This window comes from Crassostrea angulata, chromosome 2, assembly GCF_025612915.1.
Source record: "Crassostrea angulata isolate pt1a10 chromosome 2, ASM2561291v2, whole genome shotgun sequence".
Classification (NCBI taxonomy): domain Eukaryota; kingdom Metazoa; phylum Mollusca; class Bivalvia; order Ostreida; family Ostreidae; genus Magallana; species Magallana angulata.
The window spans coordinates 26,271,103-26,384,908 of record NC_069112.1 but is presented as its reverse complement, the minus strand read 5'-3'; the positions used below and the strand labels follow the sequence as shown (position 1 = coordinate 26,384,908).

Genomic DNA, 113,806 nt, shown 5'->3' with positions numbered 1-113,806 from the left:
TATAATACTTAAAATAGGATATATCGCACCATCTTGTTGATTTCCGAAATAACAAGGCATGAATAAACCTTACTTTTTTGTACGCGAATTGCATTTCCGACAAATACTCTTATACGAACGGAAAGAAAAACGTGATTACATTTCGCAAGCAAATTCTTTAGGGTGCTCCCATATGTACTGTATTCCTTTTTTGCAAAATTGTCATATTACATTTGAACTTAAAAAAAATCTATCAGAAGATTCCGCGGTGTTCGAACAATGTAGAGAGGCCGTCAAGCTGACACGGGTGCGCTATGTGCCCAATTAATATTTAACCCGGATTTGGTTTGGCAGACACACGGTGTCCTGTATTTTCAACCTGCATTCCGTAAATCCGTTCGCCAAAATAACTATGTTATGTGATTTCTTTTCTTGTATGCACCCCCCCCTTAGAAAACAAGAAAAACCTCAAAAATATTATCAAAATAGTGATCTTCTCATATACGTTTACTTTGCGATTTTTTATTGACCGATACTAGATCATCGAACCCAATAATTATATATAACTATATATGCAACTTCAAAAATTAATATTCAATTACATGTAATATTATTTGGTGTTGGCAGACACACGGTGTCCTCTATTTTCCACTTACATTTGTAAACCCATTCGCCAAAAATAACTGTTATGTAATTTGTTTTCTATTACCCCCCCCCCCTTAAAAAAAACAAGAAAAACCTCAAAACTATTATCAAAATAATGATCTTCTCATACACGTTTACTTTGCTAACTTTTATTGACCGATACAAGATTATCGAACCCGATATTTTGGGTTTTTTATAAGGATCCAGGTATCGTCTTTTGAATAAATGTAAATTTTTGCTTGCCATTAAACACACACACACACACACACACATACGTGTAAGCGGTGCCAATCCAACACCTGCATTCCCCACCCTCCAAATTGACACTATCATTTGTACTCACTCAAATTAAAAACGAAAAACACCATTGAACTCATTTTTGTTTCAGGATTGTCATGATCGGTTGCAATTTCTTCTATTTTTACTTTTCTTTACCTTGACTTGGCGCTAGCTAAATAAACACTCGATTTACACATCCAACTGAACACCTCTTAAACACACGTTCAAGTGAACATCTTTATACACACTTTCAATACAACTCCACAAATCCATATACACCCAATCAATTGAACACCCCATTAAAACGCGTCCAAAATCTCTATATCACATATATTCCAGAGTATTGCATTAAAATGAACTTTATTTATTTTACAACAATTGATTTACAACTTATATTATTATTTGTTGGCACGGATGTAAGCGCGAGCGGGTAATTGACGTGGGAGGAAGCCGGAGTGCCCAGAGAAAACCCACGTGTCCAAGCGGGCGACCGCCATACCCTTTCACATCCAAACACTGTCGATCATGGGGATCGAACTCAGGTCGCAGCAGTGATTAGCAAGTGCATTGTCAACTGCGCTTCTTTGAAAGTCAAATATTGCATTAACAACATTAAGAGCTGACGATATGTATGTGTACTCGTTCATGCTCCCTAATTACATGTAGTCTTAGAAAATGTATTTCTTTTTCATTAGCAACATCTGTATATAAACATTTGTCTCTTTTCACAAAGAATTTGATACATGATAGAATTCACTTTCATTTACCATATTATGTAACTTTTTAAAAACATTTGCATATTAATATCTCAATTTAAATATCAATGAAAAAATTAAACAAATGTATCAATCTAATATGGAAAAATAAAGAAAATGAATAGAACATTGATGGCCATTCCGTATACCTGTAAAGCCCCTAAAAATTAAACCTTCAAAATTAATTAAAGCCCTTTTCACAGTTGGCGCACGAGCTGAAGCGACAAAATATTCAAGCGACCGAAAAAATAGATATAGTTAGCAAACTGTTGCCAAACTAATCGCATATGAAAAAGTACTCTATGAAATTCGAACGATTCGGAGCGACCGTTGTGCGACATAAATGCATTGAATCTTGCGATATATATTGCGTCTATATGCAAGTGTTGTACAATGAAAGCGAGTGTTTAAGATAATGCGAAAGGATCGCATGAAAGACCAAATGATCAGACGATTGAACGTGCAGCAATGCCATAGGGCGAACGACGCTCGTCCGATCATGCGTATCATCATACGAATTCTCGTACGAGTCAGAGGGGATATATACTGTATACCGCCAATTTCCGATACCCGTCAGTAGGGATAGTTGAATGCAAGACAAGATACCGCCCGATAAGATTAGAAAAGCAACAGCCAAAACCAAGGTTAATTGTGTCCTAAAACTATATAAGGGGAACTATTCGCCTCAGTTTTATTTTCGCTCATTTTGCTCTTTTTGTCAGTAAGCGGATTAAAACTTGGCAAATTCTAATGTCTCATATCATCTCTATTTTACAACAACATTGTTGGGGCGAATGCAAGGCAAGGCAAACCCGTAAGTAGAAGCGAAAATATCCCGGTGCGAAAATAACACTGTATCTTGTACGTACTAGTGGCAAAGCATGTAAACTAAAACCAAAAATCTTGCATTGATAGTAAAACGTTGCGAGATTACATATTCACGTTAAGCAACAGTCTCATGATCGTTCTTATGAGAGTTCTTTTAATTGACAAAGTTAAACCAACTTTTAATTATAAAAAAAAACACACTTATACCCGTGTCCGGTATTTCAATGATTGTAAAGATAACCGTTCGTTGGTTTGACACGTAGTCAAAGTCAAGAACTGTCTGACTCGTCTATATCACAGCAGATAAAACAAACTGAATTTTATAGATGGTTAGAACTACCTACTGCAGGATTGTATATGTGTCAATTTCAGTCTAAGAAAGATGTTAATGAAGTGTAATGTCAAAGAAAATCTCTATTGTAGTAAGTTTTAAACATTGCTTCATTCTACCCACTTAGTTTACAAATTTGAGTATAATTTTTTCTATTACTCATACATATACAGACTTAAACACGTACATCCCAGGCACGTAGCATCGATTTTCTCTCAAAAATAATTTGGATTACATATGAATCAACATGCACATGGAGTCCCCTCCTCTTTTTGGGAGCACGTAAGAAATTAAAGTAAATTGAAAGAAATTAACAATGAAAATGTGCTATAAATTGATAAATACGCCCCCTCCCATATATAGCAATACATATAATTTTCACGATTTTGAAAATTTGCATTATTCTCCATATTGTCAAGATTTTTTATATAAGGTCCCCCCCCCCCTTCAAACATTATGCAAGCAAAAATTCAATTTCAAATTGTTGAACTTTCCGAATTTAGAAATATTTTCCAGCCGATTGAATTTTGATATTTCTTGTTACCGGAAATGCCGAGGCAGGGAAAGGAAATTCCGAGGTCTGTCTGTCTTGTATTAATAATTTTAAGTAAGGGACCAGTTAAATAATTCAATCTTAACATAGCACGGGAATCACAGATATCCAATTTTGAATTTTTACGATGCACAAAAGAGATTGATAAGTTGAATCAAAATTGATGTCTATATATATTTTAAAAAATCCTCTAATGAAATGTGTGTGTCATTAAAACAAACCTGAAGTGCAATGATTTTGCTTTTGTTTCTTATAGTACCATCAATACAAATAAGTGTCAATAATACAATGTCACATTAAATTAAAAAATTAGACACATCGTAAAAATTCTTCATTTCAAGTCAAATCCGGTTCACCCCCCCCCCCCGGTTTTCGACTAAATAATTCGCCGCCCCAATACGAAGTACCTTCCAAAGCTCTCTCTCTCTCTCTCTCTCTCTCTCTCTCTCTCTCTCTCTCTCTCTCTCTCTCTCTCTCTCTCTCTCTCTCTCTCTCTCTCTCATGTACAAATACTTTATATATGTTTAGTACTTCTAAATGTAGCATGCGGTAATATTGCCAGTGTTTAAAATCGTGTATTTCAATTTTTACTGATCATTGATTGTCTTGTCTCTGATTCGAAGTCCATGATAAAAAGTACTGTGTGTGATATACCTTGTATTGTCTCCTTTGTGTATCAGTACAGAACACATTCTTTTGTTTGTCTGGGATCAAGAAAAACCTCGGAAATAACAGACAAGGCTCAGACTATACACGCGACAGAGTGACCGCGGCGAGGATTGAATATTGGCCACCTATGTATATGTCTTGAAGTATCAAAATAAACAGCTGCAAACGACGGGGAATTACGGTTCACCGGAATTACACCGTAAAATAAAGGAGTTTGAGATTTTATGTTACTATAAAAAGTGATTTCGCCCGGGTCTACATTGAAATCAAATCATAGTAAAGGATATGAATTTTGAACAAGGACTACATTTATAAAGTGATCGCTCAAAATCGGGATTTGAAATATGTATTGTAATAGCGATCAAAATCAGCATGATCAGTTTATTCCATATTTTATTCGGGTTTGTAAATGAAGTTCTATTTCGTTTTCTCTACCTACGAGAGAGAGAGAGAGAGAGAGAGAGAGAGAGGAGAGAGAGAGAGAGAGAGAGAGAGAGAGAGAGAGAGAGAGAGAGAGAGTACTAATACATGGAGTTATTTTTAAAACCTAAAAGCATTTTACTGTGTAAGCATTAGAATAGTTTACCGATCTATTTTTTTCCCATACTGTACAAGAATATGCGATATGATATATACACTGTCTTGTTTCAAATTAGAAATACGGCCGGTAATTGAACCTATGAATGTTCTTTAGTCAATTATGTTCTGATAGGGCGACTAAAATGATTAATTAAATGAATAAAAATGAACATGTTTTTTTATTTTAAAAACATTACATTTTACGGCCGACTACTATTTCATTTCGGAAGAATACTTTAAATGTAAGCGACTTTTTTAAATTTTTGAATGATAAATTTATTTAATTAAAACATATGAGGTCCCTTGCTTTTGGCATGTTAAACCAGTATACAATGTACATACAATAAGTACAGAATACATACTCATCCTTTGTGTTTCTGTATTTTCCCTTTACAATTAATTAAGGATGCTTTTTAAATGAGAAAGTCTGATCATATACAATTGCATCATTAAAATTTTTTTATACCAAATGAATGCAATGTCACTTATGTTTATATTTATTTTTAAATATGATTACGCCAATTGTTGAATAATGAAGGTTTTTTTTTAATTTTCGTATTAAGTGCCGACCTCAGGGTCTCTCAGGGTTTTCTCAGTACCCTCAGTGCAAACCTCAGGGTCTCTCAGGGTTACATCAGTATTTTCAGTGCCGACCTCAGGGTCTCTCAGGGTTTTCTCAGTGTCACTCGGGGTTTCCTCATGGTTTTTTTAAGTCTCAGGGTTTTTTTATTACAGTAAGTGATATATTGATGTAATGCAAATACAAAATATTCCTATGTTGACTTTGACTTTAGTGAATTGTAAAAAAAGTAACACTTTCAAATGGGCATCACTTTTACACACGTTCAACTGAACACCATTCATTTGCAGTGTAATTAAAATGCTTCTGACCATTATAATAATAAGGATTATCCATTCAGATTTTCAAATTAGACTGGGTATCGTGTGTCCACTTAACCATGCTCAATGCATGTGAATATAATGCAAAGTTCCCAATTAACTTTGGGAAAATGACAAAATAAATTTACACTTCCAAATAAGCACCTCTTTTACACACGATCAACTGATCACTTCACACACAGTCCTCAGGTACACGTTCACAACTGAACACCTCAACATCAAATCTATTCATCATCAATGAAATCATTGACACAAATTATATAGCTAAATAATCTACTGCTTTAAGCTCCACACAAACTCATAAGATGCCCGAAAATATTCGTTTTATATGCAAACACATGTAACCATGTTAACAGATAAATATCGCTGCATCATTACATATATTACATATGGGAATGAGTTATCCTCTCCAAAAGATTATTGACATATGTTTGTTTTTGTCATGTATGGTTTTTTTTTTCATTTGATAGATGTATCATCCAATATTGAATATCTTTAAAACAAAATATTAAGAACATTTCGCTACTTTTATCAAATGATGTTTGTTGCCTTAAAAAAAAAAGATGAAGCAATTCTTGATTAGTTGATTCAGATGGAATTTGAAGATATTGGGGAGAAATACTAAACTCGCTACTTTAATTGCAAAATTTAATACAAACTGTGTATATTTTGACTCAGACTTGAGTGAATTGTGAACAAAGTTACACTTTCAAATGGGCATCACTTTTACGCACGTTCAACTGAACACCATTTATTTGCAGTGTAATAAAAATACTTCTGACTTTAATAATAATCAGGATTATCTATTTAATTGTTCAAATTAGACTGGGTATCGTGTGTCGACTTAGCATACTCAATGCATGTGAATATAATGCAAAGTTCCCAATTACCTTTAGGGAAATGGCAAAATAAATTTACACTTCCAAATGAGCACCTCTTTTACACACGTTCAACTGATCACTTCACACACAGTCCTCAGGTACACGTTCACAACTGAACACCTCAACATCATCAATGAAATCATTGAAATTGCATGACACAAATTAGATAGCTATATAATCCACTGCTTTAAGCTCCACACAAAGTCATAAGATGCCCGATAATATTCGTTTTATATATATGCAAACAAATGTAACCATGTTAACAGATAATAATCGCTGCCTCATTACATATATTACATATGAGAATGCGTCAATATTCTCTCCAATAAATCATTGACAATTTTGTTTTTTGCCATACTTGCTTTTCATTTGATAGATGTATCATCCAATATTGAATATCTTTAAAACAAAATAATAAGAACATTTCGCTACTTGCTACTTTTATCAAATGATGTTTGTTGCCTTAAACAATTTGAAGTAATTATTGATTAGATGATTTACATGGAGTTTGAAGATATTGGGGAGCAAAACTAAGCTCGCTACTTTCATTGAACGAATTAGCGTTCCAAAATTTTTCCCTACCATTATAATATTTCATTTTAAATATCGATGATATTTTATTTAATAAATGTATCAATCAAATATGAAACGATAGATGCTCAGTTTTGAACCAAATATCGAAATATCGAAGGCCGTTCCGTAAATAAACATTTAATGAGCTTGTAATTGCCCATTTGAGCTGTAAGCAGTAGTGAACAAACTTTAAACTTACAGTGAGCACTATGTTTAAACGCTTAACTGAATTTAATGAGCGGTTGGTAAACGGTAACGAAGGCAGACCGTGAACTAAGCGCAAACGCACGGCAAAGTAATCCTTTATTTCACACAGAATGCAAGATAAGCGAATTGTTCAAAATAATTCGGGAATTATTCTAAGACTGCAATAAAACAAGAAAAGAGATAAAACATTGAGTTGTTTTTTGTTTTGTTTTATTTACGGAATTAAACAAGAATATGGGTTTTGGATTTTAATGAAAAAAAATCGGCCATATCCAGGTTTATCCAATCGATTGCTCATTTTAGACTGTGAGTCGTTTTCAGATTTTCTCACATATTATATGAATATAATGCAAATACAAAATGTTTCTATTTTGACTTTGACTTGGGTAAATTATCAAAAAAGCACCACGTTTACACACATTCAACCAAACATCGTTTAAATGCATGCAATCTAATTAAAAAGCCTTTGATTTAAGTTATAATCTGGATTATCTATTTCATTGTCTATACCAGACTGTGAATTGTTTACCGGTACATGCAAAATCTAAATATTCCAAGTTGATTTGGGTAAATTATGAGACAAATTACCACTTCCAAATGAGCACCTCTTTTACACACGTTCAACTGAACACTAATAACCCACAATTCCAGTAAAAGACATATTTTGAAATATCTCAGGCTAAATATCGATTAAACAATTGTTTGAATCCACTTTGTGTTAAGAACCAAAGAGCAATGCATCTACCACAGTGGCGTCGTAAGCAAATTGAAAGGAGGATAGACCTATAAAAAAAATCTTGACAAACAAAACAAATGGTCTTTGGTTCTGGTTAGGTATAACTTTGCAAAAAAATGATTGGGGGGAGGGGGGGGGGGGTAAGCCCTCTCCCCAGCCCCTCCCTCGGTGTACTGACGCCTATGTACTGTATATATCCCGTGAAATGTTCCACGTTCCAACTTGCGCTGTGAGCGAACGGTGAGTATCGATGAGCGAATGCAGAGCGAACGGTGACCGATTACTGAACAGAATATGAAAAGCGGTGATAATGAATGGCGATTGAATGCAGACTCTGAACTGAGCGCATGCGCGGATCAAGAACATTTTTCAAGGGGGGGGGGGGGGGTCCGAATTGAAAGTTGGGAGCTACACTACTCATCAAGCCAAAAAAAAAACAACTAAATCCCAAAATCATGAATCTCCTAATCCGTGGGAGGGGGTGGGGACGTAGTATACCTATAAAATTTCATACCCCCCCAAAAAAAAAATTCCCATAACCATGAAATTCCTAATCCGTGGGGGGAGAGGGGGGGGGGGGTGCCGACTACACCTTTAACTGCAATTCTCAATATATCTCTTAATATTTCCGCTTCCGATGCCTTTCCAAAACATATATGTGTTTTCCGGGGGGGGGGGGGGGTTCCAAGGCATATTTGCGATAATTCTAAATTTAATAACTTTTCTTTTTCCCGGGTGGGGGGGGGGGTCCGGACCCCTCCCCCGGCCCCCCTCTAGATCCGTGCATGTAGCGCAATCGTCTTCATTCATTTACAGATTTTAGCAAAAATATGGGCTTTAGATTTAATGAATAAAATTTCGGTCATACTATTGCCAGGTACATGAACATCCATCTGACTGCGCAAATTTCGAAAATAAAGTTACACTTTCAAATAAGCCTTCTTTTACACACGTTCAATTAAACACCATTAACACAATCATCAATTCAATTTCTCAAACCCACACACAACTTAAAACTTCAATAACAAATATTTTAACGATCTCTGAAATTTATGAACAACTCAAAGATTTGATAATTTTCCATACCGTTAAAGACTTCTTGAAACATTGTTGGAATACGGTGAAGGGCGAACTGAGCGCAAACTTAAATGCGAATTTTTGAAAGAATTATCAGTTCGTTGATATTCTTGTTTTACAGTATCTTATTCACTGTAGGTAATGTGTTCGCCTTATTTCCATACCTTCTTAAGATATCAAACCTTTTTATATTGATTAAGAAACGTGCTATCATTATTAGAATAAATACCATAGCATCGGGAAAATTAGCCGCGATTATAGGCATAAAAATTAAAACAGAGTTAATAAAATTACACGCTTTCCTGGTCTTAATAATTTTCCTTATTGTAATTCTTAATTATGCAAAATACATGTATTGACTGACTTGACTTACTGACTTATTCCTGTTCGCTCCTTGGGGAGCATAGGGCCGCAGATGTAATACATGTATTGGTCAGGGTCAATTTCCGCCAGTGCAATTATCGCTTTTTATGTCCAATGCAAGTTTCATAGGTTAGAATAAACAATGAAGTATATGTAAATATATTAGAAACAATTTAATGTAACATGAAATAACGAAGAAAATTCCCAATTTTTGATAGTCTAGTTCTGTGTACCTGTGTTCACAGGCGTGGTTGACAGTCGGTACCTTTACAAAAGCATGGGGGAATGACTTGTACGGGCTACCAGCTTTTGTATTCAATCCACGACGATGTTATTTTTGTAGTACATTGACGACATTTTACTTATTAGAATATACATGTATTTTAACACCAGGTGTATGTGAGCGCGATTAAAGCAAACAGCACAAAATGCGGAAGTTGAACGCGCTTGAGCGCACGGCAAATAATTCGCACGATGAACGAATTGTGAGCTAAATCAAACATATGAGAATAATTGCGTTTTACGGATTGTAATTCAAACGGAGTTGATTAATTACATTGATACATTTATTAATTGATTTCTTCGATATTTTCCGTATGTATTTAGCACAAGTGTTATAAGGATTAAGCAGAATTTGTAAAGCATTGAATAACAAAGTTTATAAGAAATAACACAAAATAAATTAGATTTGCTTCAATTTTCCAGTGGCGTCGGAAACAAATTGAAAGGGGGGGCTAGACTTTTCATCAGAAGCAAAAATATTTTAACACGTTAAAGTTAAATTTAAAAGTGTCCCCAAATCATTAAATTTTTAATCCGTGTGTGGGGGTGGGGGTGGGGGTGGGGGGGGGGGGTGTTGTACAACAATAACAGCCATTTTCAATATCACTCTTAATTTCCTTATTTTTACCTCTATTCCTTACATGCTACCAAAACTGTGGAGGAGGCGAGCAGATTTGTGATACTTTAGCCCATCCCTGATGCTACGTGCCTGATAGTTATGTCAAACTTGGCAAAAAAAGTGGAGGTGGGCTCCCCTCGGTTCCGACGCTTATGCCTTCCTATGAGCTAGACAGTTAGATATGTTACAAAGGAAATGTTATTGTTATAGTAAACATTTTCTCCTTTTAAATGAAAAGAAAGTTATGGGAAACTTAACACACAGTGTAATAAGAACTTGATACATGTATATCATGTATATCATGATCATCGATATCTTGTTCTAATGAAATATCATGAAGCATCGTTATTTTTTTTCCAATTAAATGTGATACTCAGCCTTTAAAAAACATCGTTAGAGTAAAACCCGTTAAATCCTGTTGTTGTTGTTTTCAATTTGACTTCAACGGCTACATAAACACTCAACATATGCTAGTCTTTTACACACGTTCAACTGAACATCTATACATTCTCTCAACCACACACTTTAATTTGCATAAGCAAAATAAAAAGCTGATGCGATCCCCACTCGTAAAATAACTATTGACGGCTAGATTAACACGTCGAAAGAAAATCGCAAAGATGCATACGCATTCCAAATTTGGTCAGATAAGTTATACAGAGGAATTAAATCCGTCTTTTGATGAAATCATACCAGTGTTAATGCGGTTGTGTTTGATGTCCTGTCTGGTCATTTGACAGAATACACCACCAGGTATACAGTGTATATACATGTCATGTATGTATGATATACCTTGAAAACCTAGAAAACTAAAAAAAAATTGCATTTAATCTTAACTTTTATAAAAAGATCATGTGGAAGATCATTAATACCTCTTGGAGCCGATAAACATGTAAGGGCCCATTGCTAATTAAAATTCCTAGTTTAATTCAATTTTAAAAGTAGTCCGTCCTCATTATGAAATTCCATCAAAATACAAGAGCTGAAACATATAATACACCTACTTAATATTTAACAGGACATATTCAGACAGGATAATGCTCCAAACAATATGCAACCTTGATACATGTACTACCGATTTGTTTCAGAGGTTGTGATATTTACCGCTATATGTAAGAGAGTACATGTGCCCCCTTCACTGGATATGTACATGTACGTTTGAAACCCACACACAAGGAACGCAATGCTAGTGGCATATACATTGCATATATGTGTATCATTTTGAATCCAACAGTAATATCGCTTGAAATTTTGAACCATCAAATCAAATATTGAATTTTGAGATTTAAAAAAATTGTCCCTTTTACATGTAGGATCAATTCCTGCTGTAGAATGTCTTTTGAACAAATTATGTTTGCGATATATCGTGAACCTTCTGATTTTTATATCCTATAAGAGAGGAGATACAAACTATTTTTCAATGCAAAATGTTGAATCCCCTTTGATTTTTAATTCTTAACGAAAAGAGGCTTCGATATTAAATATTTTCACCCCCCTCTATTCCGTTCTGGTTTTTTAATCTTATGGGAGAAGGGTTTCAAAATATTTTAGTTGGAATAAAAGGAAGCTTGAATTTTAGATAAATTTGCTTCGTGTCATCTCTCACATCAAATCTGTCCTATACTATAGTCCATGTAAACTCAGAGAGTTTATCGCTAATCCACTAGTATCTTTTTGCAAAACATTAGTAAATTATTTGATTAGTGCCTCCTTCTTTTTTTCAAATGCTTCCATGTACACCTCTCAACCTTTGCTCTGTATCTAGGACCACAGAGCAAACTACCTCCTATATACACATGTATAGCAATAACAAAGATAACAAGTATCATTTACATTTATTGGATCAATTGGTACATGTATATGAATTAATATTCGATCATGAACAAAAACAATTACAGAGGAGGGGCAGTCTGTAGGGTAAGTGTAAAATGCAAACTTATTAACGTAGAATACTCATGTGCATAGGCACTGACCCCCCCCCCCCCCCCCTTCCGCTCAAGAAAATGAAATGGGATATACCGTATACATTTTTCTAGTATATAATTATGTAACCATACCCCATCTGTCAAAATATGCTGCAGTTTACAAAATGAATTAATACAACAGATTTTATGGTGCTTGAAATTATCAGCAAATGCACAAACATATACAAAATGCAATTGTATTTGTACATGAACATGGATGAGTACAAGTAAATCAGTGCACACAGAAACCCATCTATGGTATATAATTCAAACAATACTGTTACTAGGTGATTGTATTATGGCCCCAGGAGACTACTATATATATAAGTAAAAGGAATCAAAGAAAAAAATCTCTTCGTATGTCCTTCATGACAGTAACTGTAAACAAAGAGTGAAAAAAATCATCTTTATGATACAGTGTACCATACACCTGCTTTCAAGATCCAACCTAGATAAAGTAATACAGAATACCTATACACATATTATCAATTCTGATTATATCCATGTCACTACATCAGCTATATATGTATACTTGATTAAAAAAGTCATATACATGTATTTATACATGTACAATCATGCATATGCATAAAAAACAACTGAAATGAATTGAATATATCTAAAGACTGTAATTTTTCCTTTACTTATAGGATCATCAAATTTTAAACTGTCTGACTTATATTTGTTAAATAATGCTTAAATGGTATACTAGGTTCATATTTGGCTATTGTGTTGACAAAGCTATTATCAACCACGTGTAAATTCAATCAGAATTAATATGTCTTTCCAGTCATCAAGAAGTCTTGTAAAATTCTTCATAATGATACTTTTAGTAATTAGGTAGGAGTCCTATACATGTAGCTTGGTGCTGACCCTGGACTGTGGCAAAACTGAGACGGTGGACCACTGCTGCCTTCCCACATTGTTGCTCAGAAAACCGGTACCTAGAACATAAAAAAATTACAAAAAATCAATATTATAATTATAAATACTGACAATCAGTATTTCACAAACATAGCATTAATTTACATGCATATAATAGTTTTCTTAAAATGTTATTTTTATGTACTTATAGTGGTACATGTACATGAAAGACAGTACACTTATATTTGCTTTATTACATGTAATATATATACAAGTAAATATACGACTATGTGTATACCAAGCTGCATACAAATCAGTACAGAACTGCCAAGTTTTAGAATAGCTAGAGGTATAGCAGCCTCTTTCATAAAAAAGCTGTACACTTGTACATGTAGTATTTACTCTACACTCGATGTAAATCAAGACTTAAGGTGGTATGGGACACTTTCTTGTTGTGATGTACTATTCATATAGTTTTTTCCCAAACTGCCACCAAACAGCGTAGCGTAGTGGGCGGTTAGATGGTTAACTTTTTTAAAACATACAAGTATATTTTGGTTAAATATATGGTAAAATTTGAAAATTCTAAACCGGTTAAAGTATTATAATTACATGCTTTTAATACTGACAGATGTCCAATAACACCTTATGGTGGTATGGCACACCTCCATTAATCTGGCATATTTCTGATCAAAATGAACAATAAATTAAGTAAGATTCCCCCCCCCCCCCCCCCCCCCCCCCCCGAAATTGTAACCTAACAGCATTATAGCGCAATTAGTTAGAGCATTAACTACGAACCTGTCGATAAGTCATGAGTTCAAACCCGCTGGGGCTTTGAAACTTTAAACATTTCCAAAATTTAAAAAAATTGTTTTCTGGTTAAATATTGTGAAATATTATTTATCATAAGGTTGTCATAAATTTTGTTGTGAATGAATAAAAATGCAGAGGCTATAATAGACTGCTGTGAATTGTATGATACACTTTTTGTGCATTTCTACATGTGAAATCAATAAAAATCATGCATAATAAATATTGATAATATCACCAGTATTAACAACAGCGTCTGTGTAAAGGAAACCAGTGGTTTTATTTTTGTCACAATATATTTCACTTAATAATGTATGATTCTATTTTAAGTTGATTACTATTAATACATTAAATCCATGAGAACTATCGAAAGGAATGCAGATCGTGACGTTTAAAAGTTAACTATGACATCATATCGTATGAGGTACAAACAAGTAGCTCGCAGGTTTACTGCTTGTGAGAAAGCCTTCCCTGAGAACTGCTTGTGAGAAAGCCTTCCCTGAAAATTTATAAGATTTGTCTGCGTGGTTATAATGTTATAATGTTTCAAACACAGTGTCCATGATAAAATCATTGGCAACGCCATTTCAATGAAATATACATAGTAAATTGCATATCTTAAACGGAAAACACATTTCAGAACTACGATTCAAACTTTTAAACGATTTAGACGTACTTAATTGTACTCAACACAACAACAGAAGAGATAATGTTGAATCAATTCATAAAGAATAATCAATATGTGTTCGCGGCCAATTTTTCGCAAAACAACTTCAAATATTGAAAAGATTTTGCAAAACCCTATATTATCATCATAACGTAAGCCCGACGTCATCATTTTCTTACGTCTGAGAACCAAAAAATAAAAATGAGTTGATTGACAAGACTAGCATATTTACTCATCATTAGAACATGTAAATACCCTGAGTCAATAAATGCAAAATTAATAACCATACAACTCTTGTCATAATCAGTTTGTAATCGCATACATTTATTAGCTAAAGCCAAATAAATTTTAATAGAACCTCTAGTTAGATCAGTGGTTGAAAATACAGAAGTTATAATTGTAATTAAAGAAGCGAAGCTTATGCATACGATTTACGGCAATTTATTTTCTTGTCTAAATATGATTTTAAATAGAAGAGTTCCAACGCACAATCATACCTTATTAAACAAAATGTAACAATGTATTTCACCTGATTTTAAATGGTTAGCATGTGATAATTATAAATGTTTATATAAACTACATGTAAGCTTTTTGAGATATTTCCTTTTATGTTTTTAGGGATCATTTGTCATTTAAAAAAAAAAAGTATGGGTTTGCTATGACCGATTGATGGTCAACACTTTATGTTAAATTCTATTGTGACATCAGCAAACCCGAGAGCTACCTTAAATCGGGAAGCCTTTACATACCTGCATTTGTAGTCCCCTATCTGTTTTTGTACATGTCAGTCACTCTCTCTCTCTCTCTCTCTCTCTCTCTCTCTCTCTCTCTCTCTATCTTTCTCTCTCTTGGGAATTATGTTAGGAAACAGCATTTCAAATTTTGGACAATATGTGTATTTCATAGCATTGATAATTATACAACTGATGTTAAGCCGAGCTGTTCTGTGATTGGTTGAGCATTTAAGCTGATAACAATTTTTTATTTTAACAGGTTGTTTTCTTTTGTCAAATACTTATATTATACATGCAATGCTTAGTTTGATTGCTCAAAATCATCAATTTATCATCAACCATTCAATAAATTAATCACATTATAAAAAAGATGCATGTGTTTATCAAAATCCAGCTTTGTATATTTTGCTAATACAGTTATACTTCGATATGTCGAACACTGAGATTTCAAATACAATAGTAAGTGTCGAAGTGATTTTTAGGTCCCAACCACTTTTTGAAGTATATCACCCTCGATATCATAAATACTCGGATATCTCGATCTATCTAAACAGTCCCATCTAGTTTGAGATAGGAAGTTTGACTGTAATTAAATTTAATGCATTAATGTGATTAATTTTAAGAATAATTTAACAAAAAGACATGTTTATTATTTTACTCTGAAAAGTTATTTTATCTATTTATGCATATTTCCTATCTTACTTTATTATCAATCTATTTTTTTCCTCTCATTTCCAATTCAAATTGTTTTATTTTGAAAAAAAATGTTGGGGACAGGTCGTGTACAAAAGATAACCACATTTTAAATGAATTTGAAAAAAAATTACAGTTAAGATTAGTTTTGATTTTTTATAATTTTATATAAATACCAAATCTTCGACTTTTAGAGTTCTTTCAAAATTTACAAAAGTACATGTCATAGCAAACAGAACTTGTGTTATGGGCTATAATTAATATGCACTCAAATAAGGCTAGCCGATCTGATAAAAAATTAACTAGTACTTTATTAAAGTTAGGTTGTTTTTTTTGGAGGGGGGGGGGGCATAAAAAATATGAAAACTAATTTAAATGTTGCATGCTAAGTAATTCAAGTTAGGTAATGGGTTGAAAATTACTTTCAAAGTGTTTACATAAACCTGCTATACAAATTGAAATGATTTGAACCTCTCTGCTTGGAAGCTAAAGAGAGAGAGAGAGAGAGAGAGAGAGAGAGAGAGAGAGAGAGAGAGAGAGAGAAGAACCACTGGACAGACATACAAACTGAGATAGTAAGACTACATATTGCTTTACCGGTACTTATATATAATATATGTATATTAATACCGTACTCTAATCAAAACTTTGTTTTAATCTATTTCTGGAAAATGACTTACCAGCTCAAGATAGGTTTAGTCCATTGATACACAAAGTGACATATTCACTTCTGTTCAGACTCCTAATTTTTATTCTGCATTAGACCTCTTGAGAAAAATCCCATGAAAATCTCTATTCTTTGTCCAAATATGTGGGTAAGATCCATCTTTGAGCAAGTATCAAATACTGATAAATCTGTTCAAATAAATAAATGGATGCATGTCAACATTGAAACTTTTTCCCTTACCATTTCATTACATTTTTAAAAAATTAATTAAATTAAAACAGATTTTATTGTGTAATTCCTATTTCAAACATATTTGAAACATAAACTTCAAGGTAATAGATGATTTATATGTATAAGGGATGTCCATTTTACTCGGTTGACTTAGTCGATTAATTGGAGCATTAAGTCGAGCAATGGTTAAGTACTCATTGATTTATTTGAAACTGTGTGGGCTCTTTTAAAATCAAATAATGCTACTTATATAATAAGTAGCTTCCAGCTCCTGCACTATGTATCAAACCCTGACTACTATTTAGGCAAATACATGCACAAAGCACAACATAATACTATTGTTATTATTATGCAGACTGTTAAATATACTGACATGCTTTGCTATAAGTAGCTGTGACGTCTAAGTGTTGACTAGTCCCTAAAATTAATCACCGGAAAAGCAAGCGTTTGTTGTTTTTTTCTTCAAATTAATCAATTGATTTGATTGTTTATTTAATCAACAAGTTGTTGTAAAATTAAAAGTCAACAAAGGTTTATATGTTCTTTTCAAGAAATGAGAGACGTTTGACCTTACCGAGAAAACTCGAAATGTTTAGCAGACGAAATCTCATTGAATTTTTTTCTTGTACATTCATTATCAAGTGTCATTTAAAAAAATGTTTTTGTGATCCTCATGTAGAATTTCTTTGACAAATATGTTCAATCAATTTGTTCAAAAGTTTATCAGAAACTTTAACTTTAAAATTACCATCAATAATGAAGTGTTTTAAAAAGATTAATAATTTTAATTGCTTGATGTCAGTCGTATATATCTACGTTTTTTATATATAGATACCGTCCATTCATTATCAGCTAATATAGCGTAGCGGTAACGCATTGGGCTTCATACTGGAATGATTGTAGCGTCGTGATTTCGAAACCCGCTGTCGTGCTTGGAAGTTTATCATTGAAAACATTTGCCGTGCTATGGAATGCACCTAAAGTTTTATGCTATAAGGCAGCAATGGCGTTCCATACCGTGCTCTATTTCGGCTATATGCTTACGCTATATAAATCTTTTGTATATTATGCGAAAATAAATAAGTATTGAATATATAGCGACAAACTGACATAAGGCATAATAATGTCACATACAGTAACACCATGTCATAAACTCAAAAGCATTAATAGTTTTAAAAACTTTTGATAATTTGCATCGGATGCATGATTTCAAATAAGTTGTAAAGTTATTGTTATGAAAATATTCATTAGCAAATGTCATAGCTTTTTATACCTTTTTCTTAATCTGATGCTTACACATAATTGAGGTCTGTCCATATCATCTTAGACAAATCAAATGTGACCTGTTTCATGTTATGTCATTGTCCCGTGCCAATCAAAGATTAATTATTAAAAAAACAAACGCCTTGAGATGACATCTTTGCAAGTTGAGGATTTAAGATCCATTCTGCTCCTCTTCACAAGGCAATGGTTTATCATAAATCCTTGACTTGCGAAGATGTGAGATTAATATATATACTGATGATTAATACATGAATACTAAAATGATTATACAATTATCTAATCCAATACATAACTGATTTGGAGTGCTATTCTACTAGTACTGACTGATTTTATTTAACTGGAAGAGGGCAGAGATTGTTATGCTACGACATACTGGTATATGTCAGTGACACTGCATGTATAGATTTATTTCTCTGATATCGGCAAATACATGTATACTGGTGTGCGACCAGTTCTCATCGAGTACCATTTCTCGCCAGTACATTGTGATGTCATATATCAACATATAAAATCATATACGAAAAATGACATCACAATGTACTGGCGAGAATTGGTTGCACGTCAGTACAGTTTTTAAACATTTCACAAGTTATTTTTGTAAAGGTAGTGAAAAGTATTATTTATTTATCAATTATATGTAAAGATGCATGAAATTATTTCCTAAATGTCTTAAAAGGTACATGTAAAATATATCATAACTTATAGGATCAGGATGAAACATACTGAGCAGTATCTGCGACAGTGCTTGTTTTAATAATAAAAAAAGATGCATCTTTCCACAGATTGGATTTTCAAGAACACCTGCATGTACATGTATAAACAAACTATTAACTGAATAAATTAAAGACTTTACATTGAATTATAGGGCCTAGCATGAATTACATGTATATTGAACATACAAAAGTAGCATCTTGTCACCATGGTCAAGATTACATAAGAATTAAATCCTTTCCACAACAAAGTGACAGCTTGTAGAGAAAATTCGAACAATTAACATAACAATAACAGCTGTAGGCAATTTTCTCAACGTGTTGTACATTTATAAACACGAACGACCACCTTATAATAGGAATCATGTACTCACCACTAAAAAAAACAACTGTCCCAGACTCTTAATTTGATATATAATCTCCGAACACATGACTTCCTTCGAAAATATAGGTTTTACGGTGTTTTGACCAATGGCTGATTCGCCCCGGGTCATTTTATCCTAACTATTTTGATGTATACTTACTTGTACATTATCGCGGTGGTATCAGTTTCATGATGTGATTTATTCATATACGCTCAGAATTTTGTTTTACATTTTAATCTTTTCTAAGAGTGCATGGAAGAATTGTACATGTACACAGAGGCATACTATTATGTTATTCATGTCTCTGTTCAGAGCGAATATGATATTTATTCCATAAAATTAAGCACTAGAGGAGGACAAATAGCTTCTGTTCTCATATTTTGAAATTTTAGTGTTGTTGAGAAGTAAAGTTGAGATAAAACTTTGAATATTGTTACAAAACATTGCATTTGATGTTTATAATTTATATACATGTACAATGTATATGTGTATATCTATTTTAATTTTTTGTTCCGTTTTAAATTTTGTTTTATTTACAAAGTAAACTTGTAGTCAAACAACAAGAAAGTAAAACTTAGTATGGCATGTCCAGATGTAGTAAATTACATCGTAAATCTGGCATGTACAATGTATGTACATGTGTTAGTATATATATCTCTATGAATAAACCTACACCATCTAAAAGGGTTACAGATCAATTTGACCATGTTTACTATAACTTTGTTCTAAAGCTTCTTTAAATTTATTTTGTTTTTATATTTAACCAATATAGCTTCTGCCTTCTCCAAAAATATGATTAATGAAATGCTAAAATTTCAATTCTTATCATTATTTCTGTTTTAACAACAACAACAACAACCCCCCCCCCCCACCCCCCACCCTCCAAATACCATTTAATATATGAACTACATTATTCAAAGATAAATCTGATGAATTGTTATGTATGACGTGGTAATACATGTACAAATTTGGTGTTATATGTATCCTCAGCATGTATATGATTTATAATCAGCGAGACTTAGAGTCAGAGTGAGTGAATCCATTGCTTCAAAATGATTATATTAAATAACAACCTTGTCCTGTTTGTATCTGTCCATGTTTATATCATTGATTATTTTTCATATTCTATAACTGTCTGATCTTTGAACACGTTCACCAACACTTCTTTTGACCAATAAACAAGCACATTGCATTGTAAAAAAAAAGTTAGTAGCAAATTCACAAGGGACGAAAGCACCCGTTACCTATATCGAAAGTACTCTGTCGATTTTAATCCATTGTTTAAAAAAATAGCTACATTTCTCATTTTCTTCAAGAACTAGACATATAGTAAAGCGGTTTTCATAAAAGAAAACACAAATGCAAAATAGAATAATTATTACATTACTTCAATAGAATGGTTTTGCTGTATCGTCTGACCAGGCAAAACCACCGTACATTTACACTTTATATTGTATTGAAGCATAGTTTTACGAGAATAATCCTGTAATTCATTGTTAAAACATACCTAGCATTTATCTTCCTAATTTACTTTTTTCTCCTTACTTTCAGACCGTAGAAAGTTTCCATTGGAAACGGAAGACGTTAATCATATGAATATAAACAAATGAGTCTATAGCTAGATCTAGTGTTATATTTATATATTGTTTGTTATCTTTTGCCTTGGGCTTATATAATCCACATTTTTTTCAATGCTTATATATCTAAATGTAGACAATTTTAAACATCGTCTAAGTAAACAAACACGATATAATGAAAACGCATTATCAATATTAGAATATAAGTCGTTGTTTTAACCAAGTGGGAATAAATGATGTAGATTTTAGTACAAAAATTATCTATTATAAATGTTTTACAATGTAAATATTTTGTTAATAGATAGAATCTATCCAGCTCGTAGTTTAGAAAAGGAAATGCATTCGTGATTTGTTGTTAAAAAACAGTTTTAGAAGCGATACACGTGTATCATTAATTGATTTCTTTAAGCCATCATTCGAAACTAAATCATAGAATTCAAAAACTTACCTTTAAACATCACTGTGACATCAAATATCCAAGGAACATGTCACTTGTAGGTCACAACATATTTCACTTCCGCCATTATAAACAACTTTCGATATGACATTTGCGCATGCGCAGATTTTTCTGTGTAAAGGGGGAAAATGGAGCATAAAATTTCACACACACTGTGTGAAAAAAATTAGGAAATTGGTGTCAAAGAAACACTCATACTTTTTTTATTTTTTCTGGTGGAATTTAGTGAGAGGAACACGAAAATGACGTTATTTCAACTGAACACCTGAGTTCGGGTGTCCATTTGATTTTCAGGTGATAAGTTGATTGGTGTGTAAACTTGGTATTCGGCCAACTTCACAGGGCTTACAAACACACACACACACACACACACACACACACACACACACACACACACACACACACACACACACACACACACACACACATACTTGTATAATGTCGAAACTCACTACACCAGACTTTACACCTGACATTCGCTACACCATGTTCTAGTTATGCTATTCAATATATATTAACGTGTTTCTGTAAAATAGGGATTTTATTTACTATTCTGCTACTTAAAACAAGGAAAATCGAACTCTTTAAGTTCATGATTTTACACCTTGTATTCACTACATTAGGTCACATGACTCATTGTGAATACACACTGGAAATTCACTACAGTGTGTAAATCATCCTAATTTACCTGAAAGTCACTACATCTAATAATGTGGCCGATTGTGGATGCAAAAAAAGAAAGGACAGGGGCGTAAAAGGCGCTGTTTAACAACAACAACCCCCCCCCCCCCCAAGTTGAGCAATAAAGACGAATGATATTCAATATCAGTAAAAATATAATTATTTGGCTTATAAGTCATAGTGTGAGTCAAACATATGTTTTCATTCTGTAAACATGACAAATATGGGTTTCCAAATTAAGCTGCACGGCGTTTTATGCAAATATATTGATCATATACTGTTCTAAATTGCAAATTTTAGGTATGAATCGGTTTTGACTCCATCCTTACACTACTTTAAAGCATAAGTTTTTATTCTTTTTTATTAATGATATATTAAAATAAAGTCTTAACTCATAATGGGTCAAAATTCGTGGGTCAAAAATATTCCGCGTTTATTAAATCATTAATAACTGTTTTACAATCAAAGTTATTCACCGTTCCTGTAGTGTATCAACGTAGCTCAGTGAGATAGGCGGAGGCTTGTAGAATATCCTTATCGGAGGAGAGGGTGTTCGAATCTTAGCCGACTTTTTAAAAAAATTCCTGTTGTTTCACGCAAAACATTCTTTTAATATTAGATTTAAAAAAAAAAATTAATACGCTCTAGATAACGATAAAAAAAAATGCGTAATGTTCATGTTCTGTACAGACAATAATAGTCGCATAATAATAGCGCTAGCACAGATATGAGACCATGATATTCATGTTTAGAAAATAAACTAATAAAACAAATAAGATAAGTACAAAGTATAAATATATATTTGTTAATTTGTCAGAGAATGATGTTTTATACTATACATGTACTAATGTACATTTTCAAATGTAAATCTCTTTTTATATGACTGTATGTATCCCATTTCAACATTCTTGGTGCGGGGGATTTGTCGGGCATTGTACGCTCTTGTCCTTTAAAATAATAATCATTTTAGGCTATATTTTACTCCTTATGAACAAGAATAGATATGGGCTATCCCATATCTAAGTTAATTGACCTTTATATTTCTTGAATTTTCACTGTGCTAAGCAGATATCTATGTTGAAATCACTGAACCTGTTAAGAAATTGGCGTATTTGCACGTAATTCTTCTTGTCCGTTGCTAATACTAGAAAACGACAACACATTTTCATTTTTTAATATTAAAGAAAAATAATCAAACAACAGTTTTGCAACGAACGTTTACGCCCGAAAAAAAAAACCACAATGTTATAATATTGCATTGATACATTTATATATCAACACACCAGTAAATCTTCCCATCCTAATTCTAACAAGACAGTGATCTATGATATTTTTTTTATAAAAACAAGGCCAGTAAAGCAGCAACCAGAAGAGCCGATAGTTTCGGTAGAACCCTCGCTCCAAAGTTTGTGTCATCTCCGTTTGTCGTCTGCGTCAATAGTTGTTCTCGCAAAATCTCGAGGTCACATGACCTAACTTTTGAGTAGAAGCTCAATGCCTCGAAAGTCCTTACATTGCCAGCGTTCCACATGACATACTCTCCCCTGGTGCCCGTCATGCATGGGTGACTTCTGAACAGCTTGACGGCCTCTTTGCACTCTTCAAGACACTGACCTAATGGTCGACAATGCATGTAAACGCCTTGGTATAGAGGGGCCATATCCGGGTGGCTTGCGTTTCCGAAGACTCTCCAATCACAGCCATCGGAGCTCTGGAACAGACTCACCATGGACGCATTTTTCCAGGAGGAACATTGGAGAGACCTTGCGTTACTGAGCGGATGAACCGTTAGAAAACCGAAGCACATCTCGTCGGAAGTTGCGTCGCCTTGAAAAGTAGTGACAGATTTGGTTGTGGACTTAAACACACATCTGGTTCGTATTTCATCTCCGGGAAATATCTGGATTGATTCCGCGTACCTATTATAATTGGTTAAGAAGGTTTTGTACAGTATAAAGTAATAAGCAATGCCAATCGCAACTTCTCAGGCCTTTTCGGCAAGCTCAGAAAAACACCTCGAATGTATTACCCAAGCGTCCATGACAACCCCCCTTTTTTTAAAACTTGATATCAAAAACAACACAATTGTCATTTTACGATCTGTTGAGATCTTAGCTATTCTTCGTTAAATTAAACTATATACACTAAAATATAACACAGAAGCGACATACAAGATTGTCTAGCCGATACTTATTTTAATGGGAAGCGACTCCATTTTGTATAAAATTCTAACATCCGGTGATGTTAATACAGTCGAGGTTTTTCCGAGCTTGCCGGAAAGGCCCGAGGAGTTACGATTGAAGCAATACACGGCAGATTTGTTAGAACAAATGTGCAACATTTTGCAAGAAAAACAGTAAAACTTTAGGACATGTAGCTTTTTAGAAAGATATACAGAAAACTTTTAGACATAACCATATAAGGCCTATTTTGACTTTATTTTCCAAAACGAATAAAAAGCAATAGTATTGACACTGTTCGTTAGATGTCTATCTTTGCTTCGTGACTTGAATTTTCTGCTATTGAAACTAACAAAGTTAGCTAATAACTAATATTAGTTTTGAAGAAAGGAAAGGTAAATTATGAAGAAAGAGATGCATTAACTAATATCTTAAAAGATACGTGAAGGTATATAACCTTTTATTATGAATCAAATTAAAGGTTGATGAGCTTGACCATTGTATACCTTACTTATACATGCATATATAGCAGGTTCAAACAAAAGCCAATTAAATATTCTAATTTGTTGCTTACTCAATAAACCGTGGTCTGTCGTAACTGTAATCGGGTTCATTGGTAAGTGTTGCGATCTTGGCCCCATTTCTGTAAAGGTCAATGTATTGTTCTCGGCCTGTAATATAATGTAATATCTATTATATTATTTATTTAATTGTGAGTTTGTTTCGTTTGCACGCTTTTAAACATAATCGTCAATAGTTTATCTGGTGAAAAGTTGATTCAGAAAGATACAGCATATATGACAGATTATATGCGCGAATCATTCAAATTCACGTCATCCATATATGTCTTGAAACCCATCTCTCTCTCTCTCTCTCTCTCTCTCTCTCTCTCTCTCTCTCTCTCTCTCTCTCTCTCTCTCTCTCTCTCTCTACTGCGCCAATCAAAGGTATTCTTCGTTCCCGAGCCTCCTCTCCCCACTAGGAAACAAGTTTTAGATTTGAATATGGAGTACAATAGTTTTATTATTATTTAAGGATTACCTAGATAATGCATGTGGTTAAAGGCCCGGGTCACATATACTGGTCCTTGTAGAATCATCCTTGTGTCGTCTGCGGTGCAAACGGAAGTGGTTTCAACGTGCTCCTTCCGGGGCGGGATTTCTAAGAATGTCTGACCAATTATCATTATTCCGGCGTCGTTTGGTCGCCTGTTTGGAGTGTAGTACAAGGTCATTCCAGAACTGTCTTTATAGTCCGATCGCCGTTCATAGTTGTTCCAGTGAAACTGCAACAGAAATTAACGGCATGCAATAACTGAAAATAATTTAAACACGTCGGACCAGTTTTTATGAATAATCATGTCATTTTTGGTTTATTCGTGGGTATACAATTTCGATAATGTGTCGGTTTTCAGTTACAGAAAGAATGACAACTCCTTTTAAATTTGTTTTCGTCGAGGATTTGCATTTGTGGAAGAAGGCTTCCTACGAATACCACGAACATTTAATCAATATGAACTCTAATGATTTCATAGCAATTCTTTTTTCATTTTGTCAAAATTTGAGTTGCTGTGGGATCATCATTATTTGTTGCACATCAGCTTTTGTGGACTTCTTTCATTTAATTTGTGATCGTTCTACAAAATATATCATTATATACACCTTTATTTGAACAATTTATAAACGCGTCATCTGATTGATCAAGATAGTCACGTGACAAGGCGACCAAAACCCCATGTCTATCAAAAAAATCATGGCTCATCTTTTTCGGAAATCTAGGGATTTTTCATTCCAAATGCACGAAAAACCGATATGAGAATATGATATAGAAAAGTATGATTAAATTAAAAATATCTTATCATTTTAATTATCTGTATATCATTTATGTCACTATATGTCACTATATTTTTTTTATCGTCGAAGCGAACTAAATGACGTTAATATGGCTGATCGGTTCCTTGATTCAAATTCCTGACTAAGAGCTTTAAAGCGACGATACTCGGACACACAACTATTTCATACAAATATACATCAATATGAATTTGAATATAAGCATTAAATGGTTATTTTTTGGATGCCATCGGTCCTCTAATACTTATGCCGTGTTGACAAATTTATAATACCGTGTTAACGCGCGGTATTCAATTTGTCTTCACAGCCTCTGTGTGTTATACATGTAGGACCAACGACATCCAAAAATAGACAGTCAGTGATTGAATAGATATGAATGAATGCATTGATAACAATGACACGTGTCTGACTTGATGCAGAGATAAATTACAGTTCACAAAAGGCACATCTTGACAAACAACTTTCTCGTTTTGCCAGTATGTGAGTACTAATGACCTTCTCTTTGCGAATAAGAAGACATAGTGTTGATATTTGACAGCTTGTTTTAATGATCAAGCTGGAGAGTTACATCCGACCAAAAGTCCGTATTACTGTCAAAAAAAAGATCGACGTAAATATTGTAAAGTATTGATACAAAACCGAAACATAATTTATAATTAAACACAGCCGAAATGTTCTTCTTTACTTACAATATTGAATTGAAAAACTTTGACAGGAGAGACCTTTCATTTAAAAAATATTTCATATGTTAAAAAATTGCATGTATTTTAAATGAAGGTAGCAAAATCATATGCATTTTCGATCAATCCCCAATTATTTCCTTAGAAAGCGTCATTGTGTTTGCAGTTGTGTATTGAAACAAAAACAATTTTCCGAAGAAAAAAAAACTAAATCGGACGAACATAGTACTGCATTCTGTGCGTTAGTCAAATAAACAAAGGGAGTGACAAACTATAATCTACATCATGATGTCTTTCCAGCTTATTAGTCCCCTACCGGTTTCACCGGAGGGGACTATAGCTTTCCTCTGCGTCCGTCAGTCCGTCTGTCCGTCCGTCTGTCCGTCCGTCCGTCCGTACGTCTGTCTGTCCCACTTCAGTTTTCCACACTTTTTTTTCTTTATGCATTTGAGGAATAATATGAAACTTGCTGAACAGCTTCAAAATGTCAAACTACAGATCAAGTTTACACTTTTGTAGCGTCTGATTGACATATTTTCGAGAAAATTAATTTTTTATATATCAATTTTTTAATGTTCGGGTTCGTTATCGGGTTCGGTGTGAGGCCAGTATGTAGTCAGTAATAATATCGTGCGTTACTTGTAACATATGTGGCAACGCACTTTGAAAAAATTACGCACTTTGAAAAAAAATTTCAAAGTGCGTTAAATTTTAGACAAAATCAACGCACTTTGAAAATTTTTGTCAAAGTGCATTAAATTTTGGACCAAGTTAACCCACTTTGAAAAAATTTTTCAAAGTGCGTCATAAAGGTACATCAACATTTTTTAGTATCGAGACACTTAACGCACTTTGAAAAAATATGTATAAATCACATATTTTGGAATTAAATTCCTAATTTGTTGATAGTATGATGATTTGTTAATGCTAATGAATCTAATTTACCTTCTTTAAAATCGGGGATAGGGGTGGGAGTGGGAGGGGGGGGGGACCAAAGATACAGGTCAATTACCTGTGCTTCATTTCATTGATTACAGGAAGGTCTCCCACCCCTCTTTTTTCCTTCCAAAACATGTTTAATTTGATATTCAGCAACTTAGAGTACATGTAAATGTAAAAATCGGAAAAAGAAATGCGCTTTGTTGTAAATTAAGTACAGTGATATTATTGGTAATCATTTTTTGGTATGTTAAAGAATCTATAAGCGTTTCAACATAGACCCTCTTTTCAAATTCTAATCAAATAAATCACTTCATTAAAAAAAAAACTCCATGTACATTGACAAACATTAAATTATCATAAATTTAAACACTGATCCTCTAACAAATCATGTTGTTTTTGATAACCATAACTAACTTATCCTTTTTTTAATCATGTTTGTCTATAAGCACATGCAATTGCAGACAGTTGAAATATGTTATACATTATCTCCATTATAAAGAAAAAAATTAAATAATTTTCGTTTCTGGCACAGCACAATGTACCAGATAATTAGTAAGTTTGCTGCATACACAAAAAGGAAAATGCAGTTGCTAAGCGATGCAGTTATTGTCAAATTTGGATAATTCAAATCTCCCTAATTGTTCTATGTAAATTGTCAAGCTGCGTAAGCTTATGAGAAAAGGAAAAACTTCTAATCTAGAAACTGTTAATCAAGTTAGCTGAGAATGCAGTGGATTCTTTCTAAAATATATCCCATTAAGCTTCACAAGGTTAAAACAATTATTTATTGTATCTAAAATTAAATATTATTTCGACTAAACCCTGAACAATTTTTTTTTCAAAGTGCGTTAGTAACGACGATATCAACGCACTTTGAAAAAAAATATTTTTTTTTTTCAAAGTGCGTTGACTTGGTCCAAAAATTAACGCACTTTGAAAAAAAATTTCAAAGTGCGTTGTAACATACCATTCCTTTTATCATTTTTAACAAACAAATAAATTCTGTAAAATAATGTCAAGCATTGTGTTGTTAATTTAATCGGCAGGGTTTTTTTTGCAATATTACAATCGGGTTCGTTGTCGGGTTGGGCTGTTTAACTGTTTGGTTTGATTCGGGGTACAGAAGACGGTAAGAAATGATATTGTGCTTAACAGTGCATTGTTTTCACAAATTTTTACCAGCGAATACAGAATAGACTTGGCGAAATTACAGGAGATGAAATAAAGAGTATTATTTTACCTATTTTGTAATTAATTTCTATATCAACTTAAAAGTTTTAATTTCCTTTGTTCTTTTATCTCTGATTAAAGCATGGCATCTCGTTTACAATAGCTCTGAAATAGTTGTGTGCTTGGAAGCTTTCATAGAATAATACAAACCGGTAGGGGACGTGTATTGCTTATGCAATACTCTCAGAATGCTTGTTATTTTTTGTTTTTGAGAACAACAGTGGGCGAATTGCCCCGACACCTACCTGCATCATGACGTATTTGAATCCATTTTGGCCGATCCTGAAGCCGACGTCCTTGTGACTACATTCTCCGTTCGCCCCCACGGCCCACGCTCCTATCACAGTCTGGCAGTCACTTAGTCCCATTCCGCACGAAGACGGAACAGTATCGGCTTTTGTCACTGTAAATAACAACAGAGATGTTAGAACCATTTCAAAAGCGGCTTGGATCCGCCTTCCCAAGTCAAGAGTTTCTGATCCGCTCCGCTTTATGTAAGGTGGAGCGGATAAGAAAGCCTTGACTTTGGATGATGGCTTTGACTTTGTGTAGCTGTCTCAAAAAGCAATGTGACGTAGGTCTGTCTTTTTCATTGCTGGCTACTCAGGAATCAACACGCTTTCAGTTTGTTTGGATTTAGAGCTATGACTCCTGGGAAATCATTAGATTTCGTTGTGGCTTAATTTTCGTGGAATTCGATGGTATTCCTCATGAACGAATTCTCATCCGCCGCGAATTCTTACATGTAAATTAGGATGTAAAGCCATATTTTCTTCTTTAGGTACATAAGAGAATACACGAAATCACGTCCCCTCGAACCTCTAAATTTTAAGCAATTTATGAAAACTGGCCCCTCGAATTTTGATGATCCCACAGTTTACGCAATCTTTGTGTTTTTCTCTTGAAAGCAGTGTCATTTTTCCTTGTTCTGGTGTAAAAATAGATAAAGCAACGTCCTACCGAAAGTCTTAAGTCTTATAAAAAGGATTCTTATTTATTCTGCATGACTCGCCACCTTAATAGATTTTTTTTTTTGCCGGGGGGGGGGGTGTAAGACATTATCTCATAATTTTTGCCGGATTTACCTGCCATGTGTAGGTCAAGACTGTGAATTTTTCACTTGAATCAACCAACTTCAAACGCGAATTGCAGAAATGTACTAGGGAAAAACTAAAATATATCACAGTACTACAAGTAAATTTAAGGACATTTAAGGACAGTTTTACTGTTATATGTTTTGACGTTTACAAAACACATCGAGAATTAGCTGAAAGGTTAATGGTCTAAAACGTGACTGTCGAGGGGAGATAACAAAATTGCGTTTATGGAAAACCATTTATAGCATGTCATTAACCACTATTCGCTCTATATAGACGCGAGATATCAAATCCACGAGGACCGCTTCTCGCGATTTGATGCGGATATTAATTTCTCGCCTTTAATAAGGAATTTACAGTACATGTCTGTACCTGACTCTCCACATCCGTACAGCAGAATATGGTGCATGACGTATTCGTTGTCAATGACCGGTTTTGTGGCTATCATCTGATAGTCGCCATCTTGGGGAAGTTCAAAGGTCATGCAAAAATAGGTCGTCTCCTGACTTGGAACTGACGTAACTGGGTATCTAATGGTGACGTTTTTCACATCTAATAAAAAAAAAATTAATTGCATGTAGTTTTGAAAGTGCATGTAGGTCAACATCACGTTGAAGAATCTGGTAAAATCATTCAATCTGTTTAAAATTGCAGACTGAATCTGTCATACTTTAAGGCATGTGCCATACTTGCATGCCATCCGACGCAGGGTATTTAATAACAGATGGTTAAAAGCTATACATGCCTTATCTAATTAATATTATTTTCTTTTACAGAACAGGTTCTACGGCTTTAGGAACGTTTAATGTTTTTGTTCATAAAGGGCATTCAGGCTTTATTAGATTTGACCACTCCGGACCATATTTGAATCAATCAATGCAGTTTTCTTAACTTACCCGGGCTGTCTATGGCGTCACATTTAAATTCTTCTTTCTGACACTGTACCCAGGTATTCTTAGACCGACAGAGGTCGCTGTCGTAAGGCTCGCATACACCTGGACAGTTGAGAACAAAAAAGTAAAATTGTCAATAACAAAAACTTTAAAACGAATCAAAGGAATATTTTTCAGATCTACATTTGAAGCAAGACTGTTCTTTGATTCAAATATTGATATAGCGTAAGTAATTAATGCAAAATTGTTATTCTTTTTTCAATATTTAAAAATTCTAATATTACGGATAGAATTTAAATTAGTTTTATTATACAACACATTTATACATATGTATGTGGACACCAACATAAACTTATTTGTCTACGTGATCGAAATAATTGAATTCTCAACAAATCAAGAACTTTTCAATCTCATTTAAAATGCCTTATGAAATATGTTTTAAAAAATAAAAAATAAAAAATACCCGGATGTGAGAATGCATTTTTGTCCGGAATCGCGTTTTCCCGCCAGATACAGTTCGGATCCCCCAGTTCTTCACCGTTGGTTCTGCCGTCTCCGTCCGAGTCTTTCCGACACAGCTCCACAGTCCATGTCTAGTGAATGATTGACAAACGCTTTTAATAGTCAATATACATTTCTAATTGTTTTTGATTGTGCATGAATAATACACATGTACGTAATAATTCAATGAATTCAATTATGTTTTATGTTTGAATATTCATATTTCCTTCGTTGTATAAAGTTTTTAAGTTTTATTTTCTCATATGAAAAAAAAAATAGGATTCAAAATGGCTAAAATCATCGATCCGTTGAAATAGAGCTGGATGGCCGCGTCCATTTTCAGATTATTTAACCTCATCAGTCGAACAGCTCTGTATAACGATATAGGTAAAACATTCAAACTTTAACGCAAAAATATTTTTCTTCACTTTATCAGTTGATAGTTTATGGTAAAAAATGTCATATTTAAAAGTTTAAGGACGATCTCATTCTTAATTTGTTGATTTTTGTCACATCCGGTATAAACTACATGTAAAACTGGTAACAGAAACGGGTTTCGTTGCGTCTTACAACAATGTTCATTGTAACAGATACGATTATTTTTTTTGGAGTTATTTTTTTTCCTGTTCGGTTTTGATATTTCGATAACGGTAAAACTTCAATGTGCATGTATTGGTTGTTTACTATTTCATATCTGTGAAAATGCAAAACACGTTTATGAATTTTTTTTCAGTATAAAAATCAAGCATATGAGACTTGTGTTATATGCAATTACACTTGCATGACGTACAAGTTATGGTTTTAAGCAAGACATAAATGTAGACATACGACATACTTAGTGTATTTTTATATCTAAATGAACGAATGTTTTCATAAGCATATTAAGCAAATAAACCTGGATAAGTTAGAAATCAGTTCATAGTAATTTCGAAATGACCGACCATACTAAGTGTTTACTCTAGAGATCAATTACAAAACGACAAGTGGACTGCCATAATTTCCTGTCCTACAAAATGACCCCTACATGTACCTATCCAAACCAATCAACGCCATCTAACAGACCACCCCTCTAGATAACTGTTTCAGATCTGACACTGTAGTGTGAACATCTCCTTAATTCAATTGAATCTTTTTTTCTAAACTAATTTACCTCTGTACATTGAGTGGCCTACGGAGATAGATTTCGGGTAAGTCGGACATTGGCCCAGGCTCGCCGCATTATGGTGAATTAGAGATTAGAAATTTATATATCAAATGACGAGTGAAAATGACTGGTTATGACATTTGAACTAAATGAGTGAAATAATCTCAGTACTCTAAGAAACTTTCTGGCTGCATCGTTTATAAATCCTGGCCCTGAGGCAATAAATGTTACTTTTGATCTCAGTCTCATTTTTATGAAAGGAATAATTATATATAGTTATATGCATGTACGGTAGTGGCAAAATGAGATTCAGATAAAAAATGAGTTCGTCGTAGTTTAATGGCCCCTGGGTCGGGAAGTTTAAAAATATCCATAACAATGCATGGTTTTATTTTAAAGAAGTATATATATACAATGCAAGAACAGACGTTATTATATAAAAGGGTCGAAGAATATATTTATGGAATTTGTGCATTGAACTATTATTAATACTGTTACTTGTACAAAAATTATCTTTACTTAACTATGTTAGATTTTTATTTTATTTTTTTGCTTAGCTGTAAAATTTATGATTACGGTTTTTTTAATCAGTTGATCATTGAGTGATCAAATATACATGTTAAGTATGATATAAGGGATTTTTTATATGGTCCCAAGACGTTCGCTACCGCAGCTTTCCCACGCTAAGAAGAGTTCGTTGGCAGTTAACACCCCGGGTTAATAAAATGAACCATTTTAAGGCATCTATTAAGGGTACATTGAACGCCAGTCAATAACAAACACCCCAAACTGCGAAGCTTGGGTTCTTTAATTTTAGTGAAAACTAATCTGGAAGAGAGAGAGAGAGAGAGAGAGAGAGAGAGAGAGAGAGAGAGAGAGAGAGAGAGAGAGAGAGAGAGAGAGAGAGAGAGAGATTACAATGCGAAGCAGATGAAGAAAATATGATCGTGGAGAAAGAAAAGAGGATAGAACGATAGAGAAAGAAAGCGAAAGAACGAATAAGGTAGTTCACAATGAAACCCGTGATTTGTCAGTACAGACCCACTTTTTGACCTAAGAATTACATAACAATACACCATATAGCAAGGTTTAGCCCTGGGTATCGGGTTTCAGTCAATTGAAGCTGGTTTACAAATGATCATTTTCATGATATTTTGAAATACTGCTCTAGTTCTTTTTTTAGCTGGTAAACAACCCGTGATTTTGGTCATACCGTTCTACACGATAGCACAATAACCGAACATTGTAACACAATTAACGGGTCGTTCTTTTTTTTTTTTTTTTTTGAGAACTCGATAGTGGCGAATTTTAGACTATTTAAATCTCCTAAGAAGTGGGGGCTCTGTAAAAAAGATAGAGGAAACTAACAGTTTTAAGGCTATGTATTTGAATTCTTTTACTAAATGCTACATGTATTACATGGACAAAATTATTCTCTTTTGAGAAGTGGACAGGCATAGCCTACATCCACTTCTCTTCGCAAGCCCTCATATTTTGATCTGGAAAACGTGTAAATGTCGGAACCGGAGACGGTCTACGCTTCGACCCATGTTTCGACTCCAGTTTCCCTGAATTTTCGTAACAGACCTGCTATTTTTACATTTTAAACATTATTGCATCCATGTATTACAAAAAAAATCAACACTAACCCGCTGTCAAATCATTTTCCCAACTTCTACATCCCGGGTTTAAATTTTGTGTATCACATTGTTTATCTAGGTCAGCACAGAATAAATGTTTGTGTTTCGGATAAAATTGGAAACATAATAAAGACAGTAATGTAGAAAACGTTTACTGAATCAACTTAATCTAACAATGTACAAACAAATACGGAGTCACAAAATTACAATGTTGTATTTTGTTGTATTTCTTCCCTTTTTAATAATCTCTTTTGGTGACAAATTTGCTCTACATCTGTTTTTAAACATTAAAACGAACATTGATTAATATAGCAAGCAACAAATATTAAAATAAAGAGTTTTTTTGTTTTTATGTGCCACAGTTACTTATTCAGTCGTATGTATTTTGTCTTAAATTGTAAACCCACTATTTAAACCTCTTTAAATTATAAGAAAAATACCTTTAATCTGAAGTCTACAATCGGAACAATATTTTCCGGTTTTTTCTACTATAATTTTTCTACTTTTTAAACACCTATAGCGAGAGGTCTCATAATTTAAACCCGGAATGTAGAAGTTGAGAAAATGGGTTGACAGCGGGTTAGTGTTGATTTGTTTGTGACATATACATGCATTAATGTTTAAAATGTAGAAATGATAGGTCTGTTACGAAAACTCATGGAAACTGGACTCAAAACATGGGTCGAAGCGTAGACCGTCTTCGGTTCCGACATTTTCACGTTTTCCAGAATCAAAATATGAGGGCTTGCGAAGAGAAGTGGATGTAGGCTAAGCCTGTCTACTTCTCAAAAGAGAATAGGACAAAATTAAAACTATCAATTTTAAGGCCAAGCATTTGGATTTTTTTTACTGTATGTTAGTAAGTGGACAAAAATGTCTTACGTTAAAGTTAAAGGCAGATTTGATGGTTAACTTGTTAACTATTCATCTTCCTTGAGAGTGCTTTATGGTCGTGATTGTTTTTAGACTGTATTAATCTCTTTTTTGAAAAGAGTTCTGTACAAAAATATAAAAGTCCAAATTTTTACGCTTTAAAAATATTTCTTGTTTTTTTTTTCCTTTACCTCATGATAATTACGATAATTTATGGCAAAATACGTCATATTTAAAATCAATGGGTAATTGTTTGTCCATCCAACCTCCTTAAAACAGGATTACAAAGTTAAAAAAAAAAGATACAGTCCTCACAAATCTGTGTCATGTAAACAAGGCTCGTGCCCTGTTTTTTTGTTTACATATGTTCAATATACCGATAAAAATTAAAAAAAAAAAAATTAAAATCAAATTTAGAACTTTCTCGCATTCAACACATTGTTCAATTCGCCGTATCTGTATGCCTGAGGGATATTTTTTTTTTTTTAGATTTCTTTTTCAAAGCTATTGATACAGGCAATAAAATGTTTGACAGTTCTATACATGCTTATTGTTGTAAATACCGCACACACATCAACACATTTGTTTCAAATATTTCAAAATTCATTCCAATGTGTCATTTCATTTATCAGCAACTGCGTACATGTCCAAATAGTCTTTAGTTAAAAGACCATATATTCATTACTGGAAAGAAATGTCTGAATAGCCTTTATGTAAAAGTCAATTTTTTTACTGAAAAAAATATCCCAATGCATTAGCTGATATTTTGTTTAACAATTATCAACATTAAGAAGTTATCTTACCTTTCCCGCAGCGTCAAAATCCCGTCCGAATGGGTTCCTGGACCCTCCACCTAACTCGTTCTCGTGACCCACCCCGTGCCACAGGTAGTTGGGTTTACAGGGGTGGGGCACCGAGTCTCCATTTGGGATCTTGTGCTGGAAGGATTTGAATCCCAGCGTAACCGCGAAGAGCAGGCAAAAGCAGAAACACGCCCTATAGAGAACATCATACATTTATCAATAAGAAATGGACTTCATCAAACGTGAACAAAATTGATGTATACTAATATATTGTATCTTAGTATGGATGCAAAAGTTCCTAATCTCACAGTCACGTGTTTAATTTTCACCTCTTTATTTTATAATTTTTTTATAAAAAAAAAAGGGGGGGGGGTTAGCTAGGTTATGTTGAAATAATAAAAGGTATTAATTTAGCTTGAAACACGGCATTTCTTTCTAGATCTTGGACATTGACATATTCCTTGCCAATGTATTGACATGTACATTTTATTTTTTGGCGGTCAAACCTAACACCCATGACCTTATGCAGGAACCACACATATTCCGATTTCTAAGGTCAGCAATTCATGCACTTCTATCAATAGAAATTAAATCTTACTTGCCAAATAATCGGTGCAAATAATTGACTAGGAAGAAAAAAATAAGAAACTCTTCGATGTCGCACAATTCTTTTAAAAAATCTACAGTCATATTGATAAAAAAGATGAATATGTAGTATACCAAGAATACATGTACACATAATTCAAGGAACATCTCTTGTAACTGTCAAAGTTTAGACGAAAAAAGAACGAGAGCAACCATTCTTACCTTGTAAGCATTCCAAACAAATTTTTAAAAGTGCCTTTGCACCGGTTTTTAATCAGTTTATATAGGGGGTCCAAAGAAATGACAGGGTTTGAAAATCATCAGGTGGAACTTTGTAAACAAAGCTGCTCACTCCTTTTGGTCGTGCAATCTTTGCTTTCAAGGAGTCAGTGTAATTCTAAAATTTCAACAATATTGTAAAGAAATATCATGAATAAATCAAACTTACGCAACGTACTTATTATTCACCCTAGGGCTTGTTTATGCGTTTTAAAAAATATCTGATTTGGTTTTACCCTATTCGTTTTTTGACGGTTTTGATTTCGGGGATTTTTTTGTGTGCCTGTGTGTGTGTAGTTTTTTTCTTTCCTTTTTTATGGATCTAAATTGATATTGTAATGTAATATTTATTTTCCGAAGTTTTTACGATTGTTGTCAATTCTGCTCTTGCCTCAGAATCAATATCTAATGCTAATCAATGCATCATGGTATCTTGCTTCCAACCTGAATTTATTTACTTGCCTCTCAAAATATTCATAGCACCATAACATCAGATGAAGTAGTGTCCTTTCAATCTTAATGACGACTTTCAATCTTAACGGTAAAATATATTCTTCACTATTTGATGTTTCTAAGGTTAGAGTCAAAATGAATTGAAACGGAAAACGTCACTTTTTGAATCAACATAAAGAACTAACTCAAACAGGGTATGAGAACCCCCACCCCACCCAAATCCTGCAAAATAATAAAAAAAAAATCCTCGGACCACCCCATTCGAACAATTAATTTTTTTGGTTGGGGAATGGATGATTCCGATGTGCATGGTTTTGTGTGTTTTATAATAAATGATTTTGTAGCTCCAAGTCTGTATCTTCCGGTCTAAAAAAAACAAACTGGGGAAAGATCTGAACGAATAACCCATACAGCCAGTAAGTCTGTAACTCTTCGGTCTATTAAACCGAATTTTCCATTAAAACGAGCGTTTACACGCCCAATTGAATGGGAGGGCATTCGGGTGGGTTTAATTTTTGGGACGCTGTTGTAATTGCCACGTGAGTGTGACAGCAGAGATCTTGTGATTGAATTGAATGGAATTGAATTACGCAACAATTGAGCGAACGCGGAGCTACCGTGAGACTCTGTTTGCTTTGTACTTTCTAATAAAGTTATAAAGATGAACAATTCTCGTAAATCAAAAGAAGATCAATTATGGGGACGGTATGTGTTCAACATATACATAATTATATTAGCGGGTTTAGAGGGGCCCCTCCCCCCTTTTTTTATTTTATTTTTTATTTTTATTTTTATTTTTATTAACATTTTTAAAAAATCTAAAAACTATTTTTAAATATTATGTTTACCTTCGATAGTGTATCCTAAATTCATGCTTCAAATGATCAATGTTTAAATAAGACTTGATTAATTTGTAACTGGTACAAATCACAGTCTTACTAAAATATCACATAGTTAGATAGAAAGAAACTTCGAAAATTAGAGCCTCTAGAATGAAAAATAAACTTTTTCGATTCAAAATTACTTTTAAAAAAGTATTTAATGGATCCAAATATATAAATGACTGACAATTGCAACTAGTTAGATCCTATTTTATTGTAATATTAAAAGGAAAACTCAAGATAGTCAATATATAATGAGAGAGAGAGAGAGAGAGCGAGAGAGAGAGAGAGCGAGAGAGAGAGAGAGAGAGAGAGAGAGAGAGAGAGAGAGAGAGAGAGAGAGAGAGAGAGAGAGAGCTTGGGCTTGCCTTTTATGTCGTTGGGAATTTCCAGTTAGTACACCAAACATACCTGGCACCGAACGATCGTTTTGTGCAAACATTTAGTTTGTTTTCAGTCGTACTTAACTACATGTAGGTCCACACACATAATTGTATGAGAGTACATTGTGTGTCATTGTGTGTACATCACTGACTTACAAACGTACTAATTATATAATTATAGTGAGGTGTTATATTCATGTATTATGCATAAATAGTAGTCAAAATTTGATACGTAATAGTTCACGAGCCGGGTAGTGAATTCTTTTTCTGTTACTTTTTTAATCAGATGTAAATAGAGTGGAACGAAACATATATCACCAAATGCATGCGGTCAATAACATTGAACTCAAATGGCAATACATTGCAATATAAACTGTTCATTTGCGGGAAGAAAGAAGGGGAGGGGGTCCAAATGTTAATTTAATCGTTTTACGGGATAGAAGGGCCCGGGGTATATTTTCAGCAGGGACGTAGTACTAGACCCCCCCCCCCCCCAACCACCACCCTCCCCACTTTTGTCGCAGCAAACCATTTTCTTTAAAAAACTGAATTAACATGAACTTGCCCCCCCCCCCCCCTCTCCCACGTGGCTGTTCAGAACCTCAACTACATAAATTAATTACTTTTGGATTTTCCGGGATGGAGGAGAGACTGAATCCCTTTTAAATCTAAACATGCCGGTTTGTTTGTTTTCTTCTTGTTTTTCCTTTTTTTAAAAAAAAAAAACATCTGTGATAACTTTTCGCACTTTTCATCAAGTAGAGTTAAATGGCGGATATTGGGGGATGTGACGTAACTGTAAAGTACAGCGCTACCCTTATTTATCGGAACTATGAGGTCTTCATTCAGCTTTATGACATCAGTACCGTAATCTGCTTCTAATACTTCCGGTTTGCACATGATTTATGACGAATATATATTCAGTGTGTGTGTGTGTGTGTTATTGGAAAACAATGCAATATACAACAGTTCACTAAACATCATGTGTTTGACAATGATATTTTTAGGCATATAATGCATTATCATAGTTAGTTTAAACAATTTTCCTCACGTACCAAAAAAAAAAAGAAAGAAAAAGATAAATATTCATAGCCTACCTGTTTTTTAAAGGTCAATTAATTTACATTTACGGAAATGTTTGCACATATTTTACAATCACATCGTGTTCCTGCATATTTCTTAGAGATGTTAAATGTCTATGATATATATATCAGTCCATGCCTAAATTTCTTGACTTATTTCATGATGAATAATACATCTCCATTAATTATTGGCTGACCGATAAATGATATCCATGATAATTTGGTTTTATTTCAACGCGATATAATAGCTGATCTTTTTTAGTTTTTTTTTTTTTTTAGTTTCACAAATTTCATGCAATATTATCTACCATTAAAACTTAAAGATGAACATAGTTAAACAATACCTGTACATCAATTGATTGCCCTGATGTCGTGTTTCCTTATTCAATATGAGCCAATAAAAGTCAATCAACAACCTTCACTTTAATTTTGCGTGTTATATATATGTGTGTGTGTTTACTGGCACAAAATTTACATCTATTCAAAAGATGATATCTGGGCCCTTATAAAAACTCCAAAATATCGGGTTCGATAATCTTGTATCGGTCAATAAAAGTTAGCAAATTAAACGTGTATGAGAAGATAATAGTTTTGAGGTTTTTCTTGTTTTCATAGGGGGGGGGTAATAGAAAACAAATAACACAACATAGTTATTTTGGCGAACGGGTTTACAAATGTAAGTTCAAAATAAAGGACACCGTGTGTCTGCCAACACCAAAAAATATTAATTGAATATTAATATTTGAAGTTGAATATATAGTTATATATATTGGGTTCGATAATCTAGTATCGGTCAATAAAAGATCGCAAAGTAGACATATATGAGAAGATCACTATTTCGATAATATTTTTGAGGGTTTTCTTGTTTTTTAAGGGGGGTGCATACTAGAAAAGAAATCACATAACATAGTTATTTTGGCGAACGGGTTTACAAATGCAGGTTGAGTATACAGGACACCGTGTGTCTGCCAAACCAAATCCGAGTTAAATATTAATTGGGCACATAGCACACCCGTGTCACATGAGTGTGAGAAACTTCTCTCTGCATTGTTCGAACACCGAGGAATCTTCTGATAGATTTTTTTAAAAGTTGAGGAATACAGTACATATAAATGGGAGCACCCTAAAGAATTTGCTTGCGAAATGTTCATTTTGACTGCGGACGACGCCGGAACACAGCGATATTGTTCATGTATTTGTACGCGGGTAATACGACGACCTGATATTGTAATGTTGATATACCTTCTCTTTACATATAGAATGAAAGAATCGAAACGATATTATTAAGCGTAGAACTTAAGTTTTGGATGGAAGCCCGCAATTTTTTTTTAGGGGGGGGGGGGGGGTAAAAGAATTCTTTATTTAAAAAACAGACATTGAATATGCGTATTTCTCATGTTTGAGAAAAACATATCTCAAACTTTTTGATAGAATCCGAAATCTTAATTGAGATTTTAGATGAATATATTTTTAATCTACCAGCGTTCTAGTGCATCATATATGTACCTAGAGAATAAAACATTTATACAGTTACACAAAGATTTAAATCACGTTTTTTCTTTCCACGAGTTTAAGAATATTTGTCGGAAATGCAATTCGCTTACAAAATGTGAAGTTTATTAATGCCTTGTTATAATGGTGCGATTTATCTTATTTTTAGTATTTTATCATGTTTACTTTGTGTAGATGTACCGTAATGCTTTCCCATTAACATTCACAGAGCTGATCAAAGATACAATAGATCTATATTACATTCCATTAAAAGGAATGCTTGTTTAAAATTCCGCTTAAGCAGATGTTTCACGACGTAGTTCAATTTGTATGACTGTACACATGAAATAGGTAGTAAAAAGTCGAAACAAATACAATTCAGGCAACACAGATATACTAATACATGCATGAAACACGGGGGAGGGGGGAGGGGTCTGTTTGTGAAAGAAGCTCTTCGTTCTAGTGCTATTTTTTGTTTGTCTGTTGGGTTTCCTAATTGAATTAAGACTTCGATTAAAGGTATTCGTTTCAAAATACATATCAATTTAAGTCAGAATCCGATTCCAATTAACTTCTTTAGTTTTTGATATTTATTTTTGACATTCAGAACAAAGGCTACATGTCAATCGCAACTTCTCGCGGGTTTTCGAGCAAACGGTGCCGGAGAGGCCCGAGAAGTGGCGATTTCATGATTATTACACAGCAGGTATAACTTAAGCATGCTTTCGTGTGCATAACAAGGCAGTTAAGAAGCTAAGCATCAAATCGGCTACAACTTATTCAAATCATTTCAAAAGTATTTCGTTATTGTAAATAAAAATCAAGCGAAGCTCAAGTTTCTCTCTGTCTGAGGAAGAAAAAAAATACTCGAATATTTACGATTGTAACAGAATTCACGATAGAATGAATTAATTGGAGAATATATAGTTATATATGGATTGATAATTACAATACATTACTTGTACATGTATAATTTTTCATGTTTTATCTAAAATAACGGCATTTTTTAAATAATATGCAAAGAATTTACGTCATGATAATTCGTATTGTACACTGAAGAGATGTGAGTGCATACTGAGCAAAGGGAGGTAAACCGCGATAGTGGAAGAAATAATTTCTGATCGACTGTACGTACTGTCAGCGAATACAGAATCAGCTTTATCAAACAGGCACGTAGCATAGTTTATAAATGTGTGTGTGTGTTTTGTTTTGTTTTGTTTTGTTTTGTTTTTTTTTTTTTTTTTTTTTTTGTTTTTTTTTTGGGGGGGGGGGGGAAGCGGGGGCGTGGCAGACTCATCCAAAAAATCTTGACAAGGCCAAAAAAGAAAAGAAAAAAGGGAAACGGTTACTTTCCTAAATCTAAATCCAGAAAATCTTAATGGGGGGGGGATGGTTGGGGTACTGTACCTTTTACTTCAATGCTTATTTCCTTATTTTCAATTCAAGTCTTCCCATAAATAGGGGGGCAAAAAAATAAAATGTACATGTAAATACATTCTCAGGGAATATGTCAATGTCAAAGATCTAGAAAGAATTACCGTGTTTCAAGCTAAATTAATACCTTTTATTATTTTAACATATTAATTAATAACCTAACTACCCCCCCCCCCCCCCGCCCTTTAAAAAAAAAATAAAGAGGAGCAAATAAAAAACGTGACTGTGAGATTAGGAATTCTTACATCCATACTAAGATACTATATATTAATTCTTATCAATTTTGTTCACGTTTGATGGAGTCTATTTCTAATTCATAAATGTATAATGTTCTCTACAGGGCGTGTTTCTGCTTTTGCCTGCTCTTCGCGGTTACGCTGGGATTCAAATCCTTCCAGCACAAGATCCCTAATGGAGACTCAGTGCCCCACCCCTGTAAACCCAACTACCTCTGGCACGGGGTGGGTCACGAGAATGAGTTAGGGGGAGGGTCCAGGAACCCATTCGGACGGGATTTTGACGCCGCGGGAAAGGTAAGAGAACTTCTTAATGTTGATAATTGAAAAACAAAATATCAGCCACTTGCATTGGGACATTTTTTTTTACATAAAGACTATTGATACATTTCTTTTCTAGTTATGAATATGGTCTTTTAAATAAAGACTATTTGGACATGTACGCTGATATATCAAATGACACACTGGAATGAACTTTGAAAGATTTGAAACAAGTGTTGTGTGTGCGGTATTTACAATATGCTTGTATAGAACTTCCAAACATTTTATTGTCTGTATCAATAGCTTAAAAAAAGAAAATTAAAAAAAAAAAAAAAAAATATCCGTAAGGCATACAGATACGGCGAATTAAACAATGCGTTGAATGCGAGAAAGGTCTAAATTTGATTTTTTTCTTCATCTGCTTCGCATTGTTGACAATTTAGATAATCTCTCTCTCTCTCTCTCTCTCTCTCTCTTCCCGATTCGTTTTTACTAAAATTAAAGAACCCAAGCTTCGCAGTTTGGGGTGTTTGTTATTGACTGGCGTTCAATGTACCCTTAATAGATGCCTTAAAATGGTTCATTTTATTCATTTACCCGGGGTGTAAACTGCCAACGAACTCTTCTTTAGCGTGGGAAAGCTGCGATGGCAAACGACTTTGGAATATATAAAATCCCTTATACCATAACACGTATATTTGATCACTCAATGATCAACTGATTAAAAAAACCCCGTAATTATATCTCTTACAGCTAAGTAAAAAAAAATTCTAACATAGTTAAGTAAAGATAATACTGGTACAAGTACCGTTATTAACAATAATTCAAAGCACAAATTCCATAAATATATTCTTCGACTCTTTTATATAATAACGCCTGTTCTTGCATTGTACATATAGTTCTTTAAAATAAAACCATGCAATGTTTTGGGTGTTTTTTAACGTCCCGACCCTGGGGCCATTTAAACTAAGACGAACTCATTTTTTTTATCTGAATCTCATTTTGCTACTACCGTACATGTATATTTATATAATTAATTCTTTCGTAAAAATGAGACTGAGATCAAAAGTAACATTTATTGCCTCAGGGCCAGGATTGAAAAAAAAAAAACGACGCAGCTAGAAAGTTTCTTAGAGTACTGAGATTATTTCACTCATTTAGTTCAAATGTCATACCCAGTCATTTTCACTCGTCATTTGATATATAAATTTCTAATCTCTAATTCATCATAATGCGGTGAGCCTGGGCCAATGTCCGACTCACCCGAAATCTATCTCCGTAGGCCACTCAATGTACAGAGGTAAATTAGTTTAAAAAAGATTCAATTGAATTAAGGAAATGTTCACACTTTGTACAGCGTCAGATCTGAAACAGTTATCTAGGCGGGTGGTCTGTTAGATGCGATGATTGGTTTGTCCACGTACATGTAGAGGTGACCTGGCCCCAGGATCATGTATCAAACTTAGACTTACGTCAAAAGTTGTAAACTATCTTGATGTCTTTTGAATGAAAACATGACAAAATTGAAATGCTACTAAAAGTGTCTTGATATAATGTTGTCAATTACAAATTTCCATTGTCATTTTATGATAAACCATTATTTTATGACAGGTTGAAAATCTGACTTAAGTCTGAAATTGCTTCATGATCCTGAGGCCAGCGGTCATTTTGTAGGACAGGGATATATGGCGGTCCACTTGTCGTTTTGTAATCGATCTCTAGAGTAAACACTTACTTAGTATGGTCGGTCATTTCGAAATTTCTATTAACTGATTTCTAACTTATACAGGTTTATTTGCTTAATATGCTTATGAAAGCATTCGTTTATTTAGATGTAAAAATACAATAATTATGTCGTATGTAGTGTTTAACACTTGTCTTGATTGTCCGTCATGCAATATAATTGCATATAACACCAGTGGTATACGCTAGGCATATACGTGTTTTGCATTTACACACATGGGGGGGGGGGGGGGAGGCTGGCGTACTATATATAACTTCAATTTCAATCCTTATTTCCTTATTTTCATATCAATTTTTTACCTCCAAAAAAAGGGGGGGGGGGGGCAACTCCATGATAATTCAATATTTTATATGTGAATATTAAAAAAAAAACTAGTTGATACGTGCCTGCATTGAACTTTCACCGTTATCGAAATGTCAAAACCGAACAGGAAAAAAAAATATTCAAACCTAAAATATAATTGATTTACTTGAAGTATTATGTACATGTGTATGAATCATGATTACAGGCCTCCATGCATATTCACAATCAGAAACAATTTAAAAATGTACACTGACTTTAGAGAGCATGTGTCAAATCATTCACTAGAGCTGGACTGTGGAACTGTGTCAGAAAGACTCGGACGGAGACGGCAGAACCAACGGTGAAGAACTGGGGGATCCGAACTGTATCTGGCGGGAAAACGCGATTCCGGACAAAAATGCATTCTCACATCCGGGTATCTTTTTTTTGTATTTTTTTTTAATTTTAACATATTTCATTAAGCATGTTAAATGCGATTGAAAAGTTCTGGATTTGTTGAGAATTCAATTATTTCGAACACGTAGACAAATCAGTTTATGTTGGTGTCCACATATACATGTATCAATGTGTTGTATAAAAAAAAATAATTCAAATTCTCTCCGTAATATTTGAATTTTATAATATTGGAAAAAGAATAACAATTTTGCATTAATTACTCACGCTATATCAATATTTGAATCAAAGAACAGTTTTGCTTCAAATGTAGATCTGAAAAATATTCCTTTGATTCGTTATAAAGTTTTTTTATTGACAATTTTACTTTTTTTTCTCATCTGTCCAGGTGTATGCGAGCCTTACGACAGCGACCTCTGTCGGTCTAAGAATACCTGGGTACAGTGTCAGAAAGACGAACTTAGATGTGACGCCATAGACAGCCCAGGTAATTTAAAAAAAACTGCATTGATTGATTCAAATATGGTCCGGAGTGGTCAAATCTAATAAAGCCTGAATGCCTTTTATGAACAAAAACATTAAACGTTCCTAAATTTGCCGTAAACCAGGCATGAGTTTTACTAAGCTTCTTATCTTACGCAAAAATATTATTACTTAAGAACTTCGTAAGATTTAACCTAAGATTTTCCGTACAACCTGAACAGTTCTGTAAAAGAAAATAATTTAATTATGGTTGTAACGCGGCATTTGATTGGATAGAAAAATTTAGTTAAATTTGTATAACCTGGTTTGCACGTCACAATGCACCAACGTACTATTTCACTTGACGTTACGTTTGAATTTTGAACAGATTTATATCATTTTTAAAAGTAAAACGGACTCAATTTGTACAGCAACATCCAGAAAATTAAATTATAAGGAATGAACTCAATATCTACCCAAGTTATACTCGTATAACCTGGGTTGGAGCAATTTACGCTTTTTTATAATCCGCTTTTTTTATAACTTGGGTAGACATTGAGTTCATTTCTTAAATATTAATAAGCTGACGCATATATAACTTTTAACCATTTGTTATTAAATATCCTGCGTCGGATGGCTTGCAAATATGATACATGACTTATGTATAACAGACTCTGCAATTTTAAACAGATTGAATGATTTTACCAGACTCTTGAACGTGCATAATGTTGAACTACACGCACTTTCAAAACTACATGGAAATAATTCTTTTTTATTAGATGTGAAAAACTTTACCATTAGATACCCAGTTACGTCAGTTCCAAGTCAGGAGACGAACTACTTTTGCATGACCTTTGAACTTCCCCAAGATGGCGACTATCACATGATAGCAACAAAACCAGTCATTGACAACGAATACGTCATGCACCATATTCTGCTGTTCGGATGTGGAGAATCAGGTACAGACAAGTACTGTAACTCCTTATTAAAGGCGAGAAATTAATATCCGCGTCAAATCGCGAGAAGCAGTCCACGTGGAGTTTGATATCTCGCGTTTATTTAGAGCGAATAGTGGTTATAATGACTTGCTATAAATGGTTTTCCATAAACGCAATTTTGTTATCTCCCCTCGACAGTTAAGTTTTATACCATTAGCAATACATATAACAGTAAAACTGTTCTTATGTGGATTATTCATTTTTCGAAGTTGCAAGCTCACAATCCAGACAAAGCGTGTTGATTCCAGAGTAGCCAGCAGTGAAAAAGGCAGACCTACGTCACATTCCTCTTTGACACAACTACACAAAGCCCAAGCCATCATTCCAAGTCAAGGGTTTCTGATCCGCTTCTCCTTACATAAAGCGGAGCGGATCAGAAACTCTTGACTTGAAAATGTGGGTCCAAGCTGCCGTTAAAATGGTTCTAACATATCTATTGATATTTACAGTGACAAAAGCCGATACAGTTCCATCTTCGTGCGGAATGGGACTAAGTGGCTGCCAGACTCTGATAGGGGCGTGGGCCGTGGGGGCGAACGGAGAATGTAGTCACAAGGACGTCGGCTTCAGGATCGGCCAAAATGGATTCAAATACGCCATGATGCAGGTAGGTGTCGGGGCAATTCGCCCCCTGTTGCTCTGAACAACAAAAAATAATAAGCTGGAAAGAAATCATGATGTAGATTATAGTTCGTCACTCCCTTTGTGTATTTGACTAACGCACACAATGCAATACTATGTTCGACCGATTTAGGTTTTTTTCTTCGGAAAATTGTTTTTGTTTCAATACACAACTGCAAATTCAATGACGCTTTCTGTTGACATTATTGAGGATTTGATCGAAAATACATATGGTTTAGTTACCTTCATTTAAAATACATGCATTTTTTTAACATATGAAATATTTTTTAAATGAAAGGTCTTTCATGTCAAAGTTTTTCAATTCAATATTGTAAGTAAAGAAGAAAATTGCGGCTGTTTTTAATTATAATTATGTATCGGTTTTGTATCAATACTTTACAATATTTAGGTCGATCTTTTTTTTTTTGACAGTAATACGGACTTTTGGTCGGATGTGACGATCTAGCTTGATCATTAAAACAAGCTGTCAAATATCGACTCTATTTCTTCTTATTCGCTAAGAGAAGATCATTATTCCTTTTATACTGTCAAAACGGGAAAGTGGTTTGTCAAGATCTGCCCCTTGTGAACTGGTTTAAACATATGTTATTGCATAAACGTATACAAATGGTTCAAACACAATTTCTTACAACTTACGAGGTTTTTAACAAGTATAACAATTTACAACTGTGTAGTAGTTTAGAATGGAAAGTAAATAGAAATGGATATTGCTGATATATTTAAGTTATTGAACAAAGGTACATGTATAAACAGTTCTGTTGAATTTGGTCCAGGCAGTAAAATTGAAATTACAAGAACCTGCCACAATCTCTTATAAATCTTTGAACAGCTAAAAAAATATGTTGGTTTAAATTGTGAACTGTAATTCATCTCTGCATCAAGTCAGACAAGTGGCATTGTAATCAATGCATTCATATCTATTCAATCACTGAATGCTTATTATTGGATGTCGTTGGTCCTATAACACACAGAGGCTCTGAAGACAATTTGAATTCCGCGCGTTAACACGGTATGATAAATTTGTCTGCCTTGCATAAGTCTTTAGAAGACCGATGGCATCCAAAAAATAAGCAATCCATGCTTATATTCAAATTCATATTGATGTATGTTTGTATAAAATGTTAGTGTGTCCGAGTATCGTCGCTTTAAAGCTCTTAGTCAGGAATTTGAATTACGGAACAGATCAGCCATAGTAACGCCATTTAGTTCGCTTCAGCGATAAAAAAATAAAGTGACATAAACATTGTGGAGAACGATACTTTAATATGATATACAAGTAACTAAATTGATTAAATATTTTTTAATTTCATCATTGTTTTCTATATCATATTCTCATATCGGGATTATGTGCATTTGGAATGAAAAATCTCGAGATTTCCGAAAAAATGAGCCATGATTTTTATGATAGACATGGCGTTTTGGTCGCCCTATCACGTGACTATCTTGACCAGTCAGATGACACGTTTATATAAAATTATCATATGTAAAGGTGTAATGATATATTTTGTAGAACGATCACAAATTAAATTAAAAAAGTCCACAAAAGCTGATGTGCAACAAATATTGATGATCCCACAGCAACTCAAGTTTTGACAAAAAAAAAAAAAAGAAAAAAAGAATTGCTTTGAAATCATTAGAGTTAATATTGATTAAATTTTCGTGGTATTCGTAGGAAGCCTTCTACAAATGCACATCCTCGACGAAAACAAATTTAGGAGCTGTCATTCTTTCTGTAACTGAAAACCGACACATTATCAAAATTGTATACCCACGAATAAACCAAAAATCACATGAGTATTCATGAAAACTGGTCCGACGTGTTTGAATTATTTTCACAGTTATTGCATGCCGTTAATTTCTGTTGCAGTTTCACTGGAACAACTATGAACGGCGATCGGACTACAAAGACAGTTCTGGAATGACTTTGTACTACACTCCAAACAGGCGACCGAACGACGCCGGAATAATGATGATTGGTCAGACATTCCTAGAAATTCCGCCCCGGAAGGAGCACGTTGAAGCCACCTCCGTTTGTACCGCAGCCGACACATGGATGATTCTGCAAGGACCAGTATATGTGACCCGGGCCTTGAACCACATGCATTATCTAGGTAATTCTTAAATTATAATAAAACTATTGTACTCCATATTCAAATCTAAAACTTGTTTCCCACTGGGGAGAGGAGGCTTGGGAACGAAGACTATTTTTGATTGGCGCAGGGGATAGAGAGAGAGAGAGAGAGAGAGAGAGAGAGAGAGAGAGAGAGAGAGAGAGAGATGGGTTTCAAGATATATATCGATGACGTGAATTTGAACGATTCGCGCATATAATCTGTCATTGATATATGCTGTATCTTTCTGAATCAACTTTTTGCCAGATAAACTATTAACGATTATGTTTAAAAGCGTGCAAACGAAACAAACTCACAATTTAATAAATAATATAATAAATGTTACATTATATTGCAGGCCGAGAACAATACATTGACCTTTACAGAAATGGGGCCAAGGTCACAACACTTACCAATGAACCCGATTACAGTTACGACAGACCACGGTTTATTGAGTAAGCAACACATTAGAATATTTAATTGTCATTAACCTTATACTTCATAGTAGAAGTAAAGATATCTTCAAATATCTTTTAAGATACTAGTAAGTGCATCTTTTACGTCTTAATTCCCCTTTTTCAAAACTAAGATTAATTATTAGCTAACTTCGTTAGTTTCTAAAGCAGAAAACTCAAGTCACGAAACGAAGATAGACATCTAACGAACAGTGTATACTATTAAATGCTTTTTATATACATGTATTCGTTTTGGAAAAATAAAGTCAAGAAAGGTTTTTATATGGTTATATCTCAAGGTTTTCTGTTTATCTTTCTAAAAAGCTACATGTCCTAAATATTTATTGTTTCTCTTGCGAAATGTTGCGCATTTGTTCTTACAAACTGACATGCATTACGTATTAATTTATCCTTTACAAAACCTTCTTAACCAACTATTATAGGTTCGAGGAATCAATCCAGATATTCCCCGGAGATGAAATACGAACAAGATGTGTGTTTAAGTCCACAACCAAATCTGTCACTACTTTTCAAGGCGACGGAACTTCCGACGAGATGTGCTTCGGTTTTCTAACGGTTCATCCGCTTAGTAACACAAGGACTCTCCATTGTTCTTCCTGGAAAAATGCGTCCATTGTAGGTCTGTTCCAAAGTTCCAATGGCTGTGATTGGAGAGTCTTCGGAAACGTAAGCCACCCGGATATGGCCCCTTTATACCAAGGCGTTTCCATGCATTGTCGGCCATTAGGTCAGTGTCTTGAAGAGTGCAAAGAGGCCGTCAAGCGGTTCAGAAGTCACCCATGCATGACGGGCACCAGAGGAGAGTATGTCATGTGGAACGCCGGCAATTCAAAGACTTTCGAGGAATTGAGCTTCTACTCAAAAGTTAGGTCATGTGACCTCGAGATTTTGCGAGAACAACTCTTGACGCAGACGACGAACGGAGATGACACAAACGTAGGAGCGAGGGTTCTACCGGAACTATCGGCTCTTCTGGTTGCTGCTTTACTGGCCTTGTTTTTATAAAAAACATCATAGATCACTGTCTTGTTGATAGAATTAGGATGAGAAGATTTACTTGTGTGCTGATATATAAATGTATCAATGCAATATTATAACATTGTTTTTTTTTTTTCAAGAATTTTAACTAGATGTTTTGAAGATTGACAATGATTTTAACAAATTAAATAAAAAAAAAAGATGCTAAACCATCGAGAATTAATTTTCAAATATGTGAATTATGCGTTCGCATTGAAATAGAGATTTAACAATTATACGGAATCAATGAAGTAGAAACAAATAACTTCTACAGTAAACCCTCTGTATTCCAGCGTCTTTTGCTCGTTAATTTGGTTCGTTTTTTTAGATAGAAAGACAAACTTTTTTTCTTTTTGAGAGAGAGAGATATGCCTTAAAAGATAATTGTAAAAAAAAAACATACATGAAATGCAGATACAGAATTAAATCAGTCCTGGAGTAATATTTTAATTTATTAAAAATAGCTACGCATTTACAAAATATAAACAATACACCATCCCCCCACATCACATATACACCCCCCACACACACATGTACACGCCCCACCTACACACACAAACACGCCCCACCTACACACACACACAAACACGCCCCCCTCCCCTCCACAACACACACACGCTTCCCCTGCCCCCCCCCCCCACACACACACACATCATACACCCCCTCCTTATACACATAAACAAACAACACACACTATTGGTGATTTTCCGGTGTGTGCTTTGATTTAAATATCTCCGAGTTCAGCTACATGAAGATGAACGACAGGAGATCGTTTACACTTGCACGGTGTAGATTCCTTTATTAAATGCCCGACACGCATCATTTCATCGGGACGTACATGTACCAAGAGCGATAAACCCTTCCTTACATCAACACACTCCAACAACTAAAATTTCAGAAAAAAATGGGCGTTCACTTACACGTTTATTTATAACCGGTTGTGTGTTTAGGATTTTCGATACAGTAGATATGTACCGGACTCGAGAGATATATGTGTCTTCATAAACAGTATAGAGTTCTTTAAATGTTCGTCGGTGACCAGTTTTGGGGGAATGACTACTGGCTTAATGTAGGTCAGCTATATACCACGGAGTCTACCTTGACGAGCTGTGTACATGCAAAATCTTAAGGAATGTAAACAAATGATGGCGTTAAATCTTAGCTAGCGGTGCTCCACTTTGAATTTATCCATCGTCTTAAAAACAGGACGTGTACGCTGTTCCATGCACGTGCATTAATCATAAGTAAGTCATTGAGTTTCAATTTTACCACTTCACTGTCAGCTGATGGGCCGACTTATTTTAGATTTTCTCTTTTTCAAGAGTCTATATATTTTTTTTTGTTTTACGAGGAGTTCTTAATCGTTATCATGTTGAGAGACGGATATTTGTAGAATACTTCCTTAACACTTATACTAATTTTTATAATCATTTGGTCATGATTCTGCTTTCCGTATAACAGATTTTCCGTAATTCTCCTGAACCAACTGAAGAAATATATCGGGAAAGAACTCAACGTTCAAGTAAGTATATGTAACCGACCGCCCTGACGGGCAATAACGGTATTATGTAATATTGCAGCCATAGGTAGTCAATGCATGCAGTTCTATTGTTTATGGGTTTATTGATGTTGATACAGAGTTAATTTTATTTGTCTCAGGTTGTTCACTTTCTATTCGAAAAGGAAATGTCTCGTACTACAACATGCATCCTGTCTCTGTCTTATTAATTCAGAAATGTTTGTGTGCATTATCTTATTAACAACTTACCTACATATATACTGCCACTGAGGCCCATATAATGTAGTACCTGAATCTTTTTTAACCGAGTTTGATTATTTGTGAATTTAGAGTTTGACTTATGATTGATACTCATATTTTTTATCGGCCAGTCTAGTCATTTGACAGTGTAAAAATCACCTATTGTTTCAGCGAGTGTAATATCAGGTCCTTGATTCAATATAAAAGAGTGTGAACAATTTATATTTCAGGACGCTGCAATGCCTACATGCACTTCATACTATCTCTCTCTCTCTCTTTCTCTCTCTCTCTCTCTCTCTCTCTCTCTCTCTCTCTCTCTCTTTCTCTCTCTCTCTCTTTCTCTCTCTCACAGGCAGATCCTAGCTAAATGCTGCATTGATGTCGTGTTAGTTGGAAGGAGGATAAATAAAAAGTTATTTTTAGAAAAACCATGATTGATTGGTTTAATTAGATGCTTATGTAATATGCCCAGGACAAAGGAAATAATTGCTGCACATGCATGACTCGTTATTCAATGTGCACAAGTGACATGAAACCTTGTTACATAGGATATGAATGTAATCTAGTTGTGTAAATATATTGATTTCGGATATAACCGTAGCTTTTCCTAATTATAATACATGTAATTGGAAGGTATTGTAAACATATTTCCATTTACTAAGTAGTGTGTTAAGTATTAAATTTTTAGCTTCGTTCGCTAAGAGCACCTTTCATTTTAATTTACATTTTTATCAAGAATATCTATAAACAGACATTTTGAAAACGTTCATTGAAACAGCATTGATTTCTTAAGAAGAGTATATATTTAAACTTGTATGTAACACATACATTGCCACCAGAGGAAATGGCATTGTTGGAGTAGCAACCAGTGATGCTTAAACTTCAAAATAGAGTTTATTTTTCAAATGAATAATACCGGTATGTCAGACTTTAATACATTATTATACAGCATACGCGGATAAAGGAAGAGTGTCTTTAAACTTATAAAATTCACACACAGTGTAATAAAATGCATGAAATAGTCCTCGAGCAGCCCTCAGCCTCTGAAAAGCGCGCGCTTGCCCAAGCTAAGCACTTTTTTGTTTTTAAAAGAAGTAGCTCTCCGACATATTTCCCCCTTCTGAATACAAAAGAACCCACACGTGTCAAAAGTCTTTAATAGTTTTAAACGTTACTATGGAAACAATATTATCGTTTGTCATTCTTCTTGAATGATTTTTAACGTTATATTATGGGAAAAAAAATATTGTATGCGGTCATTTTCAGAATTGCTACCCCCTTACACTGGTTACGTTGTTAAAAAATCAAGTCTGCTAGAATGTTTTAATAATTTGGTTTTCCAAAAAAACATCATCTATGATATTTCTTCTAAAAATTAATTATTCCAACATAAATGTTGTATTAACAAAGCTAACTCAGATTCTCTGCATGGGGAGTAAAGTCACAGCAACGAATGTAAAATTTATCAAAGCAGTGCTTTATTCCAGCAGTAAATAAATATAAAGTCTTAAAATTCACTAATTCTCTATATATTTCAAATTATAAAGAAGTTTATTACTAAATTAACCTTGAAAAGCAAATGCAATTTTTATAAAACTGCAAAACAAATGATTGCGCATGCAGCACGTATGGAAATCGACAGAGACCGATTTCAAAGTCTTTTAATGATAGTTACTTTAATGTGAGAAACATATACAATGTATTTGCCTAATAAAGGCCAAATTTTGTGTGCTTTAAATATCTATGAAAGGATATTGTTCAGTTTTATGTATGAAAAAAAAAACATTTTAAAGATTGATACAAAATGAAAAGATGATGTAACGGATGTTAAATAAAACTTCAAACTACATCCTTTTATATGATACAAGGTAAGTATTTCTTCAATAAGTAATTCAATATTGCTAATGATATTGATTTGTCAAATAATGGCAATTGACAAAAAATTGTAAAATTTATAAAATTTACTTTTCCTGTTTCATTTCATATGTTTTCAACCTGCCCTTGATTTTTATTTCCCGATATTGGCGGTAGTATTTCCGCTGTATTAAGTACTATCGAGAAAAATAAGAATTCCATGTTTAATTAAGTAGGTAAGATTTAATTAACTGATTTAAGAATGTTCATATACATATAGATTTTAACTATTATGGATGGAAATATCACAAACGAATTTATATGACGTTTTCATTTTTCAATCTCAATCATTATTGGATTAGTCTTCATTACATGTAAAGCGAAAATGGCGAATTTTTTTTCGAAGGGGGCGGGGGACAGAGGAATATCTATGTTTGCTGGGGAAAGGGGGGGGGGGGGTCCGGGCCTATTTTCGATAAATTTATTATGTAAATCTAGTTTTTCAGATAGGATCCGCACATACACCGTGACCAAATTTTTCATTCAATTACTTTTTCATGTTTAATAAATTGCTTATAAATCATTACAAAATTTATATTGAAAAATGTCTTTTCATATAAATGTATAAACAATGCATTTTTGAGTGATAAAGCCAGTAACGGGCGTTGTATTATAACTTGAGTTCTTTATATATAACTAAGCTCCTTAACATCGGTAACCATTCATTTTTTAAAATAACACTTAGAGTCAGTGCATATTTTACCAAAAAGAAAATATATACAGTTTCCAATGGATGTCGTTACATGTACATGTTCTCAATAATGTGCATTGTCAAAAAACAATCATATGTATTTGTGTATATATGTTATATGATCGATAATCGAATATACTAGTATACATGAAGATAAACACTTTAACAAATGTCGGGACCGTTCAAAAATGCTGATGCTGTAGTAAATTCGTTCTTACTAGTGGTTTTTACTTTACTGTTAAGTCATGGATGCCTAGATATTTGAAACTTCCCAATTTGTAATATTCAAATCAAAAAATAAAAGATAGTAACGCTTGTTAACGGTAACGCTTGTTAACAAAAAGTCATATATTTGATTGTTTTTCTTTACATCATTGCTTTATTTAGTTTGGATATCGCCAAAAAATGAAGCTATATCACTATTTAAAAGATATATAGGATGGGATTATTTAGAGTATATTGTTTACGCAGAGAAGAAGTGGTAACGCTTGTTAATCCTTAATCATGTGACAATGAAAAGAATCGGATAGATGCCGAGGTTTTGAACAATGCAAATGTCATATAGTAAACACGGATTATATACTTAATTGCCTACAAAATTGATATATTCAAATGAAACTTGATTCATAAAAGATCGTTTTTGGTTCAGTTCTTATTGGAGGGTAAGTTTTGGTAACGCTTTTTAATGTTAATATTGCGACAGGTTTTATTAAACCTTGGTTTAAAATATATTGACGAGTGGAAAATAATGTTTGGGATTTATTACATCAAAAATCTATATTTTTTATTTTTTCCTTTCCCGACTTCAGTAGCTGAAAAATGGACAAATATTATCACTACCCTATATGGCGACATATGGATATCACTGTGACATCTATAATTCAGCTGTTCAAATAATAATTATTCACTTAAAAAATAAACGGCAATTTATTGAATATAAATATTGGATATAAGCTTCACTGGCGTCGGAAACAAATTGAAAGGGGGGGGGGGGCTAGACTAATCCTCAAAAATATATTGAAAAAAAAGTAATTCCCAAAATCATGGAAATCCTAATCCGGGGGGGGGGGGGGGGGGTATACCTTTACTTCCAAAAGAAAAAAAAAATAACTTACCCAATTTTTTTTTCTTCCAAAATCATGAAATTCCTAATCCGGGGGGGGGGGGGGGGGGGGCTAGTATGCTTCTCAATCCAACTTCTCAATCTTTCAAGGTAAATTTAGGAACAATAATCTTTCCTGCGAGAAAAAGTGGGGGGGGGGGGGGGGGGGGCTGAACTCTCTATCATGCTATGTTTCTAATGGTTAGGTATAAATTTGCAAAAAAAAGTGTGGAGGCTAAGCCCCCCCCCCCCCCAGCCCCCCGGTTACGACGCCTATGAGCTTCCAAAATCATTTACTCCAAAACATGTATAATATTACCCCGTTACTTCAAGAAAAAACGATCTTAACTTGAGCGAAAGTGATATTTCAAAATGGAGTCATATAAATGAGAATGACTGATGACGTTTGGCATTTTTATTTGCATTTTGTTCAAAAATCATTTTTTTAATTAAATGACATAGAAACGCATGTATATGTCTCGGAATAGCATGACATATAATGTTGCTCATACACTAACCAGGAAACAAATGAGGGGGAAATAAAAATGCGAAGTTGAAATTACAAGTGGTAACCAGATACCATGCAATTTTTATTTTATTTCCATCCCATTGTTTTATGTTGAGAATGGGAGCTATTTTAAAGTGAAAATATGTTAGTACATATCTTTTGAAGAACCATTTAATTCCCCGTTTTTCATTCACAGGTCATATAGAGGAAAAACTAATGACGATGTGACACTAAAAACCAGAAAAGGATATGTTACAACAACAGAAGTTTAAAACGATCAATCGAGAATTTGGAAAAAGCAATAAGATGCCACAAAAACAATTAATTTGTTAGTAATATGGATGGGGATTCTTCAAAATGGACAGTCGTCAGGCAACTTCTTGGGAAAATTCTTCACCAACAGACGGACGAATATAAACCGGAAGTATATGTGCGCATGCTCAGAAACCCTTCCATCCGGGTGTTTACGCTGCTGAAGAGGAGGCTAAAAAAATCAGACAATGTTTGGACGGAAGGCTTTCTTAATGGTGGAGGGCTCGAAATGTTGTTGGAGGCGATTGATGTCATCAGTTCACGGAGAGTCACGAAGTTTTCCGAAGCTTTGAGGCTACTAGAATGCGTCTTATGCATAGAGAGATTGGTGAATTCCAAGCTTGGGTTATCGTTCCTGATACAACATGACGGTCACATAAAGAAGCTTGTCAAAGGTTTGGGTTTCGATTTTCTCCAAAATTTATAACAATTATACATTGCACTGTAGTACATGTATTTCTGTATGCAAGAAAATATTTGCCCCAGTTTTATTTTCGCCCCTTTCGCACTGTGAGCGGACGAATTAAAACTTGACGAATTTCATTGTTTCGAATTATCTTTTTTAACAAAGAACTGTGTTTTGGCGAACTCAAGATGGGACAAGACTGTTTGCAAGTGTAGAAGGGTGAAAATTGCTTTGTATACAGTTTCTGTATTTAAATTCGTTTGTTTAGTTTTTTGCCGATTTTCACTGGTTTTTAATCGTTCTGATAGGTTTTTTTTTGTGGGCAAACAATCCAAAAAAGCTACTGTGAATGATTACACAGAAAGTTGTTTGATACACTAAAAGACTACAATTGCGTAAACGTGTTTTTTTTAACTCTAATTCGATGCCCCAAATAGTTTGTTTAGTGAGGTTTCAATTAAATTGTTTTGAAATTACCTATCTTCAGCTTTGGACACAACTGACACGTTGGTCAAGAAGCACGTGTTTGACCTACTTTCTGCTCTGTGTGTGTATTCCAGGGAGGGATATCGACTCACACTTAACGCTCTCGACAGCTACAAGGTACAATGGCAGTTTATTAACATAATAAACTTCAGTCTTGATATAAACTCTATCTACTTATGGTAATTTGTACAAATCTTTGCAACGTTTTCTGACCAAATGTTAAGTTTTAAACATGCAAGATTACATCTTTTACTACATATTCTAACTTGTTGATCATTGAACATTAAACCTGAAAGCTGTAAGCAATTATTCATATTTTAAAAGTTCTTAACTAAAGTTTGATGATAAAGCATTTTTTTATATTAACATTTTTGTAACAATTGTGTGGTATTTTAGGTTTAAACAATACCCTTTTTCCTTATAGACCCAAAAGAAACAACGATACCGGTTTAGTTTAATCGTTAATGAGCTGAAATCGGCAGATGATATTCCATACCGGGCTACACTCCTAGCTGTTGTAAACTGTATAATTGTTGCCAATGAGGAAGTGAAAGACAGAGTTACCGTTCGTAACGAATTCATTGGTAAGTTTAGTACCCTTAGTACTTTGATTTTCGATTTTTTTTCGTTTGTTTGGGGGGGGGGGGGGAATATTCGTTTTGTATTAAGAAAATACAAGTTAAATTCTCTTAAATTAAATTATAAGCATACATTATTACTTTAATGACCTGTTCTTGTTATACTAACTATCAAAGACCTGCAACGATATACGTAGAGATGTTACAATCATATTTATGATACTCTGTGTTTTGTTTGTTTCAAGGATTAGGTATATTGGACCTAGTCGCCGATCTACGCAATATCGATGACGAGAAAGTGATAATTCAGTGTGAAGTGTTCGACGATGAAAAACAATCGGATGACGATGAAATAGTGAAATTAACTCCAGGCTGTGTTGATATCAACAACCACCGAGAAGTCTTCAACGCTGTATTTCACAAGGTTTGTATCATTGGCGTTGCTATCAGCGAGATATCAATGTGAGATATTGATATCAAGAATCAGAAAATCTGATTTTGATATCAAAAGCAACGAAAAGGTTTTCAACGCTGCGTTTAACAACCGCTGCATCAATGATCCTGATATTAATGTTGGATATCAATATTGATAAAAACATATTAAGAAATTGATATAAAAAGGCCCAGACATGTTCTCAACGCTGGTTTCACAAGGTTTGCAGACATGTCCTAATATCAGCGTTGTCAATATGGGATATTAATTTAAGAAATCTTTATCCTTAGAAAGTCTTATCAACAGCCATACGGAGATTAAAATCATTGACATTATCAACCACAAGAGGGCCTAAATACTGTGTTTTAGAAGGTTTTCATACATGGCTCTTATTCTATCAATATTACTACATGTAATGTAAGATTTGGATATGATTTATGTAAAGTCCTGTAGATTAGAGTTTAAGTAGTCGCACGACATGCTAGAATGTTGCTGATATCAAAATATTTTTGACAGACGTTTTCAATTATGAGGGTTAAGTTCAGACAAGACATTGTTTGCTGTTCATTTGATTGTTTTTTATTTTTTTATTTTTTAGGTCTACAACACACCGTTGTCCGATATTTTTTTGAACGTTCTACAAACTTTATTACAATTTGACCCCAATAACCCAATCAGGTGTGTACAATATATTAGGGTTTTCGTAACTTATTTCATATATTCTGATGTATCATATATTTTATAACATTATATACAACAAGATTTGTTTTTATAGAATTTAATTTAAAGGTATTCAGTTATCCAATGACAAAGCAAATATAACAGTGCAACGTGTCATATATATGCCATAATTTGTTACATTTTGTTATTGCATGTACATTGTTTTTTTTTAAAATTGTTTTGTACAGATTAAGAAATCAAGTATGTCGTCTTTATATATATACAAAATACGTTTAATATATAATTATCATATTTTATTATTATCAACAAAAATTAAAACCAATAATCTAAAAAGTATCTTTTAATTCTAATTCAATTACACCACGTCACAAGATCGATTGCGATTCAAGAGGGTTTTTTTCATTTTTAAATTTATGTGCCTAATGTAATTAAACTATTATATATGCTAACATGCCACGCCGGGTGCCAACATACTACACCATAAGCATGACTATACATTAACATACTACACAATATGCAGCAAACTAAAACATAAGTAAAAAGTATACCCTATGCTAATTTACTACACCATATGCTTACATGCATTTTGCCACATGCATTACATCAACATATGCATATGCAAAATGCTAATCTAAAACCTAACATACCACAGAAAATGCTGACATACTATACCATTTCCAGAAAAATCATGAAGAATATGATTGGTCAGACGGAGACACAATTTCCTATTTGATTGATTATTTCAGTGATGTTCAGTGGAATATAGTGGAAACGTCCGTCAAGCGAGCTTTTCTGATCGACGAAAAACAGATAAAGAGGGCCGAGCTCCAAGGCGCAAAACTTGAAGAGCTTCCTCAATACGTAGGGTCATCTGAGGTAAGAACAAATACAATTTATTTCAGGGGGAAATGGGAAGGCTTTGTAGTACCGATATTTAAGAGAAACGAATTACATTTTGGTACAGCTAAAATGATCTTTTTGCACAAAACGAAAAACATACATTGCAATCCTACCTGCATTGAAGAAATGGATCCATATGTTTATAATTTTATCTAAATATAAATGATAAACGAATTAACTTAGCCATGATAACCCTATCATGAAATGAGAAATTGACCAGCAACAAAAAGGGCTTCCTACTATATAATTTTTTTTCCTTCTCATTTAGTCAGCTACGGTAAAAACTGCACAACCTCCACCGCCACCCCCACCACCACCACTTCCCAGTGCAGGACCTCCTCCACCCCCGCCTCCACCGCCACCACTTCCAGGTCATGGACAACCACCACCTCCGCCACCACCACCACCACCACTTCCAGGCGGGGTACCGCCTCCACCCCCGCCACCAGGTGTGGGCCCTCCCCCGCCTCCCCCACCTCCTGGAATACATCCCTCAGTTGTGAAACCACTGGAAGGATCAGCACCTACGTCACCTAAACCCAAGATCAAGATGAAAGTGGTGAACTGGACGAAGGTTCCACCCCGTACTATATCTTGTAAGGAAGAAACTCAAAGGAAGAGCATTAATGAAATCCTTCCCTAATTAGCCTCTTTATCATTATGTATACCTAGTGGTGTTTTAGCCCTTACACAAGTGTTTTAGACTACATCAAACAGCACGAAAAAGCTGTATCGCTTTCGGGGCTAGGATTTTTACATTGCTGTCCTATATTCCGATTTCCCCTTTACGTTACTCTTTCAATAACTAAATTAAAAGAACAAACTCTCTCTCTCTCTCTCTCTCTCTCTCTCTCTCTCTCTCTCTCTCTCTCTCTCCAATCAATAATTATATTGTGTACATATTTTTAGCTTTTGAAAATATATGGAAAGAAGTGGAAAAGCTGCCAGAGGCTGAATGCATCGTTGTAGACTATGAAACTCTGGAAAAGCTGTTCTGTCGGAAACTGATCGCTAAAGCACAGAACAAACCGAAAGTGAAGCCACCTAAGGAGGTAAGTGGGAACAATCAAACATGCATTCTCTTTCCGGGTTTTTCAGGAAAATGTAACGTACGCGCCCTTGTAAACCAACTTTTTATAAACTTTAAAATGATCAATTTTTAAACATACTTTTCGTTAACATTAAACATGGATATTTTTATTGAGATTGAACCTAAATTCATTCAACTTACAAAAGGATGCGGAAATGTAACAGAATAGACATTTTAATCTGTCAAGAAAATGCTTTAAACAAATAAGCAACATCTCGGGTTCATTTTACATCAAATTATATCACCCGTTTAATAAATACTTAAGTACATTTGAGATTTCCCTTTGAACTCTGTGGGAAAAAACCCCTCGAGAAATTGCATCTTAGTCATGCATTTTCTATAGAGTTACATGTAATACCGTAATTTTTTTTTTTTTTTTTTTTTTGATTTTTAAATCAAAAATATGATTGAATAGTTTATTACAAATAAGCTATGAAAAGTTATCATAATAGTTAATCATCCACATACATGTACACAAAAACTGTTATAATTTCCTGCAATTTCATCTAAAACCATAGATAGATTATGTGCTTAAGTATATAAAATGGCATTACATCATAATAAAAAAAAAATACAGCAGTTATACATTTCAGTTGTTTTTGTGTCAAACATTTTAAGAAATCTTTTGGATGAGCAAAAGTTCAACTTCTCCAACTATCTGCAGATCTTGCTACTTGATCCCAAACGGAGTATGAACACGAACATATTCCTCAAACAGTTCAAAGAATCACACAGTGAAATTGTCGCCATGATCAAGGAGGGGGACATAGACAAAATTGGTCCAGAGCGCCTGCGTGGCTTACAGAAAATACTTCCGGTTGAGGATGAGGTACAGTGTATAAATCTTTTATTGTTCTTGAAAAAAAATGTAACAATGTTTCGGAGGTATGATCAATATTTTGGTTAAATTTGCTGAATATAAAATTAATTACTTTTTACAAGATATAAAGAAACAGACAATTATCTGTGTCACTATCTATCATGACAAAATGAAATACAAAATTGTTTTTTTAATTGTTGATTACTCAGTTGAACTGATGCGTCATTTTCCTATTGCAAAAAAGGTCGCAATGCTAAAAGAGTTTGACGGTGATAAAGAAAAACTTGGCAATGCCGAGAAGTTTTACGTACAACTTATCCAATTACAAGCCTTCGATACCCGAATCAACGGCCTGGTCCTAAAGGACGAGTTTAAACAGGATGTTTCCGCCATTCGACCAAACATTGAGTCAGTGGTCAACGCGTGCCAGCATTTACTGCACAACGAGTCGTTTGAGATGTTTCTAAGATACGTTCTGGAGACTGGAAACTTCATGAATGCGGTAAGGTTTTTATTGTGATCTATCTATCTATCTATCCATCCATCCATCCATCCATCCATCTATCCATCTATCTATCTATCTATCTATCTATCTATCTATCTATCTATCTATGCAAATGCCTTTGTTAAAAATCGATGAAAAACACGAAAAATTAAAACGAAAACCTTCCAAACCAAATAACAACATGTGTCTTAATCCATCATACATTTGTTATACAAGTGAATTATGACAATAAATTATCTTCCTGTTCCTGCAGAAATATGCGATAGTAATAATTTTATCTCTTTGTTACGTGTACCTCCTTATTCCTTCAGGGAGGTTACGCTGGCGACGCAAAAGGCTTCAAGATTAGTTCATTGAACAAACTGAGAGACACACGAGCAAGCAATCCCAGGGTCACCCTGCTACATTACCTCGTGGAGGAGGCGGAGAAAAGGGACAAGGACGCCCTTGCGTTTGTGGGGGAGCTATACCCTGACCTAAATAGGGCCTCCAAGTAAGGGACCTTAAATAAACGATTGTTATTTATAGACATGCAAATGGACCAGCTTATCATTTTAAGAATGAATTAAAAATTTATTTTTTAGTTATGAAATGGTGAAGGGCAGTTTACGCTTTTTTGAAATCTGTTTAAAACTATTTGATATCGTATAAAACTAATAAATATTGAATTCGTTGCTTATAATTATTTTTTTACCCCTAATTATAGATAAAAACGATAATTTGACCTTTAAAAAGACGTAAAAATGCACAAAATTCTAACGTACCATCACGCGGATTGATAAGTTCCTACTGTGACGTAGGCAACATTTTTTATATGATATAAACACATTTTTTAGCCAATCAATAAACGCGTTACAATCAGAATCAAATTATTTTGTTTTTAAACAACTTGTCTCTGTTTAATATGTAGCTGCTCTCGGTAATCAAAACAGTCGTTGATTGTAGACATAAGTCAATCCTGTGTTGCCCTCCTTTATAAAACTGTCGTTTACTGAATTTTATTTTTTATCAAATTGAATTAGATACACCACTATATAGTCTGGTACTAAATATAATTTGATATACCAAAATTCAGTAAACAACAAAACCAATGTGCTTTATGGAAACGTGTTCAAATATCATATTAAACCGCATTATTCTCAAAAAGGTTCACAATTGATGCTCTGACAGCAGAAGTGAAGGATGTTGAGGATAGTGTTTCAAAACTTGACAAAAACCTTAAAAACTGTCCGGCAGACGTCAAAAACCAACTCAAAAGTTTTTTACAGGTACGTTTTCATCTTTATATTCTATCAAAGAATTTCTTTGATAAGAATTACCAACCTTAACAAAAGGAAATCAGTAATCATATTGATAACTCTACTTAATGAAAACATGGGTATCACGTTCAAATAATATTCTGTTTACAATAATAAAGTATGAAATTTTCAGTCAGGGTTTCCAAAATGGTTGAAAAAAAACCCTGAAACAGTTTGTATCTTTACTCAATACCCCCCCCCCCCCCCGAAAAAAAACACATCAAATTTAAAGTGATGACTGATAATATATTTTTTACTTTTTAATTATGAGAACGGACATAAGAAAATGTGTAAAAAATTGATTATACACATTCTCTAGCAATAAAAGTCCCTTATCACGTCAAAAGTTTTTAAAACTCGTATGTAAACAATCCGAGTTGTTTTGGACATTGCTTTGAGTGTCACGTGATTGCGATTGCTGTCCAAATATAGTTACAATGGAATTGACGTAATGAGAACCAAAAAACACCCTGGAATCTAAGGTTTTTTCGATGTCTTTAGTAAGACAAATGCATTCATAGATAGTGTATCTTAATTAATATTCAAATAAAATTAGTTCTTTGACTAGAAGACAGGATGTGTCACCAAGAGTCCGCCTGGTCATAATAAATGCCCGCTGCAGTATTTACATTCCCATTGCGTTTGCGTGACTATGAAGCGGAAGGGAAACTCAATAATTACGTGTTGATCCAAGGACTTATTTTTTTTCTTTTTTGATAAGATTTTTTAAATTTTGAACACTGTAAATTTTCAATAGTTCATCGTTTCATATGATACATTTGAACTTCGATGTATCAAAATCTGATACTAACATCTCAAATACAATGGATATGTGTAAATAGTGTTTTTGTCGTCACAACCACTATTTTTGAACTGTTTAAATCCCAATATCTCGAATAATTTGATAACTCAAAGATTTAAACAGTCCTATTTAGTTCGAGATAACGAAGTATGACTGTATATAAGAGATGTAGAAATCGCTTAAAAAATGATATCTGGTAATTCATGGGTTTGCGCCTCACCATGTCACTTTAAACAATTCTAATCAAAGGTGGCTTATTATTCCTTTACGTCAACCGGTTGTGTTCATAACTCTAAAAACACTACTTTAAATTGTTCCCGAAAACAACCACAATAGGACAATTGAAAAATAATCTCTCAAATTACAAGCATTTTTCTATTTATAATAAAATGCCACTGCATTCTATAAATAGCTTTTAAAGCTTTTATTATTTGTTGTTGTCTTCATTCACAGAAGTGTGTCAAACAAATTTTACCGTACAATTTTGTGGCACCAATAAAAACTTTAAACTGTCAATTACTGAGACAAAATCATTGATACATTATATTTATTAATAGACATTGCTGTTATATTACAGGAAGCCAAGACCGAGATAAAGTCACTGAAGAAAGATTTTAAAACGATTGATTCTTGGACGAAAAAATTAGTTAAATATTTTTGTGAGAATGAGAAAAGTTTCAAGTTGGATGAATGTATTGAAACCCTAAATACATTCTGTGAGAATATCCAACGGTGTAAAAAGGTATGATATTATGATATTGCTACTTACTAGTGAAAGTTAGGTTGAGCAGCATTTCAAGGCTAGCTTTTTGTTACTCTTAAACAAATAAAGAGAGAAAATTCAATGTCCAATGTTGTAGAAAAACGATGTTTAAACTTGATAATAAAGTAAATGAAATTGTTTGAAAAGACATTTAAAATAACGAAGTGAGTTGTGGGGTTGGGCGGGTTATTGCTTTGTTGTACATGTATTCAAAAGAGTTAAAACTTCAATGTGCTTTTAGTAATTACATCAATAAACAAAAGAGCACATCAGGTAATGATTTCCGATTTAAGTTAGCCATTGACCTTCAAAATTGCTCATTAATTTTTCTTCTTAAAAATCTCTTAATTCAAGCCCATGGCATTTAGCTCAAAGATATGATTTTAAAAAGTTAGCTTAAAAAATTGAGATTTGAACAATTCAAACAACTAATCTTATGGTGCACATATTTTTGGTTAGGAAAACGAAGAAAGAAAAGTTCAAGAGGAAAAAGCAGAGCGCAGAAAGAAACAAAAACTAGCAGCAGCCAAAGCCTCTCCGAAACGTAAGTGTCGTTAAAATGAATTTTATTATTTTATAGTTAAAAAATTATAATTATATTAACCTGTTTAAAACCAGGATATCAAGGATTTCAATATCTATTAACATATTGCATTGACGGGATCATTTGCCACGAGTATGTTTCCTTGAAATTGTGATTTTCACTCAGTCAATGAAAATTGATTTTCACGAAAACACTTATTACCACACATCTTGCATGGATGAGAACTACTGTTGGTAGATTGATCCCATAACAAAATGAAGCATTAAACTGATTTGATACAATCATAATATATTTTTTAAAATAAATACAATTTTTTTTAACATAAAAAACTAGTAAAAAAAATTTTAAGTAAACTTTTTTGACTTGATTTTCAGAGCCAACGAGACCTATAGAACAAGAAGAGGATAATATTTTGGACCGCTTACGTGCTGAAATTAGACAAGGGATCAATCTCCGCAAAACAGCACCCTCATCAGGCTGATTTCAACATTATGTGCAGAGAGCTGCATGATTCAAAAACCGGTTTATGTTAGCAAAATACTGAAAAAGCATGTGAATATCTTGTCAATCAAAGTTGTTTAATAACTTATTAAAGCTTTTGAAACGCGTCGAGAGCATTGATTAGATTGATTGATAATCCGAGATATTTCATGCGTAGACACCTCTTGAAGTGTTCTGTTTGCTCGAGAAGTAAAACCGATTGTATGTAAATAGCTTATGAAAAACGAAACGTGTTTCATCAAATTAAAGAACATCTTTGGGACAAAACGAATGCATTTTTTGTGAAACTGAGTACTTTCGTTTACATTTACTATGTTACAACGAAACTGTAGTCGTGTGTATACATAGAACTATTTTGTGCAATTATATGTTATTAAATTCAAGATGCAAACAATAAAAAATAGTTTAATTACTTCATGTTGTTTTTGTCTGGTAAATCAGAAGCATATTAAAATTAAAAAAATCTGTTGGCACTGTTAAATTTAGTAAACAAGCTGCTTATCCATGTACATATTTTTATAATCATGATTTTTCTTAAAATAAAAACTGTTGAAATTCAACCAGTCTCCGAAAAAAACAGGTTTATATCACCAAAAAAAAAAAAGGAATTGCTTTTTGAACAAGCATATTTTAAAATATGGTTCAAATATTATCAGGAACATTGGGTTTTTTTTTAACGACGGTTTCAACATCAACAGACATTTATTCACATTCTTTCCCGTAGCTATTATACAATTTTAATAAGGCTCTTTATGCATCACAAAGAATATTATTGAATGTATTTATCTTTGAAGTAGATATGGGTATATTTGGTCCGATTTGCACATAGCTTAAATGACTTGACCACAATTGTTTGTATGTGTCTTTCTACAGGGAGAAAGTTTTCATTTTATTTGTCAGCTTCCCGTACATATATGTACGTATGTATATAAAACATCACCCAATTCCCAAGAGTTGTTAAACACACTCAGTTTGAAACTTCAAACAAACATTGAAATGCATGAATGACTTCAATACATGACAAAAACTATAAGAGATCAGTTTCGAACAAGTTTCCGACTGCATGCAGGCATTAGGTTTCTGAAAAATAAGTATGAGATAAGAATGAATGAATATTGTTAGCACGTCATGTTTATTGTAAATTATGCATTTTATTGTAGGTTATAAGAACAAGATGAATGTTCATGATATTCATATATTAAGTATGATACTGAAGTGGTGGTATTAAAAAGATATATAGAATTAGGGCAGAAAAAGAAAAATTATATCCTATTCTGAAATTGAGATGAATGTGATATTCTACGCGGATTCTCTCTGTTACCGACATAAAATAAAATGAATATAAATATATTATCTTTAGCAATCATTGATCGCACATCATTGATATTACCTAACGATTCTTCACTGCTTCGATAAAAATCTTTCTCCCAAAAAGACATACAATAAAACACCTTTTTATATCCCTGGAACAGTTCCTTTATACCTCTTTATGGAAAAAAGTTCAGCATTTTGACTGTTGGACTAAAACTGTTGGATTGGAACTGTTAGAATCGACTGTTAATAAAGACTGTTGACCAGTGACGTCATATTCAGCAAAAAAGGAGTTATCAAATTAGTAGGGGTATACCAAAACAAATGTTGAATGTGTCTCGAGCAACAGTTCATCTGTCGGACCGGCTCGTAGACTGTTGCCCGCGGCCTTTGGCCTTAGGCAACAGTTTGCAAGCCGGTTCGACAGATTGTTCAATAGATAAAGTTGAGTTGGTAAGTGTGCGATCGGAAATAAAACGAAAATGTCTCGTAAACTATACTTATAAAATACCAATTATTATGATAACTAAAACCGCTTTACTATTTTTTTTAGTATAATTTTAAGATAAAATATTGTATTCTTACTTTTACAATTAATATTCTCTAGAAGAGAAGCGTAAAAGGATCTCAAAATAACTTGCTTGGAATATTAGTTTCGGAAAACCAATTTTTGTAAAGTAAGACTAACAGTATTTTTATCACATTGCGTTGCATGTGTATATTTAAACGAATTAAGAAGACACTATTAGCAAATACAGATAAGATTCTTGCAGCAGTATAGCCGACTTATAATTATAACTTTATTTTGACTGCTGATGTTAAGAGTTCAATTAATCAAAATAATAACAAACGTATGTTTAAATATTTTTCATTTGCCCAAGACTCTTCGTGCCGACAAAATCTGATAAACAAGAGAAAAAAAATCATACAGCTTTCATGTACCAGTCTCTCCAAGACTGGCACATCCCCTTCTATCATTTTCCAGATGCAAATTCCAATCACTAATACACAACCCTGTGGTTGAATTTTACATAATTTACAATGTAAGTTAACAGATACGTAGATATCATTGGTGATATTTGTAAATAAAAAAACACATTCAAACAGATGTTCTTTTTTCTATATTTAACATTCTAAAAGGTTCTTTCAATTTTTTTTACAATTTTTCGGCATTATTTTGTAGGCATGTATGGCATTTTTTAAAGAAAGTAAGGAGAACAAGTTCTAATGTTCGAATTTGACCACTGAAACATATTTATTATATACAAATACCAAACGTAGTAATATAAGCAATTTAATCCGTCTGGTTTGGTACTCTTATCGCTGAAATATATGATTTGCACTTAAGCGGGAAACGGGTGTTGACTTTTACGATATCTGCAAACTCTTCTTCTAAATCAACATCTTCAATTAAAACGTGCTTGGACAAGTGACTGTCCCAAATTCTGTGTTTTTCGTTGTCATCTAACGGATATTGGTCAATATTAATTTCTTCGACGTTTTGTTTGTCCATTACAAGTCTTTCAAATATTCCATCACGAAGTACATAGTTTCTACTTGACATTAATATTTTGACATCATTTACAGATGTCTTCAACGTTTCTTCGCATCTCTTCCATGACCGGTATGCTATTTCATCGAATGATTCCTTGCCTACAGGGTCATTGATAACCAAAAGAATTTTGTTCCTCAAATTCCTTTTCAAATTAATTTCTTGTTTTATTTCCACTAATTTTGATAATGATTTTACAATCCAGCCTTCATTTTTATATTTTAGTGCGATGTGTTGAATAATTGCTGATTTCCCCGATCCTGCCTGGCCTGTCACTAGAACAGTTCTGTGATTTGTGATGACTTCTTCTACTTTTTTACATGCTCTTGTTGAAACAAAGAAATCATCTTCTTTCTGCCATTCTTGCATAACCTTGTTATGTGCTGATTCTAGGCGATAAAAACAATAATTTCAGTACATTGCAATTTAAGGTGGCTCAACACACTAATGAATTATTTGATGGATTTATAAAGAATTATTTTTGAAAAATGATTATACAAAAATGTCTCCGATATCAGCTTCCAATTGCTTTATATGAATCTATACAAATTGGAAACACCGTTTCAGCTGCGAGCAGGATATCTTAGAGCTAGCTAAAAATTTGGTTTCAATTAATTCACAATGCACAGTTACCTACAAATACATATTATCCAACACAGCCATATAAACTTTATAATTTGTTTGTAAAAAAAAATATTTTTATGAAAATGAAAAATAAGAATTGTAGATATTATTTAAACCCATGGAATAAAACTGCATTTAAACTGTCACTTGCGTTAGACAATTGCTACATAAACATATTTCAACAAAGAAATGAAACAAAATAATAGAATTAAAGAAAATCTAAAATTCTAAATTCAAACCGACCCCGATTGTAATTACGCTTATCCTAAATGAAATCATCTAAAAGTAGAATGTATCACAATTTTGCAAAAATTCAAGATTGTTTAACTGTAAAATGGTTTTAATGACTTTATAATTCGGATCAATTACTCTTTAAAAAACTGCAGTATTTTCGTAAATTTTTTATATTAAAATATTTCTGATCGAGATCAGTTTTTTTTTTCTTCAAATCGGGATTGGTTCAAATTTGATAATTAAAATTTATAACTATAGAACACATTAATTGACACCAAGTTTTTTGCTCTAAAAACTATGTTTATCGTTTAAATAATTTTTCCAATTTCTCTGAAAAAAATGCTAAATATTCATCTAAAATAAGTAAAAGCCGATATTGATTTTTGTTCTGTGATATAATATTTTGAAAACGATTATCTATCGATCAATCAAATAAAAGTTAGGTCCGTCGAGGAACCTTTATAAATTTTGAAAAAAAAATATCCAGTTAACAATTATCATAAAATGAAAGTCAAATGTTTTGTCTTTACGTTTTTTTTAAAAAACATATGTTTTAAATGAAAACATAATTATCTCTTGTTAATTATAATAAAAGGCCAATGGGCCTCAACGCTCAACTGAACAACAATTCTTGTAATTATTCTATTTCGTAATATTTAAATGTGAAACGCTTTAAAACATAATAAGAACCATACTTTTGGAGATCATATTATTGGATCTAAAGTGCATCAACTGACCAATCTAATTACCCTTGGTCTCTACGCATCAAAGATAAGAAAATTATAAAATGAACTAAATAATTATAAACAGAGAAATCAAATCACTGTGACCTTGATATGAGGATATGGAGATAGCATTGTAGTTCTTGGGGAAAAAAAATCTCATTTACAACAAACGCATAATTTTGTTTTGAGACTAACAAATAATTTTTATGTACACGTCTATAAGATATCATTTCATTTTAAAAGTGTTTTTATGAAAAATATGAAGGATGTGTTCAACATTTTCTTTCAATATTTTCAAAACCTTCTTCATAATAAATTATTACATTTGGTAAAACTATTTGTAGGAACTTAATTTATATATTACTCTTATCCAATTAGCTCATTGACCTATTTTTAAAGTGAATAATAACAGCATATTTTCATATTTTCAATGCAAAATCCCTATAGAATTTGCTGTGTATGGATAACTTATTAGATAGAAACGTTGTTTTAAAGGCCTTATCTTGAGATATTTTTCACACAGTTGAATGAAGATTGTTAAAACTTTCTGATACACTTTAAACTGTTTCAAAAACGTTTCAATGCTTATCCTTTGACACTTGTGCCGTATCTTGCAGCGTGAAGTTACAACTTTTGCGATGAGACTTTTTGCCAAAATAATAGAATTTTAACATTGTTGAATTGAAACGACTTCGAGCATCTATAAGCATCGAATTAATAAGCAAAACGCGATGTAACAACACCTCGTGACCAAAAAATAATGTGTTAATGTCTTAATGAACATAAAAAAGGTCCTTGACAAAATTTAAAGAAAAGGTTATCACTTTAAATTTTTGACCACTGCATACCTTTTGAACATTTTGATACGTCATGCTGTTTTCAAATCCAAAGATAGGTCAATTTACGGTTTTTATGTCATAAAATCGATGAAATAAACCTCAAATTAAACATCAGAAACAAATCAATGAACTTTGTTCAAAAATAGTCTTTATACAATTTGATTATGTAGATGTCATATAAGTAGAACAATCATCACTTCTCTTCAGCGAAGTAACCGTGTATACAGTGATGTGCCATTAGGGATCATCCAAATTCAAAATGGCCGCCGTAGTAACATGACGCTTCGGAAAAAGAAAACGATGAAATAAAAAAGTAAAACACTTTAAATTACCTTAATATTTTGTTATGTAGCCCTTTGACCTTAGTACTCTGTGTATCCGTCTAGGAATTGACCTATATAGGCTCTGCACATAGTCGGTTGGTGTAAACAGATAGCCATGCTATGACCTTGAATTGCTAGTATTACATAATGGTCACTATGATATTTATGTGTACCTAGATGCTGCGCACTGAATGGTGTTAATAATAATTGACAGAATGAACTCTGTGACTCTTGTAGCAATGCGTAGTATTCCTAAATGATGTTATGAAACCAGGTCATAATACGGGCAGAATAATATCCAAATTGAGAGTTTAACAACATGTGACCTATTTGGCGATTCTGTGTCTGCAACGAATGCTCTAGTATTCTATATTGAGTCATGTATTGTGTATTCTATATATTAACCTTTGTAACCTTTTATGCCGTGTATGAATGAACGTATTGTGAGTAAGTGATGCCTCATACTAGGTGGGGGGGCTCCGAGACCCAGGACTCGGAGACCCACATCCTGCATCCAGACTCTTTGATTGGCAGTTTTGACGGTTTTGTTACTTTATTTAGGAATAAAATATTAATCTTAATTTTGAACACTAAATGTTCACTCATGATCGTCGTATATGGGCCGAACTAGTCAAAACTGTCCATCATAAGTAAAACCTTATATATACCCATATGAAATGAGATTGGGCAGACTCCTGATTTGGGCTGCTATTAGCTGATGTTATTGTAACTATACGATCACGCTTAATAAAACCGCTAGAGAAAGAAATACTGGACTTGTCATCACTAAGTTTGAGCTGACCCTCAATTGGATCCGTGAGACGGAAGGCTTACATTGGGATGTTTACCCAGATGCGTCGAATGGCCGCCTCCAGTTGATTTTTGCACATAAATGTTTCATTGCCGTTTTTAAGTTCACGTTTGAGTCTTAACCAGATATTTTCTATAATATTTAAATCTGGACTCTGAGCAGGCCAAACCATCGAATGCATGTTGTTCTGCACCTTGAATTCTTGGACGATTCGAGCTCTGTGAATGGGAGCGTTGTCGTCTTGGAAGATGTAATTATTCCTTGGAAAATGACGATCGATAACAGGCCATAGTTGTTCATCAATAATATTGATATACTTCTGGGCATTAATATTACCATCCAGAACAGTTACAGTACCCACACCATCGAAAGTAATGCAACCCCATATCATTAAACTGAACTTGGGCGTCGGGGGTGTCGATAGACAACATGGCAGCCACTCTTCGCCGACCTTTCTCCAGACAAATATACGGTTATCACTTCCAACATCCACTTTACATTCATCACTGAATATAACTCGGTTCCAGTAATTGTCAACAGTTTTAAATCTGTTTCCTCTACACCACGAAAGCCGGGCTTTCATGTTCGCTTCTCGAATTCGAATGCGCTTCCGAACAACTCGTCTAAAATATCCTTGCTTGTACAAACTTCGCTGAACAGTTCTTTTTGAAACAATAGAGTACCTATTCTCATTAAACAAAGCCGTGATGTCTGATAATTTTCTCTTTCTGTTTTCCTTTACCAACCTCAAAAGTTTACGACTGTCTCTGTCACTCACCGTCGCATGCTTCCCTTTCCGACGATTGTTTTCAACACTTCCCCGCTTGCGATATCGGTCAATTATAGATGAAATTGTAGGTCTGGGTATCTCTAATCTTCGTGCAATATCTGAATGTTTTAACCCTGATAGATTCAAAGAAACGATAACTTCTTTCAACTCGGTACTCAATTCTCGACGAACGGCAGCCATGTTGTTTACAAGGGAAAACCACAGCAGACGAAAATATTATTGATACGTAATTATGACACGTGACAGTCACGTGAATACGTGTTAAATATAGACAGGCTCAATATGGACGATGTTATTAAAAACCAGAGCGCCGGTAAACGCAACCAAAAATTAAAGGTGACGTAATAGAAATGAATTTGGATGATCACTAATGGCACATCACTGTACGTTACAGTGATAATTTTAAGGATCTTTTTTTGAAAACAACACAATTGCGTGCATGTAGATGTAAGATGTAAGGTTTAATGTAAACAAAATATTAATCAATTAATAAAATAATATACAAGATCAATAATTAATAATAAAATCAAAACATTTTAAAAAAAAACCTTCTCACTTGTTCGGTCGATAGGATCAAATGAATCCTCTGTTGATTCCATTTGATACTTGTCTTTGCCTATAATAAATGGTATCATTTCCATTTCGTCAAGATTCTCTTTATCGTACGTTTCTTTGCGTGTTGGATTTCCTCGATTTTTTTAAAAGGAAAATGTACTTTTGTAATAATAATGTGTCACAGGTAGAATGGATTGCTTGTGGGTTTGTTTTTTTTTTTTTACACGTTAAATAGACGTGAAAAAATTGGGTGCTCTATATATGAATGCAAACAAACATTTATGAATATGTAGATATTCAAATATTATCAATGCCATAAAGAAACAAAAATCTCCAATTGATTTACCTTCTCTAGAACAGAAACACATCCAGTAGAAGGCGCAGATAGCAATAAATATTCCTAACACAGTTAGAACCAATACAGCCACATCTTTCTTGCTGACTTGATTTTTTTCTTTATAGATATGATTCGTGGTTTCTTCACTAGATGTTGTTGAATAGTCATTTTTGTCGTTAATGGTGATGTTTTCTAATGTGGTAGGATCTGTATTCTTTTGAAATAAAGTCGTGGGTAAAGTCCTTCTGTTACATTAAAAAAAACTATCATTTAATATTCATAAGATCTTGTAACATTGCAAGAGTGGAAAAGTCAGACACCCTTCACGTTGTTTTTCATCTCATGGAAATCAGCTCCTGTCGCGAACTGAAATGCCTCTAAGTAAGAGGAATTCGATTATTCTTTTTCCTCAGCCATGTTTCAGTATATTCTTGAAACGAAATGAGGGACTGAGAGGGTCGATTGTTACCGTTATTGTTAAAAACTAAAAATCTTTGATCGATATTAAAAAAAATAGGCCTTTCAATATTTGTATATTTCAAAGACTGCAGTTACAACAGTTACAGCCTTTTTTGTGTTCTACTTCAATAAATCATAGATGATTGGTATCGATTTAGTTCGATATGATGACTTATCTTGTAGTGCATTTTCCTGATTCAAGATATAGTTTTGATAGCAATGCATGGCATATATATATATATATATATATATATATATATATATATATATATATATATATATATATATATATATATATATATATATATATATTACATACATAATCAAGTCTTACCTCGTACAATTTGGTTCAGCAAGAAAACAGCCATTTCCAGTTGATATACAACTTGGGTCTGCAAAAATTAGAATAATTGCTTTGTTTAATAACTGTTTGTCTGTATTTGCAATTCATCATCATTGAATATCTCTAAGAATTTGTAGCATAAGTTGTAGAGAAATATATTATATATAATGATGGTTTTAAGCAATTTAAAAAAAATATATATATAATATGCTGTTTGATTACTGTTAAAAAAATAAGAAAAGAAAACAAGATTTTTTTTTTAATTTTACGATAAATATTTGATTACATTGTTCAATTCTACAACGAAAATTGGTGATAAATATTCATTTAATGACATGCAAATTTGAGTCGAGTAAAATTTACATATTAAACTCGACACCCCAAACTACATTTTTTTAATGCCATGTAACCAACTCTGAAACTTGATTATTGAAAACAGGTGTACTGAAACCTACAAGGCATACCATATATATATATATATATATATATATATATATATATATATATATATATATATATATATATATATATATATATATATATATATATATATATTATATTTATTTTATAAAAAAGAAAAATTAAAGTTGTTTCCTCCTCCCAATCTTCACACCCAAAGATAAGATAATTAAGTTTTTATCAGAGATTGGTTGTCAAACTTATACATACATGTGTTTGACTCTTTTCTAACAATGCATATTAAATAAAGTGCGATATCCATTGAGCCCTTCTAACGATTGATTTAATTTTTTTTAGAGAAACTGCATATTCATGCACATTATGACATGATCTTCTAATGTTGCATAATGTTGCAAAAATAAATACTTGAGACTTACAGTCAAATATCTTATACGAATAGTAAGGAGAATAAGGACATCCGTTTGTAAAATGGCTACAGTTGACGGAATCCACTCTTGAATGACGTTTGTTCAAGAAGAGACAAGTATCTGAAATATAATCAAATCATGGCATTAAAAATCAAATCAAAACTGACATATGATATGACACCATTTTTTCATATTGTTTATTTATAAGAACTGTCTTGTTTCGCTTTTGAACAGAAAAATGGAAGTTTTCATGAACAGAACAGAATTGATGACAATTTTCAAGAGTTTGTATTTAACCTGTAAAGTGATAACAAATGGATCAAACAAATGGTAGAATATTTTGAATTTGCATTAATATGGACAACTTTAACAAGAAAAACATTTAATTCGATTTTCTTTCCATTTCGATTTGAAATAAACTCTTTAGAATAAATTATTTTGGATATTATCAATACCAATGAAAACAAAACTTTAGTGTAAAGTTTCTCTGAAAAATACATAAAAATGCTCTGTATCAATCTTTAAATGAAAATAATTCTAAAATTTTATTTGATCCGCTCATTTGCAGCCTTTTTAAAAATATATACATGTTTGTATTTTTCTATCCACGATTAGTTTAACGAATTGACCTGCATTAAATCATTAAACAATTTTCCTGTATTTTTTTTCTTTTTGATTTATTTTCAAAAAAAGATATTAGTCTTCAAGATGATACTTAACAAACATGAAATGCATAAAATGTCGTATGACATACACTTTTCTCGAAAACTTCACCTTAGATTGATAGAATCGTTGCGATATGATGGTCGTGTCATATGTAATGCGTATTGTACGACATCCCAAATGGATTCAAATTAACATCATCTCCCTTCAAAGCACTTTTCGCGGCTTTGAATACATATTTCCAATCTCTAAAATCATTTTCTGAAATGTATCAAGGTACGCTGATTGGGTAAAACCATGACGCACTGGTTTCTTTTTATCATATATCTTGAGATTTTTCTTATATTATTTTTCGGTAGTACAAACTTGTAACACGTTTGCAAATAAGAACCGGAATTTATACGGATTTGTAATTACATGAGAAGAATATGCAATTAAGAAACATCGTTCTGCTAATGATTTTTTTTGATAATAACTTGTAATGTCATTGGGTTTGCCACATTTTGTTTCCAATTATTTTTCTGGTTCAAAAAAGTGAACCAATGTTTCGTCACCAGTAACAATATTTATAACAATTGTCTATGATTGAACTTCTGAACGTGAAACATGTTATCTTTGTACTCCAACCAGTTTTTATGTCATCTGTTCAATATATGCGGTATCTGTATGGCATAAGTATTTTGTATTATCAAAATACGATCAAATGAAATGCACCCGCCAACACGATGTGCTAACAGCATAGACAATATGACGAATTGTGTATCCGCCTTCTCATTCTGTATTTCCTTGACGTTTAAGACATTTGCATTAACTGTTACGGGTCGGCCTGACTTTTCCGGTTGCTTGAATGACTCTGGGGCTAGTCAGGAATTCCTTTGTCATCCTACAAACTATTTGATAAGATACCTTATTTGACCCATTAACTCCGCAATTCAGTAATTACCAAATATGTATTGTGCAAAATTTTATATAAGCCCAACCATTTTTACAACACTGGTCAACGACTAGCTCTATTGAAATGACTTTAAGTTAAAAACTACTAAAGAATACTTTTTGAAAGGTATTTGATAGTGTTATTCAAGAGTAACACCATCAATGAAATCGTAAAAAACGTTACAATGCTGTGCCTCAATACAAATTACATTCAAACAGCCCTCTTAGCATCATTGGAAAATATAACACATCAGTAAACAATATTCTTTAATACATATGGATACATTTTTTTCAATTACCTTTTGTAATCAATAATTGAGTGTATATATAACAGAACTGTAACAGTCCTGTTATGTCTTCGTTTGGAAAACACATATATCCATTATTTTTTGTGCAGTTTATAGCGGTAGACCTCTCTTTCCATTCTTTGTCATTTCCAGGACAAGAATCTGTCGAGTATACTGGAAATTCATAACCTTCCAATCTTATCTGAAATAAACAAATACATAATTTTAAATTACATTATTCTCAAGTTCATATCATTGTTTAACTCAAAGATTGTTGATTTGTTAGACGTTATTGTAAAAGCATTTGGAAGCTGAACACTATTTGTAATATTTTTTATCTAAGTTTATATCCTATTACAACCCTTTATATATAAGCTGCTGATTTCTAAACAGTTCGAGGTATATTTCTTTATATGACACATCTTTGGCGTTTTAATTTAGAGGCAAAAAGGTCGGTAAGGGCAAGATTTAAAACATATCACAAATGACTAAAGTACAAATATAATGAAACACATGAGTTAAACAGATTCTGAAACAACAGTTTATCCAAAATTTGATGGTTTGGGGAGGAGAGATAGTTTATTTTGACTGTAACATTTAAAACTGTCCTGAAAAGTGTTTGGGAAACAGTTCCTTCAAAATTAATTTTTCAATGTGTGAATTTAGTGTAAAGGACTGCGAACGATGGCATTGTCTAGCCGCCTAACTAAAAGTCATTTTTTTAAGTTGTCTAATTAAAGTTAATTTTTTTATCATAATGTTATCATTTATGTATATTTTCATTAAATATAAAAGATTTGGTCGAACAAAGAGAGATAACTTTGTATTTTGGGTTAAAATAGCTCATTTCCTAATTGAAAATAACGGAAAACGGAAATGTTTTTTAAAACATCCCCCCCCCCGTGAAACAAAAAATCCTTTTGAGGGGTTTTAACTATTGTTATTTAGCATATTTTTACCAAAGGGTTTGTTGTTTCACGGGGGGGGGGGGGGGGAGGGGGGACATATGTCTACAGACCGAAATACATTCCAAAAAAAGAATTTTGCTTTGTAAATTTTCGAAAACTAATTAACAGATTAACAGAAATTTTACTTTAATATATATCGTAAATATGTTATTATTAAGTTTTTATGCACATATTGGCTGCTAAATAAAATTTTCCTCACTCATAGAGACCGGTTTCAATAAAAATAATTTAGACCCCGCGTTACCAAAACTTTTGTTTAAAAATAAATAATTTGATTACACATTTTATATTGATATAAATTGATTAGGATATGATTTTACTTTTTAGTAGAAAACTTAGTTTTTGAATATCTGACAAATTCTGAAATATTTGGATGTAAAATGTAGGCGGGAAACGGGCGTTAGCGTTTGCAGTTCTTTATCTTTTAAATAAAAGTGGGAAGAGGACTTCAGTACCAACTGAGTACTACATTAATCTTTTTTGCGTACAGTAAATTGTGTAAATTTCTCTTTTAAATAAAACTGGAGAGAGGACTTCAAAACCAACTGAGTACTACGCTAATCTTTTATGCATCACTTGACGGATTTTTAAAATATTTTTTTTCTACAAATGCACGAAAATCAAAGGAGTCCGACCCAAGGCATGAGTCCGATACCTTATAAACTCGCCCTACACTTTCCGACCTAATATAATCGATTTTAAGTATTTGCTAGAAATTTCAATCAAATATATGAAACGAATCAGTACGGGTTTTTTTTTACTCAAAATTGTCACAACCAAATTCTTATGTATACCTTAAATCATTTGTTGAATACGATTTCATTCTGTTTATCATTGTGTAATACTATACAAGTGCTAGTCTCATTTGATACAAAATCCAAGTGACTTTAATCCAACATTGCGTTAAATTAAAGTGGAAAGAGGACTTCAAAACCAACTGAGTACTACGCTAATCTTTTATGCATCACTTGACGGATTTTTAAAATATTTTTTTTCTACAAATGCACGAAAATCAAAGGAGTCCGACCCAAGGTATGAGTCCGATACCTTATAAACTCGCCCTACACTTTCCGACCTAATATAATCGATTTTAAGTATTTGCTAGAAATTTAAATCAAATATATGAAACGAATCAGTACGGTTTTTTTTTACTCAAAATTGTCACAACCAAATTCTTATGTATACCTCAAATCATTTGTTGAATACGGTTTCATTCTGTTTATCATCGTGTAATACTATACAAGTGCTAGTTTCATTTGATACAAAATCCTAGTGACTTTAATCCGATATTGCGTTCCCTGCATTGTACTCTTATTTGTTATATCGTTCATCACAATGAAAGTAGGATTTTAATGCATATATAATGATTACTCATCATAAAACTCAATTATAGTGTTGGAATATAAGTGGAAGCAGGAGCTCTGGTAAAGGTAGTTCATAGTTTAGGCAAACTTTGTATATTTATGAGTATAGATTTCATCCTATTTATTTTGAACAACACTACATGTACTCGCAGGACAAAAATACTTAATAGTTATTTATCAATTGCCGTCGAAATATTAATGAGTCCCTTCAAAATCAATGTCTCATTTATTTTTGTATATTTTTAAAATCTATGTATGTTTTTTTTTTTCTTTTTGACTATCTTTGTATTATTCATCTAACTAAAGTTCTTAAAAAGGTACACTAGCAGCCCATAATTGAATTTGGTACTTACACTTTCATTTCGCTGGGTTAAGGAGATTAAAAGTATTCCTGGTAGAAAAAAAACCCACAACTGTATATCGAGCCTCGTCATATCAAAGCATGCAAAAATCGAAGAAATAAATAGGGCTTTGTAGGTTGTTTTTTTTCACGTACACTTTGTATTCATTTCAATTCAGGTAAATAAACAAGAAGTTTATAAAAGGGTTGTGTCGGTTGTGTCTGACTACATGTATATACACAAATTGTAATAAATACAAGAAACCTTTAGAGTAATGTGATTAAGACTTCCTTATCCTAAAAATCCACAAAATTCTTTTTCATCAATGAGGTTTACCGCACATGTAGTTGCGGTGCAAATGGAAAGGGGTCGACAAATAACCCATTGTTGTTGTCTCGTTGTGCAACCAGAGATTTTCCCATACCCAAATGATCTGCAGTGATATCATACAGTTTGCAGAATTACACAAAACATCAGCGATATGGATAGGGAAAGATTCTATCTTGCCAGATATCGACTGGAAAATGATATTTCCTTCAAGATAGGAGGGAATTTGAGACTCTGTTTTAACAAACCCTTTTAATTTGGTTTACAGGTGGCAGATATAACAGGTATTTATGACACTGATAGCAACGCTTACGTGAAAACTCTTAGTAAACCAAAATACCAGAAACCAGCGCGTAGAAAGATATTAATCAAGAAAAGTGCAGATTTAAATCTTCCCATAGTTAAATGTATGAGCCAGTGTGTCGAGGAATCCATCCTCGAATGTTGGTTTTTTTTTTTGGGGGGGGGGGGGGGGCGTGGAAAAAAATTCAACTCGTACAGGTAACTCTGATTTTCAGCACTTTTATAATGAAATTACAAGGAAGCAATGTATATGCCAGGTGACCTATTTTTGAAGTTTTTATATATCTATTGTTTTACATTATGTTACAATATTTCTGAGAGTTTTGACCCCTGTTTACCTAATACTTAACCCCTACCACTCCAAAAAATATTCTCTCCCCCCCCCCTCTCTCTCTCTCTCTCTGGAAAAACATATCGTCCTCTGAAGAGAATTGCGCTAAATCAAAAGAGTTGCAGGGACTACGGTTTATTTCATTTGTTTATATCAAAGGCGAATAAGTTTTGGCCATCCTATACTGGTTTCGGTCCTGCAGAGAGATCAAAGAGACACATTCGACTCTTGACTGCTGCAATAACCCAAGTCTGTCATTTTGCTATCCGAAACGATGGAAAGTAAACGCGTTCTCGAGCTGAAAAATTATATATAAAGAGGAATCTATCCAAAAAGGATCAGGAAGTCGGAGACAAGGAAAAGAAACTTTAGAAGAGATTGTAAAAAGTTTAAAGTAAGAAACGGTGTCCTTTTCTTCAGCTCTAAAGGAAAAGAACTAAGAGTAGTGGCAGAAAAGGAAAAGGTTGACATTCTTCAAAACATTCATGCTCAACCTCATGGAGGCCACCTCGGAATCAACAAGACGTTAGTATATCGTACTAGAAGCATATTTTAACTTAAACAGGCACGTAGCATCGTTTTTGTAAGGATTCCAAAAAAATACTTGACAAGCATAGGCGTCGGAACCTGGCGGGGGGGGGGGGGGGGGCTAGGGGAGGCTTAGCCCCCCCCCCCCCCATTTTATTTTTGCAAAGTTAGACCTAACCATCAGGCACATAGCATCAGGGAGAGGCCACCTCCCCCCCCCCCCCCACTTTTTTGGCAGCAAACATAATTGTTCTTAAAAATTACCTTTAAGTCCCACGGACTAGGAATTTCATTATTTGGTGAAAATTTCTGATGATAAGTCTAGCCCCCCCCCCCCCCCCTCCACTTTCAATTTGCTTCCGATGCCACTAAAAATAAAAAAAAGGAAAAAGGATAAAAGACTAATTCCTAATTCTATAACTTACAGTTTCACTGTACTTTTACTAATTTTCATTTCATTTTTGTATATATATTAGCCCAACAAAAGGGGAGGCAATTTCATGATTAATAATTTGTTCATGCTTTAAGAAAAATATTTGCTGCGCCTTAAAGGTGGCAGCCCCTCCCCCCGCCCTCCCTTGCTCCTGCCAATGGTACGTGCCTGTTAAGATACTTTCCCCCGATCATTACGCATTATTTATGTGGTTCATATGCAAGAGTTTAATTCCACTTTGAAATATTTTATGTTAAAAATAATTAGAAAAAGTATTTGTATGTAATTTTAGGTGGCAGAAGCTGCGTTCCCGACATTACTGGGCGGGTCATTTAAGGATGTGAAAAACTTCGTCAGTAAATGCGACACGTGTCAAAGAAAAGAACAGTTAAAAGGGCAAAGAAACCACTACGTCCCATAGCAGTGCCCGACAACGCTTTTTCACAGATTGGTATGGATTTGATCGGACCGTAAAAATTGGAAGAAACAAAGACAGGTAAATTGATCATTGTTCAGAGTATAACTTAATCTGTGGATCCCGGATATAATTCCGTGTTGAAGATGGGGGCATTTTACCCTTTCATATCTTCCATGTTAGTCTTTATTCATACATCCATATACATGTAATTATATTAAATGGATATAAAAGCTACCTAGTAGTATTGGGTTTTTCGTGGAGCGGGCGGGGGGGGGGGGTATATAGGAATGTTGTTTTCTCATAAATTTATTATAATGTTAACCTAATTTACTAACTTTGCAAATTATAGATGGACTGCTAATCCTTCCACCCCTTCTATATCCGCGCATGCATATACGAATTTTAACAGTATACATAATTCAATAGTCACACAGTAATATCAAACTGAGAAAAGTCAAGGGGATTTTTAAGGGGTCAGTACAAAATTACATGTATGTGTCAAAAAACATCAACTGAAAAAACGACGAAAAAATGTCAAAAACAGTAAATTTTCTCAACATCAAAATATATATATATTGATTTTATTGCACGAAAGAGCAAACAAATTGAATGCTTGATCACCTTTAATAGTCAAAAAATCATATCATTAGGACGGATGCGGGGCCAGGCAAATTTATCATTTAAGAAAGCATCATTCTTTTTCATCAGTAGTGTCTCAATTCTGTTAAGGTCATGTTTACACCTTACAGCTATCTGTTAAATTTAAACAAATAGGTTGGGCATTTTTGCATGATTAAAACATTTCAAAGTTAAAGTACAATTATAGTATATTCGCATTTACAAACACATTGAAGTAACTAACAGAGTATAAGCAATATGCTAGTTAATTCTACATAATTTGAAAAATAAAAATCACAATACCTTTTAAAAGTTACAAATTAACAAATTTTTACATGAGCGTAAATTATGCTGTTCGCCAAAGAATCACGTCATTCCTATATATATAAGATCATAAAGGTTTCTTTAGAAATAAAACACTCGGTATAATAAAATAAAAGGTGGCCTGTGTAGGATGGTAAGAGTTGAAATTAACACCCCGAGAAAACCATTGTCAACCTCCGCTTCGCGTTGGTTGACAATGGTTTTCTCGGGGTGTCAATTTCAACTCTTGCCCTCCCACACAGGCACTATTTTATATAGAACTATGTTGTTCTTTTGTTATTCATTTTAAACACTGCTTCCTCATAAAACACATATCTTTTATTTTTTTCATAAAATCTACTGTTTCTATCGTTTACTGGTACTGTCATGGTGTAAAAAAATTAACATTTCGGACATTTTGTAGTCATTTGTTTTATTTCTCCGGACTTAGTGCTGTTATTAAAACTTTTATGACATTTCATCAACTGTTTTAAACTTTCTCAAGTCCGTTCAGCCTTATTCACACCTGAGGCAAGTCAAGAGTTTGACAGTAAATCTGTATATTAGCTTCTTTTTACAATAAGATTATTCCAAGTACTCTAACAATAAAAAAAGTTCGTCACGGTAGCCATTTTGATTTTTTTAGACCGACTTATCTGTCACGATTTTCTTGCAGCGATTTATATAAAATAAATACGTTAAAATAAATTCGTTCGCTACTTGCTTCTTTTTGGTGTAAACTCGTGCATCATCTTCATGAATTACGGTACAACCGTTCCTTCCATTAAAAATCATACTCCGAATTCAGTCAACTGCTTTTCAAATCGATAAAACTAGAAAATTGAGACCAGAAGTGAATGAATAACATCATATTTTGGGGTAGACCTTTCCTGATTGGCTGTTATATATGTCGTTAAAAATAAAGCAACATAATAATAAAGACATTAACTGATAAATGTACAGAGATAAGTCAGTTAAAGGACTGGTTAGAAAAAAAATAAGGAAAATGTCCAGATCAGTTTCTTAGTGCTAATGAAGGTGAGTTGGTTTCATGTCTATGAAAAAGCAATAATTATTGTATAATAATTGTAAATTGTTAATTTTAGCTATTAAGTCAGAATTATTTGATTTTATTATTTCTAATATATGCAAAGTTAAGGCTTTTAACAGCGAAATTAACAAATGTTGTAGGACATTGTCATTTCAGGGATTTGTGTCCTTTCAATACACTCTCGTCTATTAAGCGCACATTTTCATGCGTGTCTTGGAAAAAATGAACTTAATTTCGAAAGCGATTTAATCTTAATATTTTTCAAAGAGCTACAATAAAGAATGTGTAAATCAGATTTTAAATCTAAGATAAAAACAAGTAGTTTTAATCTTCTTAAAATTGATATAAATTCTATTTATTTACATATACTACTACACGGTAAGTTGCCTGATAAAAAAGCATCACTGCAGCATTGTGAACATTAAACCGGAAAAATAATTGTTGACTAAAATCGTGACCATGCCGCTTTAATGTTAATATACCTGTAATTGTACTATAAGTTAAACCCGAATACCATAAACTTAATATAGGATAATCACATCACCATCATTTTACAATGATAGTTGTTTACTTGGGGTAGGGGCCTTTGATGATTTCCAGCCTTATGTTCAAACTCCTCTTATAATGATTAGCGTACTATTCATAAGACCCTATATTTTAAAAAAAGTACATATGACCACTTCATCATTGTTTCAAATTGGAAGTGGTGTGCCACTAGTAGATGATCATGAAAACTTCAAACCCTGGGGTAGCGGCCTTCGATATTTTCCAACCCGACGTTTTAAAATCCATTATAATGAAAAGGTGTACCTAAATAAGGCCCTATAGTAAAGTAATCTATAGAAGACCACATTTAGTCTACCTTTTTTTCTTAGTAGTTGTGATTTACAAATAAGTAGGTAGTCCTGAAAAAATTGCAGCCCCCAGTTTCGCAGTCTTCGATAATTCCGGTATTTAAAATCTCCTCAAAATAAAAAGTGTATGTTCAGTATGGCCCAAAATCTCGTAAACTTAAGATGACCACATCTCCATATTTTTTATAGTGGTAGTGGTTTACGACTAATAGATGACCCTGACAATCTAAGCCCCCAAAGTAGGGACGTTTTCGAGCCCGATGCTTAAAATCCCCTTTCAATTGATAGTGTATTTACAGTTGTTGTATAAAGAATATCAACAGAATTGATTCATAATTTGTATCTTTTATCTCCATTTCATAGATTACAGAATAGGTCGTTCGTATAACATTATTCTTTGGGTTCTCTGAATAAAAGAATTTTCTCGATGAGAAGTTGAAATAAACAAATTTAAATGTTAAATGAACAGTTTATCGAAAGATCCAATATCTAAATAGAACATTAGAACTAATGAATAAAAAAGTCGCAATACAATTACAATCATTTATGTTACAAAGTTATTGAATGCATTTGTGGATAAATGCTGAAGAAAGGCATACCTAATCCTTTTTCGCAGTCTTCGATGATTCCGGTATTTAAAATCTCCTCAAAATAAAAAGTGTATGTTCAGTATGGCCCAAAATCTCGTAAACTTAAGACGACCACATCACCATTTTTTTTTATAGTGGTAGTGGTTTACGACTAGTAGATGACCCTGACAATCTAAGCCCCCAAAGTAGGGACGTTTTCGAGCCCGATGCTTCAAATCCCCTTTCAATTGATAGCGTATTAACAGTAGGACTCATATCTCGCAAACAAGAGATGAACAAATTTTTCACAGGGGTAAAGGTGTACCACTTGTAGATGATCCTAAAAAATTCAGCCCCTAAGAGAAAGGCCCTCAATGTTTCCGAGCACAATGTGTATTGTTCCCTTTCAATTGTCGAAGGCTCCAAATCAAACACACTAGAAATAAAACATTATAGAAGGAGGTAACTGCTTGTCCAACATTAATTCTTCTATATGTTGATAAAAGGGAAAATGTCTGTTTTGAAAGAAAGTGGTAGGTAATTCGAGAACCCAATGAGTGCTACGTACCCTCTTAAGCGTACAATGCAAAATGCAGACAGGTGCACGTTAGTGCATGGATATCTATTTTTGTATTCTAAACCAAAGCCCGGATCCAAAGTATGAGTCCGATTGCCATGTGCATGTGTACCTTCAATTATTTATGGATAAATTTTATTATAACATAATCGTTTAATGCGGTATGTTTAAATATGTTTTGCGGTGCAAGCGTTTGGGCAAGCGCAGCATACATTTGAATCAAATATATACAGGTTTTCATATGCTTCATAATGATAATTAATAACGTGGTTTACCAAATGGATGTAGCAACGTGATAAAAAAATGAATAAAAATAGTATAGTTTACGCTCCAGTTAACATGAATAATTTTGTGGACAGTGGACAGTTCGATCCGCCATATATATTTAATAATTAGGCTAAGGTCGCAAGCTTAGTGTAGATATTGTGACGTCATATTAATGGAGCAGGCATCATTCGACATTTTTCCGTCAAAGTATAAAAATGATCCGAACAGCCAGGAAAATAGATTAAAATAAATATTAGGGATTAAGAACAATCTTACATATGTTTTGAAAATACATGTTCATTGCATACTTTTTATCATTTTTTTTCAATTAATACAAAGGAATATTTCCCGATAAAAATCTCGGTAGTTTCTAAAGAAGTATGTTGAAAATGTGTTTTGTTAAATGAAAGAGGTGTATGTGGTTTACAGGTAGGACTTTTACCATTCCACTTCCACCATGGCAATTTAAAATATTTCTTTCTTGGCTCAATAATAAGATCTTTGAACAATGTGCAGATTTCAACGCAAATTTCCTCTGATCGTTTACTTTGTCTACGGAGCTCGCTTTTTTCAGTGCAAGGTGTCATTTGATACATAGATTCGTCATAGTGTGTCCACTGTTGTTCTCTATTCATCTGATCAAGTGGGTATATCCCTCTAACTATTTTTAGAATCGGTAGGACAACAAAGAAGTGCCTTTAAGCAAAATAGTTCCTATACTTGCAGAGTGTATATACATTTATTGGGACATTTTAAATCAGAATGCTTGACACATGTCAGAAAAGAGAATTTGCAATTTTTAAAACAAGTGTCAAAATTGAATTATCATTTGAATAAAAGAATTGAACTTGTTTGATGTACACCCTTTCCAAAACTGAGAAATTCCCTACTTTTACTTTCATTTTCAGTTTTTCAATACAGACGCATTTTGGCGGAAAACGAATCTGACTTCAAACCACGAAATTTGATGAGCTTTCATATAAGAGGTCCCTCGTTACTGAACGAAAATTAGGGCCGGAGCTATGAACCATAACGTTAACATTACCGCCTTTGGAAAATGCATTAGTGGACTATACCCAAGTAGCTCAGTTATAGTGTTGAGGTATCAAAAGTTGTTATTCAGAGCCAAATATATTGTTTGTAGAAATATGCATTTATATTTCATGACGCATATTTCTTTTTTGTGACAATTTTTGTATTACAAGTATTCATCCAGCTTAAATTTTTATCAAGCACATTAGGTTTCTGTAATTGAACAAAATGTACTTACATATTCATTTGGCCGAGTTAAGGCAATTAAAAGTGCTCCTATTAATAAAAAAACCGATGTTGTACGCAGACTCATCATTTCATTGGATGCATGCCAATATCGACGAAGCTAGAACAAGCTTTGTTGTTTTGACAGACACCACTTCCCATTCCTTTACTCCGGTTGTAATCAAGCCGATTGTCCCTTTAAATTTACCAAATACTCTATTGTGCGTAGTCATGAAACGCTTCAGTTATTGTTTGTGTGCATTTTTGACACGGATGTATCTAGAAAACTCTAGTTTATTTTATGCGATTTAATTTGCACTGTCAACTATACATTTTAAAATTCAAAGCCCGTCACACATTAGATAATGTAAAAGGGCAAAGTAAGACAGAGAAGTCTCGCACCGTGTACAGTATACGGATATATATGTAACGAGTTACGGATATCACAAAGTAATTCCGTTGGTCCCTTGAACTTGCCTATAACCGAGTTTTACTGTAGAATCACCGTGCGAAATTCACTGTTCAATTATAACTTTTTTTTGGACCATCATTCATCTTTACCATTAGAATTAAAAAAAAACATACTAAGCAGTTCACGCGATTTGAAACCACGTTAGATTTGTAAAATTTGGTTTGCCTCGGACTAAAAGGACGGAAAGTCATTTAGCAAAACGCGTCTTGTCTTTATTTCTATTACATGCCAGTAGCAAACTATAGTTAAGAACAAGAAAAACCCTAAGTCTTTTAATTTACTTATTTACATGTATCATTATATATACAATGGGTCCTTGACGAAGGGTGTCTTAATTATTAAGTGAAATAGACGTATGCGATTTAGAGGTAAGAAATTACATTAGAAACGCTTCCTGTTCCACCACGTTGCTTTTCACCGCAAAGGATTATTGGGATATGTAGAACTTTTTCACGTGGCCTCATAAAAAAATTCTTTGAACAATGTGCAGATTTCAACTAGAATTTCCTCCGTTCGTACACGTTGTCTAATATGTTTTACGGTGTGACCGTCGGAGCGAGCGCAGAAGGAACCACACATCTGTCATCATTGTTAAATGCAACCTGTGGACTTGCCCATACCAAAAAACTTTGGCTTTGTCTCGAAAACTTTTACCACCGCAAGGAACCCGAAATTGTCAAACTTTCATTCCAATGGTCCCTTCCTAGGCTTATACACTTAAACAAACTACCACTGAGTATTAATAAAATGTTAAACAGACTTATTTAAATATTTTGTTAAACACAACGCCGTTTTGGTTTTTTTTATGTAAATACAGTTATGTTTTATCATTCCATAACCTTTTAATGGACATTTTCGGTTGGACGAACATTTACTAAACAGCGACAACGATCTGTCAGTATGGAGCGCACTTCTCACTAAAAGTGTACAGTGTCTTGTTGTAAATTTTGCATTAACCGGTTGGTGGTTTATACAAAATTTAAAACATGACAACTTGTAAATTTTGTTTTTTCTGCCATCCGGTAAATTCAAAATTTACAATATGACAAAAGTTTCACAAAATATAATGCGATAACATTCTAATGACTTACACTTACAATGTGCTCGTTGTTAAACCGCAAAAAATGTATAAACTCTGGCCTTGCTACATTTACATGTATATAAAATGGATCATTTAGATTCTATGACAACCTTATAAACTGGTACCTTAAGTATTGTGCATACACATAGACAGCAACCCCCCCCCCCCAATAAAACAAGGGAGTAGTAACAATTTATTGTTTCATAGGCTTTCAGTTTTGCGGTTGATCTCTGTTTGATGATATAATTCTGTTGTATTTTCGTCTAACCCTGTGGTGTTTCTCTATTTATTTGCTGTTCATGATCAGTGAACGAAGTCCTAATTGGATAACGATTTGAGCAAATTTTCTCAGCAAGTAAAACGCACTCCCCAGGAAAGGGGAGTTCTTTCCCGACAAAGTTAGAGAGGAGGGCGTACTGCTTGGAATCATTTGGACCTGGAAATCCAAACCGAATATGCCGTATTTTACACATATTGTCAATACATGTACAACCTGTGCGTAAATAGCATGTAGATGTCTATAACCCGAATGATAAAGTTCTTGAGGTCTCTCTTTGGTCTGTATATTTTAAAAGATCTTCCATCTACTGCACCTACTGCAGATGACAATTTTGCCAAACAATTAACATCTGCCCCCATTTGTTTATGGTTGGCCAAGATGCAAATTGAAAACAATACACTTGAAATAACTCGATAAGATATGATAGTTCCTCTTTCACTGTTGTTACGCTAAATAAATGTTAAATAAAGATGATCGCATATGATATGTAGAGTAACATCTCAACCAAATTAAGAAGAGCAGTGCTCTGTTGTTTGACGTAATCAGGTGATGTGCTGGGATTGCATCGCTTCGAAACTCAAACATATCACGAGCAATATCGACGAACGAATCGGGAATTTCGCCAGTTATTTCATAAAATGAATACATGGATGTACAGAATTAATGACAAACATCTCTTCCACTTCACTCCACTGGGAGTTAGTTCTAATGAAGAAAGTCGTTCGCCTTGCTACCTCCCGCTTTCAATAGAATTAAATATTTTAGTGTTGTAATTTTTATCTAAATTCAATTGTCTTTTAGTGTATGATTATGAACTTTGACATGAAAAACTTATTTCTTTGCCATATTAAAAAAATACAGCATTTCAAGAACATTTATTCAAAATACATGCAGAATTTTAGTGTCTTTAGGGTTGCATAGAGTTTATCGATAATTGCAAGTTGTTGTAAATGTTCACTCAACCGAAAATGTCCAATAATGATCATTCAAATCAGTAAACAGTGTGTCTGTGTTATTTCTCATTTTGTTCATAGTTGTTACCTGTGTTTTATTTTCCTCTGTGACATCAATTTGGTTTTAATCTGTTTAATTTTTGCACGCTATATAAGTGTTGTAGACATGTGTCCTCACCCCTTTTTAGTCTGTGTTATCCAATGTTATTGAAAGGTTTGACCACATAAGCAACTATAACAAATACATGTTGATATTTTAACAGTTTATTTTTTTTCTTTTATTTATTCATTACAAAATGACGTGGCTGCACGTAGTTCTAATAATGATTGGACTTTTCTTTTTTAACTTTTTGCCAACTACCTAACGTATACAATGATTGGATCCATAAGACGGTAAATTTAGCATGGAACTTGCATGTGTATTTACTAAGTACAAAAACAAAACTAATCAGCCAAAGAGTCACTGTTAACACTGATACTGAGTACTTCCTACACTTAACATCCAATACAGATGCTTGATCCACCTCTAAATGAATCGCAGGAAATTAAAACGCGAGATCACTGTGACGTCATAGATAACGTAGGTTGTCGGACATATTCGATGAAGGAAATTACGTCATATGTCAGCAAAAGTTCAGATAGGTACAGTTTTTTTACGACAGCATATGTGTTGTTTACTTTAATGTTTTCAAAAGGGTTTTTATTGTTAAAAAGAAAATAATGTATGCGATTTAGAGGTAAGAATTTTCAGTAGAAACTCTTCCTGTTCCACCATGTTGCTATGCACCGCAAATGATTATTGGGATATGTAGAACCTTTTCACGCGGGTCCACAAAATTTTCTTTGAACAATGTGCAGATTTCGACTTGAATTTCCTCCGTTCGTTCACGTTGTCTATGGAGCTTGCTACGCGAGCGGCGCTTCGGACCGCCTCGGTGCGCTCGAAATTAAGCTTGCCGCACTCGCTATAATAAAATCAAATTTGTGATACTTTTTAACACAAATAGAGACACGTTATATTTTACGTCTATTTATTAATATTTATATTCACTACATCTATATCTCGTACAGAAATCATATGTATATTCAAAGCTTTGTAGAAATCTACAAATTAACCTGAAAAAATCTACACACCCCGTTTGTCGACTGGTTGAAACATTCAATAACCTATAAAAATCACGGACTGCTATAAATGATAATGATGATGTAAGACACAAGTTTCCAAAAAGTTTATTTAGCTGTTTCTTTTATGTACATTTTTTGTAACACACTGATGTACTTTAATAATAGTTTAGTTAACTTTTTTTTAAGATTTTACATTCAGCTTGTTAATTTGTGTTAAAAGAAAGATGAAAATGTAAACAATTAAAGGTTTTTCTGGGGATTTATGCGGGTTATAAAGGATTCGATCATTGCACAATGCAATGTCGCCACTTTCATGTCTTGCATTAATCACCAAAGAGAGCATCTTATTGTAATTAAAATGTAATTTGTCCTTAATAAAAATAAGTTAAGATAATATTAATAGGGATACAATCTGTTGCTGAAGTAAAAATGTTACAATAGGTACATTTGAAAATATCCCTTACACTGTTTAAGATTTAAGTAAGTAGAATATAACACTAACTGATACATACCCAATTCAGCAATAACTTTTTTCATTCAACAAAACTCAATTATAGCAAGAACGCAAATCAAGCATCGCAAGAACACTAATAATGAGAGGCCATGAAATCAAATTTTACGATTGTTAACACTGTTTTATCATTTTCCAACTAATAATGTCTCGCTATTAGTTATCAATAACTATATCATATATACGTAAATGTAAGAATTCTTAAAATATCATACCAATGAATAAAACTTCAGGTAATGTGTTTTGAACGGATGGGCAAATGTATAGCAATCGCAAAAAATGTTGCAAACAAATTTTAGCATTGACCCAAGCAAATAGTAGCTCTTTTTCTTACAATAACACTTTTCATTTAAGTTCTGTTGTGCTTTTCGAGTAAAATCGAGTAACAATTCAACAAAAACATAACTCAAAACTAACTTTTCTTAACTATTTAGCCTATTTTGTCCCATTCGAAGTTCTGCACTTTCAAATATATACAAGAGTTCCCAAATTAATATAGCTAGTCACCCAAATCAACCACATTTTCGATAAGCACTTTCCATACAGTGATAGCGCTGAGGACTTCCTTGTTGTAAACGAGAATGGTTCAACAGAGCTCTATGTGTGTTATATGACTACGTGTAATGATGCAATCATTCGTATTCGAACATGGAATCACTCACTATTTTGTGCTTTAAATTGAAAAGCGTGTTTTCTTATTTGGTTATGCTTTTTGGTACAAGAACATCTGTGAAGCAGGACTGTTGTTCTATATGGACATTTCTAATCAAATATGTTATATAAAGGCGTGCCTTTTTTGTTATTTCATTAACGCAGTATGACTGAAAGAGAGCTTGCTAAATCGACCCTCTTTGGTCATGTTGGTGTCGGTTTTACAGAAACATCATGATTGAATTAAAGGTACAACAGAGCCTTTTTTTAACTGAGGAAGCTGAGTGTTAATTCTTGCATTTATTGCAATTTTGTTTCGTAATTTTGAACGATCGTTTTAGCTGATTATAAATTTCCTTTTTCTCAATTATAAAAAATCTCATGCCATGTGCTTATTCTGATTAAGGTTATTCGCAAAAATGAAAGCCTAACATCAGTATGTACAGATAACACTTTAAAATTTTTCTGACCTATTTGTGCAAAAACATTACTGGCAGATTTATTGTAATGATTTGCATTTATTCAAAATAACGAGGCTAGGTGGCCAATAAATTACATTTCGGAACTGCCATAATCTTTAAGATAAGTTAATTTAGCCCATAATATTTTTGACTATTTATATTGGCTTTATATTCTGATTCTTTTCTTCGAACTTAAATCAACGTTTGTTGTAAAGGTAAATATTGCGTAATAATTGTCACGTCATTCCTCTTACGCGAGAAATATCATAAATTGGTGTTGATTTATACACATTGATATTGACAACAACTTGATGATTTATGAAATTTTATTAAAGATCTTATTGTGATCTAATTACGAGAGAAACATACACTCTTCTAGCTTCTGAAAAATAAATCACCAATGCATCAATGTTTTTAGGGGGAATTTCTTAACAAGTTTGTGACAAATGAAATGCCAGCTTTTACAATGTACAATTATAAGCAATAATTAATTTCCATTTCGTTTTTTTTTATAAGACACTTGCCTATTGACCGATTCCGTATTTTTATTTATCAATGTTCTCATGCTTGCTTTGCGTTGTGACATCATCAGTATTTCTTTTTCCTCCATACCAACCATAACTATCAAACCCATCAAATCCAACTGAATCACTTAAATATGCCTGAAATACATGAACATTGAATAAGCAAATATAATTAAAAAATATCAGATAAATCATTTTTCTCTCATTAAAAACTAACTTCATCTTTTAAGCAACATTATATGTCTTGTTTATTAGTTTGAAAGCCTTTAGTTGTTATGTGAGTTCCATAAAAATCTTATTTATTTTTCAAAGAGGAAACAAGAAGTCAACACGCAAAAGTACGTGTATACAAAAATGCACCCAAGAGGGAAAAACAAAAAAAAATCATCATTATTTTTTATACCGCCTCGCTTCATCTGGTATTTATCATCAATTGATTAACCAGACAAAAAAAAATATTTTATATAAATGATTTCTTCAATAGCTCACCTACGCAGAAAACATAAGTACAGTATGTATGATCTTTGTCAATTACCTAACGTTAGTTGCTGGATAAGCCAAGATATCAGAGGCTTGTGGAAAAGCAAAATGGTTGCTGATTTCGGTTTAATAAGCGAGAAACAAGACAACAGTAAGTCAATATACATGTAGACGTTTACAGATTCATGCAGGAGATGGGCACTTGCAGAGGAAACATTCATTAAGAAAAACATGTTTTTTTTAAATTTCTTTCCAAACAAGACACTGTAGTTATTACAATGTGAAGGAAAGGAAAGAACCGTAGAAAGTTGTTAGCACGTACGGACGAAGGAACCAGCTGACCAACGTTTTTGACCTTAGTTTTCCACGACATCCCGATTCATTAGAAAACGCCAAAAACCCAAAATTATTGTAAAGTTTTATTAAATAAATACATGTATACGTTTGTTACCAAATTGTTTTCTGGTGAAATTCTCAATACGCGTTAAACACGTTTGTAAATTTGAAATTGACATTATGGCTAAATATTGCTTGTTTACAGCAAACAAAGTGTTGTGAGTAATTTATATAAAAACATGAAAAGCAAAAAATGTAAAATGTTCCTTTTTTAATAAATACGGGTTTAATTAATTTAGCAGATTAATATTTTATACAGAATTACAGTAATTCAAATTTGCTTCAATTACGGCTTCTTAACGGTTTTTCCCCAAAAATTTTGCCAAAAAAAAAATTAAAAACAAGCAATGCTTGTCATTTTAGTAAAAAAAATAATTAAAGTAATAAACAGTAACCAGCATGAAACCAAATGATAGACCTAGTATATTTTACACATTTTAAAGTTGGAAATATTCGTTATTTTAGTATATGTAAATCTGGTTTGAAGTGAGGAAATTCCATCTTTCTAAGTCAAGAATTTCTGATTCGCTCCGCTCTATATACATGTAAACATTTGACCCAGTAGGCAGAGTATGACTTAGAAACCTCGCTCGCTTGTTGATGTCATAACAGTTTGCATGATCCAATGAAGAACATCGTAAAAGAATAATTTAAACTGTGCATTGATTAACGTTGAACCGCTCTCAAATAATTTTGAGATAACCTATTAAGTAATTAACTTTTTACTATTGATTTGTAGTCCAAGTGAACCCATCATATCTCTATTAACAACTTATCCATGGGATCAGCCATATTGCTTTAATGTTAATGTTTAAAACGCATTCCCTAATTGGTCAGAACAATAGGTCACGAAAGTTTAAAATGAGAACCCTCACTAGACGGCGTAATCGTTAGCCAACTATATTTCGTCGGTCTTGTCTGAAATTTAACTCATTGACTTTGAGAGATAATGAAATTACAATTGTCTATATATTTCGACTGTAAATAAACACGTATCTCTATTTTTAGATATCCCCCATTAGAACCAGATGGTGTATTTTCTTGAAGCTAGTAGAGTTGATGTATATATATATATATATATATATATATATATATATATATATATATATATATATATATATATATATATATATATATATATATACTATGGGTATGAAATATTGCATTTAACACGAAAAAAATCCAAGCCAGTCTTTTTATTTAGTTATCATAAAATAAATTAGCCCAAAATCTAAACTGCAGCATCGATACATCCATACACCCACACATTAAATTTGAAGATTTACTTCCTATATAAGTATTATGTTTAAAAGACTAAATGTTGAGTAAATACATGTACTATGTTCATTTCGTTATGATGTGTCACGGCGACCTTATCTTTTAGTTGCTTTGCTGTTCAGCTATTTTGTTTAACTTTGCAATAAAAAAATATATAAATATTGAACTGAATCAAGATACTTACATTTTTGGATTCAAATTATTAGCTTTAAACTCTCTTAGTAAAGAAAATATACAAACTATTTTAGTATCTGAACTTATAGTGTTAAGGAATTTTTGAATAATGAGATTTATGAACATATACGTACTGGTGGCGCCTTAATAACGACTGCGACGCTGGGTATGACAGAGGAAATGAGAAGCAAGAGCACGAACTTCATCTAAAATTACACAAAGAAATATTTTTTCTTTATTGATTTTGCGTCTTACCTTACGTCCTCTACATAGAAAAAGCACATAGATTGTTGCTTTATGGAAATTGTCTTTGCTAAATAAAAGTATAAAAAAAGTATGACGAATAAAAAAAACATACAAAAAAATAGCTACATCTGTTGGGTTCTTTACTGTCAATTTTTAAAGCAAATACTTTCGTGATTTGAATAAGAAGCACATAAGGTAAAACTCAACGCTAACCAATGCATAAATCCGTTTGGCCAATATTTATAAAGAAAAATAGATACTGCATATTTTGAAAAATTTCATACACAATTCATGATGAAATAATTAGTATAAAAGTATAATTTACTATGCATAAAATTTGTCTGTATAATTAATTTCGAAGAAAAGAGTTTAAAAAAATCGAGGAAAGCAGTAATATAAAAAATGACAATAATGAAAGGTATTTTTGAAACAAAACAGTTTTTTATTGGGACTACATTTTGATATTTCCTAAACAAAAACTGCTTTGATGAAAGACTTCCAGAAGATGCTAAAATTTACTTAATGTTTTTGGAAACATAAAAACCGATACATTAACTGCTATTTGAATACATTCGTGAAGAATCATGTACCAAATGACATACAAAAACAAAGTTCACACTATTCGAAGGTAATTTTTAAAATGCAATTTACACAACAATTACTACTGAAAATATCGTACCTTTACTATTGTGAATACAGTAACCATAAACGCTAAGGACTCCACCACTCAAGAGAACTTATGACACAACAGAATATATTGACGGTTATATAACTATACTTGTCATCATCTAGATTTACACCAGAGATCGTTTTTGCTTTTTTGTGCATCAGAGAGAGAAACTTGTGTTCACATTTGGATATGTTTCATGGTCAAACTCCATTTGTTGAATTGAAATACGATTCATATCTGAAATTGTTTTGTCAAATTGCGCAGATGGTGAATATAAATAGACCACACTTGTTACGAGATATGTTTCTATCAAAATCATTATATAATATGAATGCAGTGCGTGATTATAAAAAGAAACATGTATTCGAAGTTGGATTTGTTTTGTGATATAGGACTATCAAATTATCAAATTGTGCACATTGTTGTTATTAATAGAGCAAACTGATTTCAAATCATGCCTCTTTAAATATTACAGTAACTGCGACAGCTACAAAAATTATGTCATCATTATTGGAAGGGTTATACAAAGGTTTTGTGTTAAACTAAAATAACCTGCACAAAAAATCCTCATGAATGAAATTTAGATACAAACTGAAGGTAAATCGAATGTCTGTTAACTGGTTATATTGGTACATGTATGTGTTGTTATCGTTGTTAAATTAATGTACATGTACATGGGTTTTTTTTGTTGAAACAATAAAAATTCTAAAAATTTTTATATCAAATTAAATATTAGATAATAATGATGTATATTTATTGAAGAAGAAACAAGTGAGGGGAAACAAAATGTTAAAATTGCATGTGGTCACTAAAAATATCCTGCAATTTGTTATGCCATTTTTGTGCTGAAATTAGACATTACATTTGTATTTAGACGTAAAATATTTTATTCATATATTCTGAATAACAAGTTTATGCCCTGTTTTTCATTCACAAATTATATAGGTGTACATTTAAGGAACGAACATGGTTTGTCACAACAACAAAAGTTTAAAATTGACCCATCATAATTTGAGAAAAGCTATTGCATGACAAAAACCGTTAAATTATTAGAATATGTACATGTAGTAATATGGATAAAAAATCTCCAAAATCGACAGACGTCAGGCAACTTCTTTAAAGAGTTATTCACCGTCAGACGGACAGGAACGTATCGGAAAGATATATGTGCTTACTCAGAAACTCCCAAATCGGAGAGTCACGAACTTCCGAAGCTTTGATGCTATTAGAATGCGTATGATGCAAGAGACATTGGTGAACTCCAAGCTTGGGTTGTCGTTCCTGATACAACATGACAGTCACATTGTTGTTAAGCATTGGGCTTTCAATATTTTACCAGCACTGATTATATACACTGCACTGTGTTACATGCATCATTTAAACTCGTGCGTTAATTTTTTTTTTTCTGATTCTTACCGCTGTTTAATTGTTCTTTATGATTTAGTTTAGTTAACACTATCCTCAAAAATAGATCCTTTAACGAATTTGATGCATTTATTTGTGTATTTGTAATTCAGAAAACTAGAATTGCGTAAACATGCGGCCTTTAACTATAATTCGATGCGTTACCTAATTACATACGTAATTGTTGAGAGAGGTAACAATAAACATGTTTTAAACTAACCTATTTTAAGCTTTGGACACAACTGACACGTTGGTCAAGAAGCAGGTGTTTGACCTACTCTTTTCTTTGTATGTGTACTCCTGATAGGGATATTGACTCACAATAAATCCTCAGCTACAAGGTACTATGACAGTTTAACTTATCATTAATCATGTTATTTATTTTAATTCTACAAAATTATCTAATCAAATGTTATTTGCACATATTTCTCCCAATGTTGACCTACAAAATAGCGAAAACGTTCAAATCTGAGTGAACTTTTTCATGGGGTCACAATTATAATATCGGGCGCTTATCACTTAATTAAACACCAAAATATCACTTTTCGACTTCCGATTATTCACAGGTCCTAGTTTTTCTGAAAAAATAAATAAATATGAAACTACAATGAAATAATATCATATGCTCATCGAGTGTAATAAATTGAGTGCTTTAAGTTTTAAGAACAAATGAACGTTTGTTGATAATCCTAAATTATGATATTAATAGGATAATATTCAGGGGGCGGAAAAGGTTCATACAATTATATTTATTCGTACTGTTGAGCAAACAAAAATGTAATGAGATCTCTGGTCAAATATTTAAACTTTAAACTTTAATCAAATGTTTTTTGTATTTGAAAGGTAAAAAAGAAAAAAAAACAAGAAGGTCATGTATAAGCTTTATTGTTCTAAATGCGTTTTACTGGCTTTTAAGAATAACAATAACATGCAGAACTAGTGAAAGTAAGACAAAATACAGATAAATACTGTATCAGGAATTTATTCTTCCCCATTTTTTCCCTCATCTTTCGCTTTTATTTTTAGCGAGAGAATTTAAGACTGTGCGAATTCTAATATCTCTCTTTAAACTCAAACCTGTCTGGGCGAATTAAAGACGGGGCAAAACCGTATGCAAGTTTAGAAGGGCGAAAATTACATTGGGCGACTTATATAATAATGTACACAATATATTTAACACTATTTGTTTTCTAATAAACACTTGATGAGAAATATATCAAAGTATGAAATTATGAAATTAGATCTTATCTTTTTTATCTTTTTTCATTCTATCAGCAAACTTTGCCTTTTTAAGATGCATGTATTATTGTACGGTTATTTAATTTAAAGAACATTATGATGGTATCATTCATGGCTTTTTATTAGTATTTTTTTAATGGATGTGTGGTTTGAAACAAAATTGAGGAAAGTTGCATTTCCCTTAAAGCTGAGCCCAGCTGATCAGTAACTGCCATGCTATTCATAACCCTGGTATAAAACGTGGGGTGTGAAGTCTTTCATTTGATGTTATTGATAAATCACGTTATTAAATTCATTCTTAAAATCTTCAATATTAGATCTGCTAAATAATTGAAAAGTGGAGAGGAACCAGATAGAAGAGTTAAACAGGGTGCGATGGCAATTTGTCATTAAAAGATATATTCTTGTACCTGTAAAACGAAAAAGTCAAGTAAACAATAGGACGAAATTCTGCTATTTTGATGCTTATATTTTTCCCCCAGCTCTGCTATGTAAAGCACGAAAACAGCACTTAACCTACATAATATAATATTGAACTCTTTGTTCATTTATAGGGTATGTTTTACTAAAATTTAAATTTGTTTCTTGAAACTATAATGGCCATATAAAACAATATCAGATATTTTGGATCACCTTGTATTTAGACATTGTTTCATTTAAAGCTTTAAGATCGTTTCCCCATTGCTTACTTTATAAGATTACACATGCACGAATCTTAAAATCCTCCCCCCCCCCCATTCACTTTCCAAGCCACTGGAAAATTCAAAGAGAATCCTTGCTGGTCGTCTTATCACTGAACAGAATCTATATGAAACTTCAAAAATTCGAGCTATGAAAAACCCAAAAGTAAGCAAAGATAGTGTCTAGAATATAGCTTTAGAGCCGTATCAATTGCCTTTAGTACTTATGTATAACGTTATGTTGCTCTCAGTTGACGGTATCAAAAGCCAAGGATTCAAATTCGTAGCTGGTGTGTGTGCTGATATAAGTTGATATTATCAATAGTCTAATGTATAACTGCCCAATTGTTCCCAGTGAACCTTATCAATAAACTTGGGTTCTAATGGAACCCTGGTGTTGCTCATTTGGACCATAGCAATTCCCTGTGATACTAATAAATCAATGTTGACTGCACCAGTGGTCTAGACTATGGAGAATATCATTTGTTTAGATTCAAATGTATACCAGTTGTGTTACTCTCTGCGTATTGATCAAGTATTCCATTATCAGTAATGTAACCAGGGTTATATAATTAGATATGCATTTGCGATTTAGCATTTGTTTTAAGAGTGTGCGTGTGAGTGTTTATCATAGCCCAGCGACTGATTTCATCTATAAATAAATGTCACTTGATATCTAAAACCTGTTCTACCTGTTCCCGCCAATATTCTGCAAAAAATGTTATATGTTACATACCTGGACACTTTCAACTTTGAAGTCCAGATAGACACTTCATTTGAAAATCCTGATGAAACTTATATTGTCTGTCTTGGGGGAAGCTGTCCCGGTAAGGCGTTTTAATAAATTTAATTGTGTAATTGCTTTATGTGAAATAATTATGTGTTTAAATATAATAATGAATTATTACAGTATTTTGTTTAACTTATACTTGTACTGAATGATGTGAATTTTTGACCAAATCAAGTTGTCTGAGTTATTTATACCGACACTGGCTACAGTAATAATCGACCCAAAACGTTATAGTGCAGTGATCCAATGGTGAACTACTATCTTGATTCAATAGTAGAAAAAAACCAACACCATTTTTGTGTATATGTTGCATCCTTCATTATTTCGTGAATTATCCAGTTGTTTGCAGAGTGTTTAAAAAAGTGTCGGATTTAATGTCCTCTGTGATGCTGATCATTTTAGAGAGAAGACAGCTATCATGAAAATACGGGGTAGTGTTGTTAAAGAAGATAATTCCCTAGAATTAGTTTTCTTTGTCGGTAAAGAGGTTGACGAAGACAATAAGAAACTAAAGACATGTTTGCTATTTAAAAAGAAACCTACATGATCATGTTTGAATAAGGTATAAAGAAGAATAAAAATCTGGTAAAAAAGATAACTGCCTTATCCGTGGGGTTTACCTCAATTGAAAAAAAAAAACCCACAATATATATTTTTAAAGTAAACGATGTCGACTTTCTGACTTCTGATATTTTCGTTTAGTTATCTTAAAAACAACAACTCCATTAATTTGATTATTGGATGTAAAGTAAGACAAAAGACCATTAACATAGATAAGTTTTACCAAATATTATATCTCAAAAGTGGAATACAAACAGGATAATTTCCCGGATTTCTTTGGCGGCCCAGCAGCTGTCATATCTGGTGATATCCTCGGCAAACTTTACCTGCTTACGATCGAAGTGGAAGTGTCATCCATATTTATGGACAATGTGAACGTAACTGTAATGTGTAGAGAATATGTAGAAGTTCTTTTGGGCTTTCTCTGCTTTGTCGGAATATATGAACTTCTGAAACTTAACCTAATGACGCCCTTATTTATTAGGTGAATTAAAATGCACGTGGATGCAATCAAATGATAATCTTCAATGCCATCTCTACAATTAAATGTGGCAAACATTTCTGGGACTTAACTTCATAAAATCCTTATAAAACGGATTGAATAGAACGCATGTTGATGCAATTCAATAATAATATTACATCCTCAAGTAAGAAATCTTAAGTTTAAAGTAGTCTGAAAATGTAGCATGTATATAATGAAATTTGATTTTGATGTGTAAATATCGATAAAAAGAAATAAAATTTCTATCTCAATGGTAAGGAAAAAACATAGTGTTTAGATATTTATTTTCACTTCAATAAAAGAATGTTTCCTTTTTTTTTTAATACCTTTAGTATTTGAACACGTTTAATACAGTGTTCGTAAGCTATAGGTGATTTTTTTTTAGAAAGAATTATTCAGAGGTAAATAAATCTATCATGCACAATATACAGATGTTGATTTTAAACATGACAAAGAAAACTTCAATGATTTTCAACTATATACTACATATCTTGCACGCATTGCAGATAAAATTTTATGCATAGTATCTTCAAAAAATCTGTTTTTTTTATTCGAATAATAAAACATGGCTGTACAATAAGCAGACATGTACGCTTCTTGTTTTTGAAGATACACTGTAGTTCTGTACATTGAAGTTACAATTTACCAAAGCAATAGCTGATATGTTCATGACTTACACTATATTAATTTGTTCACGTGGATTTTAGAAAACAATTTGTACTCGTGTCACGATATCTATACATAAACTAGTGGCCATTGCCCCAACGTCGACCATGGAAAGAAAGAACATTCAAATACTTGAAGCACAGAATATTTCAAACGAAAACGTATGTCAAGTAGAATATTATGACGTTCTGCCTTGAAGCAGAGTTGATTTAAGCAATCAAATTAAATTCAGAAACTTGTTTTCAACTTTTATGCCATATCCATATAACGTAAAGCATTATCTCAAATAAAGAAATGATGAATCGCCAATAGATACAATATACCAATTGCAAACACCAACGCCGTATCTAAATAAAAACCAATTATTGATTTTCCTCCTAATAGATTTTAAACATCCAACATATATCTGAAGATAGCCAGTAAATAATCTAATAAGTAATGATATATCTTCACATATTATTGTACATGTACGTTTGATATTGAATTTTTTGGCTAACCCATATTCTTTATCATACCGGAATACTTTTGTTTTATATATAGCCCCATATTGATAAATAAAAAAATGACTTTGTAATCTCACTTGTATAACATTCACAAACTCTTTTTGAAAAGTTGTCTGTGTACATATAAAAAGAAATCTGAAAAGGGTCAAAACTTATTCATTTACAATTGTCTCTCCCTTCATTCAGATTGTTGTTAATTCTTTTGAAAAATATCATACATAAAGGAAAAATAAATCAAACTACTGTGCAGTTAAAAGCACAAAAATAAGCGCTTATTAACGACATAGCTGTTAACAATTCAAAGTGGTGAAGACCATGTAAAAATGGAATGACTTTGTATATCCGTATGAGCAAACTGCATTTTCTAAATGGGTGTAAACCATTCAGTTTTTTTTCTTTATTATAAATTGAAACTCCAATTTCATGCGAGTGAGAAAAGTACAGTTTATTCAAAGTTTAAATGAAAAATTCCATATCGTTTCGACATTAACTTGACAAAGAAAGCGAGAAAGGTAAAAAAAAATGTCACCTTGACGAAAATGATAGGTGCAGAGCACTTCATCCTCCCATTTTTATGATTGCTTTTCAAAGTATTTCACGTCTAATTGAAGACACCTTGATATTTTAACCATGCGTAGCAAAATTTCCTTTGCTTTTAAATGCCTTTTACCTGTATGAAATTTAGTTTTGAACACGATTGGTGACTTTTGTTGAGCAATTTCATGGTCGGTAGATGTGTTTCTAACTCGCTGTTAAACATAATAGGATACATAAGATGTCGAATTTGATGTTAATGATCCCTTGTTTATTCTTTGTTGTAAGGCTCTTTGGTGAAGCAAAGGCGGGCGGTCCTTGTAAGTAACTTATTCATTTCTTATTCGTTCCAAATTGCTTTAAAAAAATCTGCATAGTTTAAATTGTTTTGCAAACACCTTTACATGGATTTAATAAAGATAAAAAAAATATGTTTTACCTAGTTTTAATCTTGTCTGAACGCACAAGTCCAAAAGTTTTATACATATAACAACATTTCACATGAATAAACGTTTTAATGACGTCAAAAAGGCCAAAACCAGAGATCGTAGCAATAATGAGGTCGTTACATTTTTAAGTAAAATTTACAAATGAGGGTATGTTGTACTTATTTCTGTGTTTATACAATATATTTCAGTGATAGAAATAAATTCGGTATCTACATGGAAAACTGTATATACTGAGTTTCACATTTTTTTTTTTTACAAAGAATTCTAAGGGTTGTCGGAAAGTGATTTCGAAGATTAATGACCATAAGCAAATGCAATGAGACTTTATACGGTAAAACTTGTAGACGAAACAGCAAATTTATAAGTCATAATTTTACTTTAAAAATTCATAGAAGTATGACAAATGTAAAACCTATTATCAATATATTACTGAAAATTTAGTATAGCAAATCTGTTTTTTAAATAACCGCACCATCAGATCCGATGCCAGAGACATCAACCCCATCTACCACCCCACCTACGACTGCTGCACCATTAGCAACGATTCAAAGGTCAAACCAAGAACCAGATATAATAATCGGGTTGTCTGTGTCTGTCTTTGGTCTGATTTCCTTCCTTGTTGCTGTCGGCGTTGTGACTAAAATATGCAATGATAAGTACGAATGTGTTATTTTTACTTTGTATAACGCCTCCCTTCAACATAAAAAACAACAACAACAAATACATAAAATCAATCACCTTAGTGTAGAATCAACAATATATTTCATTTCTGATCCAATCGTGTGTAATGAGATTGTTTAATGTTGTAAAATTTACGCTTGACTTGACTCTACACTATATGTAGGTCTACAACTGTAGCACCCAGGAGAGCAAATCACCTAAAGCAGATAACTCAAGGTTACCTCGATATCCCAAAGTAATCATTCAAGTCAATGTATCCGTCTTTGACCTACTTTTTAGAGGTTTTTTTTTTACTGTCAGCATTGTGAATAAATATTGCAACGAGAAGTGCGTTGATACTTACTCTTTATATATGAAGATTTCGATTGCAGTGCACAATACCTACAAATCTAACGCCAAAGCAGACCCCAAAAATCAAATCCTCGGTCTGCTTTTTGTATCCTCGGGGTCCGCTTTTTGAAATGTTTCGTCTGATCTGGGTCTGCTTGGAGACTCTTCTGTTTACCCGGGGTTAGCGCTCTTGAAATGTGCTTTACGTACTAAGGAGTGAAGCAGACCCGCCTTTTTTCGTACCACTTGTAAGCCCGACCCTTGTATATTCTGAATACACATATAGAGAAATGCAGTCATTTTATTTGAAGCAATCTAATGTCTGCTAATAAAATTAGTGTCTGTTTTCTATGTTCCTTCTGGGTCTGCTCTGTGTCAGCCTTGGGTCTGTTTGGGGTCGAAGTAGACCCTGAACGGACAAAGAAAGCAGACACGGGGTTGGTTTGGGTCTGCTCTCTATGAGGGTTGGTCTGGTCGGTACAGTAGCATATTAAATATATTTAACTGTTCAATTAAGTCAAATGTAGCATCCTTAAAAAACAAGCTAAATGGTATTTGAACAAGTTAATAAAAACAATAAACATAAGCATATAGTTAATATATTAATGCCTTATAACATTCATTAAAAGTATTACTTTTTTATTGTTTGGAATATGCAACAGTTTCAATTTTAAAGAAGTAAATTCTGTTTGTTTTCCTTCTAGAAAACGCCCTGAGCAGCAGTATCAGGACGCACGTCACAGCTTTCGTTTATGAAAAAACAGGGTTCTGTTCAAGCATGAGTACAAACAGTTTTTGACACTACTTCAATTATTATGCACTAACGCTGAATGTTCCATGCATTGTGATATTAGAACAATTATTAAGAATAATTTCAGATTCTGTTTATTTATTTTGGCTTGGAAGCATTTTGTTTCCGAATGCTATTTCAAATTCTTAATATGTATATTTTATAAGTTAAATGAGTGATCTATTCAACAAATAATTTTTGAAATGTTTAAAACAATGATGTCACGATTCCCTGTCATTGGGAAATAATTGATGTATGTATATATTTGGTATGTTTTACATTTGTATTGATGATGTACTTTTTATTGCTTTCTTTGACATGTTCTTGTAGTTTCGACCTGTCCATTACATACCTTACACTTTCACGGATTGTAAATAAAAGTTAACAATATGCAAGCATCTTTTCATGTAAATGTAGAAATAAGGTGGCGAAGCTATTGTATTGCTCTATAGTAAGCAAGCAAGTATTTCGAAGTAGTTTTATTTAAAGCTTTAAGATTGTTTTCCCATTGCTTACTTTATAACATTACATTATATTGTGCGAATCTTAAAATGATGCCCCCCCCCCCCCCCCCAATTTATTTTCAAAGCCAATGGAAAATTCAGTGAATACTTGCTGGTCGTCTTATCTTTGAAAATAATTCATTTTATGTAATATTGTTGATCTGTCTAGGATTGATAGAAAAATAAAAAACATGGTTGTGTGTATGTACTGCCATTTATTTTTGCTAATAAGAAAAATTAGGCAATAAGGGGAGGTCTTCAAACAGTCATAATACCAATTACCAGACATTGAATGTAAGTTATAAAAGGTGAGCAAATGACCTCCCCCATATTAAACAAAGATGTATACATTATCAACATGTACCAAATATGCATGCAACAAAAATATTGTTGAACAAAAACAGCTTTTCACACAGCAACATACATATGTAATACATTGCAAAATAAATCCCCAACTACAAATGTGATGAAGGGGAAGGAGGGTGGGTTGACTGCGGTATTTACAAACTTGTTGACAGCTGACAGTTAAAGTGACGTAGTCAAAACATCGCGCGACTAAATGCCGCACTCTGATTGGCTAATGTAGACAAAAAGGAAGATCAGCTAAATACTCAAAAGTACTCAAAAATTAGAATTACAATTATATTATGACTAGACTACTATTTTCGGTACTAGCATCAAAATAACATATCACAATTTACATAAATGCTATTATTTACAATAATGCTGTAAGAAAGTTAAAAAATTTCGAGTTATGAAATACCCGAAATTAAGCAAAAATAGTTTCTAGAATATAAGTTTACAGCCGTATCAATTAGTTTGGTTCTTATGTATAACATTGTATTGCTCTCAGTTGACGGTATTCAAAAGCGATAAAAGTGTCTGATTTCGTGTCCTCTGTGATGCAGCTCATTTTAGAGAGAAGCTGGCTATCAGGAAAATACAGGGTAGTGTTGTTAAAGAAGATAATTCCCTACAATTAATTTTCTTTGTCGGTAAAGAGGTTGACGAGGTCAGTCAGAAAATAATGGCACGTTTGTCATTTAGAAAGAAACCTACATGGACATAGTTGAAAAAGGTATATAGGAAGAGTATAAAAAAAATCTTGGAATAAAGCAAAACTTATTTGCTGGGCTTACGTCAAGTGAGAAAGCACAATGTATATTTTTAAAGCTTATACAGACATGTGTTTTAAAAACTAAGCTTAAAATTTTTTAACTATGAATTGGTCATTCCATCTGCAAATATGTGCTTGTCCGTATTTCAAGTCAATAAATCAATTTAGGTAATATCCTTTTGCAAATAAATCCCCGTGACTTGTACATTTCTAGACTAACCAACACTTTACAGAAACTACATGCCTTACCCGCTATCTCTGTGACATAACAATCTTTTTCCACTTGATTGGTTGTTTGCAGATAATTTTCATTATCGAACTTTTTAGTTTTTGACGGATGTTTGTGGTCTGCCCTCATTGAACCAGTTTAGCTCGTGAAAATATAGTTGCTTTTGATTTCATTTCAATCTATATGAAATAAATATCTTTGATTTCATGTGACTGAATTCATATGTACATGTACTACTATACCTTTTATTCTAATTTTGATTTAGATATTTCTTACAAACGTACACCTCTGTATTTATCAATATTGTGTGCTGATTTTGTTGTTACCGAATGTTTCCTATTCTTAACATTTTATCATGTTGGTAATTTAAAACAACGTGATTGCAATAAAAGCAAACCCCACAACTTAACCTTTCACATTAAGTCAGTTTTGTACATTTCATTTTGATTTTGAAATGAGTTATAGTTATGAACCTCGCCATCGAAATGGCTTGGTTAGTAAAAACAGAGCTCTCAGATTTATCAATTACTAGATAATACATTTCTGCTCTAGATCATCAGGATTTTTATCCCGTCAAAGACTGTCCAAAGCATGAACTCGGAAGTATGTGCTCTAAAATGGGCAGATTATGCTTAGTGTTTGTTGTATACATTGTATTGAGTGCATGTACACATAAAAGTGGTAAGACGTTTTATTTCCCTTGCTTAAAGGGACATGGTCACAATTTCAATATTTTTAAAATTGTTTTTATTATTTACAATGCTTAAGGAATATGTTTCTAAATTTAAGAATTAGAAGTAGATTTATATGCAAGATAAAGGGCTCATAATTCTTTGTCATGTAAATAAGGTTCGTGTCCTGTTTTGTTTGCATTGGCTCAATTTACCGCTTACAATATTTTTTCAACCTGCTTTGTTTCAATTATTTTAAGCATAAAAAACAATTCATAACGTTTAACACATTCATTTTAGGTCACAAACTGAGATTTTTAGTTTAACATTCAAAATGTAAACAAACGCTTTGTTTACAGAGCAAATAATGATAAGCTTTGTACCTCGCTTACTACCTAACAACATTTTCGTTGCCTATTGTAAATGCCTCACTGGCGCATTGTAAACATAAAATCGGCAAAAACATGTTTGACCAAAATCGTGAATGATCATGCCCCTTTAAAGTATAAATCAACTGTAGACCATGATGCTTCTCGGCATTATTATGAATTGGTTTCTATCAGCCATACACTGTTATCAGCAGTGTTGATAGCGTTAATTTGATGTAAGCATGTCCAATAGCGACACTACCAGGAAGTTAAATCATAAACGCTTCCCTAATACCATACGTTTTGACAAAATATGTGGTCGTATGTGAGAGTAGAGGTTGTTCTTCTACAGCTTATGATTACAGGAGCGTCATGTTTTGGTAAGTTTTGCAACTTTTTTATTCAAGCGTGTGTTTGAGAAAAGATAACTTATTAACTTTTAATCGAATTGTAAAAATGTCATTTTTATTTGCTAGCTTGTTAATCATGAGTTATAAAATTGTTGCTGTCAAGTAAACAATAGATTTGCTATCGTCCTAATACTCAATAGATAAGTATTTTATTTTACAGAAGAAAACTTTACTTGCAAGCAATATGTTAATTTTCTTGATGGTAGACTATCAGATCTAGAGTTATCGGAATTAAGATGGATTTTAATTTAGCGACTACATTTTTATATGAGGTGTTCCAAGTTTTAAAAACGAAGGGAATCGAGTTCCTACAGTAAATATTTTAAATGACGATTCACCAAATAGCTTGGACAATATTTCACGGTTGTATACATGTAGAATAGCATTCGTTCTGATTTTACATTAATAATCTAAGACGTATAAGAAATAGTTATATGTTCGTGTAATGTACAAAACTAATATATAAGGACAATGCATTGTCTTCGCCAATTGCATCATACAACATCAAAATATATGTATTCTGAATGTTATATTAAGTTTAGAATTTCTATGGACTAAATGAAATGAAATCAATAACCATGTTTAATATAATTGTTTTGTTTTGGTTGGTTTTTTTTTCTATATAACAGATTTTGATTCGTATTAAGATATGCAGATACATATAGTTGAGGCATTATTACATTGTGTAAATTTTGCTGTTTCAGTTAATCTAGTTTTTGAACAAGGACACGGAGGGAAAGCCGCCATGGGCGCATCAGCTCAAAACCCAACCTGGAACGCCAGTAGAGCAATAGATGGCAATGTCTCACAGAACTACCATTTAAACTCCTGTGCTATAACGGATGTTGAAGGAAACCGTAATACTTCTATATGGTGGAGGGTGTGGTTAGAAAGGCAATTCAACGTAGCATATCTAGAGATTTATTTCAGATATGATAGTAAGTTTTCAAAGAATAAATAATAATAAACAGAAGTGTTCTAGAAAATGTTTTAACGTATTTTTAAACATTCAATTTCAAGCATATACAAGATCAGCTGGATTTTCCGTTTACACGTATATTCCGGAGACGTTTCATCCACTGCATGATCCTAAACATCTCGTATATCATCACGATCCCAAGTCTGGATGTCCAACGTCTGTCATGAATATAACCGTCAACAACGTAACTCAAGGGATCGCATTTATCAACACACGACCGCCGGGATATACATCAAGCTGTCAAAACGATAACATAATGTATACTGGGATAGAAATATGTGAAGTTAAAGTCATGGGTCAGTTTTGCATAAGTGCTGACATCTTAGAATGTTTGCTTTTTTATTATTATATTTTATCCTGCTTTATAATATATCAGACATGGAAATTCAAAAAGTATAATTTTATATATATGGTTTTTTAAGCAATAAAATCTTTTTTTTTATTTTGGTGATTTATGCGGGACATGTAGTTAGCGACATTGCAGAAAAATACATAATCCGCGTGAGCAATGATTGACATTGCCAGGAAATGTAGCCAACTTGACGTCTTTGGCAAATTGCATATGTACACGATCGATCGTCACATAGGAGAAAAAAGTATTTTTCGTAATAGTTTGAGTAATACTTAACGTCCCTTCATTTCAATTCGTGGAATACAGACTAACTTCAATGGTGCTTAACATGAAAATGAAAGTAAGTCAAACCTGTACGTTAGTCGACGAAATCCGTGTATCTGAGCAAGTGTTAATGAATCATGTCTTATACCGTCACATTAAACATTAACGATATATATATATATATATATATATATATATATATATATATATATATATATATATATATATATATATATATATATATATATATATATATATATATATATATATAAACTTTATACCAATAAAAACATTAACTGTATATTGGCAAATATTCAGATTAAAATATGTGCGAGTTATCTACATGTAAAAGTATAGTGTATTTAAATGCTGGATTTCGATAACTAATAGTTTAACTTTAACAACACTTAAGGCAAAAAATTTTTAAACTACCTTTTCGTGTTCATAATGTTACAGTACGCAAGTCAATTGGGGTTTTCAGTTAAGAGTTTTAATATTAGAATTAAAATATAATAAAATAATGAAGGTAATTGTTGTTGATAAAAAGTCGTACATGTAAACAGCTACTTTGCCTAATCAACGGGCAATTAAAAATTATGAGACGATATTAGAATATGATTTTTATAAGTACAAAACAAGCACTTTTTAATTATTATTATTATTATTTTTATTATTATTATTATTATTATTATTATTATTATTATTATTATTATTATATTTTATTATATTTACATTTGTAGGTTGTGACCCGAGAAGGTTTTCACCTGGCTGCAGGCATCACTGTCCATTTAAATGTAAAAACGAACACTGTGACGCATTTAATGGATCCTGTATACATGGATGCACTGATCCAAACGCTCTCACACTTGACTGCATTGGTAATTTTTTTCATTACAACTCACCAATCTTGAATTCGCAAACATTAATGAATCAGTGATATTTACATTTTGAAGTTTATTAGAAGTATCTATTGTAAGTCATCTTTTTAACATCGACTATGTTTTAAATTTACTGGGAATTTACTTATTTGCGGTAATTATTATCGCCATAATGGAAAACACAATGCCATTGTCTTAGTCTTAAAGCAATATGAGATGCATTTTTCATGTTGAATTTTTTTTACTAAAATGTTCTTTTCTACTAAAATGACAAAAATATGATAGTTTGAAATTTCTGTTAGCCATATTTTTGTGTAAAAGGTCGTTAGGAAGCCTTATTTGGATTGCATTATTGTCGTCCTGTA

At 33.1% G+C, this 113,806-nt stretch overlaps 5 protein-coding genes and 2 long non-coding RNA genes across 15 annotated transcripts in view; 4 read left to right on the top strand and 3 right to left on the bottom strand.

Annotated features, from left to right (window-relative positions):
• Nucleotides 1-12,079: 12,079 nt before the first annotated feature.
• On the bottom strand, nt 12,080-21,657 carry LOC128171045 (uncharacterized). 2 transcript variants are annotated; one of them, XR_008241992.1, is made up of 3 exons: nt 21,271-21,657; nt 16,669-16,843; nt 12,080-13,161 (listed from the first exon to the last, which is right to left on the bottom strand). It is a non-coding gene; the product is annotated as an uncharacterized LOC128171045 (long non-coding RNA). The 2 variants fall into 2 exon arrangements; XR_008241991.1 differs by lacking the exon at nt 21,271-21,657 and adding an exon at nt 19,255-19,960.
• A 1,461-nt stretch (nt 21,658-23,118) lies between these two features.
• On the bottom strand, nt 23,119-38,492 carry LOC128171044 (tyramine beta-hydroxylase-like). Of its 2 annotated transcripts, none has more exons than XM_052836801.1 (9): nt 38,360-38,492; nt 35,794-35,986; nt 31,296-31,425; nt 30,836-30,934; nt 30,312-30,491; nt 29,088-29,245; nt 25,182-25,425; nt 24,715-24,811; nt 23,119-23,879 (listed from the first exon to the last, which is right to left on the bottom strand). In XM_052836801.1, the coding sequence occupies exons 1-9, from the start codon at nt 38,431-38,433 to the stop codon at nt 23,297-23,299; spliced, it is 1,758 nt and encodes a 585-aa protein (XP_052692761.1). In that variant the 5' UTR covers nt 38,434-38,492; the 3' UTR covers nt 23,119-23,296. The 2 variants fall into 2 exon arrangements, with proteins under 2 accessions (XP_052692761.1, XP_052692762.1); XM_052836802.1 differs by lacking the exon at nt 38,360-38,492 and adding an exon at nt 36,601-36,754.
• Nucleotides 38,493-42,686: 4,194 nt separating this feature from the next.
• Nucleotides 42,687-51,104, top strand: LOC128171970 (tyramine beta-hydroxylase-like). Its single transcript, XM_052837745.1, has 8 exons — nt 42,687-42,914; nt 45,211-45,340; nt 45,707-45,805; nt 46,560-46,739; nt 47,228-47,385; nt 49,288-49,531; nt 49,890-49,986; nt 50,430-51,104. Exons 1-8 carry the CDS (start codon nt 42,702-42,704, stop codon nt 51,010-51,012), a joined length of 1,704 nt encoding a protein of 567 aa, XP_052693705.1. The 5' UTR covers nt 42,687-42,701; the 3' UTR covers nt 51,013-51,104.
• A 781-nt stretch (nt 51,105-51,885) lies between these two features.
• Nucleotides 51,886-67,237, top strand: LOC128172149 (inverted formin-2-like). Of its 3 annotated transcripts, XM_052837909.1 has the most exons (17): nt 51,886-52,268; nt 52,486-52,546; nt 57,195-57,705; nt 58,204-58,319; nt 58,627-58,786; nt 59,026-59,204; nt 59,812-59,891; nt 60,641-60,770; nt 61,063-61,390; nt 61,704-61,846; nt 62,549-62,713; nt 62,949-63,206; nt 63,521-63,702; nt 64,357-64,477; nt 65,887-66,051; nt 66,532-66,616; nt 66,991-67,237. In XM_052837909.1, exons 3-17 carry the CDS (start codon nt 57,336-57,338, stop codon nt 67,095-67,097), a joined length of 2,589 nt encoding a protein of 862 aa, XP_052693869.1. In that variant the 5' UTR covers nt 51,886-52,268; nt 52,486-52,546; nt 57,195-57,335; the 3' UTR covers nt 67,098-67,237. The 3 variants fall into 3 exon arrangements, with proteins under 3 accessions (XP_052693869.1, XP_052693871.1, XP_052693870.1); XM_052837911.1 differs by lacking the exon at nt 52,486-52,546; XM_052837910.1 differs by lacking the exons at nt 51,886-52,268; nt 52,486-52,546 and adding an exon at nt 54,777-54,873.
• Nucleotides 67,238-67,668: 431 nt separating this feature from the next.
• On the bottom strand, nt 67,669-95,440 carry LOC128172150 (uncharacterized). 5 transcript variants are annotated; one of them, XM_052837918.1, is made up of 7 exons: nt 95,298-95,440; nt 78,743-78,932; nt 76,857-76,967; nt 76,012-76,069; nt 75,228-75,463; nt 74,883-75,014; nt 67,669-70,369 (listed from the first exon to the last, which is right to left on the bottom strand). In XM_052837918.1, exons 2-7 carry the CDS (start codon nt 78,816-78,818, stop codon nt 69,723-69,725), a joined length of 1,260 nt encoding a protein of 419 aa, XP_052693878.1. In that variant the 5' UTR covers nt 78,819-78,932; nt 95,298-95,440; the 3' UTR covers nt 67,669-69,722. The 5 variants fall into 5 exon arrangements, with proteins under 5 accessions (XP_052693878.1, XP_052693873.1, XP_052693874.1 ...); XM_052837913.1 differs by lacking the exon at nt 95,298-95,440 and adding an exon at nt 89,253-89,437; XM_052837914.1 differs by lacking the exon at nt 95,298-95,440 and adding an exon at nt 81,416-81,517 and having other exon boundaries at nt 74,883-74,942.
• Nucleotides 95,441-105,657: 10,217 nt separating this feature from the next.
• LOC128170682 (uncharacterized) lies at nt 105,658-107,823 on the top strand. Its single transcript, XR_008241880.1, has 3 exons — nt 105,658-105,740; nt 106,348-106,525; nt 107,585-107,823. It is a non-coding gene; the product is annotated as an uncharacterized LOC128170682 (long non-coding RNA).
• Nucleotides 107,824-110,871: 3,048 nt separating this feature from the next.
• LOC128174089 (laminin subunit beta-1-like) overlaps nt 110,872-113,806 on the top strand; it is a 12,389-nt gene continuing 9,454 nt past the window's right edge. The window contains exons 1-4 of the mRNA XM_052839725.1: nt 110,872-110,938; nt 111,673-111,906; nt 111,989-112,243; nt 113,304-113,441. Of these exons, the coding sequence (XP_052695685.1) occupies nt 110,872-110,938; nt 111,673-111,906; nt 111,989-112,243; nt 113,304-113,441 (694 nt within the window). The remainder of the gene's footprint in view (nt 110,939-111,672; nt 111,907-111,988; nt 112,244-113,303; nt 113,442-113,806) is intronic.

Bases quoted from the DNA above. Each gene is read 5' to 3' on its own strand.
- LOC128172149 (XM_052837911.1), top strand. From the start codon at position 57,336: ATGGATGGGGATTCTTCAAAATGGACAGTCGTCAGGCAACTTCTTGGG. The intron at 59,892-60,640 runs GTGTGTACAATA...TGATTATTTCAG, and splicing joins GACCCCAATAACCCAATCAG to TGATGTTCAGTGGAATATAG. The intron at 61,847-62,548 runs GTAAGTGGGAAC...AACTATCTGCAG, and splicing joins AAGTGAAGCCACCTAAGGAG to ATCTTGCTACTTGATCCCAA.
- LOC128171044 (XM_052836801.1), bottom strand. From the start codon at position 38,433: ATGTTTGCACAAAACGATCGTTCGGTGCCAGGTATGTTTGGTGTACTA. The intron at 30,935-31,295 runs GTATTTTTTATT...TCAACTGTCCAG, and splicing joins AAATGCATTCTCACATCCGG to GTGTATGCGAGCCTTACGAC. The intron at 24,812-25,181 runs GTAATCCTTAAA...ATTATATTACAG, and splicing joins TAACCACATGCATTATCTAG to GCCGAGAACAATACATTGAC.
- LOC128171970 (XM_052837745.1), top strand. From the start codon at position 42,702: ATGTATAATGTTCTCTACAGGGCGTGTTTCTGCTTTTGCCTGCTCTTC. The intron at 45,341-45,706 runs GTATCTTTTTTT...TCATCTGTCCAG, and splicing joins AAATGCATTCTCACATCCGG to GTGTATGCGAGCCTTACGAC. The intron at 45,806-46,559 runs GTAATTTAAAAA...CTTTTTTATTAG, and splicing joins TGACGCCATAGACAGCCCAG to ATGTGAAAAACTTTACCATT.
- LOC128172150 (XM_052837912.1), bottom strand. From the start codon at position 81,496: ATGACGAGGCTCGATATACAGTTGTGGGTTTTTTTTCTACCAGGAATA. The intron at 75,015-75,227 runs GTAAATCAATTG...AAAAAAATCGAG, and splicing joins GTGTTTCTGTTCTAGAGAAG to GAAATCCAACACGCAAAGAA. The intron at 70,370-74,882 runs GTGAGAAGGTTT...TTTATCGCCTAG, and splicing joins TGATCCTATCGACCGAACAA to AATCAGCACATAACAAGGTT.